The sequence below is a fragment of the Psittacula echo genome (assembly GCF_963264785.1).
Source record: "Psittacula echo genome assembly, chromosome: 8".
Lineage (NCBI taxonomy): Eukaryota > Metazoa > Chordata > Aves > Psittaciformes > Psittacidae > Psittacula > Psittacula echo.
Window position 1 is genome coordinate 7,378,402 of NC_137744.1, and position 116,431 is coordinate 7,494,832.

The following is a 116,431-nucleotide window of genomic DNA, read 5'->3' on the forward strand; positions in this document are numbered from 1 at the left end:
AGTGACCTTATTTCTGCCATGGAGAGCAGGGAACACTGCTGTGGCAGATAGCCTACATCCACTTAGATACCTGCAGGGCCAATAGCTCTCTCCACACACAGCCAGGGTCCCCTGCTGCTTTTCTGTCCAGAACCCAGCTGCAGATCCTCAGCTAGCCCCAGCCTCCCCTTTTGATTGTCCCTGGAATTCTGTGGCTTTTGTCTTTTGTTATTCCCACACATCAATGGCACTGACATTTCCAGTGCTCTGCCTCATCCTCTTCTTTCCATTTGATTTTCTGAGAAGTTGAAGCTCATTTCATTCTTCAGTAAATGTCTCCTAACAAATGCCCCCTACCATTCCTCTTAGAAACAAGCCTGTTTCCTTGTTTCCCATGACACTGGCCATCACGGCATCTTTCTCTTGTGATGCCAACTTTCTTTCAGCCGAGAGACTCTAATTACTGCAGAGATTTGTTAATTCTCTTTGGGCATCCTCCTCCTTCAGTTGTTTGAGTGATAAACTGTCAGACATAGGGAAACTCCAAACTGGCTCCAGAGTCCTGAGTTACAGTTCATTGAGATACAGAGCAAGAGCCAGAATAGGTTAGTTCAACTAAGTGCATGAAGCAATGAAACTGAAAGGCAGCTCTTTCCCATGTAGCCATCTGGCCATGAACACTTCCTAAACAAGAAAGCTTTCAACAACAGGCCCACTGTTTGCCTGGTAGAAGGCCACTGAAATAATTAGATTTACTCGTCATTTACAAACACAAGGCCCACAGTCTGAAGGGTAACACGAAATGGCCCTGTTATGTACACGTACGTGTAACAAAAAGAGGGGCAGCAAAGGTCTGGATTCAGGCCAGAGGTGGCATCTCCAGATGAGAGCGCTGGGCTGCTGGAAGTGGATATGGCCTTGCTCTCAGGGGTGTTGCTGGCTCCTCCCTAGGTTTTGGGGAACTAAAAATGATGTGTGTGTCTTTCACCACTTGTAAAATAACAAAGCATTTTTACAGCATAGTTTTCGGTGCCGGAGCTCCTGAGAAGACTTGCCAAAGACAACGGACCATAGTTTGCTTCTGTAAGGTTCACAGACTTTGCTAAGTAATGAATAAATCTTAAAAGCAAGCTCTTCCATAGCTCTTTTTATCAGCTTATCTCAAAGCACTTTACAGATGGAGGCTAGTACTGTGATCAGCTCTTTATGCGTTGGGACACCATGGCACAAGGAGAACTGATCTGTAAGAAGTCACACCAAAGACCAATAGCTCTGAAATCCCACCGCTGAATTCACTAGGTTTGATTCTCTTTTGTTAAGCAGCTCATCTATTGGCCTAAAATTGGCATCAGTGTTTCTAACCTTCTCTAAACAGAGTGTCCTGAGGGGCGGCTAGTGGTCTGTGACCGCAAAGCTCTGCATTTTCATCTGCAGGGTACTCATACCCTACCCTGCCACTGGGATTTGGTCAGAGCAGCTATGCAATGGCATCGCTGAAAAAAGCCTTTCCATCCACCCATGTACCATCTCTGAGCATCTCCCCTCTTCCTGTTAAAACATACGGCTTTTGTCAGCTTGGCCCCAACCTTCTGACAAACATGAGATGACCAGATCTGTTCCATAGGAAACAAAACAAAATGCGGAGTCTATACACGTTGCTGGCCACAGCCTTTCACCTGCAGGCACCCAGAATGAGAGACACCAGGTCTAAAGCTAGGAGTAAGAGAGGAGTGTGAAGAGTATTTGAGAAACAGAACCGATAACCAGTGCCCAGACCCCAGCCCAGTTCACTCCACAGTCAGGGAGCAGTAGCTGCACTGTGAGACACAATACTCAGCTTTCACATTTCCTGAGGTGCCGTGGAGAGGCTGCTCAGATTCATACAGCTGGGACAGAGGCATCAGCCAGAAACCTGTGATTCTGGAGACAGTAATTTTCAAGAGCTGGTTGAATAACTGTGAGATGAGCTAAATATGTCAAGAATCAAAGTCTGTCCTTTCCCCTTTCGTCAAGGGGACCTTGTTGGGCAAATGCATAGTTTAATTTCTGAAGCCCAAAGCATGTTGGAAGGCACTTAAAGTCTTAACCTTCTTGGTCTCATCACACCAAGCTGGATCTCTTCTAGGTATTCTGTATGAAGCATTAGTCCTGTGGCATGGACTCCTTATTTAGATAGATAGAAAAAGACCTTCATCTTGTGCCATCCATTTGCTTCCACAAAGAAGCTCAACAGTGCCAAATACTGCTCCAGCCTGCTTCCATCAGCAACCAGAAAAGTAACTTTGAGCCTAAGTCACCACCAGAAAAAAAGGCTGTTTTGTTCTGTCCTGGTCACAATCGGTACCTTGTGTGTGGTGAACACACCTCTATAGAGCTTTTCTCTGGTTGTGGATTGTCTTAGCTTGAGGAGACACTTCCTGGACTAATTTTATGCTTGCTTTACTTGGCCATTTTGTCTTTCTTTCTCTAAAAATGCTTCTGCCTCTACCATAGTAAAAGACAACTCCCCAGTTGCCTTGAACGGATGTGGGGTGCCACTGAAGTCAATGACAAAATACACCTGTGCATTCACTCCAATAGTCTCATACTGTAAAGTCCATACCATGACCCTGCAGAGAGGATGCAGCTTCCAGGGATGGCTGTCACACAGGGAATAGTGTCTGTGCAGGGATTCAGTATGGCCTAACAGAGCAATTTCACAAGGGGTTCTGTGAAGTAGCAGGAAAACCAGCACTGACCTCAAAGGCATGAAAAAGCAAACATAAGGCGTCCTAGACAATACCATCAGTATCCATAAAGAGAAACTAACACTTCCATGCAATTATTTCCTGTTAAACATGCCTGGGTGTTACACAGCTATGCTGTTTGCCACAATTCTTGGTCCTACCTCCCTTTTTTCCCCTTCAAAAGGACTGTCCAAGCAAATGAGAAATAACAGCTGAACTGTGTGTGCTTTTTTGAGCATGCAGACGTGTGGGTTTAGCTAAATACAAGAGAAATGTATGACTTTTTCTGTTTTCTAAAGCTGTTTTCTAAGCAGAATGATTTTTTCTGTTTTCTATGAAAATAACCAAATTAGTGTTTCTAGCTCCTGAGAAAATTGTGAACAATGCACAGATACAGGAAACACAGACAATGGTGGACAAAAGCTATTCCCACCTCCCACTGCAGAGTGGACCAACGTCAAATCCTATTACTAAACTCTCTCAAGATGACTTCAACGTGTAGAGTCTTGGCTGGCTCTTTAGCTGGTGGAACTGAAATAGCTCCAAATCTTACAACAGATGAGGCTTTAACCCAGAAACTTCAGGATTATAAATGCTTTACAAGTGACAAAAATCCTAAGGCTGAAGATTTTCCTGTATCGCCCTGATCTTCTACAGTCAAGACCATCACTGGAATGTACGAATACTAAATACATTGGTCTATGCTTGTAGGATTGCTCTAATTCCTTCCTAATGATCATGTGCCAGGTATTTTTACTGTATTATGTACATTTGTTATAATATACTGGATACTGAATAAAGGCAGATTTCAAAGAAACAAAACCCTACTACTTTAAGAGCCTTTCCAATTTGTTTTTAAATACTGCATTGTTTTAAAACAAGATACTCTTAGTGATTCAGTTAGTCTCTGAAAACACTAAAGGCAGCCTCATGAGGCAAATTAGACAGGGTTTTCATAGCAGAATTAATATTGCAAATCCTCATATCCTGTGGAGTTTTATGTGCTTGTAAGGAAACAACCATAAAAGGTAAACTCTGGAGTATATAGTGGAATTACTGTCATCTGCCCCAGGATCGCATAGGGTCTGGAATTATTACAGTATATTGAAAGTAATTACTAATTCATTCCAGTTCAGGAAAGCTTTCTGACCAAACCCAAGCTTGTATCTTGTGAAAACTCAGCAGGAGTAAAGCATGTGCTAAAATTTAAGCTTGTCTTTAAGCTCTTTCCTGAATCAGGGCTGTCCTTACATTTAAATGGCTAAGGTACAATGCATGTGCATTGTTTCTCTTTGTATTCAAATCTATGTTAGGGATCCTACAAAGCCAAAGGTAACTAGTTTTGAATGTAGGTAACATTCCACATGCATTTCTGTACAAGAACTCATGCAATATTGGCATTAATACAGACTTAACTATATGTTACAGCTGAAGTGCTCACTGACTTCTACTGCCCTGGCATTTCTACCTAGAAAATTGCTTTTTGAAACCTGGGAGTTTGACCTCATACCCTGTTTTCTTTGCGGATTCTACTGGTTTGAATGGCTGTTTTTCCCACTGAACAATTATTTTCTTCTTCTTCTAGGCCTTTTCAAGGTCCCCTAATCCCCTGAAGGAAGTGTTGGGCTCAGCCCCACCTCAGGATGATCCCCGTGCAAACAGAACTCCACTCCCAAGGGAGCTCTAGCAGGATCAGGTTTTAGATGTGTCACTAGGTGCAGCTCAGGAAGAAGGCCTCAGTGATTCCTCAGCACGCTCCACCAGGAAGAACATCCTCAAATAACCAGACACTACTGTGACAGGAAGGAAGGGAACCACTTCTCAACAGCTACCTCAACAACCATCCATCCAAAGGTTCATGCAACCCTTGGGATCCTGCGGCGTCTTATACAAACTGAACTCATGGATACTGCATGAAAACACATCTCACACTCCTTTTCTACCACCATCAGTTCTAGCAGTTCAGTCTGCTTATGGATATCAAGGATTTAGGTTTTCCTGGTGGATCTGTGGTCAGTGTCCCATACTGAATTAGCAAGAGAACCTAGATGTGATTTCATGGCTGATCTCTTGGTTTAGCAGAGAGTCAGAGGAAAGGTGGCAGGACATGCTAATGCTGACAATGACAGGAATGGCCTGTGTCATTCAAGTGACACCACCTTTGACTGGAGTCCGAGTCCATCATCTCTGACAGGCAGGGTCATGACTACTAGTCAGGGTCCCTGGAAAGGCAGGGGCTTGGGGAGGGACTCTGAGATTTCCACCAACAGAGGAGAGGGTAAAAGCGTGTCAAGTTATCCATTCTGCTAAAGCCTTTACTAAGACAAAAGCTCTGATGAATAATACTGTTAGCATAACTACGGCCTTTGACATCCTTATGCTTAAAAGGTCATATTTTCTCATAACCAGTGTCTACAGTAGCATCCACAGGATTAAATGGCCAAAAAATAGCACCCATAATCAAATCTGCACCCAGAATACTTCAGCACCTTCTGGTAGAGGATCTGAAAGCACTTCACAAATGTTGACCAACATTTGGCCTCACAACCCCCAGTGAGGTAGAACAGTGTTGTCCCTGCAGGGACAGACAGACAGATTGAGGCACAGGGTTACTAAGAGACCTGCTCCCATTCAGACACTACATTTAGCAACGCCAAGGGCTGAATGAAGGTGTCCTGACTACTGCACCTATGCTTTGTCCACATTACCACCCTCTTTCCCACAAACCTTCAACACGAGCCCTTAGCTTTTGAACCAAAACCAGGATTCTATGTACAATAGGTGAAATGATCCTTTAGCAGTCGCATAGTCAGTTATTCAATTCAGTGAAGTTACTTGTGGGAACAAATGATTTCTTGTGCAAAACTCTGGGTGTAAATGATCATGCACTAAGACTACTGGGTGCAAATTTGGTGCATGATAACTCTGACCCCTTGATTATTCCCAGTCCTGGCCTCTCTCAGATAAATCTCTTTTTTTTTTAAGTTGCTTTAAATGTATCATCACACGAACCTTTAAAGATGCAGCCTGCACAGATTGTTCCATACCAGCAATGCAAGCAAACAAAATGTGGAGTGGCTTTGGGAACAACCCAGCATTCATGTAGCATCAAACATCACAACATTATAATCCATTCTAATCACAAGGGGTTGCAAGACAATAGGGAATAGGTGTGTATGTTGCAATATAAAAAAAAAACCAGGCAAATAGAGCAACAAAGAAAGATTTGATTGCACAGATTTCATTTAGGTAAAGTTTCATCAAAAGCTGATTCCATGAGGAAAGGAGGCAATGCCAGCTAGCCTAGGACAAAGCTTCGGCATAGTAAAAACCACCAGCCCTGTGTGAATACATGAACTTTGCATTCTGTAGGAGTCATTGCTGATTAATAAAAGCAAAAGGTTTCTGTAAATACTGTAAGTTCGCTTTTTGTCAGATAGAAGAGTTTCTTAAAATACGGGTTTTGAACCCCACAAAATCCCATTTGTTATAGAAGTAGCGAATGTGGCCATAGTCAGGAATACTGAAGTGTAAAAACCCAAATACATAGCCCTAAACATTACAAAAACTATCAAAACATTCAATATTTTGAATTGACCTTCCCCTTCCCTCCCCCCCGTGTGTCTGTTCTGGCAGTGATTGCAGGATTTCTACACTGAGTTGTTGGCATTACTGTGCTGCAGTTGTTGGTTGGTTTTTTTGTACATTTTTCTGCACGTGTTTTTTAACCCAAAGGAAATCACCAGTTTCTATACAAAAGAAGGAGCTCGAATCCTTACTCCCCAAACACAGCTACAAGGTTTTCCTGTATAAAAAGTGTATTGATTTTTTTTTTTTGCTATAAAAAGTGACCTGTAGGGTGTCAAACCTGAAAACAAATGTTCACAGTGTTTTCAGTGTTGGCTGTTCACAAGGCATTACTGATACAGAGATAGAGAGATACCATAGGGTAGGTATAACAAATTGTTACCAGCTAGCAGTACCTTTGGATCCATGAAGGGTGTTCCACTTCATGCGACTCAGGTGACTTCCTTTCTTTTTCCTTAGTCATAAATAAAATCCCAATATTTCAATCACTATTGGACTGACCTTCCTTAGCATCTTGCGCAATCATTCCTAATCTCATCCAAGCTTCTGCTGGCATCTCAAGCATCAAACTGGCAAGTCATTTCCCTTCCTGCTCTCCAACAACAAAAACAAGACTAGTTAGTATGCAGGTGCTAAAATCAGGGCTGCAAATGAGGAGCAGGTTTGCTGGCAAATGTTGGCAGTTTGGAGAGGTGGAGGACATTATGTGCTCTACTTGACCTTGCAAATTCATCAGCAAGCTATCCATTTGCACACTTCCAGGGAGGCTATTTTACTACCACTAGGAAAATGACACAGTTGCAGCAGAAGAAGGAATAATAGAAGCAAATGGGAAATGCACAGGATCATTGGCGTATTGGCCCCAAATTTCTTGCAATGTCCATTTTGCACCCCTGTATCTTAGAAGAATGGTATCCCTCTATCTCTATAGACTGGCAGGTGTTGATTTGTGGCACAGAGGATAAATCACAGAAAAAAAATGACATATAACTGTGTGTCCTTTGATTTGAAAGCACCAGTCACCTATCTGCTTATTTTGGCAGAAGTACTCTACTGTATCTTAAACATAGCTTGCAATATGGACATTTAGCTTCGTGTCGCTTTACATGGAATCTCCAAGGGAATCGGAGTCATCCAAAGACAGAGGCAGATACAAGTCCTGTAGGGAGAAGGAAGAAAATGTTAACTCACACCATCAGGTTTCACCTTTGGTCATGCATAAGGAAGCAGTCAAATGGTTCACTTCCGTGCAGTTCATAGGGGCAGGGTGGAAGACTCGTGCACTGGTTACTGGATGGGCTGACCAGTTTTCCAGGTAGCTCACGGCCAAAACCAAGGCAGGTTACTTGCACAGTAGGGCAAAAGGATCTTGGTGCCAGAAGAAAGAAGACTGTTGAGTGACACGTTTGCGAGTATTTTTTTGTCACTTCTGAATCAATGTATCCATGATAGTACACGCATGAAAGAGCAGGACCCTTCATTAACAGCTCTCTCTGAACCTAAGTCCAGAATAAAGTGTCTTACCTTGATTTGACAGCTACCCTTAGGATGAGTGTCTAGAAAAATCACACATTCCACAATTTAGTCTTTATTTTATGATCATTTAGATGGGTTAATAAAATAATCCCAAACTTATGATTTGGATCAAATGCTGTATGTAAAGCTTTTCCAGGTTCCTTTCGGGGGTAACCATCTTATTCCACTTCCTCCAAATTCTGGATGGAACTAGGTAAACAACCAGCTCAAGGGCTAAAGCTCTCCTTGGACCTTTTTGAGCTCTGACCCACACACAGGTAAAATGTGAGCAAAATGAAGGAAAGCCCAAATACACAGAAAGGAAATTCCCAACAGTCTTGATATAAGAAGAGGTAAAATAGGACTCTGTGGTGAACTCAACCTAAGAATTTATCATTTGAGCTTTAGGGGAAAAAGGAAAAGTGATTTCATCATAAAGCAGGAAATTGCTTCTGGAAGAAAGACAATGATGCATGAATGCTGTGGTAACCTAAAATGCTACATTCGTGTTTGCTGCTTGGCTTTAGTTAGTGGAGAAACTCATCGATGGATTAGCTTTGCCCTCAGTAGTCACCATCTATTACAAATGTTCTAAGGGCTTCACTGGAAAGGTCATAAATCAGCCAGCTGAAAATATAACATAAAGCATTAAAGCAGGTGAGTTTTACTTGTCTTTTCCAGGAAGCAAATCCTCATCTCCTAAGTCCTAAATGTGATAGTGTTTGGAAAGTACTTTAGGTTCTTGAAATAGGCAGAAGCAAAGGATGCTTTACAGCATTACTTTTGCTGAACTACTGTTGAAATTCAGAGTGTGGGTCAGATTCTGTTCTCAATTATAAATTAATAATCAACTTGGACCCATTGTGTTAAAATTGGTGCATTTCCTCAGACTTGGACTGAGCAGCTGAGATCAGAGTGAAGTCCTGAGGAAAACACAGAGTTTGTTTGGATTCAGGTATTTTGTTAAAGTTAGTCAAATAAAGCTGAGTAACTACAGCTGGGTTAACTACTACAGCTTTTCCACATGTTGGGAATAATTTAAAGATCTGCTTTTTCAGAAGCTAAAAGTCCACCTCAGGCTCCCCCAGTACCATTCAACCCCATGTCCAAAGGTCTGCAATACAAAATCTTACATGTTAGAGGTGTAATCCTCTGGACTTTCAGGTATTCCTCCCACTGACTCCTCTGTGCTCTGAATTATCTATGAGGCAGCACAGGTTTACTGATCTCTGCTAGGCTGCCATGCTACCTGGTAGACACCCTGTTTGTTACCAGGAAAAACAGCTACCACACCAGAACACAATTGCTACCCCAGCTGTAAAAGTCACTTGTTTCCTGTAAAACAGAGCATGGCCTTAAATAATTAAAACAAAGATCCTTGAGAAGCATCATTAAAGTGATGTCTCAGAGCTGCAGTAACATTTGCATTTCTTCTGCTGTTTAATGGACCAGATTTGCCAACCCTTAAGGCATTTCAAGAGAGGAGGATTTGTATGAAGATCATATCCATTAATAACTTGTGAACTTTCTCAAATGGTGATACAAGCTCAGGGTTAAGTAATCTCTTCCAATCCATATGGATTATCTCCAACACACATTAGTAACTCCAGTGGAAGAAACAGGCCAATGATTTGTTGTTCCCCATCTTGTTAGAGCCCACAGTGACAACCCTTTTAGATAATAGGTCAAATTCTCCACTGTCCCAACATAAGGAGTTGTGCTTCCAGAGAATATGGCCATGAATTAAATGTCATACAAATCTGAGTAGACTAAAGAAGAAACAGATGTAGTAAGGTATAAGAAACGTAATACCTTGTGCTTACGGAGGCTCCCTGGGCTGGTTGGTGTGGAGATTGGGGACTGCTTTGATTTGGGTGTAGACAGCTGACTGCTTGAGGTCCCATTTGCTGTCAGAAAACAAGACAGAAGCTAGCAATCAGACAAGCAAGAGGAAGATCTTCTTTCTCCTTTGGGGAGATGGAAGGTATCCAAACATTTAACACAGAAATGCTAGTTTATTCATGTTAGGCAGGAGAAAAAAACCCCAAGCACACACCATGGCTATTCACCCATTTTAAGGCATTCAGTTGTTCAGGATAATAAACTCTAAAATACAGTGAAATACAAAATATATTGATGGAGTGATATTTTACACTACAACTATTCACCAAATTGATCCAAGACACACATCACCAGAAAAACAGAAAGACAAGTTCTGTGTTCTCAAACTGTGTAATACAATTGAAACCACATGGCATTTAAAGGCATGACTGGAAACCAGAGGCTGCAGATATCCTGGATCCTACACAAGAAATGTTAGATGTCAAATATACACATTACAAATTAGACAAACAGCTGCCTGGAATGCCCTGGATGCAGTTAGCTGTGGCTGGGATTAAATGACCAAAAGAGCCCTTCTGAAGCCCTGGTGTAAGCACAGAGTGACATGGCCCTGTTCACCTCTCTGGGGAGAGACCAGAGCTGGCTCTGGTATTCCTCCACTGCCTGCACCCCACAAGTGAATATGGTCCATCAGGGGGAGGAACAGGAGAATCACATCAAGCAAGGATCCTCTTGCAGAGATCAAAATCTGCCCTTTTGGGTTGATTTGTTTGTTCGTGTTGCTTTGAAGAAAGTACAGTTACTCTCCATTAAAAGAATATATATGATTTATTTAAACCAAATGGCTTTTGGAAGAGTTGTTTGGACTAAAAAGTAAATAGTATATTATGCAGAAAAAAGAAGGGAAACAAAATGGAACAAGTATAAATAAAGTTTTTCCTACCGCTGATGTTCTTTGGAGTGAGCTGGTATCTTTGCTAACTGCCAGATGTCACGATACAGATTTCATAAGGATGTACTTACACATAGTGAACTTGGTCATTCATAGGTTGTGTATCAACTCCAGGATACAGACCCCTTGTTATCAGGGGTTGTAAACACACAGCTCCACCAGCACAAGCAGCATTACTTAAAGGAAGGAGGTTCAAACTCATGCTGGCTCTGTCCAAGTATATTGTCTTTTTTAGCCTTTTGTTTTTGCAGTCCAAGCAGCAGCAAGCTGAAGGCCTTATGAGCATTAAACTACATATTCCAATCAAGTCTACAGAAAGTGACATTTCCCAAACCTTCTCCAGATGTTAACATACACAGCACAAACCACAAAGCTAAACCCCAAATATTTTGACTGTTGTTTCCTTAAATGGCAGTAGCGTTGCCAGCACTCCAGATAACTCCACAAATCCCTACCCCTTTTAAAGAAAGCATTTTCAATTGTGTTGATGGTTCACACGGGGAAAAAGACAAGCGTATGATGATCCAAGCTTGCCCTGCTCTCTGAGTGCCCAATGTCTCTCTATCCCCTTGCTCTAACTGTAAAGGCACAGGCACAAGAGGATGGATGATTTCAGCATATGGGACTTATGCTTTCAATTATAATAGCTGAATAAGCAAATCAGATACTTAAAATTAAGCAAGTAGTTGCATGTCTGGAGGAGACCTAAGAAGAGGACCATAGAGTAAGAAGAAGGTCTGTGAGTGTTGTATTTTTCACAGCAAAACCAGCATAACTCTTGCTTTAATGCCTAAAACAGCCTCATTCCTCTTCTCTGCTACCTTCTTCTGAGAAAGAGGGGCATAGTTGAAGTTCACAGTATCACTGGCCTAAATGTAGTGCTCATACATGTGAATTCAAAGTGTAAAGAAACATGCTCTAAGCCACAGGACAAAGGAGGAGCTGCAGGCATATTATAGAAGCTCAGACTCAACAGATTCATGGCGGTGTGGGCCCTCTGCCTTCGTATCTATCATTTCTGTGCAGAACGCGCTATTGGGAAGAGGAGGCTGTTCATCACATGTAGCTCTTTTCCCATGACAAATGCTCCTCACTGAGGAAATAGGTATTTCGTAAAAGGTGGTAGAAATAATGATTTATAGATAATTGGGGAACAGAGTGACCCTTCACCTCCCCATTCCACTCAGATCATTCTTTATTGGTGGGGAGAAAACTAGTTACAGAAACCCAGAAACTGTTACACAGTGGTCCCAGCATGGTGACATGCCACTCTTCACTTTGCTCCAGTCCTCCTAAGTGAGCTGCCCTCCAGGTTGGTGGGAGAAAGAGCAGAGCTCACTCATTACATGCCATACAATGAAGGCAATTCAGAAAAAAGAACTTGGATATTTTTCATGGGTTTTTGTTCACCAATGACTGGGGTTTCTGTTCAAGAAAATGTGAGGTACAGCAGCACTAATGGGATCTGTGTTAGCCAGAATCCACCTCTGATTGCTAAAATGCCTCTTCCTTTATGTATTTCCAATTGCCACTGATCTGAAGCAGGAAGCAAACCTTCCTAAGATGAAGCATGCCACTTAGCAACTCTACAAAGAACACAAGTTTCCCTTCCACAAGCAGGAAGACTGGAAGAACAGCTAACAGTCAGTGTGCAGCAAATAAATGTAATTGCTGCAGGGGTGGACAGAAAGTCCCTAATACAATGAGACTTTTAAGTGCTACAGCAGGGATGTTAATATTTGATGAGCACCAATGAAGCAGCAGATGTGACATTCAAACCAGAAACCCAGTAAGATGGATGTGTATCATTACAAATACTCACTAAGAGTCTTGCAGTAGGAGCAACGATTAAGAAGCCCAGTTTCATTTTCTCTCTGTCTGCTAATGAAGAAAACTGTTCATAATCAAGCTTTGCACACATTTCTTCTGAACTCAAATGCAAGAAAATAGGCAGAGGCAGAAGGCAGATCCCGGGTGGTGTGTAACTGATGACTTTGGGTAGCTCAGGATCTCACGTGAGCTTGGCTATTGGAAACCATTCTGTATAACCAGCTTTCACTTGAATTGATTTGGTTTTTTTTCACCACATTATTGTTTGTGTATTGCATCTTATTTATGTCATTGTATTTGTTTTGCAACCTCAATTTACTTTAAAGCCCCTTTGTGCTTATGACACATTCCTTAATTGCATGAACATGCACACTTCCTTTTTCCTTAGCTCCTTCGGTGCACAGGACAATCTATAGTCAGGAGATAAATCAGGTTTGCCCAGCAGATGAGAGGGAGGACAGAGAATATAGCATCATGTCATGTCTGAGATGCTGAGAGATCCAGGGAAACGGAATTCTCTGCCTGCTTCTCCCACGGATATTTTAGCCAAACTTCTCATGTGCAGTTATTCCTTGAGTGATGCTCAGGTTTGCTTGGATGACTGGGACTCTGGGCCTGAATTTCCAACGGTGACAAGCACCAAGACCTATACGTGAGATTGAACTCACACTTCTGTCAATGAACAGAACTGGTAAACGCAGGGCCAAGTATCCCAGTGAGTGCTCAAAATGTGTGGAGATACCTCTTTTTCTATCAATTTGCAACATAAGGTTAATATTCCTCGCTCCATTGGGGTTCCCAGGGTTCTGCAGGTGAGTTCCTACTTTGAGGAGTACATGCTCGTGTGTCACAAGAATGAGAGAAAGAATCATGAAATATGTGGATGGTTTTGTCTCCAGGGCAGGGTTTGAAGTGTCACTAAGAAAATAAAGACAGGCAACAACCAGAACAAGGATAGTGTAAAGCAGATGTAGAAATAGCAGCTCATTTAGTGAGCACAAGCCATCCTGGCCCACAGGACAGAGAAGCCTGAGGGAAAAATAAAGACTCCATTGTAGTGTTCATTCAGGAGTGGAAGAATTCAGATTGCACAGGCATCCTTTGCTCAGGCACCTCCTAACTTCCAAGCACTTGCTCTGCAGTGCTGGCACCCTTTTCTCATCACGTTTTGTGAGGATGATCTCTCCACTGGATGCACACTGTGGGTTGTCAGCTAGCAGAACGTAAGTAAGCACAAGTGGGATAACAAGCTGCTCTATCTCATGTGCAATCCAAAAGACATCTGCTGCCTTTTTAACACATTCATATATAATGACCCTGGGGAGCCAGATCTGCAGTCAGGACAGACTGACGTTCTGTATCTGTTTTGCTAATTGCTGCTGCCTCGTGAGTATGCTTTTGTCCCTCTACCCAAACCCATCCATTAGAGGAGGGAGAAATTAAAGTCCTGCAGCAGTGTCTGAGAGCCCTGCTCATGGGCTGAGCCAAATCAGGGCTGTTAGGAGAAGGAATAGGATGGTATACTGCAGGTGTAGTTTAGTCTGGATTTCATTGCTCTAAGCTGTGTCATTTAGCAAAGCTGACTTTCACAGAAATTAAAATAGAGGTAGAGATAACCATAGAAGCTTTGAAACTCTGCTCTAAATTGGCATCAAATATATTTGGGTCATCCCCAGTAGAGATATTGTATTTTAAAAGCCCCAGGTTTGTCAGGGATTCACAGGCTCCCTGAGAGATCTGCTATAGTGATTAAGATGCTTATAATTGAAAGATGTTCCTAATATTTGATACATACATCTTTTATTAAAGATTAAACCAATGTCCTGTCTCTATCCCTGACAGGAGCACAGGAAAATTGGTCCTTATCCTCTTCTTAATACTTCAAATGCATTTCAAGGGTGTTAAATTGTCCCTTCTCAAGCTTCCTTTTTCCCTAAGCTGAATCAGTCCATTTTCTTCAACCTTTCCTCCCAAAGCAGTTTCTGAACCTTAGGAAATTTCTTTTGTATGTTCTCTGTTGCCTATGTCTTTCTTAGCATGTTCAGTCCATACAAAAGCACAGCAACCCAAGCAAGCTCAATTAAGACCAGACAGAGACACCAATCCCTTCCAGTCTCAATTCACACCTGATATATGAGAAACTGGTTCAGCTCTACTAGCCAACATTTGGGAGACAGACAAGAGAAAGGCACTTGGATATATTCCTGTAGAGGGAGAAGTAAGACCCTGCTGTGTTTTGCTAATGACACCTTGCTGGAAGCAACATATTGGGGGAGTTACATGGAGGATATAGATGAAAGACTGCATCACAGCTCCAGCACCAGAGATATGGGAAACTAAAAGATATATTGGAAGTCCAGTGGGAACTATTGGCAAAGCCAGGGCCTTCCAGACAAAATGAACCAAGAGGTGAAAACAGCCCCATGATGGAATGATCAACACAGTGTCTGAAGGAATAGCTGAATCAAAACAGATATACACTGGTGTTGCTGAGAAAGTGTATATGTGTATATATATATATATATATATATATAGGTTGGGGTTAATGAGAGAAGGAAAAAAGGATTCCCCTTGGAAATATAAGGACTGTGCTCTGTTACCATCTGCTTATAGCAAGACACTTCTTCATTCTTCATCCATTCATTTAATGCTCATTCACTCATTTTCATTCATTTAATGGCTGTATGGCAAATAAAAAGGTAGAAGCACCGGGACAAGAAAAGTGTTTAACATGTTTCTGTGGATGAGAACGTCTACTTCATTTTTTTACTATCCTTGGAGCTGAAGGGCTCTGGCTGCCCAGAGCTTTTCACGGTGAGGCCATGACACATCTAGGCAGGAGGCAGATTACCTCTGGCAGACGGAAGCAGTTCAACCAGTGAACTCGAATCAGTGCAGCGGGAGCTGACACCCTCTGTGTGGCTGCACTTCTGTGCACAGCCTTTTGTCCTGATGTTTTCTAATACAGTATTTTGTTTCTGTGTTCTTTGTTGCTCCATGTTAATCCTTGTTATTTTGGGATGGGAGCTGACAACTCCTTAGGTGGCTCACTACCAGGACTGCTGTAACAAGACAGTCAAAGAATACATTACAGTTCACACCTAGCTGGTGATAGCAGCTTTGAAGCTGCTGCCTTTTCAGTGCTAGATCTACATTCTTGCTACATATATTTCCTTCTGTATTCTGCTGTTGTTCTGACGCAGAGGTGGCCCCAGAGACCACAGTCAGGAGCAAAGCTTTGGGTGCCATCACAGGAAACTGGACTCCAAACAGCAGTACACTCTCTATGTCTCTCCCAGAAAGCTAGTTATACCTGGATCTGTGTTTCTTAAGACATAGGTCACTAAATCCATGGCCAAAACCAGAAGGAGCAAAGGATATCAAAGATGAATGGAGATATCTGGCACAGAAGGGAGATCCCTCCATAGAAAGCTTCCAGGCTGACAAATCAGCTCAAATGGGAAGTTATACAGTCTATGATGATGGCTAACACAGCATCAGGCCATACAGTTGTACTCATTCACCTGCATAACCAACAATTTACTGCAGCAGGATTGAAAGTATTAGAGTCTGCAGGCTGCTGGAGCAGTCTGTGATCCACTGCAGTGTGGATAGTGGCCCTACTGGAGTGTGGCTTGCTTCTGTTGAAGGTCTGGAGCACAAGGTGCAGTCACTCTTCTGCTGGAGATGTCTTTTGTCTCTGGCAATCTGTGGGATAATAGCTTTGGTTTTAACAATATTAGTCTCCAAATGTTTTCAGAATACACAAAAAGCCCCAAATAAAGAGCCTCAAAGCTCTTTCTTGTGCATGATTCCATGGGTAGATTACAGAGCTCTATTTACAGATTGGTTATCACTGTCTTGGATGACCCATTGGGAAAGAAGACATGAACAGCTTAAGTAATGTACTCAAAGCCACAGAGTGAGTCAGTGGAGAAGACTGGAGTAAAACACAAGTCCCCAGCAACCCCAGCCTGTGTGGAGGATGGCTGCTGCTGGGCACAAAGCATTTTCACAGCTTTCAGTAAGATGTGTTTTATTTATGTTGACACATGAAGATCAGAAGCAGCCCTTGCAGCGAGCGGAAGGGAAAGTGGATGTGATGTTTGCATGCTGTCAATGTTACATCCTCAGAATTAGCACTAGCAAGCTCTGTGAAGCAGTTTTTTTCCTGTTCTCTCTGTGCTGTAACAGTAGCTTATTACTTTTGTCCACTATCTGCTGGCAACACTGAAGCTCTTGCCAAGGAGTGAGGCAGAGCTGTGCATGTACAATCTGCTTTAAGCCTTAGCTGCCTCTGTGGGCAATGCATGTCGACCACTGTCCACATGTAAATCCATTGCATGCTCATTTTTGCTGCTGATACATTATGTTCCATTTCCCCATATGCTTGAACAGGGAAATGGAATAATCAGGATGAGAAATGGAAGAAAATAACATCCCTTTCTGGTGTGCTTGTAATGGGGAGGGTTCAGACTTCTTCAACTCAAGCAGCATGGAGATCTACTTCAGAATCTGCATTTACATCAGTGCATTTACGTCAGTGCCCACATAGGTCACAGAGGCCTTAGAGACTATGGTGGAAAAAAAGCCACACAGAAACCCACATAGAAAAGAACAGAAACTAACAACTCAGAATTGAAAAACCACCAAGTTCTGATATGACAACCATAGCAGAGTGAAAGACAGCAAAGACAAAAGGTACAAATGGGTACAGATCAAACACATAGCAAAAATATTTAATATACTTGAAATAAAACTGCTTTTGAATCATTTCACAAATTAAATAGGTGAGAATTCTGGGAAAAAGGAAAAAGAAAAAGGGTCAGATCATGTTTTATTAATCAGGCTTCATTCAACATTCCTTACCTTTTTCATGTGATAACTTCAAAATCCAACTAAATGCAAATAGTGATTCTTAAGCAATATGTAAACCCAGTCACTTTATTACAGATTCAAGGGACAAGAACACAGGATGATATTCCTTTTCTTCTCTGCTCTGAGAAAACAAGTCTGTGATTACCTTTCCAGCGCTCAGAGTTCAGTCTGGTTTGTAGTTCTCATTAAGCAGGACAGGCTGCCATTTTTTCCTGTACTGACACCACAAGGAAGTAGAAAGACCCTTGTCTAAATGGATTAAAGGAACCTGATTTCTCCTTCATTACTGGCCTTAACTCCAGGAGCTGGCTATTGTTCAGCGTTGCTGGTTGTTTTAATCTCCTTCTGAAAGGCTCCACTAACCATGTTCATTAAACTGCATCTGATGACTCACTGTTTGGTTCCTGCAAGTCATTCAATCAGTTAAAATCAGGAACACAATAGTTGTCATTTCACATTAGACTATAGGTTCGTGCAGTAAACTCTAGTTCTGGTGGTAATTAGCACCTGATGCTTACGAAGGAGGTTCAAATGCTGTTTCATACCTCATACGTGAGCTGACTCCCACATCACTGAATGGGAATGGTTTGGGGTTTTTTAAATCAACAACATATTTTGCATCATGCCTTCAATGTACCTACACAACTTCACCACGCATTTGGGATTGTAAAAGCTTTATAGGTTATTACAAGCCCTAGTTTAAGAACAGCCAACAGTGGAATCCTGAAGGAAAACTCTATAAATGCAGAATCACAGAGAAATACCTTTTTTAAAATCACAGAGTCTTAGCATGTGCCAACCAATTTCACATCTTCTTAAGTAGCTGAAGAACATCAAGAGACCCTAAACAAATTAATTGCTTCCTGGGGAAAATCTCTCTGAATACTGTCAAGAGAATTTTATATCCAGTAATCCAGTATCTACTGATGGTCAACTGTTGTGTGGTGTTCATATGCAGCATGGAATGTGCTCCAAGAAGCTGAAATGCAATTTATGTCATCCATCCTCTCCCACATGACTCCAAAACTTTCCATGACTCCCAAAACTATCAATTACCAAAAGTGTGATATTCAGCCTGGCCTTTAACTCACAGGCTCTGCAGGTGTGCACATTGTTAATTCAGTTGCTACTGAAGAGGGAGGAAGGCATTTCAAATGATGTAAGCTGCTGCAGCAGGTTAGGATTCCCATTTTCCTTCCCCTCTGAATGAACGTCTCAGTATCACATCAATAAACCCATGACCAGCTCTCCCGTTGCAAGGTCACTGGTCTTCTTTAAATAATGATGAGGAGACGTTTCTGACTTGCACAATAATGAACATTTACATTGCACAGGAGTTTCTCCTAAATCAGTCTGCATCTATAAGGAACATATTGGAGCACTCTGGGCCTTGTTTTCCTGCCTGTGACATGGATACTTCTTTTAAAATGCAGTTAGGGCAGAAGGCTGTGACACTGGGGGTGAGATGACCTAAAGCCACAACTGCATTTAACCAACCAGAAGATGCTTCTCCAATAGATATTAAGTAGCTCTGTTCACTAGCACAAGCTTCTTGTTATTAAAAAGTGCCAAAGCTTCATATGCAAACACCCAAGGTCAGTGTATCCAACAACACACAGTGTGTGTTCTTCTCTTGAGCACAGTTAATATTCAGACACCAGAAAACAATCACTCACCATCTTGGTGGTTACCTGAATCGGCTGGAGACTTGCTCCGGCGCATGGGGGCTGGACTCTTTGCTGAGCTCTTCTGAGGGGTGGGAGATGACTTACTGCCCGTGGCATTCGCAGGGCTCCCCTTCATCACCCGGCACTCTAAGGGAACAGACAGCAACTGTGGTTATGTCCTTGCCTATGGAAACCATGAAAGATCCATGGGCAGCTTGGTGCTTTGTCTCCAAAGAGCTGTAGAAGGCATGAATGACAAGGGAAAATCTGCTCTCTCCATATTTTCTCCAGAAGAGAAAGGAGACTTTTTAGGGGAAGGGCAAGAGGAAAATCAGCTTTACTCTTCTAAGAAGAGAAGCTGAGACTGCGTATGTCAAGGTCAGGCTAGCTCCGTAGCAGGGCCCATCTCCATACCTGTGTCCCACCAAAGATTTTCTGCCCTTCCCCTTGCCTTGGTTCTCACAATGAGAGCACAATGAAAATGGTCAGCACTGACTGAGGGAAGAATCAGGCCAAAAAACCAGTTAATTTGCTCTAACCCTTCCATGAAGACCAAGCAGTAGGAGTGCTGAGTGCACTTTATGCAGGTGCAGAAAGACAGCAAACAGCTCAAGGCATGGCACAAAGGTCTGTAAGTGGCAGATGGGACGTCTGCCCCAGGAGACTTTCACCCAGCCTCAATCAATCTCTTCTCTGGTTTCAACAAGCTGCAACTTTTAAATGCAGAAAGCAAAGACGACAAAATGGTTTCATAGAACACATCCTCTGTCCTGGCCACTCATCCCTTTCAGAGAGGTTTGCATAAACAAGTCTATAGGAGATTTATGTACTTGAAGACATGAGCAGATGAGAACCCCAACTTGTGTTTTCTTAAAAAATAAATACTCCAGGAAGAGTGGAAAATGTAAACATGATCTATAGTGTCCTGCAGAAGGGAACCGAAATGCTAACAAACCTCTGTGTGTCCCAGGACTTCAGGCATGCCAAATCTTCAAACCCAGGGTTTATTTACATTGAGAGCTAACAGCAAAAGCACTTTTCACCCTTGGAGTTATTAACTTAACCCAGTTAAGAAGGAGGCAATAAAAAGGGGATTTCCTTTCTGTCAAACGCCAACTGGTCTCACCTCATCTCCTACAGCAGATTGTCCTCACCAAGATGTGAAAACCAGGTCTTTTTTATAGACATGGATTAGATGTTCCATATACAGACTGGTTTTTATGGAAAGGTTCAGCTCAGCATGCATGAGCTGGACTGAGGATCCCTTGACTGGGTTCCCTAACAGGAATCCACACATAGCGGATAAATCCTTGGTCAAACAAAACCAAGTTGTCTGACCTAAATGTATAGGTTATTTACTTATATATCACTATATCTATGCAAATGTAACTGGCTTAATTTTTTCCCCGTTCTCAGGCAGTCAAGAATCAGTCTCCTTGCAGATGGTTTGTGAGAGAGTTTGCTGTTGGATCATGCAGTACAAGAATATGAAGAGAGGATGCCCTGTGCTCCAGGCATTACTGCATGGGGATAAACAAACCTACAGTGGGTTTATTCTCTCTCCTGCTAAATGGATTTTGGAAACTGTAAATCAGGGATAGAAGAAGCCGGGGGGGGGGGGGGGGGGGGGTTTATCAGAGGTACTTGACTTCTCAGATGATGCTGCAGGAAGGCTTGGAGGGCTCCAGTGTTGATATAGCCCCGATTTTTTATACATGAAGAATAGTAATAACTTGGGTGGGGAGTGTGGAAAGTAGACTAATGAATGATACTAACGAATATAGTGTTGAAGCAACACTGTGAAATAGCCACTAGGGAGAGTGTGCAAATAACTGCTCCTGCTGTGGACCAGCCAAGCCACAATATGGGCAAAAATCAACTTCAGCCACTGCAGAAGGGATATTTTAAAGATACATACATATATATTATATGTATATAGCTGTTTAACAAAACCAGCACAACATTTTGATGGTAGAGCATAATTCATTTGCCCAGCCACAGGCACCAGATGCTCTGTGAGATACACTAGAGTACAGCCTCCCTGGAACAGAGTGGGTCTCCTCATGTGATATCTGTTAATCATGTACCATGTGGGTATCTCAGAAACGAAGGGGCCTCAAAGGGTGTCAGACATCCATGTTTAGTCACCAGAATTACTCCCTAAAAAAATAAACCTGAAAAGCAGAAATACTTTGTGCTACAACTTTTCAAGAGCTTTCAGATTTATTTTCTTCCCAGGGGATTAATGCCTGGAAAAGAAACTCTGCTTTGCATCTTCCAGCACAGAAGGGCTGACACTGAGGAATTCCTCCAGCTCAGCCGCTGGCAAGTGTCAGTACACCAAAGGCAATCACTAAGCATTTGCACATCTTGAGACAAGGTTCTAAAGGTGGAAACCTGACTGTGATGAAGTTAGTGTAAACAGGCCTCTAAACATCACAGGGGGGCATGACATTTACATCAGCTGATGCTGAAACCAGCAGGTACAAATGAGACAGAGCAATGTCATCTCAGCAATGGGGATTAGAGGGTGGAAGCTGTGGTGGGCAGCCAGGAGGAAAGAGATGACATAATCCTCTCTTATGCTATTTCTCATTTTGCTTCCTGATCTCCTGCCAGAGTGAACACAATAAGCAGCAATCCAAGTACATGTCATCCTAACAGGCAAGAAAAAGCACTCCATGACAGAGGAGATTTTAGTAAGTGACATTCATCTGCAAGACCTCAGGACTCTTGCAGCATCTGACTTGTAACAAGGAAGGATGATGGGTGTATAGCAGGGAAACGCTGCTGGCTAATAGCACCTCATCTGCTTCTTGAGAGGTGCGGGGCACCTCTACTCCCCTCAAAATGCCACCATGAGATGCAGTTACTTGGTGCCCTCCCAATGGCAAGCTTGGCTTATTTTTGCTAAAAATAAAGCTGGAAAAATCAGTAGTAACCAGGAGTGTAGGCAGAGAGCTGGGCTTCCCATCAAGTTGTTCTGCTAGGATTGCATCCAAACTGTTTTACAGTGTGGAATTCCCCATGGTGCTGACTCAACTGCTGAGTGTTAAAATGATGAAGCTCAGGTTACAGATCACTTCCCCAGCCTGACATGGGCTTTATTCTCTGCCTGCAAAGTTTCAGCTGAACCTTGGAAACTTTCTTTGAATCACCCAAAACCATCACACGGGTTCATCTGGAGTACGCAGGTCAGAAGCACCATCATCAAATAAAATCAGGAGTCATAAAAATACAGTGGTTGAAGATTAGAGGCTGCTTGACTTCCTGGTATACAGCAAAAGCCCTCTTTGGTCTTCAATGCTGAGCCAGTTTGTAGCATGTAAGAATGCATGGGGCTCGTGTTCCTTATACAGGATACCTAGAGCTTTGGGAAATGAGCCAAATGTTTGGAGATCACATTTTCTTCTAGTTTAAATGGTCAAAGTTACACTAATTTACCCTTGCTGCATTAGCAGACAGCCTGAGCTGTTGGTGTGTATGGTTACCAGGTGGAGTAGGGGCGACACCTTCAATCAAGCTCTGTATATTCTGTGAAATCAAAGATCTCATGGCTTATTTGATCATAGAGATTCATGTTATTACAGAACTGTGCCTGCAGTTGTAACAGGGATAAATAATGGTGCTGTCCTAGTCTTTCCCCCAGAAAAGGGAATTATTGTCCTGCTTTCTGGATCAGCAGAAGAAAGCAGTGGAGTGATTTTTCTTTTGACTGTGCTTGTTCCCATATTTTAATATTCACATGTGTATGTAAGGACAAGAGTCCTTCTTTAGTTCTCAAGAAAAATGTATCTATCTGACTGCAACTGGATAGACACTACCAGATTTGGCAGTAAATGTCAAATGGTGCAGGAGTCCATCTACTCTGACTTAGGCTACCTCAGTATTTGCCCTATTATAATATGTGCTGATTGTACAGTATCACAAAAGGATGTTAAATTCCATATAGTACAAGGTGTTCAAGTCCAGGTTGGACAGAGCCTCGGGTGGCATGGTTTAGTGTGAGGTGTCCCTGCCCATGGCAGGGGGGTTGGAACTGGATGATCTTAAGGTCCTTTCCAACCCTAACTATTCTATGATTCTATATACTAGGCCTTAAAAAACAGAATGGAAGCACGCAGCATTATTATGTGATACAAACAACTGAATGGAAATAAAGCCACAGATTGGAGAGCAGTGTGTGTTTGATGTTACCGCTTTCATCCAAAGAAAAGTCATCCTGTGCGTAGCGGAATTTTTCTGGACCACAGGCGATGAACACATCATCATCCCCAAAGAAATCGTGCAGACAGGTCACCTACAGAGAGAGCAAAGTCATTCATGTTAGTTTTAATTGGCAACTTTCTGATGTGGCTTAGTTTTAATTTAAACAGGAGGGAGCTGCCTCTGCTGTTCCCCTGTCCCATGCTGATTCAGTCCTACTTCCTGTAAGCCTGGTGCACACAAAGCTGCTCTGGGCAAGCCAAGCATAAAAGCTTAATTAAAAATAAGAAATTCCCAGCTACCTTGCAAATTCTATGAGGGATTGAGGGGTGGCATTTCCAATCCATTCAGGAGCTGACAGAAAACATCAGTCACCCTAATGAATGACACAGGCATTCCTGAGCTACTTGGGACACCACTGCCCATAGAATCATAGAATCCCAGACTGGTTTGTGTTGGAAGGGACCTCAAAGCTCATTCAGCTCCAACCCCTGCCACGGGCAGGGACACCTTCCACTAGAGCAGCTTGCTCCAAGCCCCTGTGTCCAACCTGGCCTTGAGCACTGCCAGGGATGGGGCAGCCACAGCTTCTGAGCAGCCTCTGCCATGTTGATCAGTATCTTAGTACCAACAAAGCCTAAAACCTCAAAGAACCACTAAAAAGGCAAAGAGCTGCAGGTCCCAGCACAGGGGCAGGACCATGACTCTTTCTGAGCAAGCCTCATGATGATAGGTTTAAAAGGCCAAAGGTTTATCTGACCATTGAGGGAGAGGCCCAAAGTATCACTGGATGCCCTTCCCACCCAAGCAGCATTTAAATACACAGATTTACTCCAGAGGTTGTGTCTCCTTCTCCCTGCTTTTGCCACCCAGACATGGGATGGTGAAGCACCACTCCTCGCTGCAGGGCTGCCTATCCCATGGAAGGCCAGGGAGGGGAGATGTGCACAAGATTGGCACTGACATTTATAATGGAGGTGTGAGGCTGACAGCTGATGCCCAGTGTTTTGGCATGATACTGTGGTCTTAACAGAGGGTAGATGCACTGCAAGGGGGTGGAGGTAACTGGGGGGAAACTTAGAGCTGAATTTCCATATCTACTGATCTCTTTGAGCTGGACTGTGAAAAATTCATTTCAAGCTCTAATGAATCAACCATAAAGCAGGCTTTTGGATACCTTAATAAAGCTCAGTATTTCACACTGGCTAATATAATGTATAATTAAAGCACTGCCTGAGAGTGCCAGCTCTGGATAGGATGCCAAACATTAGCAAAAAGCTTGCTTTTCACATCAGCATGACTTTCAAAATGGAGCAAGCTGAAATCTGCTATAGCTTTGATCAAAGGTAGAATTATCTTTGCAAACTTCAGTGAATTCCAGTTTCTGTTTGCCTAAAATTAGGTTGAAAATCATTAATGTGTTACCTATAGAGAATTCTCCCGTGGTAAATATGACATTTCAAACCAGCACTTGGTATTACAGTCCTCCCCCTGAGGATGCTGGCACCAATTCATTTGCAAATGATTGGGCTTGGCAAGATACACTGGTTCCCATCTGAATGCTAAGTATTATACTTATGCCATGGCACAAACTGAAGTGTTGCTTAGCTCACCCTTCCCTACAGAAACCACTGCACAGTTAAACATGCAAAGCTAGGTCACAACATAAGGTTTCAAACATTTCCCAGCCTTTTAGATGAAATCAAACAAAACCTACAGGTGCCTTTATTGTGTGCAGGTCATAAGTCAAAGTGTATATTTTGTCCTTAAACTCTCCACAGCCACCACGAGCAAAATAAAGTCCCAGCCACCATGAAAGCCTTCAGATCGATGGAAAACTACGAGCATGCACAAGGCTAGAAACCTGATTACATGTCAAGCAGAGATACTTGGAATTCACTTTGCTGCATTCTTGTCCCTTCAGATAGTAGGTTATTATGTGTATTTTATAATTATGAAGAGCTGTCTGGATGAGCACTGGGGCTAGTAAAGAAATGAGATTATCTCCTTGTTGAGTTCCTGATAGTCAGGAAACAATAAGTGCTGCATTTGCTTTATTTGCTCCGTTTTGTTTCCTGCTGTAACTTCCACTATTAAGACCTCACCACAACACAGCAGAAAAGAGCCAAAACACAACCCCACTGTCATTAAATAGTGGAAAACATTGCAAAATCCACACAATAACAAGGGGCACATGGATGCAGTTTTAGTTGTGCTGCTCATGTCCACCACGTGTGTGGTATTTTCTATTTACCTTTGGTTTATTAAACTTCAGTCCTGGATCATTACTGCACGTCCCTGAAACAGGCCTCGTACGTATTGCTGTCTACATGAACTTGCTGAAGTAAACTTCCCTTGTGAAAACATGGGACTTAAGTGCTGGATCTTACAGCACCAGAGCCAGCTTGCCTAAGCAGTGCACAGACAAAGAAAAGCCCCACGAGAAAGCCCTGGAAATGCTCATTCCTGAAGGATGTGAAGCTAAAGAGGATGGTAGCTGGGAAGCAGAATTATGGGCTGCTGTGCTGGGATAGGGAGTCTTGCATGGCATGGTTTAGTGTGAGGTGTCCCTGCCCATGGCAGGGAGGCTGGAACTGGATGATCTTAAGGTCCTTTCCAACCCTAACTATTCTATGATTCTATGATATCTGGTCTGAGACTTTATCAGCCTGTATGGAACATTTCAGGGATGTTCTTGACAAGCAAAGCCAAACCTCTACCCTGCACTAATTGTTTAGGGGGTTTTAGTGACTCCTGAGTAACCCTGTAAGTCTTCTTGGGTTCATTCTTCAAAAGTCTTTTTTGCTCATGTTTTCTCAATTAAAAAAATCAATTAAAACTGGCACAAGTCTCCCCTCAAGCAGTCGGGACTGTTCTGAAAGTCTGCGTTCTGCTTTCACTTCATCTACTGTTCTAATTCTATCCAATAATGAGTCTGGAACACCATGAAAACCCTGAAAGAAAGTTTACATCTACACAAATTCACCCCAGCTGATAGCCTGAGGATCAGTGCTTTTAAATGTTGCATTTTGCTTTTAGGTATACATTTACGAAAGCACAGAAGAAAAGCTGATAGTAGCCAGCTACTGCAAGGACCTACCTGAAAATGGTGATTTTCTTGATCACTGTTATCATGCCCCCTTAGCAATGACATTGGAAACCATCGAATTAGTCAGATTTTAACTTTTTCCATTGTTGAGCCTACAAGCTTTTTTATTTCTAGCAGAAATGAAACTCATGTATATAATTACAGCAGACAAGGATAAATAGCATTGATTTCCAAGATGTATGTGCATGCCATTGTTTAAAGGAGGATAATATTTAATTTGAAATTTGGGATTAAAAAGACAACATGGATTTTAGAAGGATCATACTGCACTGAATGCTTCCTCTCCCTTTCCTGTAGCTTAAGCAATTCCAATGAAGGAAATTAATTCTTCACACTCCGGTCGATGAGGCACAAAGGTATTTCTCACAAAGCAGTTCTTTCTTATAGATTTGATGGTAACATTTTCCTTTATGTCAAGGTTTGATTTTTTTCCGAACTTTATGATATATTATGAAGGAAATAGAAGTTGGTGGAGATTAACAGAGATTTTACGGAGTACAAAACTGTTTGAAATTCCTTAGGTTTTCATTAAGCATGGTTTCTTCTCTTGTTCAATGAAATCCTTCTCTGCTTATATTAGAGAAACCTTCCCAGAGAGGACAATATAGCTGGGATTTCCAGGAGGGGATTTCTGCAGTGACAGTCTATTGGCGTCTGCTGCAGCAATTTTAATTGCAGAAAGGAAAGATGGGGCCTTCTGAGAGATGCTTCCTGTTCACTTTAATACAGCAGCTGTAGAACTGAGCATTTTTCAGGGTTTTGACAAAATGGAGCTTGCCTCAAGCATCTCTCTGGATGTGAGCTCACAGTCTGCTGAAGTATCTGTTCTGCTACAGGTATTGGGAGTTCAGCTGGAAAAGGAGCAGTAAACATGCAGGATATATATCTGCCCAGCTGTGAATAACTGCCTATTTCTACCATCCTCCAGGAGGCAGCAGTAGCATTTAAAAAGTGTAGTTCATTAATAAATAAAATAACTAGAAGGAATCAGGAATCAAAAGCCTGAAGGCTTAAATCTTAGTTAGAATCACCTATCCATGCAGAGCCTCCTGCACATTAAATGGGTGTTATGATTAACCAGCTCCTTTTGTTCCCTTTCCGTCTGCAGAATGATGGAGCTCGCTGTGTCTGCATGGCTGACAGCTTGCCCTCACTGTCACTCTCTGCAAGTGTGAACGTTGTCACAGCAGTAACATAGGCTCCAGCCACATTTTGGCTGTTTCACTGCTGGATCGAGCTCTGTAGCTCCTGTGGCTGCCACTTTAGCAGGAGGCTCCAGAAGCTTGGATTGGCCATCGCTGTTTGCCAAGAAGATGACAGAGCATGTCCCTGAAGAGGAATACATCACCAGGAGAATTAACTGAACTGTCTTTTCACCTTTCAGAGAGGTGTCTTTATCAGAGGTTCCTATTTTTAGCTGATGGAGCCAGGTGAGGCTGAATGATAAATGATCAGATGCTATAGCTAGTGATTATTCAAAACAGTGATCTATGTACACAGTCCTGCTTCCAGACTTTCTATTATGTCATGGAATGAGGAAAGACCTCTGGCTAAACAGCCAGCAGACGTCTGGCAAAGGAGATTTGGCATAATAGCACCATGGGTGCAACCCAAGGGCTGAACATCTTCCATCTTGGGGATGTCATCTTTAACCAACTGCCTGACTCTGTTCAAGTCTTTGGATCGGTGAGGGCCAGTGCAGGGCTTCTCCCTCTACTCCTGTCTCCCATAGTCTTAATGACTTTGCCAAGTGTTCTCTCTGTAATATCCCTCCTCTTTAAGAATTTAGACAGCAGAACAGAAAGCGATACCAGTACGTAGGTAGCTTCCAACTGCTCCCCAAGTTTCTGCAGATCTAATGGTTATGCTTAAAGAAAAGGGATGTCCATTTGCTTTCTTTACACCATCATACTTCTTCAGCTTGTAGGCTTCCAGAGTTTAGAACAGGGGGAAAATTATCTTCAGAGACAACTTCTTTAAGCCGAAAAGACTGCAGAGACAATTTGCGTGCCAAACATACATAAAGCCCATCCAGAGCACAACTGAATTAAGACACACTCTCATTTTCTAAGTTGCTTTGATAAATGCTGTAGAATTGAAGACATTCGACCATCTGTTAGCTAAAGACAATTAATGTATTTTAGATGCTTGCTCATGCCCTTTCTCTTCCAGCACTAGATGCTAGATAGAGCTAAGGAAGTCAGACTAGCAGCTAGACAGGCACTGAGAGTTAACTGAGCTGAGAATGGAACTAAAATCTGTTTAAATTCTGCTTTAACTCAAACCAGAAATCTGATGGACTTATTTATATTCCCGCAGTTGTACCCCAAGTCAGATTGGCAGTGGTATGTTTATTTCAGCTATTCTGAGAAGCTGAAGTCCTAAATCACAAAGGCAACTGTGCTTTACAATCCATCAGTTGGGTGTTTGCAATCAATAAAGCATGGTATAGAAATCAAACACAGCCTTGTCCACAGGAAGATTCAGCAAGGTCATGCACCAGAGTGAGTATCAGGAATAAATGAACATACAGAGCAGACTTTAAATTAACTGCTTTCTGACAAGCTCTTCACCACATGTCCAGAAAGAAAAAGATTTCAGAAGACTTAAGGGGTTAAAAGGATAGGATGGAAAATAAAGATGTTGATATTGGAATGCACAGCACTTAATACATTTTTTCTTAACAGTCTGATACTGCAAGCCCAAAGCAGACCCTGAATTGATTTACATTTTATTACATTCTGGTTTCCTGCATTTAAAAAGAAGAGATGTTTGGATTCAATTATTTCTTTAAAGTATGCACACACCCACTCAATATATTCCATATTTGCATTCCCAGAAAGAGAATTATTTATCCACTTTTTGGAAAAGATACTGCTTAAAATGGATCAGCAATAGAAAGATGAGTAGAAAAAGCACAGATGTTGACATTCAGAAATGGATCAGGAGCACTCCTGCATGCCCAACCTATGCCATAGAAGTACATGCAATTACACTTTCGGGACCCCTTTTCTGAGTTGCCCAGCAGTGAGGGGAGGGGACTGAGTCATCTGCTCTTCCATCTCTGCTCCCCTCTGCCACCAAACATCCACACGGAAACCTGGGAAGACCACGGTTGTGCTGTTCCCTCATTACTGTGTTTGCAGTGAGCCGTTGTGAAGAGTAGGAAAAATCATGTCTATTATCTAGGTTTCAGGGCCCATAATTTGATCTCTCAATATAAACTTGAGATTTCCGTTCTTTAAAACATTATTCAGGGATCTCAACCTTTTCTTGTATTCAGGAGAGCCGCAGCTTACATTTATGCTACGTAGTTTGATTGAAACAATCAATTCCACTCTTCTGTACGGATTTCTCACCTTCAGAAGAGAAAATTCTGGGCAAGTCATAAGGATCAAGTGTTTTCTTTGATGCAAGAGGGAATTTTCACACCTTTTTATTGCTGAAAAATGCAGATCCTCTCAATTAGGCCATAGAACTACAGAAGGTTGATTCCAAGTGCTTTATGTCCACTTGGACTATTTTGTTATAATGTGACTAAACCAGAGTAGGGACACCAGCTTCTGACCAATATGCATTATTTCTATAATAAGCATTTCTGTTGCTTATTTAAGTGGAATAAGAAATATTCATGCATGTATGTGCACAGCAGCTCGTAAGACTTCATGCATGAAGAAACTCTGCTGTCAAAAGGGCTGCAGCACAAGGAGCCTGTTTATTTAAGTATTGGAAATGGCTACATTTGAAATAGGATAGAATAAAAAGCAAGGGAGGGGAGGAAGGTCAATAGCCAAGAAACCCAGTAGGAATGTTAAAGCTGAACTTAATATATCTGGTGAATTAGTAGTGCTTCCAAACTGCGTGAAATCCAATTAGCCTCTGGAAGAAAGGTTAGTTTGTTATCCCCATTCCCTATACATATGGAGGGGACTATGAAACAGATACTCAGGCTGTTGATTCTTTTTTTCTTAGAAGAAAGGCTGTTCTTGCATTCATGAGGGTATTAGGCTGAGCAAAAACATGCTGTGCAGTTTGGAAACATAAGAAGCACAGCCATCAGTACCAGTATATAAAACATTACCCTTTCTCCAGTCAGAAAACTGCAAAACCAGAAATTCTAGGTGACAGATTAAGAATATGAAAGTGTTCCAGCACAAATTGCCCTAAAACAGGTAGCACTGAAGAATTAGAGAACTGTCAAACCATTCTTCCTAAGCATCCCCCCTCATCACTCTTGAGAGGAAACAGTAGTTCTGAACTACAAAAGAGCATCAGAAACTTTGGAAGTAGTGTCACCACACAGCCAAGGTCAAGCGATACTGCTGGAAACAGGAGGCTTGAAAGTAGGAGCACAGGGAGGCTATCAGCCTACTCAAGGTCAGGCTGAAGAGCCAGTGGGCTGGAATTTCCAGTTAATGGGATTTCCAGCAACAAGCTCCTAAAACCTATAGCTGTTGCTGATCCTGTTGTGCATATCTTCATGAAAGAGAAAGGCTCTTGTTCAGCTTTGTGGGTTTTTCTTCAACTGCACAATGGTACTGATGGTGATGGAGAGGCACTGGTAAATAGAGCTTCACGCTGGTTAAAACATGAACAAACAAAACACCCCACACCAGGACTGGATGGTTTGGTGTGTGCTAGCAAACAAATTCCTTCATCTTCAGGGTGCCCAGAAAGATTATTACCATTGCTGACCAGCAGAAGGGTGAAAAGTTATACCAAGCATTTACTGCTTGTAAGCCAGCTCTGAGGGCTGAAGGACACCAACAGCCATATCCTGACTTCATTTCAATACCAACTTTCCCTCGAGGAGTTCTCCCCTCTGTACCCCACACCGCAGCATCTACCTGGTGAGTGAGAAGGTCAGAACCAGCACTCCCACAGCCACCCCTCTGCCTGCTGACTTTTGTTTGGGGAAGATGGTGGGGAAGGGAGAAGGTAAATGTAGCTGTGAGAACTGCTCCCATCCCCACAGGCAGTGTGATATGTCTGCTTAAAAGACTAAGACAATATCTCTGCTTTCCTTATCTGCTAGAAGAGTGTCCTGGGAGAGTCTTTCCTTTCCCTCCTCAGTGTCCTGTAAGTGTTCTTGGCTCCTGATCCTTCTTTTCTCTTATCAGTCAGCATTATGTAAAAATACTCTCTCCAGTTAATAATTTCATGGTTAGATGAATCAAGAACTTAATTCTCAGCCCAATCGTTTCAAAGGACAGTACACTGGCCACCTACCAAAGAGAAATCCCTTGGTACTTTGACCCACCTGGGTACAGTTACAGATTTCAGCCCAGTGCAGCAGTGGTCAAAGATGAACCCCCACTGGGGGACAAAACTGATTTATTGACACATTTCCATTTGCCAGGGATAAGTCCACTGTCTTCCAACCCACCCATTCTGCCTGACTACTGCCCAGCATGCAGCCATGGAAGCAGAGGGCAGCAACATGCTTTTGGGAAGAGTTGAGTTCTGGCAAAATGACAGTTGTATGAAATAGCAGGATTTGTTCCTACAGCCTCTTTGTGGTGTGGTGTACAGAGACATAAGAGAGGAAATTTTGTCTTTGACAATCACTCAGAGTGACAAAGGAAATTATATTAAATATGAACAGATCTGGTTTCCATTTAACAAGCAGGTGTGTTTTACCCACTGAGGCAGCCTCTCTTTAGAAGATGTAGTTATTCAACATTGTCCTGGGTGCTGCTGACATCAGTAACTCCCTTCCAAAATAATAAGTCTTATAGAGAAGTCAGAGTCAGACTTGCCATTATTATTACTGCATTAGGAGAGCTCAAGGGCACTTCACTTGAAGTCAGGCATCACCACTGACTCTGAAGGCAGCATGTTTTGGGCTGGCTGTGTCTCCCCTGCACAGCAGCACACTAAGACACTTCACTACAGATAGCCTTGTCATCCTTGGTGTCTGTAGAAGGCAGCATATGTTAATGAGGATTATAGCAATGTATTATTACAGTTTTTCCTGGGCAGGATGCACTCAGTTGTAATTAAAACCTTTTACTGACCAGACAAGACTATTCTATCAATGCAGCTCATGCACATATTTGTGTCTCAACCTGCGCTTGTTTTATGCTGGGTCTAGATCTCCAACTACACAGCTTTTCAAACATCTCTGCTATTTATGTCATATCTAAAGATACTTCTAATAATTAATCCTTGGATGTGTCACTATGCTCATATTTTGTACAGGTCCCCTCAGTTTTGTTCAACATCTGCAAAACCCATAGCACTTTCTCATCAAAGGGGGTGTCAAAAAGATAACATTTATACTTCATGCTATCAACTGTAATGGAAAACAGACACCAGTATGAAGTATTCAGCCTTCAAAGTCATCCTTCCTAATACACACCTCCAAACCTGATGATGAACAAACCATCCTGTCCTCCAACGTAACTTCATCTGCAGCCTGTGGATCCAAGTCAGCCTAATTCTTGAAGAAGATGAGAAGATGCAACTGGTTCTGTTCCTAATTAACACTGGCTTTGTGTGTCACCCCACTCATAGCATCAAAGCTGTTGCTCAATTGCTAAACTATTCTCTAAAGGCATTTTGACTAGTTAAATTTTGCAAGGCTCTTTATTACACTGTTAATTGTGGAGATTAATGGGAATTAAAAATGGTGTCCTTTAAAAATTAAACTGTAACAGATGCTGCATCCAATCGAAAGGAATGTTCCAATCGCCATCAAGCTGTTCTTTCAGGGAGTTAACATTTCTACCTTAATTATAAGTCTTTGTTTGGGGAGATATCCTGAATTTACAGCCAATGTAAATGTCCTCCTTATCGGAACCATTTTGTTTTCACCCTAATTTCTGTTAATCTTTGAATAAAGCTATTAACTTTTTTCTCATTACCAGGTCTTTTGAATGCAGCTGACAGCTAATGAGGTAATGGAAAATTCAGCATTATGTCCTGAGCTAAACCATACTATGGTAGAAATTACCAATGTTAAGCAGGCTGGGAGATAAAAATACTTTGTCCAGAGCATGCAGCGAGGCTGCTGAAATGAATGTTCCAACGCCTCTCACATGAAAATGCCTTTTTCCCACCCCCTTTTTTTCTTTCTTTTTCTTTTCATTTGAAATACATCCCATCCCTTCCATGTCCACAGGATCAATGGCAAGTTTGAGCTCAGTATGCAGTAATGTTAATGGAATAATTGATGCAGGAGTACTGAAATAGAGTATGTCTAAAATGGCAGGCTGCATAATTGTCTGGAGTGAGTTCAAGCATTTCTGCAGTGAAAAACGGTCCTGTTTTATAATCCCATCACGTCTCCTTGCTGCTGAGTAGCAAGCAAATTTCATTTGGAGATGATCCCAAGATGCAGTTGATTTACTGGGGGGATTCCAAAAGGCAGAAGGTTAAAGCCTTCTTGCCCCAACTAAATAGCACCTGGGAGAGGTATTAAAGGGTCCACACTAGTTTTGGAGGTATCATTCAGATGACATCATTGTAATAAATGTCTAGCACAGCAGCGTGAAGCTTTGCTACTGAGCAGTGCCAAAAGAGGACCTGATTTACAAATCAAAATCCTTCTTAATATTTCACCTTTCTTTTTGAGATAGAAAGAATTGTGTGATGGAAGAAGAGGGAATGAAAAGGAGTTTTGAAGATTATGAGGCAATAATTTCTGCTTCTGTGAAATGTGCAAGAACCATTATACTTGGATGGCTTTTCTCATAAAATGAGTTGTAGACTACTGAAGCAATTAGAAACTATTTGCGATGAGATTCCCCCGAGAGATGTATGATAAGAGAAACAGGAGACAGCCAGTGACTTACAAGCAGAACTGTATCTGTTTCTTTCCCAATGTCTACAAAATGGCAAATTCCACTTGTATGGGTGCAGAGGTGACTATCCAAGCACACAGATAAGCCAGCTGCAGAGGGTTGTACACATTTACATTCCCTTTCTGCACTGTCTCTGGGATAATTGGATATTGCTTTTCTCATTTGAATCACAGAAATAGCACTGGATTTTTCTCTCCTTTCTCCATTGCTGAATGAATTTGTCAGCTCTTCACCCATCCTTCACTCTCCATCTCTTCCCCAGCCCTCACCACTCTAGACTATGTCATTTGCATGATACATGGATTCTTTCTGCTGGTTTGAAGAGCACGAGCCTGGCATCTGCCCGTGCAGGGCTTGTCTGTGCCAGTGACAGAACAGGACTGAGCTATTCATTCCCAAAGGCACGCTGGTGTGAGGCCATAATGAGCACAGGTAGCACGTTGCAGTGGTCATCACCTTTCCAGGGGTAGATATTATAGATTCTTTCCTCCCTCAACCATTCCTGTGATCCTCACCTCTGCAGAAAATACATCATTTCTTGTTCCTTGTAGATTTTGAGTCAACTTTTGCTCTCACTTACACACACAACAACCCTGGGTCAAAGCACCAATTCTGAATCCTCACTGTGACTGGGGAGATCAATAAACTTTGCAACTACAATTAAAAGAAAAGGATGTTAAAGAACCCTTTGTTAGGTTCAGCAAAGCTGATGCCTTAATATCAGTTAAAAGATGTGGCTCTTTTGTTTTGTAAACTTTGTTGTGGATGCCAAGAAAGAACCAAGGTGGCTGTTCCTGGTGGGAATGCTGCTCAAACACAAACTCCTGGGTAGACACTGCAGAAAGACTCAACATACAGTTATGAAAAGAAAAGTAAACAGAAGGGCCAAACCTATCTTGGCATACGAGCCTCTTGGTACAAACCTACTGAAGTCAAAAGATGACACAAAGCATCAATCTGCCTTCACTCCCTGATTAGACTGACAGCACTTCTAGAACTCTGTGTTTTTATTTTTTCCCCTCCAATGTTTTATAGCTTCCCTTTGCTCCCTTCCCCTTTCATCTCAGATCAGTTTTGACAGGTAATCCAGCACTATCAGCCTCTCCTGTGGAGATCTTCTCTATACCCACAGTGATATGATTTCAATTTGCTCCAGCACTCTAATAAACATCTAGCGCAGACAGTGCGGTCTGAGGATTTTAGGAAACACTGAATGTCTGCAATTCCAGCAGGGTTCCATAAGAACTACAGAAGCACAGCATTGCTGAAGCATGAGATAGCAGGAATATGTGGGAAGAGGTAATTGTAACAAGACCGGTGCTATATTTTCATTAGTGTCTCTGAAAAAATACTGTTCAGTCCAGAATATATATTTCCATAGGGAATGTGGTGCTGGAGTTCACTACAATGTCACGGTACTAAACCAAGTGCCCTTTTTCTTTCCCTTATTTTTAACTCTGGACCAAGAGGCAGTAAAGCATTTGTGACCAAATAAGGCAACACCTGAACATCCTTTAAAAGAAATTAAGAAATCATACCCTGACAGTTAGTGTGCTGGTGCAGGGAATTCTCAGAACATCAGATTAACCATGCTGCATGCACACCAGAATGATTTAACAAGCGTTTTGCTTTTGCTGTGCTGTCTTGAACTCAAACACACCAAAGTAATGGTAAAAACTGGATACTCTTTCCTTTATAGTCCAGGCTAAATATTTTGTTTCTTTCCTCAAGAGAACACATAATCCACACCATTGTATTGCTTGGCTTCCAAGGCAGTTTTCTTAGATAAAAGGAAAAACTATGGCTGCCTAGAGGAAAATCAGTTTTAGATAATGAGTAGTGTATTTTGCTCTGTGACTGCTTTTCACTTCTTTGTATACCTAGGAAAGTATTAAATGCTGTTACACAAGCTGAGCTGTATGTAAGAAGTTTCATTGAGAAGCATGCTGTCCATTTCCCCTGGTTACCTGGTCTGGGTCTATAGATCCAGCCACTCTCCCTCTGGTGTGTTGTATTAAGTCACAGTTTTTATTCAGTTGAATTCTGACTGTGACATTGACTCATAAGATAATGTGGACTTATATCTTATTCTGGCTCCTAGTTGTGAGATTTAGGCTATTGTTTGTTGGTTTTTCCTTCTCCTCAGGATGTAAGTGGAAATCTGGGAAGTCCTGTCTTACAGCCTGAGCCTTTGCATAATCCTCTTTGGGGTGCCCAGCTCACCTATATTGAATTGAAAATTGAAGCATCAATATTGTAAGCCTTTCCACTGTGCTCTGGTGGTACACTCTGATTGCACCTTAAACAGACATGTCTGAGGAGACCCTTGGGGTGCTTATTCAGCCCTTCACATCTCCTCTAATACTGGTGAGGGATACCTCATCCACTGTAACATCAGAATTTGTTCTTTGAACTTACTCTGGTTCATACTATACCCAATGAGACACATGGGCAGGTTTCAGCCCTAGACTTGCTACCAGTGCTTGCTAGCTGCTCTAAATTCTGCACCACACACAGTTATTAAACAATGTGACTTATGTACTTCTAAATGACTAAGACAATGAGAAACAAAGAGCAGTAGTACTACATACTGTGGTGCCTGGGGAATAGTAGTAAGCCATGTGAAAGCTAATGCCATTCAATATGGCACGTGCTGGTGATAACCTGACCCTTTTTTTAGCAGGTAGCGTCATACACAAGAAACATAGCACAAGAAAAGGCATCCTATTTAAATCACACAGGTATTTGTTTTATTGTCATTTCCCACTCATGGTTATAGCCACTGATAAGATGACTGGTGCTCTCTTGTTTGTGTATACAGACCAGCCTGCCATTTGAGGGTTAATGAATGATAGCAAGTAGAAGCATGAAAATAAAATTAGCAATGCCCAAAGCAACCCACTTTATCAACTTCACCAGTTTATAGGATTAGCAATGGATTCTGTGCAAATCTTCGCTATGGGTATTAGGAGCAAGATTTATGCCAATTAGCAGTAACAGTGCAGATTATTTGGGAAAAGAGCTGACACCAGTTAAAAGTTCCTTCTACTTTTAAACCATGTTGTAGGACATCCATTTCAAGCATTCACGTCCACTTATCTGGCTATTTTTACTCGTCTCCCAACTGCTATTTAATTTCTTATGTGCATTCACGGCATTGTTTCCTGAGGCAATGAAGACGACTAAATCACTCCTTTTCTAACTTAAGTCTTGCAGTAGCTACTTTCAACCTTTTTGGATTCAGGTCAGGTTGCTCTCAGCAGAATCCAACATGTATTAGATTCTTCACTCATCTGTAGATGTGATTCTGATCACACAAAGCAATAGGGAAAATTCCCTATTGCCTTCAACATGCATTGGATCAGCCCCTAACTTCCCACAGCAATCAAGAGACCTGAAGAGAAGAATTACAGTAATCTATTGGTAGATGCCTCTGACCAGTGGAAGACTTCCACCAGTCTCCACCAGAGGAATATCGCTGATACGTACAGCTCCAAGCTTCTCCAACATGCAGTTCTCCTGTGGGCTTCAGGACAGCAATGCCCATATAGAAGTTTCATTGATAATCTGATTAAAGATGACAACTTTATGAAAGGTAGACTTTTCCCATAGACTCTCATGCCTACAAGACAGGGACAAGGCTGAAGCCAGTGCCACCGCATACTAAAACACCCCTTAGAAAATGAAGTCTGACCCATTTTGGGGGAGGGAGGACCATTTTCTTTACAACCAAATTCTTATAAATTAATGAACTTGCAAGACAGCATCCTCTCATCTCTGCACACGGGGGTGTGTGAGCCAGTACCACTGCAGCACCTGCAGCAGCAAAGGGTGGTGAGTTTGATCCAATTCCACACATGCACGTGTTACACTTATAGACACCCTCTGCTTTTCCCTAGAACAGCTGATAATCTCTTAGCCAGTTTATCCTGAAGAAAAGCTGGTTAATAAAACTAGGTATTTACAACTGTGACAATTACATTGATGCAATTTGTGTGCGGACATAATTATGTTCCTAATGAAGATTAACTTACATTAAATGCTTTTAATTACAATTTACACAGCCTTTGGCTATTGTGCAGACAGTCTTCTGACATTCATGCCTCACCAGAAATGAGGCTTATACCTCGCTGTGTCAAAGCTGACTGTAATTATTTGCTGGATATTTAATATCAGATGCTGCTGACATTGCAAAAGGTTTCAGGGCTGTAAACCAGTGTGGAAGGATTAGAAATTTCCATTTTCAGGAGCCATTTGCTCCAACTCCTCTGATAACACTCCATCTGCCTTCACGACTGCAAGTACTTCTACCTGTCTGCCCCAGCTTTCTCCAAAAGCAGGGAGAATGTTGCTTTTTATTTCATGTGGAGGTCTGCATATCTGTACAATTTGCCAACGTTCCTTCTCAGTGTTAAATCAGGAGAACACCAACTATGGGAACCCAGCTTACACATTCAATCCAAATTTGAAACATTAATTCCAAAGGATCCTTAGAGGCAGCAGCCTCATTATTCAGAAAAATGTTGGGATGTAAACTCCACCTACCAGCATTCAAAAAGAATGAGTGATCAAAACCAGATTACAAATTCATTAGTGATTAATCTGTCTGGAAAACCTTCCCTGATGCTTTGCAGGAATATGATAGCAATATGATTAATAGTTACAATAGGATAATGGTCAAAACCATAAATACTTACTAAGAAACATGACCTTGGAGAAACAAGAGCCACATTCCCAAAAAGATCTTATTTGGTGGAGATGTATTCAGAGCTGTTCCCTCTGAATCACTATGGCTGCTGTGCTGGAGACCTCTGCTAGCCTTAACATCACGCTGAAGAGTTGGTAATAAGAGACCTAGCACTGGAGTTGCATTGCACTTCCAGAACTGCAGTGTTTTGCAGGAGCCTAAGTTATTGCCTCCATTATGCCCTGTGCAATTCTAATGCCTTTAGTAAAACTGAAGATGACTTAAGTCAGAGTAGAACTGGGCCCAGGGCTTCTCCTTTTGGGGTCTGCCTTGTTCTTTCAGAAGAGTTCTTTAAATGTGTCAGAACGGGAATGAGTTACAGGAAATATTTCATATCTCCCCCTTTCTTCTGCAAGAGACTGTCATAGATACATAGAGTATCCCTGCGTGCACGCATGCAAGATGCTTCACTTCCAGGCTGGACGTGGCTGTGGCTTGAAGCTTGCATCAGCACGTTGTCCTTCCCCAAAAGGCTGTGACAGCTCCCTGCCTGCCCTCCTTTCAAGGGGAGATCAGAAGGTGCTAAATTCCCCTTTAAAGCATAGTTTCAACTTAGAGGAGTGTTTTGTGCAGTAAGACATAGCATGGAAACTCTCCAACATCTCCACTGGGCTAAAATGTAGTGAAGCCTCTCCATAAGCCAAAGTTATATCCTGCCAGGTTTGTTTCGTAGAATTGTCATAGAATTGTTTAGGTTGGAAAAGACCTTTAAGATCATCTAGTCCAACCATTAACCCAGCACTGCCAAGACCACCACTCAGTTAAGAGTCATGCTTATCCCACTTAGTATTCATTCCAATACATATTTCATCATGTTAATGCATATTTTATTGCACTTTTTGTACCAATTCCTCTAGCATTTTGCTTTTGCAATGGTACCTAATAACCCATGACTGCATATAGCCTTGCATGCATGTTTCTGACTTGTGTGATTCCCTCCAGTCCCTAGGAGGAACTGACCTTTCCAGACTCCTATTCTTGCTCTGAACTTCCAGTTTAGTTCTCTCTTCTTGGGTTTCTCAGCCCATGTGTTATAACAAAAGTGACTCCATACCACGTCTTCCCTGCTCCACTCAAGCCATTCCTACAAACTTAACACCATTCAGCTTTCCTAGCTAGAATTCCTATGGCCACTCTACCTATATAAACCAGATCTTGTACCTTTTACTTTCACCCACAGTCCTCCTGGTTGGAATAAGCTTTATTGCTAGAAAGGCAGATTATTTGGTAAAATATTAAGAAAAAAATGCATATTTGCACTAAAGGTAAACCAAAGCATCAGCCTTTTTCTGAGCTGCTGTTTCTGACATCAGAGACTGGCTCATGGACTACCCGTTGCTCGCAGTGCACCGTGCTCTGAAAAATGAAGCAATGGAAACCAGGAACATTTGTCAAGTACATTACTTCTAACATGTTATCTGACCCGCCAAAGAAGTCTCCTAGCTCTTAAGAGCTCTGCAAGAAGAATATATAGCATAGTCTGATGATTCAGCTGTCTCATTCCACAGACCAAGCTAATCCTATAAAGAGCTATCTGAAAATACGTAACAGTGTAGGTCTGCAGAGCTGTACACGTGCATGTATGCTGGTACACTTACATACCCGTGCACAAAGGTAATTTCACATCTTGAAAGAACATACAATATCGTATTTTACAGTATCAGAGGAAATTATGAAATGGTTTTACCATCAGATCTTCAAAGACAAGATGTTAAAGCAGCTCTTTAAGTCACTACACTCTCAAATTAGTTCCTATAAGGAAGTGCTTCACTGTCTGCAGAAGTCACTAGTGGCTTTAATGACTCATGTTAGGATATGAAGCATTTGAAAAAAGCTCCATGAATGTATCAGAATAATTAAAACCAGCATACTTGCAGAGTTATGGGGGTTTTAATCAAATTCCATTCATCTTTTTGCACTCAAATTTAACACACAAATTTTAGCCTGTTTCCCCAAGAGATATCTAATATACAAATTTCATATGCATTTATTTTTAGCAGTACAAAATGCATCCTCTTCCCAACACACTTCAGGGCAGATTTACACAAACTGATTAAAAACCCACACACATCTGCACACACACACATTATATCTATCTATCTATATATATCTATATATCTGTATCTATATATTTGCTTCTGTGTAAGGGGAAAAGCTACCATCTTTGCTGTCACTCAGCTGTGCCCAGGAAACCCAACAGAGAACAGCACTACTGACATTAATTCAGTGCTGAGTGATTCAGGCAGGACTGGGCCACTGGGGAAGGCAGCTTCCAAATGTGAGTGCCCCAATATCAAGTCATTGCTGAGGTATTAGATTTGGGAAGCAGTCAAGGCACCTGGCAGATCCTAGCTGGTGCCTCAGCACTCCAGGTAAAAGGAACCCTCTTAGGAACTCGTGCCCCGAAGTATTTGCAGTTTTGCAAATCCAAGTGAATACCCAAATTTACACTCCAAATGTAGCAGGGAATGGAAAAAAAAAACCAACTCAGGAGGAGGGAGAATAAAGAAAAAGAAAAGGTGTAAGGTGTACTAACAATGGCCTTGCACTTTTCTTTTTCCCTCTTTATGTTCCCTAAGCAGAACACAAGATAACAAAGACCAAATTCACAGGTTCCAAAGGGATGGATTAGTGTACTGAGACCCAGCTCACCAGAAGCAGATGGCCACAGAAGTCCCTTGGGACTGCAGATCACAGGCACTGAACCTCCTGGGCAAAGCAAGGAACAAAGTGCATGCCAAGAACAGGTTGAGATCCCTTCCACGACCCTACTGCAGGCCAGAATCCTGTCTGGATGGGCTTCAGCCAGCTTGCTCTTTGGCAGGTGAGCAGGCAGTGCCTCAGAGAACACCAGCCTGGGGCAGGTAGAGTGCAGACATCCAACCATTCCTGCTGCCAGCAGACTTGACCAGGAGGGTCAGGATATTCCCTGTGCATCCAGGTGCTCCCAATTACAGGAAAAACTATTTATCTAATCAGCAAAAAAGCTAGAAATGCATTCTCTATAATAAATAGTAAGCTTCAATGTTTGTAAAGGATGCTGAAAAAGCACTACTCACTCCATTTGAGCTAATTCCCTTCTCCTTTCTCCTGCTTTTTTAAGTTATTGTGTTCCCTGTGATGGACTAATGATGTAGGAAGAGGTTCTCCTACCTAGCTATGCGTGGGGCAAGTAATGACCCCAAGCCTTAGGTCACCAGCCTGTTTGCTGCCTCTTCTTTCATCTTGTATTATTTTCCATGCACATGGCTCCCACAAGGAATTCTTTGTTCATTTTGGGGCTGTGAAAAAAATCAAGTCATTTCAGCTGTTCACACCTACAGACCCGTTTCCACCTTGCAGTTCTCCAGGGATAAGTGAAGATTAATTACACTCTCCCCAAAGTCCTTCTTTTGATAAATGGAGTTTGTCCACATGCTTTGTCCAGGAGGGGCAATGTTGCAGAGGCATGGAGTGCACATAGCGTAGCAGTTAAGCACCATGCTGTTGGGAGTTTAGTTTAATTGACATGGAAAAATAGAAATAAACCTTTGAAGTACTGTGAGGAACAAGGCTGCATCAGTGGGGGAAATGAGGAAGGTGTGGGAAAGGATCACTCAGCCAGGGAGGGGGAAAAAGGGGAATGCTGAAGTTATCTTGTAGCTGTCATATCTGCTGGGCGACCTCAACAAGCCAAGCAGCCTGAGGCTGGAAGGCAAAGACAGATCAATGAGCAGAGGGCACTTTGGCCACTTTGAGGATCAGTGTGACCATTTCCTATCCCTAAAATGAGGACAATAACACGTGCTTTGTTTGTAACATATCTGAGCTGCGCTGGGAACATGCCTCCTAGGATGTGTCAACCTGCATCCAACACCAAGATCTCTTTGATGCTATTCTCCAAATGTATTTGATTTCCCTGGATTTTCAGTCACCCTTGAATAACTTCACCATGCATGAGGTGCCTGAAGTATTCTTATGCTTGACTGACTGCTTGTTTTGGAAGGTGCTCTTTTTCCCCCCAAATTCAAAGGTATGATTAGCCAAAGTAATCCTATTCTGTAGAGATGTAAATCCATTTCTGCAGATTACCACCCAGCTTTTGAGGGCTGGAAAACTTAAGGAGTGTCCTATATTGGATTGAATCACAAGTACTTCTTCCTTTCATCAGCATTTCCCGGTCTTCCCATTCTACATTCCTGAAGCAGAGACTCTGTCTTCCTCTGTCAGTGTCTTTACATTAATGTTTTTAATCTTTCATGCCGCCTGCTGGGACAGCCTGAAAAAGGAAACCAAAATAACCACAGGAATCACAACGATTCTAAACTTTGAACTGAAATTCATCCATTTGGCACCTGTGATTCCTGAATTTGAGCCCAATTTGACACCACCCTTATTTTGACGCAGATTTGCCATAACACTTCTTTTCCATATGCCAGTTTGATTACAAATACGCTTTCTCTGCACTGCTGCCTTCCAGATGCACTAAACTTCCCTCCTGCAGACTACAGGAAAATGACTTGGCTCCTATACCACTGCCTTCTTTTTATCCCATTACATCAGGCAAAGAAATAAGACTAACTTGCACTGAATTAGTATATCCCCCCCTTACTTTCTTCTGGGCAGATACCAAAAAAGCACTGTCCAAACCTCATGCACTGGTAACTCACATATTTAAATATCCATCTCCTTTCTTACTATAGGGGAGAAAGAGGGATAGAAAGCAAGAGGAGTTGTTATAATATCTCCTCATGAGGCAAACGTTGGCTGTCTTCTATAGCTGAATTACTGGTGTTCAAGGACTAAAACCTTTTACAGTTTACTCTAAGCACAGCTACTTACTAAACAAGATGTCTCAAATGTGTCAGAAGGAATCAAGATGCCCCCCGGCAGCCTTTCATTTTCCTGTACTGATGTATGTTTTACTTTTAACAGACTGACTTCTCTGCCCACTGGAGTATACAAAAATGTCTCCTTCTTTACCAGTCTCCCTCCACAGCCACACGTGGAAGCTGTTCATCACCTATCCGCCAACCACACTAATATGAATTGGTGAAGCATCTTGGCAATGGCCCGTACAAACCAAAGCTGTCTCCAAAGCAGTGCTGCCATGGCAAAGCAAGAGAGCCCTGTACTGACTTCACTGCTGATTTGCTGTGGCTTTGGGGAACCCACAACACCAGAGCTGCTCTTAGATCACATTTCCTGCAGCCCCAGGCTTTGTTCACTCATTTACACCAATTTAAATTGAACACAGAGTGCAAAGCAAGACTGAAAATCAGGGTCTTTCTGGCCAGCTGAGCAATAAGCAAGCACCTTCACTAACAGGATTAAATCTCTTGCTAGATTACAAGTGTGTCCAGTTTACAAATAATCAGTTTGGGGCCAAGGCCTCAATTTGCAGCACTTGATGCTACAGGTGACAGCCAGCTCTGAGGTAAGGATGCTGAGCCTTTGGGTGCATGCATATTCACATTGGGAAGTTCAAGATAGCTCCCTCATCCTCTCCAGCCAACCATTTTCCTATTTTCCTTTCAGCACACTAAGTGGATTTCAACCTCACCCTCCTCTGACCAGGTTCAGTTGCTTGTCATTTGCTCCAGCATTGATGACAAGTGGTTGCTAATGGCCTCTGCACAGCAGACAAGCCAAGTGCAACCTGAGGCAGACGTTGTCTCCCTAAGTAAAAGTCTGTAAATTACCTCCATAGGAAAGGGGGAATCCTGGACTCTGAAGTCTCTTTGTCTTCTCCAGCATAAACAGACAAATGGCCAGACTGATAAAGTCCAGTTCTGCTCACCAGATATTTGGACACCACAGTATTGCCTCAGTGGTCCACTCTGCCTGTTCACTACATCACTGTAAACACCCTGTAAATTACTGAGCCAAAGTAGAATCTTTAAACCTACTTCTCCTATGCCCTGCTGAAAAGGAAAAAGGAGCTGTATCCTGGGCTAGGGAAAACACTGAACAGTAGGAGCTTGGCTGGCTAACAGTCCGTCTCTGACATGTGCAAACAGCACCAGCAGAATACACACAAGGTAAATAGGAAAGCACCTCTGAGGAAAATTTCCCTTCTAAGGCAAAGAGGAGAAGTCATTTCTTGGAGCTCCTTTCTCTCCTGCTAAAGGCAGCTCATCTGCCACAGCCCAGGCGGCTCAGCTTTCCCACTGAGCTCAAGCAAGTCCTTAAACAAAGGATTTGCTGGGAGCTGGGTTACCTCATTGCTGCTGGGGAGGATGTGCGCTTCCCGCACCAGCACAGATGCTGCAGGTCAGTACTGGGCTGGCCCCTTCTGCTGAGGGCTCTGTGCTACAGCGATGCAGTTGCTTAGAAATTATTCTGACCTGCTCAGGTTGGATAAATAAGAAAAGGTTTTTCTTCTGCATTTTTCCCCCTCCCTCCTCTGCAGCAATGAAGAGGACAAACACCAAATCTCTGCCTGGAGCTGCCTCGGATGCTGGGTGTAATTTAGCAGGGAGCAAATAGTAAAGATTGCTTCACAAGGTGGGCATCTGGTGCTTAAGTGGCTAAAATGGCAGATTTGCCCTGAGAGGAAATTGGGTAATTGCTGAGACTGGTAGAACAACGCTCCTATTAACAGTATCATGTTCAAAATCCTCTGAACACCCTTTCCAAATACATTTTTAAGCTGTCAGCACTTCAGCAAGGAACAGAAGTAACACTGTTAGGAAGGACAGGGACAAGCAATAAGAACTACATTAGTTTTAAAAGCAGCTTTAGGGACAGATTATCACCTAGTGTAAATCAATAAATCTGCAGTGGTTTTAATACAGCTTTCCAGACTTCTATCAGTTCTTGCTCTGCAAATAGCACCCCAGACTTTCCCATTTACAGCATCTCAAAATCCTGCTTTGGGAATATTCTATTGTCAAGAAGGAACAATTTTCCTAGCAGGTTTCTTGCCAACATAGCCCAAAATGTGACAGTCAGCTCTCAAACTAGCCCTGTTAATGGATTGCTGCAAGTTCAAGACCTGCATACACTGTGCTTTGGGAACATGTTTGTTTTGAGTGCTGTCAGAAATATCATCTCTGCCACTGTGCCAGCTCAGGGAGAATTACATGGGTGCTACCCACAAGTAATTCTTTTACAGTTCTCCACTGAGAGTTCAGCATCTTCCTCCCAGCTGTTCAGCTAAAAGGAGGAAAGGGGACAAAAAGCTGGAGTATCATGCCTAGTTGTTGTAAATCCACTTAACTGGTAATTGATGGTAGCTGAAGACAGCCTCCCATGTCTCACATTAAGTCTAGCCCTGTTGGCAGCACAGAAATAGCTTTCTCAGGAAGGAGTTCAAATATTGGGACATGGTGCCCAACTGACACCAGTCAGAGCCAATATGACCTGACATCAGCATTACTGATGTGCAAAGACCAGGGGAATGGGTGACAGGGTCAGCAGGAGGCAGCTGAAGCAGATGAGGGTATGGTGAGGGCAAGGTAAAGACCTATTCCACACCATCTGACAGCACAGAAGAGATGTGCTCTGGGCCCCACAAAATGCTGCAGCAGTGGCTGTTTGAGTGTCTGCTGCCCCAGTGATCCTAGAGGCATGGCACCTACCTTGGGCTCAGCACTCCTGGGACCTGCTGTCAGGGCACACACCACTATCCATCCCCCAGTGAGAATGGTGCCTTGAGCTGCTTTGCACTGAGAGCAAGGCCAATAGGCCTATGCTGAGAATCTGGCTCACCATCCCAGCCCTTTACTGTCACTAGTGCAGCACAGCCTGATGGAAACAATAAAAACCTTGAGGCTTTTATGTTTATTGTGTTCATTTTCCACATTTCTGTCCAGGGAAGCAATGCAAGGCAATTCTGAACAGCTGCTGCAACTGATCTGTGCTAGTACACCCACAAACTCGAGCAGTCATGTATTACCTGCAATCGCCTTTATATTAATCAGCACTTACTACTGGTATAATTTCCATTTGACAGCACAGAGCCCCACGGAACAACATTGCTAAGTGCTAAGTGGGGCATCAGAGTTGGAAAGGCAGGGAGAGAGTGAGTGTTGCTCCGCTCCCTCCTTGTGCTGGCTGACAAGGTGGGCTGGACACAAAGCTCTGCTCAAGACATGATCCAGTGAGGCTGGAAGAAGCCTCTGGGTTGTGTCATTTCTGCCTGAACTGCAATGAGATACTTTTTCCTTCCTTTTACTCTTTGTAATAAATTGTTTCAAACTCTTGGCTTAGGTCTGTAGTAAAGATACAAAATGGTGAGTGTGGAGATAAACACAATCTGATTAAGCACCTTCGGTCCATGAAAATGCTGACATAGGGCGTCAGACCCAGGAAATATCAGAATTGCTTTAGTCAGGCTGCAAAAATAACCTGCAATTACCGAAACCATTAGAAAATCCCAGGAAAGGCTGCATCTGCAGGGGATGCACACATAGACTTGACTACTTCCCAGCTGCCTCTACATTTCTCAGGGGTTCCTGTCAAAACCTGAACCCAGCCAGAGCAGGGACATCTGCATGAGGGGGGAGCCCTTCTGTGGGGCTGAAAGCACACAGGTCACTAAATCCATGCTGGAGATGAGTAAAGAAATGGTTTCAGAGTAGCTCTTGGGCATGTAGTGACCTTTGCTGTTACAGATGGGTTTATTCTATGTGACAGAAGCATTTAAATAACTGGGTAAGAGTTTCCCCTCCAAAACTGCATTTCTTGCTAGATCAGACATTGCCGACTCTTAAATTATAGTTTGTCATAAAGTAGATTTTCCAGCCTTTGCTCCACAGGAGCTGGGACAGTGATATCATTCCTAAGGGAAAGCCACAAACGCTTACGTGAGCTACAGGCAAATTTGATGGAAAACAACACAAGTATTTAGAGTTACAAAGAACAAAACTTTCCACAGCCAGCTGGCCTGGGGAAAAAAAATCAAGGCTTAGTTTGTGTAGACTCTCTTGTGTAGCAGCAGATTTGACTCACTGCGCTGGCATTTTGGACGCAAATGCTCAAAGGGTTGCACCAGTAGAATAGGCTCTGCAGAGAATAGATATAAAGGCCTGACTGTTGAAGAGCCTCATTCGTGCACCAGTGAGAAGTGAGTTCACACTGCAGCATCCAGTAACAACAGGGCAAACAAAGAGCAGCCAAGAGGGACTGGAGCTGCAACAAGAGAGCAGGGCACAGAGCAACAAGCTTCTGTAGTGAGAAATAAACTAAAACAAAAGGCTGGATTGGAAAAGCTTTGGCAGTGGAAATAACAGGACACATGTACACAGATTTCTTCCAAATGGCCAGCTAACCACTGCTGCTTGTAAAGCTGTGCACACATTGTGTTTTGTGTTAGTGGTTAATCCGCAGCTGATTAAGATCCACCCTGCCTGTGTGTGTGCACGAACAGACTGAGGGAATGGTGCTTCCTAACAGCACATCCAGTTGCATGATTTGCATTCACAATTATCTGCATAACCAGCAGCACAAGAGATACAAATGTGGTCCTCCTGAGTCTGAGAAAAGGAGCCTCTGTGTGTAATGCAATTACTTCTCAGCTGTGATGTGAAACACACTGGTGCATCCTTCTTTTCAGAAGTGGCAATTCTCCTTTGTCATTGAAGGCGCCGAATACATTAGATCATCAGATTGAGGTCATGGCCTGTGGAAGTCTTCTACAGACTTCAGTGAGCTCTGGATGAGGCTCTGCAGCTGGGTAAGAAATAAGTATCCACGACTAAGAGATTAACACATACCTATATAGAAAAGGATGAGTTCAAGGCACTGCCCAGGCCTTCCCATGTGCTATATACTTCCGCCTTTTTACTCCTTTGCTGTTACATGATAATGTAAATTACAGATTTATTCAGAACACCACCACACACACTGGGTGACACTTCTTCCAGCTCAAGCAGTGGAAGCCCAGCACACAAGCAGCGATGACAAGCTGCAAGGCATAACCTGGGTTGCCGCAGGGATCAGGAGGGAATCCTGTTCCTCCCACTCCTATAGACTCAACTGTATCACCAGGGAGCATTTCCAGCTAAAGCAAAAAGAGCCAGCCAGGGGTAAAATGAAGGACTTGGTAAGCTAATGGTCTCATTTGGTGTGGCAAATCCTCTGAAATCCACTGACAATTTAGGAACATAATCCCCTCGCTTTTTTAGTGACATACTTCAGTCTTCAATCAGAGACTACAGTTTCCCTATTACCACAAACTTACACAGTGATTTATCTCAAAATAGGATGCCTTCGTCAAACTGCCTAGTAGGAATGTCTTTGCTCCTGAACATAGAGAGGATTAAGGTGTGAAATTCCCATTAGGACAAGGGGATTAGGCTATTACATTTACATAAGGATTTGACACAGAGGATCAGTTCATCGGTGGGTGTAGACAGGGGAGGGAAGCTCCTCCTTCACAAATCCACATCCATCTTTTTGCATCATGCTGCTTGGAGACACCAGTTCCTTCTTGATCCTTCCAGTGATCACTCTAAACCCTAAAGCATGAGCTACAGGATTGCCTGGTTATTGTCTCGATACACCTACATCTGAAGTAGTAAATTGGAAAGTAATTAATGAGAAAAACTGTTAGATTTGGAATCAACAAAATCTATGTAAACACCATGCACACAAAAATATCTGGGAAGCACCAGCTCAGGGATGAAAACTACGCTATGAGTACCTGGATTAGAGTGACAAAATGTTTTCAGAACAGAAGAAAGAGACTATAGCTCAATCACGTGGTTTTTAACAAAGAAACACCACTTGGGTTGCTATCTCTTCACTAAAAAGGTTCATGTAATAAGGTCCTGTGCAGGTGTGTGGGCATACAAACCAGGTCTAAAAGCCCAGAGTGTCTCCTGTAACACCTGCTCTTCCAGATTGTCAGTGTAAGTCCTCATTTTCACACCCAGATCAGAAGATCTCACCAACTTAGTTCCCTCAGCAGCTCTGCATGCCAGATTTAGCACTGTGTTAGGCAGGTTCATTTCCACTTCAGTTCACATTCCTCAGTCTTCCTTGACTTTAGCGCTAGGAACAGCAGCCCAAACTCTCAAAAGGTGGTTTTATTTCTTGGTACCTGAGGGCTTTCGATCAAGGAAGAAAATGCACAAACCACTTTCTGGCCTGGATTTTAACAGCAGATCCTTTAGCATGCTCATGCATCAGTTTATCCATGTTAGTGTGCATGTCACCAGTGAAATGTTAATATTCAGTGTTAAGGTTTAATTGTTTGGTTGCCACATAACACTTTGCATAATTAAACTACCCATCTGAGCTGGCATGCTCAGCACTTGGTAGTACCAAGACTGGCTTGAGAAGTCCTGCTACACCAGAAGCACAAGCCAAGCAGTACTAATGTCCCATCACCTTTTCCTCTGTACCTTCTTGTGCCTAGGTCCAGCCAGCCTGACCCCAAGTAGAAATCAGCTGAAACACCAGGTAACTTAGGATGACACAGCCTCCACTGGAGCAGAAATGAGCATCCAGGAGTTCCTAAAATGAACGCCTGTGCCCAGATCATTAAATCACAACATTTTCACCTTGTACAAAATCTGAGGAGTGGTGGATCCTTCTCTAGTAAAGTCATTAAGAGCTATCTCACAGACGTGACCATGCAGCATATGATTATTACAAAGAATGAACAGGCAGGCAGTCACACACTGGATTAAGGAACAATGATTCATAAATCCAAAACCCCAACCTCACATGTTGCTTTTGTATAGGCCCTGGTAAGAACCTGCCTGAACCAGAAGTGGAAATCATGCCTTTTAATTTTATTCCTGCATTTCTGAAATCACAGCCCACTGCTGGCACACGCTGTCACCCCCCTGACTCAGGGAGAAAAAGGTAGATGTTAAAGAAGCCATAAATAGTATCTGCTGGTGCTCCCCTTTCTATTATGTTGACTTTGATTCAGCTCCCTGCAATTATCAGGAACAAGAGAAAGACAAATAAAATTACCCCAGCTGTTTGTGGCAGACAGACCTGGCCTCCCAGCTGAGAGCTCTTTGTGCTGCTGAGAGCGTCACCAAGCAACCAGCCCTTGCAGCTGCCAGGCTACAAAGCAGCAGTGAAACCGTGACTTATGGAAAGGAAGCACATGGGAAGGTTGGGACTGAATCAATCTCCGCTTTGTCTCCTGCCTAAGTATGGCACCAGATACAAGAAGAGATCACCCTCAATGGATCTTACCCGCTGAGGGGGCAGAACCCGGACACGTAGTCCGTTTTAGAAGCCAGACCCTTGGAGCACTAAACCCAGGTGTCCTGTGTGTGATATCTGGTTGCAGTGAAAAGAAAAGGAATGGAGTCTGTTATGATGCAATTGAGACCTAATATTCTACATCAATCTTAGCTGGTGGTCCAAAAAGCAGCAGAAGGTGGCTCACAATACAGCTGCCAGAATGACCGTATTGTCCCAGTTGTAAGTCAAACCCACATATAAGTCAAGTGGAGGTGAAAAAAAGATTGTCTGATAATTGAAACAATATGGCAAGGAAAGGAAAGCAAACAGGCAAATCCCCATGCACACAAGCAGAGAATGAATAGAATGGGAGGGGAAAAATAGAGAGATAAATGAACATTCCAACTGTGCTGAATGTTTTACTGACTGGTATAACAATGTTAGCTGTGAGAAACCTGTTAGAAATGGGTAATAGACATTCTTCCTATAGAATTTAGGCAGTCCTTTGGGGAAAAAAACCAGAGTTGAGAAACCCTGATCAATATAAGCCCTTACCTACATCATCCCTCCAGCTCTCAGCAGTTCGAATAAATCTTACTTCATTTTACCAAAAACCAGCTAAGACAAAGATGTGTGAAAACTTTTCAAAGTTGAACATTTAAGGCAGATTAACAGCCTCATGTCAGCCTCCTCAGGAGTTTAAAAGTGTCAAGGCACATCTGTCTGAAAACACCAGATTAATTGGTTTAACCTGGGTCACACACTGCAGCTGAATCGAGGATACATGCCAGGAGCCTGAGCCCCACTCTTGCTGCTTGAATCCCTGAGCACACTCCCTCTTATCTGTGACATAAGGTAATTCCTGTAGCAACTCCCTTCTGCTTTTGAGAGGAAGAAAGTCTTTGGTGAGATGTGCTAGAAGGAAAAATCAAGTTGGTTTTCACCAATATTAAGTAGTACAAGATCTGTAAATCAGCCCTCAGTCCATCCACATTTAGCCCAACTTCTTTTCCTTGTTTACTGTCCATTTTGCGTTAAATTCGACACTTCACACATGCAATTGGAAACAACCCAAACAATGAAGGTCAGGATCAGAAAACATTTTTTCCACCATCTATTTTCTGGAAGAAAAAGAATTCTGCAGAAACAGCATAAAATGGAGCAGTTTTGCGCTGCTGGGCACTAAATCACTGCCAAGAGCAGCACAAAAACTGTATGAAGAAGCTCATGATATGGATAAAAATTCAAGGGAAAGCAGACATTTCAAAAGCTGTTCTCCATTTTGAAACTGCAAGAAATGCCAAGATTGCAAAGAACTCTGTTGCTTTACAGTGCTAAAAATAATGCACCAACAACTCAACGGAGACTCTGACACACAACTCAGCCAGCCTTATGGCTTTCATTTCGATTGTGAAATGCACACATGGTTCTGCAACCCTCGGTGACTGGGGTTGTCTAAAATGAAGGAAATCCCCAGCACTGTTTACTCTCAAAGTATTAAAATTCACTAGAAGCAGAAAGATGCCTTAATTTTCAGCTGGTATTAAGAGATGTAAGTTCTTGTTTCTAATCCATTATGAAGGGCTTTCAAGTAGGCAAGAATAACATTCTTAGCTCCTAATGTTGGCGATCTGACTCGACTCTTTGATACACTTAATTTACATGTAATCCTGCAGCCTGCCAGCAGTTGATAAGGTTCCTGATATGTGCACATTTGAGGCAAGGAAGTTTAGCCCTCTTACTTTCCGAAAAGCAGAGCTCCATGATGGAAGCTGCACAGGTTTAAGGTTTCAGATGGATTTTTGCTTCTCAGCATTTGTCCCCAAACAATTTATCTGCTCAGTTTAAAATTCCTGACAAAGTTGAAATGGCTACACTGCAGTTTTGTGTGTTTCCATTATTCAAATCCTAGGCTCCTGTAAATCCTAGGTGGTACTGGAGAAGAGTGGAGGGTGTAATTTTGATCCCTACTCCAATGAAACTATTTTGTAGATATGAAGACAGTGCAAAAGTTAGACATCAACAAAGTGGTTAACAGAGGTTATGGATCCTGAGTTAATGGCTACACAACACACCTGGCTGAAGAGTGGAGATGTCCACACACATTAAGAACATCACTTTCACAAGCACTTTATTGTGTGCCATGAATATAAAGAGTAGGATCACTCCATGCAGTTTTGACAAACCCATTTCAAATGTTCCACCGTGCAGGGGGATGACACGTGTCACCTCTCCAAGGTATATCCCATCTGTAGAGTTACATCTTTGCATAATTAGACACCTTGGACCTCCAAAGGACATTTACTTACCGGGTACCAGGTCATCTCAATACCCCAGCCACAGGCAAACTCCCAGTTTCATACATGCAGGCACATTTGTACTGAAGTTCCAGTTATAACATACTGCATCAACAAGAGTTACCAAGCACCTGCATGAGCTACCCACCCCTTCTAGCTGCTTCAAGAGAAGATGGGAAGTTGCAGAGCGCTACAATACAGTCAGTGGAGGAGCTTCTTATTTACTTCCATATTCTGAAACACATTTGTGAATGTGCAGAGGTGAAATGGAAGGGTAAATGGAACATGGCAATATTTTATAAAGCTGTTTTCTGTCTGAATTTTGAATGCATACCATATGCTTTAGCATGTTGTTTGGATTCTGTGCTAAGATAATCTTTACTTGCCTGCCTCATCAAGACCAATCCTCTCAGAATAGTTATTTTTAATTGAAAAGCTAAGTAATTTCTACCAGTGTTTGCTGCTTTGCATTTACGATCATCCATTACACTGGTAAGTTTCCATTACATCCAATACATCTTGGTGAGTCTCTTGCTTGTCTCCCAACTTTCTTTATCACAATAATTCCTTCATCATCTTCACCAAGTAATTCCACTTCCAGATCACTCAAGACAACAGTAAACACCACTTGTATCATGATACTTAATTTTTACTGATAAAAAGGTATTTCTACCCTGTTTTCTTCTTCTAAACCTGCTTCCCATCTGTGATAATATTTTCCCTTCTTATCACTACCACAGATTCCTTAATAGATTCTTGAAGAAGTCTTTTTCCTCATGATTTTTTGAAGTCCAAGTGTCCACTGGCTCTCCCCTATCCATGATTTTGTTCTATTATGCTATGCTAATAGAGCATCAAGGTGAAAGCTTGTCTTGCAGAAGTCACACTTATGTTACGCCACATTGTGGATTTCACAATTTTAACTTTCATTTCAGTTGATTTATCTAGTACAGAAGCTGTGTTTTCACCATCAGACATCCAGAGAACAGCTACACCACTACTCACCATTCCCAGCCTCTCTGAACTGGCCCATCACAACCAGGGAGCGATGTCCACAGAAAGGCAGCAGCAGAACCAGAACTGTGGGCCCTGGCAGCCGCAGGGGACTGAGTACCAGATAAGCAGCACAGAGCAGATGGTGAGGGCAGGGAAGCAGGAGGAAGGAGCCTGGAGTCATGCTCTCCCCTGCTGCCCTGCAGGCTCACTGGCTGCATAATTACTCCTATGGAGCTGATAAAGCTGGTTGTGTTCATTGTCCTCCAGATAACAGCGCTCAGACCTGGAGCACTGGAAGGCCTGACCTCTCCCGCCAATTCTGACTGCAGCAAAATCCCCTGGAAAAAATCCTTTGATGAATGGTGCATATTATCTCATCTTCCCCATGTCTGGCTTTTGTCCATTTTGTTCATAACTAAGTCCCCCATTTGGGGAAAAAAAGAATTAGTAAAAAGCAGCCTATATTTTACACCCACTCGAGTTGAAAAATCCTGGATATGAAGTATTTCTCAAGATAAAAATGAGAGAAAAGGATCATGTGCCAATATCTACAGATTTCCCATTTATTTTATATTATGTGGATAACTGGAGAACTGTTAATGACACTGAGATTTCCATTTAGCTCAAAAAATAATTGAAAAGAAAGCAAACATTTTCAAAGTACTGTTAAAGACTCCAGCAAAACACATTTGGTTTATTAGAATAAGTGAAGAAAAAACCATAATATGACTCGAGGATATCACTGTTAAAGCACAATAGTCCCTGGGATCCTTTAACTAAATGGAGAGTTTAGATTGCTTAGACAGCAAGTTGAGCTGCAGAGTTGTGTTCTGCAACACTTACTAAAATGTAGACAGACACATGTGTGTACTCATACACACCCTGCTTCCTGCTCACCAGGAAACCAGAATTACGGCTGTTAGTTCAGAAAGGACTGGCTGTATGCTCACAGGGGAGAGGGTGTGACTTATGGCTTGGAGCAGGGAATGCTCTGGGTATTGGCCTTACTTATTTTTTCCCTGTTCAGTCTGAAACCAGAGCTAAGCAGATCTGCAGGAGCAGGTTGCTTTTCCAGCTCTGTGTGCTAATCAGTTTGCTGCAGCACTGAACACAAGCTGGACTAGCCCTCACCTCTTGTTGCTTGTCTTTGTGCTTCCCCACACGTGCGGGCCTACCTCAGCCAACTCAAAATCTGGATGGATTGGATCCAATTTTTTTTCTCCTCAACTCCTTTAGACATACTTTTATTACACACATTTCTGTGCCAATGTCTTTGTCATCCCTGGCAGACCTGAGGGTGGATGGAAGCTGTTATCCTGTGCTCTTGAGCAAAGCCGTCACTTGCTGCCTTACTGTCCCATAGAGACCTCTGAATGACACTGGCATCATGTTCAGAAGACAAGATGAGAAGGCTTTTGACAATCTCTCACGCTGAGCCTGGGCCCTTTGCAATGTGTATTCATTTCTTTAACACTTAAGCTTCCTCAAAATGCACATACTATATATAAAAAAGAATAATCACTGTTTCAGTTCTGTGTGCTGTTCCAGGGACAAGAGAGGACGAGATGCTGCTGTGCTGGATGATAGCTCCATTCTCTGTTGTTAGGCTGTGTGCTTTTACTCATATCTAGTGCAGGCTCTTCCTAAAGAAATTAAGTATATGCTGTGCCATAACTTACCTGCTACAAAGTGAAAACAGCCTTTGCATCACAGGCCAGTAAGAGCTGAGAAGAAGTGGTTTCAAGCACGCAAGAAGACGACATGGAACTTGCAACAAGATATGAAATACGGCAAACTACTACCATCAGATTCTCAGGAACCTTAGCACACCAGAATAAGCAAGACATTTCCCTGTTACAAACAGGGAAAATACACTTATTTCTATTCTACCTGATCAAAAGAAATAAGACATTAACTTGAGTTCATGCATTGAGGTAGATGCTTGCTCAGAATACATTCAATGTAACCTGCTCCCTCTCAGGGACTCCCATTCAAACTGGTGAGATTTCTAGCTGAGCACCAAAAAAGAACCAGAAACTTAGTTTCATGTGAGAATACAAACTGGCAGTGGAAAAAACTCCAAGGCTTTCTTGGTCTGTCTCAGCTCCCAGTATTCAACCCAATTTCCTTGCTCATTTTCAGCCCATTTATTCCCACTTAAACCCTCTGGCACTACAGTGAATAATCCTCTTCTCTCCTGGGATTCCGAGTAAAAGGGGAACACGTCACTCTGTATGACAGAAAGAACTGCCAAAATAAAGATGCTGGTGAGGATTGAATTTTTAGCATACATCTCTTTCAGGGTGTGAATAGCAGCAGGATTCAGTAATAGGGGCCACGTACTTCTAGGTCACCAGGTCAGATGTGACTGCATCTTTCAGTAATTTTGACAGCCTGCCATCTGTGACACCAGGAGCAGGTGTTCATGTGCATCGTGGTCAGTACATGTCAAATAGCAAGGCTTCTGCTTCTAGAAACCCCACAACGTTCAGCAAGCAGCAGTGCAAGTCCAGAGCCTGCTTTTGGGCTTGGAGCCTAACTGCCTTAGGAAGACAATGGATTCACCACAGCCCTAGCCAGTATCTGCACAACAAGAACATGCCAGTGAAGGCTCCAAACCCTGCTGCGTGGCAGGCCTGAGCAGAACACCTCCTCCAGAATCTGAGGCTGAGAAAAGCAGCAGCAAAACATCCAAAGTTTGCAAGATGCTGTCTCCCCTTGCTCCATACAAGCCTTGGGGAGCTGATTTAAGACCACACTGATGGCAAACAAGTCAGCCTCAATGCTCACAAGAGAACAGATTTGGTCAAGACTTTAGCTGCTGAGATCAGACTGTGTCTGCTTTGATAAGTACAGGAATTAGGATTCACAGTGTTCCAGTGGCCCCTTTTCACTCAGATTCTGTGGCCCACAGACCTAAGTAAACAGAAATTAATATGCATAAGGTTTCTGAAGAACATCTCAGAAAGCCTTCTGAATATTTTATCATAGGTACTTAGATACACATTCATGGAAGCTTGGCTTATTCATTCTAGCAAGTGATAAAATCCCTAAGGGATACCTGCAGACTAATAGGGTTTGTCTGTGTTAGTGTCTACTCACAGCATGAATCAGGCAATGCTGAGTTCCCAGCTTAGGCTAAGAGCTCCCTAAAGAGAGAGAACTAGGCTGTGGTGTAAATGACTTGGGTTCAGAAGTTCTTCAGCCCATGCATTATTACTAACCTTCCTCGCATGACACATGGTTGCTAGAGAGGAATAATCTCATGCAAACGCTCTAAGTGAGAGAAGTCTGCAAAAGCAATGAGAAGGAGTGAAGCTAGGAGGAATCCTCACCCTGAGGGACCCATCGGGGAGGCAGCTATGGGCAAAGACCCTGCCTGCACAATTCTTCCATCTAGACCTGGCTTCTTGGTACCAGAGAGGGAGATTCCTGCAAGGCCTGCCAAATCTTAGCAAGAAGCACTGAGAAAAAGATGCAAACCAGATACGGTTTCACTGTTACAGCTTCATGCAGCAGGGAGGGAAAATGGGACTCACCTCTCTTCTGTGAGTACTGGCTGATGCAGGGCCTTTCGCAGGAGGCAGGGTACAAAATACACTTGCACACATCTCCTGCTCTTCCCTCCCTTTTGTTCTTGGGCTAGATCTCAGCTTTACACAAGTGCATGAAACTGCTTTGTTTTGGGGTTACCTGAATGCAGTTTTTCTGTATCTCAGAATTATCTAGGCTCAGAAGGATGAAGAGTTTCTGACATTTTACCCCTCGACATGTGTAAGAACACAAAGCAATTTGCTTGCTTTGTAACCTTGAACCTCATGCCTCAGGGTGTAAGTTAAGCATCTCCAGGGCTCTAGAGGGAATATTTTCCCTCTCATCTTTCAGGAATGCAGATGTTGCTAGGTACATCACAGAGGTATTCAGCTTCTTTCTGAGCATCAACTACAGGCTACAGCCATTGGAGGCAATTGTATATTTTGATACAAGCCTTGTTCTATGTCACATTGATAAAATTTCATTAATCTAATCAATAGACCTTTAACCTGTTTTGAGCTTTGTCATCTGCTTCTCCCTCTGCGGCTGCTGCTCTTCCTAGATGCAAGTCATGTAAAGTGAACTGGCAACTTCTTTTCTGGCCAGGAGGGGAGGCCTGGCCTTCCAGGCCTTTGCATCAGCCTTGCAAACAGAAAGATGAACTTCACTCATCACCTGCCACATGAAATCCTCCTCAAAGCAAGGACTGCTAGAGGGGACCATTTTATTAAGACTAGAAATTCTTTTGGGAGCACAGTCACAAAGACCCTGACATATGGAAATGTACGTCATGTCGTGTGATGAGACAGCTAACACTCAGATACAGAAGCACTTTGTCTGGGCTAGGTAAAAGCCAATGAATGTCTGTCTTCTGGGCTTTGAAGTCTTCAAGCACAGGGAGAGGAGATCATGGCATGTTATTATGGCTAAAACCACATTCAGTTCCCTGCTTGTTGACCAGAATATCTATTTATATGTGGAACTGAAGCATACAAGCTCTCCCTCTCTGAACACACCTTATTCTGCTTATTTGGTGATGTTAATTGCTGTGTCACAGAAGTGGAGGTTTAGTTAAGAGATGGCAATACATCAGCTAAAGAAAAAGCAGAAGGAATTCCATACCACAAAAAGTATCTTAATGCTAAAGCACAACTGAAGATGCCTGATGAGATCCTGGTCACCTCAGAGTATCACCCGCTTGGCCAGTCACAAAAAAAGGAACTGATTTTTGTCACTACCTCTCTTCATATACCTACTGAACAGCTCACAGACCTTGGAATACAAGCCAGCGCAGGAAAAGAGAAGATCAGTATGTACAGAAGGCATTAGCTTTTACTGGTCACTTCTTAAAAGCAGGAATGAATGCAGACAGAGACCACTTGCAAAGCAAGGTGCAGGAAGCAGAAGATGGGCACTGGGCTGTCAGTGATTAAATAGCTTCCGCTTTTCTAGCAAAACACCTATTTATTGTACACCATAGTGAGAAAGAAGCTCAAGCACAAAGAGGACAGTAAATCTATACAAAGTCTAGCTCAGACTATTGCATTCAAAATATCTGAATGCAACTTCATCCTCAGTCTCACATTCTGTTTTCTAATTTGGTGTATTAAACACAAGAAGCAGAAAGAGTCATCGTGTTTATAGAGCAGCCAGTGCTCCCAGGAATCCAGACTTATTTGGGACACTAGAGATAACCAAGTGTTTAAAGAAAGAGAAGGAATCTCTCAAGACAACTGGTTTCCAACCTGATCCACAGATCAGACCAAATTCAATCCTGCATATGTGTATATTAATATATATTATGCATTTCAACATGACAGCAGTTGTAGTCATGAAATCAAGTGCTGAATTTGATCCATTGTAATATTTAATGCACTGGATTCTTTGACCTGTCCCATTTCCTATATGGCCATAAAAGTTCAAAGTTAAATCTTCATTGTGTTTCTGTGCCATGACTCATATTTGGTCAACAGTTTGAAACCCCTTTTGAGTTCAGAGATGTCCATCAAGGACAAGGAGGGAAGGAGCTTGAGTACAGACAGATAAGGTACAAGGCATTAGAAAGATGTGCAAGACCAAGTTAAATAAACTACTTAAACATAAGATACTAATTTAGCAGTTTCAAAAGGGCCATATTCCTGTAGACAACCTAAGACATAGGAAGAAACAGGATTTCCTTTCAAAAGCCCAAGCTCACTGTTGTTTTGGTTGTTACATTTATTCAAACACACCCCACCCAGCTCTCAGTTAACTGCTTTCTCACTCCCAGTGCAGCAGGTCTGCAGTGCACAGGAATGTAATTATTTACACACCACTCCATCATTGCCACTATTGTCTGTACTTCTAAAGCATCTTGATTACTGATGAGCACCACGGAACTGCCTCCAAATAAAATAATCATCTCCCCTCATTAAGTCCCAGCTCATGGACTAAGAAAGGATGATTTTCCTTTGTACGTTCCTTTTGTAAATGTTACCACTTCACAACAGAGGGGGGAACATGCCTCTGATGACACTCAAAGAGACACATTGTCAGGGCTCTTGTCAGGATTTCAGCTTTGAGCAGCTTGTGCTTTTGCATGAATATTTTCTCCTGAAAATAAAGCACTGTTTGTCAGAATTAGGCATTCAAGAATCTCTTTCTAATGTCAGAATCAGGCATGTAAAAACCTCCAATGTCATGTCAGAAGGTCAAACTTTATGGAGCAGAATGTCATGGAAACCCTAACAGCAAACATTGCACCCACAGGAGAAGCTTCTAGCTCTAGCTTCAACACCAAGAACACACTTGGATTAAAAAACCAAGGAAGGTTTCCTGCAATCTAATAAAAGCAAAGCCTAGATGAGCCAGGTAAGCTGCAAGCATATATCAGTTCCCCAATGGATATTATCAAATTGTCAGATCACAAAATCTCACTGTTTTCAATAGCTGCAATGCTGTGTGGACATTTACACACAATGGAACTCCCCATGGTGGCCCAACACACAATGAAATATCACATTTCATAAAACAGTGAACTATACAAGCAGCATAACAAGTTGAATGGCATATCTTTGCTCGGTCTTTACAGACATCACATTTCTGCAACAAAAACTGATGGTGAAGTTGTCAGGTTGCCTCAGCCAAAACAGTGCTGAATTAAGCACCAGTCACTGTATAGTGATCAGAGGCTGACACCTGACATGAGGCAAACAACATTGCCTTTTATGCCTTGATTCAAGAGGAGTCATGTATGGTGTGGTATCTGCAATGGACAGCAGCTTGCAGTAGGAACTGCTAAATTACATAGATCTTTGTGCCCCTTTCTGAAGAGAACAGTTTGATGGCAGTACATGAGACATCCCTATTTCTGCACATCACCCAAAGCAACATCTCACCTTCAAAATGCTGGCTGCTCTCAAAGAACTGAGGCAATTTGCAAGTTCAGATTAAGGTCCTCATTCACAACTGTGAGAGGAACAGGACTCTGTCAGCATGAGTAGGCTCATGCTGCGTTCAGGCCAGATTCATCTAATAAACGCTATGTAAAGCTGCTGTGACCCAAAACACATGGACTTGTGCCCATGTATAATTTCCTCAGTGAGGACAGATAGTGACTCTTTCCTTTCTCTTCCTCCAGCCACTTTCAAGGTTTCCAGTACATCACTCTCTGTATCACTGCTTATTTGCAGCATGCTAGTGTATCTACAGACAGTCTAGCTGGAAAGTCACCCACTTATGTATAAATTATGCATCATATAAAAAAAATAATGCTGGGTTGAGACAAGTGGAAAGAAAAGCTTTGACAGGCAGATGTGATTTTTGTGTATCTGAAGTTAGAAGCAGCCTTTAACTAACATGCAGGATCCAAAGATTGAGAAAACCCAAGACTATCAGACAGGTTAGAGTGCCATGCCACTCTCAGCTCCCAGACACTGCACATGGACTGCACAGGACACTTTACAAGCCTATATTTGGGGTTGGAAGGATGAACATTTTCATATGTAAAGTCTGCATGTTAGTTGGATGCATTGCCTGGGTTGGCATGGTATTTCAAGAGAGAATTTGAATAATTTTCTCCAGAGATAGGAAAAATACTTAATTTAAAGCAATAGCATCGATCCCTAGAACAGCCAGTGTCCACCCCTACCTACAAGAGCCGTGCTGCCTCACTCTAGAATCTGGACCAAGAGAAACAGTGACAAAAATAGGATCATCCCTCAGTTACAGAAGACACAGAACTTTTAAATCAAGCTTAGAACTGTCCTTGAAGAATCTGTTTCTTCCCAGTCCCCAGAGTTATCCTCCACATTCCTTTAAGGGTTTTCATAGATACAGCAATATAAAATGGCTTATTGCTATGTAGCTGCTAACAAAAGACAGATGTTTCCTTCAGTTCCAAGAAAATGTAGACATGAAGCACATTGTGATGACCCACTAAACATTTCTGACCCAAATCCCTTTCTGCATGTTATTTCTTTACGTAGTTAGTCAAGAAAATGCAACAGAGTTCCATGGGTTTCCTGCTAATTACTGAGCCCGCCAGAAGTGCATGCTTGGGTCAATCTTAGCAAGCCTTCATCTGAGGGCAAGGAAAATCAAGCAACACATTTTCACTGAGTGAATCCAAAGCTTGAGAGTTCTTGCAATGACTCCAGAGCCAAATCAGCTGGTGGCTGTGAGCTGAACTCCCCGTGTTAGTATTTAGCTAGTACAGACAACACGCACTGCGCGCTGGCGTGCAGGATGAAGCATCTGTTTCCCTCACGCTGTTGGCTACATTCTTTACTTGATATTAATATCAGTGAAAATTTAGTAACTTAACCACTGGCATGAGAAGTCTGACTTCTAAGAGAACAGATGGCAGTGATCATCTCAGGTTAATTTTAGGCTCCAAAAATCATTCTGAGTCAGCAAAGCCTCAAGATAAAAGAAAGAAAAAGACATATAACATCTGTAAAAACTCGTACCTGTTTCCCATCCAAGGTATACAGCTTTTTGACCACTCCTGTCTCCAGTTTTATAGCTTCAGTGATATCAGTGAGAACTTGCTCAAAGGAATGGGCAGTCTTCTTGTTCAAGAGCACACGCACTGCCTTCCGGGGCTTCACCCCGCTGCGGATGATGGTTACCAGCTTGGGACGCACAAAATCTTTGTTCTCCTTGGCCTGGGCGCTGTTGCTGCTGGCCAGAGACTGAGGCGCTTTCTGGTTGGCAGATGTCTTCACGTTGACAGACCAGTTAGGATTGACGTTCTTGGTGTATTCCACCTTCTTGAAGAAGTTGTCAGATGAGCAAACGTAACTCTCCCCTTTGGAAAGAAATGAACACCAGTCTAATTCTACACTTCTTACCATAGGACAGCTGAAAACCTGACCTTATCCATTTCCTCCATTAATTGTGCAAATCATTAATAATTTTTCCATTAGCACTTCCATGACAGCTTGTTATGAAAACATTTTGGTTTGTTTTAATTTTATATTTGTGCTTATTTAAAATATGACTAGGATTTCCCCACAGTAAGCAAGTCAGCCATAGCTTACATCAAATACAAACCACTCAGCCACATGAACCAGGGGTTAAAAAAGGTTGAGAGTTCTAAAGGTATTCAGACACCTGAACATGCAACTAAGCTGCTGAAAGCCCTGAAACACCAAATTCACTTAATCACCTAAGTTATTTTGTAAGTTTACCAGCTTCATCTCCATCTTTACAGACCCAACTATATCCTCAGCCTGTCATCCCCTGCCAAGAGGATGTCAACATTCATCCACAAAGTACCTTTTGTCTCATGCCTGAATAATAATGAAACCCTGGTATTGAATAGTGTCTACCGAAAGCAGCTCTGATAAATCTTGTAGGCATAACAAATATACTTTGTTATCGTGTCAGTGGTCTATTAGAGGACAGACTAGTGGCAACTGATATAAAACACTACACCAAATACCACCCATTGCTTTTACATGGCTGGTACCAACCAAAAATACATCAAATCCCAATTTAGACATGGTAAAGAAGGGTTACACAGTTAGCAATTCATCAAAAAAAAAAAAACCTTCCCTACCCCATCCAAAATTAGTTCCAAGCTTTGTCTGTGATTTACAGAGTCCTATCTAAGGTTTTAAGAGCACCTTAAAGGATTTATAGGATCTTCTTTTGGGTCTGCAAATCTGATGGACGCTAGAAGAGTTATGACTAGAATGAGACTGTAAAACAGTATCCCTAAGGGAATGTAGCTGTCTAGTCTGAAATGACTCAGGCTGTTGAGCACTTGAGAATGCAACTGGAGAAAACCTCAGTCATTGCTAGAGGAAAAAGCTTTTGTCTCATCATTAGATAAAATTTTAATAGGAACTGAAGGTGTAACATAGGTACCTGTAGGATTTTATGGCGTTTCTTTGGGTGTTGTATTGAGCTGATTTTGCAGAATTAAGTTCTTTAAGTATTACGATAGGTTTGAAATCAAAATACAGATTGCACTGTTTTGAATAAGTAAAAATCTTTCTTCATATAAGTAGACTGGCTGCATTTCCTTATCTGTTCCCTACTGCAAACTGGCCATCTCTGAAGGGCCTACCCAGCACCTGAGTCTGGCTTTCCATTACAGGATCTCCAGGGCAGGATTTCACATGTAATTGGCAAAAGTGTAAATACGGATTTTCAAACAGCCCACTGATTTCCACAGCATTTTATGGCCCAGGCATGTAATGCAACCAGTTCAGTGTTTATGTACGCATCCTGCTGCTGATTAAGTTGCATTTTTGATGGAGGCACTGAGACAATCCCTTGACAGACCACTAACAGGTATATATAAACAGAAGACTTTAATAGGTTTAAAAAAGCAGTCTGTGTAGTATTTGTGTCCTTATTACTGCTAAGTGAGCAGCCACAGAAAGATGCAGGATGCTAACATTTGAACCCCAACTTTGTACCCAGTTCGCCAGAAAGGGATGTGTACTCATGGTGCTTACATCAACTGCAGCTTTTCTCCATCTCCAATGACCAAAATAATTTATCAACAGGAAGCAGATATTCTGTTTTCCCTTCTGAAGATGGAACAGAAATACAGAAGGGAGAAGACAGCTAGCAAGGTTCCTGATGAACACTGCCAGTTGAGCATTTTATCAACTAGCATCCCCCAAATGCAATAATCCCACCAGGAGGCTCTGTTACCTTGAACAGGCAATAAAGATCTATATTTGAGGCATGTATGCTGTCAGCAAAACCCCTCCATGAACTGATCCTGTAGTGCCCATCACTGAAGGTCCTTAATTTCTTACATTTCTTGACTCTGACTCAATAGAAGCATAAAGATACCCTATGGAGTAACATACATTATAATGAATTCCCATTGGAGATACTGGTTTCCAGAAGCACTGAATACTTTAAGTCTTTCTGATTAATAAGTGATAAGTTGTGGTTTATTCATCTGTTTCAGCCAAGCAACACCCAGTGCAGAGGGGGCCTACGCTGCTCTCCAGTTTCACAACTGTGTGAAGTGCAGCAAGGGGAGTTTGAAATGCACACAGGGAATTAGCCCTCCTAAGAACCTGAGCCCTCCCAAGCCCATAACCCCTGGGTGGCAGAGCCTTTAGAAGTGTGCTCAACAGAACTGTAGCATTAGACTTTGAGCAAAGGATTTCTATGTTTAAATGCAGGACTAGGAATAAGTGATTGGACGACTACTCACCCCTGCCCAGGCCTCCCTGTGGAAGCTACCAACCAATCCTGCACCTCTGCTTCCTTACCTGGAAGCAGAAGTAGCAATATCTGCCACTGAAGTGTTGCAAGGCTTCATTTTCATCTGTTTATGTAAGGCTTTGAGTTTGAAGACACCACAATGAAAGCAAGTATATATTTGTGCTGTGTTCTATAAACGTGGGAGGTATTAGAGCATATTTTCCATTAATAAGTTCCATGCTTTAAAGTAAACAGTAGAGATTATTGGCCTGTTCGATAGAGCACTATTAGTCTTAGTTCCAGCTGAATCACTTGAAATTCTTCCCTGCACACCATATCTGTCTAGTGTATTTACAAGAGCATACACTGAAGGCAATAGTGGCATTTAGGCAATACTCTTCTCCCAGGCTTTGTTTCCACAAATGTGGCATTAGGTAGTTGTGCATATATATATATATACACACATATATATACACACACTGACCTTTCAAATTACACCGACAGTCACAGGTGAAAATGTAATCTGCCCTTTCTCACTTGGTTTCAGTTAAACCAAACCCCTGCAAATATCTCACTGAATTCTAAATCCAGACAGCAATTTGCTGGGAGTGCCACTTCAGAAGAGCAGCTCAGAAGGGCAACTCTTCCAGCATCATTTCTGCAGTTACAGCAGTAGAGCTGCAGGGAAGAGGAGCTTTTCCTTCCTTCTTCCCTGACCTAAAGGTGTAACCCAAAGTTTTAACTGAATTTAAAAATCACTTCAGCTGATGTCTTCCCAAATCAGTTTATGGCCCTCAAATAGCAGAAAAATTATTATTCAAGTTCCTCAGTGAGACACATCCCTTTTGCCATTTGTTAGCCAGGAATATCTGCTATTTCACTTCCCACAGCCGAGTGCTACCCAAACCTTACCATGAGGTGGTATCAGGATTGGGCAAATATGGGCTGAGGACTTGTGAACTTGCCAGCTTCAAACACTGTTGTACTGTGGTACCACTGTGGTATTGTGGCCAGATCACAAGAGAGAGAAAACTAATGGGGAGTAGTGCTACTACAAAAAGAGGAGTAGTTTCTTGGTTTCTCTGCTACTTCCATCTATGCTAAGCCTACAATAGGAAGTCAAGGTGTACAACTGTGCCAGTAAAAGAAATGTAAGTGATAGACAGCATGGTTGCAGAAGATGTGCATAGCATAACAGAAGGAAGGGGAGGATATGAGATTTTGTCAAAAGCAAAAGAAATCACTCCAAGCAGTACATTGCTCCCCAGCCTTAAGCATAAAATCTGTGCACAAATATTTCCAGGAACACATCTTTAGAGCGCAAGCAGCTGTGTACATGTGCAGAAATCCAAATACAAGCCCTGAGAAGGTTATGAGGAACAGCCCTGTCATTGCTGCCAAACAAAACCACAAATGGCAGCCCACAGACACACATTCATTCACTGGGGGTGGGAAGATGCTGCAGGAGTGGAAGCATCCTCCTGAGAAGATCCAAGCTGCTGCTGAACACACTGTGGGCATGACACCAATGTGCTAAGAACAGCACAGTGCCAGGTCAGTGCAAGATGCCCTTCCTGCACAGTGAAACCAAAGCCCTGCAGCATGATGTGCACTTGTCATCATGCCAGCGTGCTCCAGAGGTGTCACAACTGCTATCGTGCCACCAAACCAGCCGAGGCGCTTATTTATTCTTTCTATCCTGCCCTTAGCAATAGATGAACTGACTGTAGACCTTAAGTCCTGATCAGCATATTTGCCATTTGAAGCCATGGCTTCTAACACACTGAGTTACTCTGGCTACAAGTGCATTACATAGTAATGTGCTACCCACTTGACAGAAGCACAAGGTGATTACTCAGCTCCTAAAGAAAGAAGGGATGATCTCAGCAGAGATAAGGTTTGCCTTAGAGAAGGTTTCTTAGAGGAACTCTAAGCTCAAGATGAGCACTAATCTCTCAGCCCTCTTACAGCAGCTCCTTGTGACAATACTAAAAATGACAGGCTGTGCTTTCAGGAACAGTTATCCTTCTGCAGCATGCCCCAGCAAGGTTCCAAGTATAACCAACTGCAGGCAGAAGTCTTGCGAGAAAAATCGGGAAAGCTGGATTGGGGCCATTTTGAAAGTGTCACTGCTAACAGTTATTCCAAAACCAGCCTCTGTGGGCTGCAGGCAATTATTTTGGTTGTAAGCTCTGCTCCTGCAAAGTTGAGATTGTGCTACTGTGCCCCGCTTTTGTGTTTCATGGGATTTACCATGACTTCAATAGGAATTAAATGGACTTAACACCTTGCAGAGTTCATTGCATATGGTGTTAAAGTAGGCTTTTAGTTTCAAATGCACGAACTTCCTGCTTCTTCATGCATTAAAAAGGATCTTTCTCTGCCTCAAGACCTACTCCACCATGGCAAAATGAACTCTGGAAGAGCTTCCTTCTTTTGGCTCTTTGAAAGGGAGCTCTTCCAAGAAAGAGACACCTCTTGTTCTGTTAAGTGAAAGAAACACATGGTTAGAAATCGCCTTGAAAACCATGTGATGCCCAGAAAGAATTTCTGGGACCACACCAGTGCTGGTGCAACAGCCAGGAGGAGCAAGCAAATGAAACAGAACCACAAGGATAGGGTTTTTTTATATAGGATGTAATTAGCCAAGCTGCCAGGACAACAGTCATAGGAAACAATGGCACAGGTTCCCAAGACTTCAATATTGGACTATGCGAAATTCAGTTTTCCAGGCAAACTGGAACACGCACACACTGGGTGGGGATTTCAATGCACTTCCCATGAACCCCTCAGTCCTAGCACACACCAGGCTCTGTGCAGCTCCAGGGTGGAGTCCCTCCTATGATCACTTGAAACACTCCTGGACAAGCTTTTGGAAAATATTCCCTGGGGCATGACAGGATACAAAAAGCTTGGAAACACTTTCCGGAACATCTCACGCGGCCCAAGAACATTTGTAATGAAACCCCATTGAGCAAAACAAAATCCTATTCAGCTTTTTCTAGTGTTTAATCTGAGGCAAGAGCAAATTTCAGACAAGTAGCCCAGCACAGGACAAGGGCATAAATCCAGCCTTGGATGGGCCCTCTGACCATAGCACAAGGGGGGCTGTGTCCTGCCTAACAGCCTGAGTAAACCAGGAGCTCAGAAGGGAGGAGCTCTACAGCTTCAACTAAATGTTGAGCCTCTCAAGTTCTAGTTTTAGTCTATGTCTGCATTTCTGCCTTTGCTGCCCATGTCTAATCAATACTGTATTTGTATTTGGTGGGTTTATTTCCACATGAAATCAGCCACTGGCTAGAAGCAGGCGCTAAGTCTACTTATAATAAAAAACCTGAAAGATGCGTCTTAGTTCTCAACGCCTTCTTCCACTTTGACATGTTCAGACCATAATCTCCCTGGGCAAGAGTTCTCTCTTCCTACATTTAAATGGTGCCTAGCACAGTAGGATGCCCCATTTGGTCAGCACTTCTAAATACATTGTGACAAATATCTGATCTTTAAAAATTGGGAAAATTTGGCTTCTGTGAAAGTGTCAGTCCCTCCCTCCAGAGGAACCAATTTGGTCTCCACCAGCACTGAGGTTAACCCAGAGCAGCCAGGACTCTGCCTTGTGCCTTTCCCTCACTCTCAGCTTGCACCTCACTGCCCCTTTCTTTATGTCAAGCAATTGCTAGTGGGGCCACATGGGAAAGCAGCAAAATGATGGAGTGGACTAAAAAGAGCTCATCTGTGGGACAACAGAGACAGCAGATTGCAACCTGACTTTGGAATGATGTGGCCAAGAAGAGCATTTCTTAAGCCATCTTTGCTGTGGAAATTAATGCATAACATCCACTTCCACCTTTATCCAGCCCTCCCTTCAAAGGAAAAGAGTAATCAGAGCTGAGACAGGGAGAATTTGCCATCCCATCACAATGGGTCTACAAGTATAAGAGAGGCTCAAATGAACCAAGGAACAAGCCACCCTGTCCAGATGTCAAAGGCAACTAGGTTTTAGTATAAACTTGAGTGACAATGTGAGCTGCTCTACTGTCAGCTTGAGCAAGGCTGGAAAAGATGGCACATGAGGTTTTTTAGTATCATATTCAAGTTTTCTCACAGTACAAGGCACAGAATTAACTGTTACAACAGTGGCTCACAAATAATCTATAAAGGCAGCTTCATATATCGACTTCCTAAAGCCTTGGTCACTAGAACCAATTATAATATGAAAAGAATAAAGATCACCTGGTGCTCTTTTCCAAAAGATTTACTTACTGACTAAACCAGCCATGATAGACAGTAGCACTTAGGCCCAACATCCACTCCTGACTCAGCCAAGGGAGTACACAAGTGGGAGATACTGTCAGCAATTTACCTGTAGTCAAGACCAGCTGTAATAGTGCAGTAATATGCTGTACTGCATTAAACCAACATATAGATTCAGGAAAAATACAGTCCTAATCAATGGCAGCATGTGCATTATTTACAAATACATTAAAACTGAATGCTGGAAATAGGGAGCCAAGATTAAGACATTGACTACAGTGATGGAAGATGGCCATTAGGAGTGAAAGGAGGGAGAAAAAAATGATAAGACAAGTTGATTTTGAGAGAAGGTCATTGGGAGACATGGACATGGGCAGCTCTCTGGTACAGGAGGCAGTGTGGGGAAAGCAGACAGCACGAGGCGAGGAAGAACTCAGCAGGCAGCTAAAAGAACCTGTGTGACAGAATCCTGGTGGGCTTCCAAAATGTGAGGCATTAGGGTTCAGTACAGGAAAGGACCAAGAGGCACACTGCAACTGGCAGTTAGGAGAGATCCGTATGAAATATTACCACTTCTGCAATCATACTGAGATGAGCCTCTCTGGTGAGTTCTTTTCCCAGGTTCTACTTGTTTATTGGAAATTACAACATTAGTCACATTATAGGAACTAGAATTGGTTTAGTTATGCTCAGTCTCCAAGCAGAAAGCTAATTTATATGGCAAACATACACTGTGCATGCACTGTTCTTGTATGTCACAGCACAATTACACTGAAGTCCTGTTCTTCCATGTGTGTACCTAGAGCACAGTTACACACACCCAAGCTAACAGCAGTTTACCACAAGGTTGGTTACAACCCTGGTATTAGAAATCGAAAGTAATGTATTTCCCAGATTGCTTTTCTGCAACAGGTCATCCCTAGAAATATGGGAATATTGTTATCACTAAGCTGTCAATAACAAACATATTGACGTTTGCATTTTCAAACACTGCATTCCTTTGTTTTCACTCTGCTCAGATCGTATTTTCCTCACGGATGCTCTGCTGAGGACACAGCCACACACACAATCCCGTTTTCCTTTTAGTACCACATCTTCAGTGCTGTTTCCAGATACCACTTTGGCAGAACAAAGCCAGAACCCAAATCCCATCACCTCCTGCCTGTGCCTTAACCAGTAAAAAACATTTTAAGAGCTAGATACCTTCTGACCTGCAGCAAAACCCAGTGTAAAGCAGGTGTAACAACTAAAGGTTTAACTTCACTGGCAAAAAAAGCAGAAAGAGCATAAATGCAGGAAAAGTATAAAAAGAGAATAAAGAACTGCATTTTCTGCTGTGGAATGACTGCTGAGGATTCATGTAAAACTTGCACCAAGCACGCCTGAGAGCTGCCACCAGAGAAAGGCTGTGGCCGTATGGAAAGCTCAGAATGAAACCTGGCAGAATCTCTGACATTAAGGGAGGCCACACCTCCATTTGACAGCTGGAACTGGGCTGAGAATAACTCCAGCAGGGCTGCATCAGTGCTCTGAAAGGCAGCAATTTCCTTCCAGTAGAACTGCTCTATGGAAACCAATATTTATTCTGTGTGCTTGTCTTCACAAACTATTTTGGGGAAATGAGTATCCCATTTGACAGATAAGGAATTGTAGGGAGAGATGCTTTAGTCAAGGTCACACAATGACTCAGTGGTGAGGATGCCCCTGCAGTTCAGTGGCTAACACACATCCATTGTCTTTTACTACAGGCAAAAGCCTCGAAGAATTTCTGTCTTTACCAAATCAGCCAGGTCATCTGCTTGGAGGAAAACGTCAAGGAACAGGGAAGAACAACTCCCTTCTTGCAACAGATAATCAGGATATTCCAGCTCGAAACAAAGAATGGATTGCTCGGGGAAGAGAAAAGCAGGGAGGCTGCGAGTGTCATCTGTGCACCCCAGTTTGGCTGCCCCACCAGCATGGTGTTGCCCACAGCCATGCCTTGGCCATGTAGGACTGATTTTGACTCATCCTTCACCCCACAGTCCAAGTGTCCCTCAGGGGAACAGGCACACTGACACCCCCTCTAGATACAGGGATACACTCAGCCCTCTCCTGAGCATTCCCTGCACACCCAGATGTGCCACGCAGGGATGCCTTCTCACACTCCCCCCCAGACCTACCACAGCAACGCACCCCCACACACACAGCCCCTGCAGAAACACTCCCAAATACACCCCCTTACATACCCCTCATCTGCACATCTCAGTACACCTCCCTTCCATACAGACTGCATGAATCATGTTCAGACACAGTACATGAACTCCCAATGCCCTCTCCACACACACAGCCAGCACCTCTCCTTACACACACACAGCCCAGCACACCCCCTTACAAACACACAGCCAGCACATCTCCTTACACACACACAGCCCAGCACACCCCCTTACACACACACAGCCAGCACACCCCTCTACACACACACACAGCCAGCACACCCCCTTACACACACAGCCAGCACACCCCTCTACACACACACACAGCCAGCACACCCCCTTACACACACAGCCAGCACACCCCCTTATACACACAGACAGCACACCCCTTTACACACACAGCCAGCACACCCCCTTATACACACAGACAGCACACCCCCTTACACACACAGCCAGCACACCCCCTTATACACACAGACAGCACACCCCCTTACACACACAGCCAGCACACCCCCTTATACACACAGACAGCACACCCCTTTACACACACAGCCAGCACGCCCACTTACACACACAGACAGCACACCCCCTTACAAACACACAGCCAGCACATCTTATACACACAGCCCAGCATACCCCCTTACACACACAGCCAGTACACCCCCTTACACACACAGCCAGCACACCCCCTTACACACACAGCCAGCACACCCCCTTACACATGGCCAGCACACCCCTTTACACACACACAGCCAGCACACCCCTTTACACACACAGCCAGCACACCCCCTTACGCACACACAGCCAGCACACCCCTCTACACACACACAGCCAGCACACCCCCTTACACACACAGCCAGCACACCCCCTTACACATGGCCAGCACACCCCTTTACACACACACAGCCAGCACACCCCTTTACACACACAGCCAGCACACCCCCTTACGCACACACAGCCAGCACACCCCTCTACACACACACAGCCAGCACACCCCTCTACACACACAGACAGCACACCCCCTTACGCACACACAGCCAGCACACCCCTCTACACACACACAGCCAGCACACCCCTCTACACACACAGACAGCACACCCCCTTACGCACACACAGCCAGCACACCCCTCTACACACACACAGCCAGCACACCCCCTTACACACACACAGCCAGCACTCCCCTCTACACACACACAGCCAACACACCCCCTTACACACACACAGCCAGCACACCCCCTTACACACACACAGCCAGCACACCTCCACACACTCCCTCTGCACAAACCCAATACCAACACCCTAATGAACCCCCTCAAGGAATAAGGAATCCCAACACCTCCTCTGCAATTAACCCTTCTTACACCTTCCTTCACATATGTATAAACCCCCAAATTTTACCAAGTGCAGCCCACCCAAAGCACCCTTCTGCATACACACACCTTTCATTAACTCCCCCTAAACACATTGCAGCACACCCCACACACACTCCCCAAACACTGTAAAATAATTCACACCCCACCTTCCACACATCCACCATACACACACTGCATGCACCCCAACACCCCACTACACACACTCAAGTCCCTGCACAGCCCTGACCACACCCCAACACGCACACACGGAGTGCATAAGCCCCTCAAAACACCCCCATGCACAAAGTGCATAAATCCTTCCCACTCGCATTACACACACACTACACGAATCCCCCCGCACCCTTTGCTTTTCCATTCACACCCATTCACCCCAGTGAGAAACCCATATCGCTCCCCAGCCACTCCCTGGATCCATCTGGGACACACATTCCTCCCCAGCCTGCAAAGACATGGGGACAGCCTCAGAAAGCCCCCGATCTATGGACACAGCCGTATCTAACCAGGAGTCAGACACACCCCTGTGTCTGCACCTGAGCTGGGGACACACCAAAGATGTCAGCCCCTGTACTGTTACCCTCTCCTGCAGCTCTCCAGAGGGAAGGGGAACGGGTAGACTCAGCTCAGAGGGGCAGAAATCCCCGAGCACCTGAGGAAACGTGACCTTAGCAGCAGCCCCAAGTGGTGCAGCCCCCTTCCCACCCCGCCTCCTCACTGCACCAGCCCGCGATGCAATTACCTTCCTCCAGCTCATCCATGCTCCCGATCTTCCGCGAGCCATCGATGGTGTAAATGTAACGGACTCCCTGAGGCAGGTTAATGTTGTCGGACAGGGACCGAGTGAGGTCAGCCAGGAGAGCATCGAAACTTCGGAAGCGGTCGGAGGACACGGCATATACAATCCCCTTGAAGTAGCGGTCCCCGTTGCGATAGAAACGCACCTTCTTGGCTTTCTTCTCGTTACTCAGTGCCTGTAAGGTCCTGGTTCTGTAGAAGCTACAGTGAGCACTGTGAGTGGGGCTGGGCAGCCCGTTCATACGTGAGCCTCGCATGTTTCTGGATGCCTTGTCTCGTTCGTCAAAGTGTCCAAAATCAAGTTCCATAGTTTGGTGAACCCTAAAGATCTGAAGCTGAGCAGGAAGATGGGGAGAGGAGTGTGAAGGGACAGGTTAGAGCCAAGCAGAGCCACGATCCAGAGAGAAAAACAACACTAAGGCAAAGAACTGTGTCTGGAGCAGGACAGATGCATTCGGGAAGCTCCCCCTCCCCTGACTGAGGTATTGATTCTGGAGACTGAGCGTAGGAGGGGTCTTCACATTCTGAAAGGCATTCAGCTCCTGGGGGCAGGGAGCACGTTCCTAGAGAGCTGTGTGCTCCTGCACCTGGGAGTTTTCAAAGTGCAGTAAATGAGGACTTGGGGCCAGAGGGATACATGGCAATCACAGCTCAGCCCCAAAACCCCTCATCCAAACACCAGTTGGCAATGAATTAAACCTCTGAGCCCTGTGAGGTTTCCTTTGGCAACAGAAAACAAGGAGATCCCAGTAAGTCAGCCCTTCAATCTGTCGAATCACGGAAGGAACCAGAGCATCTGAATGTTTAACATTAGAATAAACTGGCATTTATGAAAGAATGGTCACAGGGGAATAAGCAGTTTCTTTGTGACAGCCTGTTCAATAAGGGTAAGCAATGAGATCCAGCCCACCCTTCCCCCTATCCGCAGCCCCCTCCTAGCCCATCAATCAATTCCCAGGACCAGCCTACATCTCTAAGAAATGACTGGAAAGAAAAATCTGTCATTGAAATGAAGCTTTGGTAAGCTCCTTTCAGCCTGAGACTCCTCTGAATTGCATTTCTGCTCCCGTTTAATGAGGAGGAGAAAATAAAGGGGCTGTTTCCACCCCCCTTCCAGCCTTAAGTGATTTAATTGCTGGAAGTGCCACTGCCCAAGGGACACACCGCCCCTGCTCCTCACCTTTCATTGTTCTGAGCACGGGGGGCTCCCAGCCCCAGCACAGAAAAGCTGAGACTTGAGCTGACACCCACCAAGCAGGAATGTCTGTGCAGTCTCCAGTTTATGCTCATGAACAATCCTCCTCCTGCACCAAACCCCAACACAAAAGGAGGAGGAACCCCCAACCCTGCAGCAGAAAGCCCCTTCCACTCCCCCAGCACAGCCAGGAACATGCAGCTCACGTATGTTGCTTGCATGTTAATACAGGGCAGAAAGGGGATTTAAAACAGCACTTGGCAGCCAGGTATAAATCTAGGAAAAGCTGTTGCTATCTGTTCTCCACCCCTTACATTTGCCAGAACGAACCTTCTTGCCTGTATTTTTACAATGTCAATGTGACCTGTGCAAGAAAAATCCTTGTCCCCAGTCTGCAGTAAAGCACAAGATGACAATGAGGGAGATCTGCACAGAAATCACAAGTTTGGAACATTCCTCCCATGTCTGCAGTCGGGGCAGATTCAGCCCGGTGTCATGCACTGAACAATGAAACATCCAAGCAACTTCGGGAATGAATCAGAGGATGCAGGGGTTCCGTTTTAAAACGAACTGCAGATGCTGCAAGGTACTAAGAGGCAGATTCCCCCGTTCTAGCTGACATCTGTTACTTTCCTGCATGCAAGTCCCTTAAAAAAGCTCTACTCACCGGTTTTCAGCGCGCAGGGTGGAGATGCTGAGAGAAAGAACACCAGGCTCACTCTGCCTTTGTTGTCTGAGCTCCAAGCAAGAAATTCCTGCCAGGGTGGATGAGACGCCTCCTAGGTCCTAGTGCCTTGTTCCATCCCTCCGCGGTAACTTTGCCTCAGCGGTTTTTACTCTCATCACCAGTTTTCTCGTTGTTGTATTCTCTGTATTTGAGGAAAAAAAAGGGTGTGTTCATGCCAGCTCTGGGCGCATTAACAGATGTGAACATAACACGGTAAACAGTTTAAAGGGGCAGGATTTGGGGTGCAGTTCTGAAGGATGCAAATTTCCCCCGGCTCTAGTTTCACTAAGAATGGATCTGGCCCCACTAAGATAAAGGGGTAATTGGACCAATGCACCAGCATTATAGGATTACCAGTACTGGGAGGTCATGGCTACAACCCTGCAGTGTGCTGCAATGCTGGCACTAGGGTCCTGTGCACTAGGAAAGCAACTATGAACAAAGTTGACCAGTGAAACTGGGCATACTCCTGCTCCTGTCCTGGTTTTACACAGCAACCATGTTTACACTGGCTAGCAGAAAGGGAGAATTCACTTCATGGTTCTGCATGAAGTGCCCCTGAATAACTTTTCTCCGTTAACACTGGACACAAGCCAAAGCCAGAGCTCTGAATCCCAGTTCATTCAAATCCCAAGGGGCTCAGGACAGAGTCATTCAACACAATCTTAACCCAACACATTCAGCCTGGCTCCTGTGCCAAACTAAGTTTATTTTCCAATTCCAGCGCAGGACAACTCAGCTGTTACAAAATTGTACCAGGCTCTTCCACTTTGAAAACAAAATCTTTCACCTACTTCCTGGATGGAGATTTCTATCCTGCAGCTTGGAGAGCAACATCACTAACCCCACTCGGCGCTTTTAGAGAAGACCAGGATTTCGAAATGGGAGGGTCTTCCCATGTGTAGAAAGAAATCTTGCCTAACAACACTGTGCCCATTTTGAATGGAAACATCAGATGTTGTCATTTTGGCACATCCCAGCAGTATCACATTTAGTTAGTATTTATTCCAGCTTTGTCTGCCCTGTACATGATAGTCCAGGCAACACTGACAAAAACCCCACTAACAGCTCATCTTTATTTGCTAGCAACACATGACATTTGTTAAGTTTCTTATTCTCTGAAACCATACTTTTATTCAAAGGCTCCTATGCACCCCTCAGTAAAGCTGTTGACTAGTCCCTTATGTGCTTACTGGGATCACTACAGGGGACCCTCCAAATCTGCTCTCCTTCCTCAGGAATTAGCACTTGAGAGGAGCCCAGGGAAGAGCAGGGTCTGTGCTCTTCAGGCCATATGTCAGTAGGTCTCTAGAACTTTGAGCCTTCTCCTTCCCATCAGATACCATTTCAAATCAGGTAATTCCCAGCTGTTCATCACTACATGCTTAATCTGTCCAGGATTAACAATTCTTCTCTATACCACAATACTGCTGTAAATACAAATTTATTTAGACTTTTAAAATGTGCCAAAATACAAATTGTGTGCTAAGTACAGTAACAGCAAGAATAGAGAAAAGAAAACCAAAATCAGTCTTCAGTGGTGCACGGAGCTTTGACAGAGAAGAGGGAGACTGTTTGGGATTATGTCTAAGGATCTGGATACTACCCCAGGGTAACCTGGCAGGAGGATGTAAATCCATGCAGTCAGTGGAATTGTACAACATGTTCACCTCCCAAGTTTGACATGTATGGAGAGTTCTGAGGACAGCAAAAGGTCTCCAATAGCATAATGGATGGCTCTTGACTTCTTTGCATATCCTGGTGAGAAAATAAAGCATTTCTATATGGACATGTCTGCTCAGGACACTGCCAGAAGCTTTTTTGGAGCATGTGCACTTCTTTTAAAAAGCAGAATTACTCCAGCAAGACACCTGGTATTCATCCCTGACTGAAAGATAAGGTTTCTATAGCCAATGATGGTAACCTTGATCTTGAGAAAAACCTCAAGTTATTCTTAAAAGGTGTTCAAATCACCTTCGGTACAGTTCTCCTTTAATCCTGCCATGAAACAAGCAGCTAGAGCATCATCAGAGGTGAAGAACCCTGGAGCCAGGTTGATTTCACATGTTCTCAGTTGAATCACACCCCATTCTTCAAATGAGAACAGGATCACCTCACTCTACAGACATTGGCTACGCAATAACACATCAAAATACACAGCTTTTTCTTGATGAATGTAGGGCCTGCTCCTGACTTCAGTTCTGTTGGTCAGACACAAGAGCTTCTTCACTGGCCTTAAGGCATTAATGCTAGTCAGAACTTACATCAGAAGAGACTCACCCTCTGAGACACCACAACCTAAAACCATTTCAGGCAGCATGAGTGACTGAGAACTGGAAGGACAATTCTTCTGATCAGTGATTTCATCCAGCTAAAAAGGAAAGACAAATTTAGCTCTTCAGATTAAATTATCTGCTTTAAATCAGTTGAATCATCTTTCCTCCAGGAAACATGCAGACTATTGTCTGTGTAACTAAATCTGTATAAAGACATGTTTATTGTCATTGCTGAGCAACTGTGATACTTTGGAAAGGGACAGACTGCAGGTAAAAGGGATTTTGCGACTGCTTTGTTCTAACTTCTTCACATACGCCTAGAAACTCCAGTTTCTAGCATCATTAGGAGTTGCAGTCTGAAGTACTCTATGTCAATGCCCAGTTGCCTTGTTACACATCATCCTGACTTGTATAAAAGATTGCATATCTGATAGCACATGTTCTCTGATCCGGATGTAAGTTAGGGTGGGAAGTAGCTGAGGTCTGGCTGCATCACAGATGAGGATCCTGGCAAAATCCACATCAAGTGATTAGAGCTTTAGAAGGAAGTCTTGGATCAACATTTTCAAGTCAGTCTATTTAGATGCAGATGTTTAATTACATTTCTTATTTTAACCTCTGTTCTTCTGGACTGCTTTGGAAATGTCAGCCCTGGTCACTGCTTCCAAGGCTTTGCCTGCTGTGAGCTTACATACCAAAACTTTCTGAAAAGACAAATTACTATTTCAGGGCTCTGACAAACGTGTGGAGGCTGTCAAAATGAGAGCCCATAGTGCCAATCGCTCAGTCTTGACCAGGCTTTGAATCTGAATCTTCAAAATAGATATCATATCAGACTACAGAGTTAAGTCTCTCCCACATAATACTATGAGCTAATAAGCAACGGGGACTTGGCCGACTTTCACCACATAACATTTGTTTCCTTTGGAGATTTATTTTTACAGGGACCACACACACATGAAAGCCTTTTAAATACCAATGCTAGTGAGCCAAAGTCAGCTCAGCCATGGGGAGAGAAGGGTGGACAAATACTTCCATAGCACAGTTTCACCACGCTAAGCCTTGTAACCACCTGCAGAGGCAGTTCAGACCTTCAAGTCAGAGGATTAGATCCTTCTACAACCTGAATCACTGGAAACCCCAGGGAGCAGTGGGGACAAAGATGTCAGTCTAGGGAAGGAGGAGAGGGTGGAGGCAGAAGCTGGGCTCCAAGGCCACCTCCAGCAGCTGGCCCACATAGGGCCCTCACCTGTGTTCCAACAGCACTGGTACCTCTGGGGTCAGACCTGACCCTCCTCCAGACCCCAGAGGCTGTGACGAGTCAGTGCATTTGAGCTGCAGTCGCACACCCTGGGCACACACCCCCCATCTCAGCAGATAACTTTAGCTTCAGATAAGCTTCTGCTGAGATCTGGGAGAAGGAGACCTTTCTATCCTCTGAGGGACCAGCAGAAAGCAAGCTGCAAGTGAAAAGGCAACTTCCTGTGCTAATAAACTTGAGGAACACACTCAAGACATTCCCAACACACCCAGACACAAAAAAAGTATTAAAATGCATAAGTCACCCAAAAGAAAATACCTCTTGCACTGGATTTCTTCTGGCTCCCTCCGACAAGTAAATCACCAGAATGAATAAATCTTTCCCAGCTAAACGCAAACTCCCTGATAGCAGAAAATGAGACATTCCCAGCCCATGATTTCTTGGGTAAATCCTGCCAGACCCAGTGAGCTCCACAAGCTAAATTCTGGTGGCAGTTCAGTGGCAGCAATTTGCAAGGCTTGCAGAAAGCCATGGAAACATCTGCCACATGCATCGCCTGTGCCCTGGGGGACATGTGGAACCTCACAGAGGTTGTCAGTACATTTTTGCTGACCAAATGATATGATGTACAGTCTGCAAGCCCCAGCAAAGGTCATGGCAAATGGAACCACACGAAATCCAGATGTCTCCTTTCTCTGAGGCTGTCCATGGGCTGCACCATAGTAGTTAGGAGCCTTATGATCAAGAATTTAACCACCTTGATATTTTCATTTTATACAGCAGTTCTAACTGACTTACCATGATTGCCAGCCTCTCAAAGTGCCTGCTGAATCTATCATTGGTTTGAAGGGCTTTTCTGATGGAATATTAAGTGATGGAGAGGAAAATCCCATCAAAGCCATCAAAGGGGATCATGTCACATTCAAGTTGGAAATGCAAGATACTTCCTTTCAAATATAGATCCTCTCTGTCACTCTGAAGGCAGTGACAGTGAAGTCAGGTGACACTGGGGGAGCATGTATAAAAGATACCCAAACAGCCCATCTTATAAACTTAGAAATGACAACAACAGACCATTCCAGAACTTGTTTTCCATACAAAATTTCCACTCAGCATACTCAGTCCATGCCATCCCAGACCAAGCCCCAAAGCCTGCAAGATTAGCCATATAAGCGTCCTAAGCAAATACCTTCTCATTATCAAATAGTGAATGTATATGAGCTATAGAACTAGCATTTTAAACAGAAGACAAACGTTGCCTCCAGTGGCCTTAGGAGACATTAAGAGATTTCAAGCTCTGATATTCAGCATAACGTAGGACAAAAACTAGAGACCACAAGGGGGCAAATGAAACCAACCTGGAGTTCTTATAGCCCATCTCAGCCTCATTTTAAACTTCAATGTTGCAAGCATTTGTCAGGTCCCTGCACCCAACACATTGCTCATGGCTAGTCTAGGTTCAGGCTCACACCACCTTTGGAGCACAGATCCCTCACTGGTGGAAGGCTCATGCTCCAGCCCAGCCTGTGTCTGTGCCAACACATCTGGCCTGCGGCAGAGAGCACGGGCGCTGGAAGGCTCCCAGGGTGGCTGTAAGGCTCTAAGGAAACCTGTCTCTTGGCAGGAGATGAGTAATCAGTATTTACAGTGCAGATTCCGGCTGAGCTCAGCTGTTGTGTAGAAGCTTTGAGCTGTCAGCTATGTAATTGTCATTCAGCTTGCTCACCTTTTACCAGCAGAAACAGCCCAGAGACAGAGGCAGCACAAAGGTTTTTACACTATCCAGGAATTACGAGAGTGGAGTGGGGACAGTGCTTTTGTGCTGGTGGGTTTTTGTTTTCAGAGGAAGTTCCCTGTCTGGTTTATCCTAAAAATTCACAGAGAACAAGTACAAATGGTGAATTTTAATGGCTGCAGATACTGCTTAGCTATTTGCTTCTGTTCTCCGTGCCATTTACCTATAATAAACTATTGATAATCATTTTAATCTGCATTGAAATTTGAAGGTAGATACAGCAATAAAAAACTCATTTAGCTACATTAAAAAACAAACTTATCTACTCAAAGTCTCGTACAAACTAGAATACAGGAAAGACCATTGTTTAAAAATCAATGAACTGAGATTCCTCGTTTATAGAGCTGCAGACACTCACTCCAGAAAGACGCAGATACATTGCAGTCAGGCAGAATGGAAGAACAATAAAACCCATTATAACATACCAGGTCAGCACTCACCTTCAGGCCCCTTTCTTCAGCAACCAGAGCCCACACTGCAAGCTAAGCCAAACCAAATCTAATTCTTCTTCTCCCAGAAGTACTACCAGGCTTTGAAAAGTTGGGTCTCGCATGCAGCAGTCAGCAATAGCCTGTTTGTTTCTGGTACAGGGCAACCGATGCTCACTGTGCTCAAGGAAGTAAGCAGGTTCCAAACACACGCTGACATGTAAAGCCCTGTCGCTAGCAGCTACTGATGTATCTCCAGGGATTCTGGATACCTCCTGAGAACCTACAGAGCTACACGTTTTATCTCTAAGGTTACAGTATGGAAACACTGCAAGACACTTGACTTCTAAATAGCTCTATTTTAAGTACTGAATTCTGATCTAAACTTCTGCAGCTCTTCCCCTGTTCTCTCTATGCAGAGTTGCTCTGACAAGTGAGAGATGGCTTCAGGCAGGAGTTCTTCTCCTTGTCTACAGTGTGACCATCAAGAGGCATCCTCCTGTTCCATTAATGTCCCTAACAGACTCAGTGGAGGGCAGCATCTCATCCAGTGACTATCAGTGCTTTGGTACTCACCTCTTTAGGAAAACAAGTTATACCCTTTTTTTCTGTTGAACATCTGCAGCTTGCTGAAACCTAGGTCATTGTTCAACATCCCAGAGGAGTACTACATGATATGGAAGATATTGGGCTAGAAGCTGACACCAGAAACTCCACAGTGATGCTTTTGATGCTATTGAATCTTCAGATTATGCAGGTTCTGTTCATTAGTAAACCCTCCCAAGATAAAAAGTTACTATACATTGCTCACAGATTATTTTTCCTTCCTCATTAGATGAAATTCCCAGCCTGGAAAAGTTTGTGAAACACAGTATAATTGAACAGGAGAATCAGAATCATACTAGAACATCAGGGCTAGTATCCAAAAGTTGGATCAAGCACCAGAATTAACTCCTGGTGTCATCTGAAGGTGCTGTCAACTACACTTCTGATTCAATGAGCTCGCATAAGGGCTACCCAATAGCAGCTACATAACCATGAAAAATTAGCAAAAATAGTAGATCAGGCATCAGATAAAGCATGTTTCCACTGAGGATGGTCCGTACATTGGATGCATGGCGACAAGTGGCTCAAGTCAGAAAAACAACTGATGAAATGCTGTTCTAGTGCAAAACCAAAATCAGGTTCAACTCCAGTAAGCTGCAAGAAAAGGGTATCAGTAGCAGCCTGGCTTTACCAAGGGCCCTGTGGCCTATAACCACAGTCCTCTCCTCCACCAGCATCAGATAACTACAAAGGGGAGGGTCCTCCTGCAGCAATGGCTTCAGCCCCAGTGCTGAGTGCACATTTTCCCAGCAGAATGTCACTATCCCACCTTTATACCACAAGATAGTAATGTATTATCATAATTGACACTACTTTTGTCCTTCTCCTGCTTTACTCTAACCTCCAGAGAAAGGCAGCCCAGCTGACTGCAGCCCCACTACAGAAACAGGGTACAGCCATAAATACTAACAGGCCATTGTTTGCTCTTTGTACCCATGAAGTGCTTTGCTGCTCCAAGTTAGTTTTATTCTGTTTCCAATTAGGAATCCAAACTGCTTGTTGGATTAGGTGATTCCACTCACTAGGCAACCCAAGAAATATTTGCAGTTTCATCTTTACATTTATTAACCCAGAAAGCACACAGAGCATTTGCTCAAATACCTCTTATTCAAGATTAACTCAATGCCCACACCACAGTAGGAATCACCTTTGCGTGTCTCATGGGGATGGTCATGACTTGTTTCATTATGGTCACCCTGCAATGAGCCAACCCTCAGCACTGCTGGCCCAAACCTCCAGTTTGTGGGCTGAGTCTGCAGATATAACCCTGAAAGTGACCTATGAAAGGCACAGATTGTCTCACTTTCAGCCCACAGAAGCCCAGTCATCTCCAGGCTGGTCATAGCAGAGATCTTATTCTTTTCTTTATGGCACTCTTCCCTCACACCACATGGCAATATCCATTGCAGGCCTCCTTCCTTGCTTCTTCCATTGATGCATGAAAGGCAGCCCTGCAGAGAGAGGTCTAGCTGTACTTCCTGCAGTGCTAATCACAATCCACATCACACACACCACTCTCATAGATGCAGTAACACCAGCACGCTGGCTCCCTGTGAGGTTGGCAGATGTGACAGGAGGTATTTGGGAGGCATAGATGATGCACCACTTCCGTGCACAAAGGGCACCTCCGCTGTGCCTTGCAAAGCGGCACAGACCTGGAGAGTGCCCATACGAGCCCATGTGCTGGCCGGCAATCCCACTGCAAGGACCTCATTCGAGGTGTGCGCCACTTCGTCGGGCCGTGCGTGTCTGTCGGACAACAACGATGCCACCCTGTGGTAAAACCGGGCAGCAGAGTGGAAATAGCGATCCCTGATCAGGGGCTGCTCGGTTTAGTGACTGCTGCTCACGACAGTGCCCTTGGGTTTCTATAAGTGGGAGGAAAGACACATGGAGATGACGAGCAGTCACTATGCTTTAGTAGCAGCGCTGCTGCAGCTGTGGGTCAAGAAATCTCCAGGAAGGACTTTCAGTAACAGTAGTCCATCTTTTCTACAAATTTCTATGGCAAGAAATTAGTCACCTCCCCTTCTAACCTCTTGGCAGGAAGACCATGGTGAGGCAGACTGTGCCCCTGCAGCCCAGGGAGGTCCATGGTGAGGCAGATATCCCCCTGCCACCCAGGGTGGACTCCATGCCAGAGCATGGGGATGCCCAAAGGAGGCTGTGACCCCATAGGAAGCCCATGCTGGAGCAGGCTCCTGGCAGGACCTGTGGACCCATGGAAGGGGCTCACATCAAAGCAGTTCATGAAGAACTGCAGCCTGTGGGAAGGATACACATCAGAGAAGATCCTGGAGGACTGTCTCCCATAGGAGAGAGCCCACACTGGAGCAGGGGAAGAGTGTAAAAAACAAAGGAGCAGCAGCAACAAGATGCGATGAACTGAGCGTAAACCCCGTTCCCCATCCCCCTCCACCACTCAGGGAGGAGGTGCAGAGAGAAATCAGGAGTGAAGTTGAGTCCAGGGAAAAGAAAGGGGTGGGAGGAAGGTGTTTTCAGATTTTGGTTTATTTTCCATTATCCTATTCTGATTTGATTGACAATAAATTAATTTCCCTAAATAGAGTCTGTTTTGCCCACGATGGTAATTTGTGAGTGATCTCCCTGTCCCACCACAACAGATTAAGCACACTTTTCCAAGAGCCTATCAACAAAGCAAACTCCATCTCCACAAGCTCACCTGACCCAATGAGCTTTGAGCTTCCCTCAATTTTGAATACTCAGTCAGGTCTGGATCACTGCTTCTTGGCAATGGTACAAAGAGATCTATACACACCTTTCAGTTTGCACATTGGGATTTGCCATCCCTAAAGTGGAAAAGGAAGATAAACATACCTTTTTTTAAGGGTTTTACCTTAAAAGATCAAAAGCAGAATTGCCCTTGCTTAAGTTTTACTAGCTTATCATTTGAACTACTTCCAGGGAAAACAAGCTTCAGAGATGGTATTTTAGCTCAGTCAATATTGCACTGAAACTTTAGCTGTAATGTGACTTATTTGATTCAAGTCAGACTAAATGAAGGCTTTGCAGAAGCTAATTATTGCTTTGTTTCATGTAGGCCATTGGGTGATGATAGTAAGAAGCCATTCCAAATTAGAACAGACTAGGAACAGGCTCTCTATGTGACAACGCAGCTTTCTCCCCTTTAATGTAAGGTCTGCTAAGCCAGCATAGACAATTGGTTGAAGGACTTGTAAAACACTTGAAGTTATCGCGCACTTTACCTTGAGGCTTTCTTGATCCCCTTTGGTAGGTGTCCTCTTCGCCTCTCCCAGTAGGAAGCGCTTAGAGGCAATGCCAGCAGATGGCAACCCAGTGGAGTTTGTTTGCAGCAGCTCTTTGAGCCATGCAAGCAGCAGCGTGGGCAGCCAAGCAGCTGCTCCCCAGCCTCAGCAAAGCAGCAAGAGGAGCACAGGAGTTCTGTGTTGTTACAATTAAACCTTTGATGGAGCTGAGAGACCAAACAGCATATCTATCTGGGTGGTTTAAGCCCTATCCAACCACTCTGCAGCGGAGACATCTCCATGGTACTCCCATTTTGATAGCCTTTAACTCATTCCATAAATTCTTACTAGTTTCTCAGTGCTAACACATAGCAAGTTCACACCACATGCATGCAGTCACTGACTGCTGTGACTTAGTGTCAGAATCTCCCTTTTTACTTCCACATCCTTGATGAAGACTAGAGGCCAGTAGTTTGAGCAACATCATCCAAGGCACAACTTTGAATTCATACACATTGGCATTTCAGGCAGCATAAGACCACAGGCACACATCTCATCTTCTCCAAGTCCCCATGCCCAGGATTTCCTTTTGACTCACTCTAGAAGAACTACTTTATGCTGTGAATTGCTGTTCAGGTGTATTTCCCTCTTCTTTCTACAACTCACGGTATTAGGTGGTTAGGGTTTACAGACAGAAAACGTTTTCAGTATTGCTTTAAGCATTCGGAGTCCTGGATTTTCAAAGGCTGTTAGGTAGGTTTCATGTTCCCTGCAGAGTTAACGTACTGCCTCTTTTGAAGGAGCAGTACATGCCCACAGCCACAGGACCAGGGTGCCCAGGGACATGTCGGAACCCCAAGAACCGAAGCTAGAGCACAGATTCAGACAAGCCACAACCCACATGCTTTTCACCCATGTTTCTGTCAAAAGCACAGTTCAAGATGCCAGTTTGCTGACCCTGCCTTACCAGCCTGTCCTATACAGAGCACAGAAGAAGTATCTGTTCAAAGTAGAGTCCAGTCTATTCTTGAACCTGTGCTTCTGCATTTACCGAGGGGAGAATTTAAACCTGGAACAGTGAAGATGTCTCAGTCTTGCCAGCAACTGAACAAACCCTAAACCCAGGCACATAATCAATACAAGTTATCTTGAGAAGGGATGAAAGACTGAAAACTATCCCTACACAGACAGATAACTACAAGAACAAACACATATGGAAAGACTACATGAAGTATCCATTTTGGACTCATTAAAGGGGATACGAGTGAGCTGTCTAGTGAGGGAAGAGACTACCGCAACATCTACCTAATTAGTGGCAGGACTGGAGACAGGAGGTCCCATTCACTGAACCAGCTCATGGAGCTCACTGATGAAGCTGGTGCTTTTAACAAAGACCTCAGTGACTGTGCTGGAGGGCTGCTTTCCACCCCCTCAGCCAGGACACATTAGCAGTAGCTTTATGTTAATTTCTGTTGGCTGAAAAGCTAGTCATTTTAGGAGACATTTAGATTTCTGAGAGGAAGTGCTTATTAATATTCATCTCAGCTTCTATAAATATATTTCTAATCCACTGCAGGATTTAGTAGGCTGTGGATGTCAGATGTGTCACTGTGCACATTGGATCTGTTACAGAGCAGGGGGCTGTGTCAGGTCATGTGGGTCTCAAAGCAGGAGTGAGCCCATGCTGTGACAAGGATGGATGCTAGCTCACTAGCTATGTGATGTGGAAGGTAGCATATCCGTGTTTCTGTTATGGAGCTGGACAAGTCCCAGGACAAGCACATATGATATCTCACAAGCTGCAGTCCTTTTCTCCATCTCCTGAGCAAAGCAGTTATCCATCACACTTTAAACTTTGCTACTCCCTGCCAAAACCCTGCTCAATGGTGTAACCACAATCCAGCTGAACAGAGACATCCCCAAAGTGGCACCGTTTTCTAGACTCACCCCACACACAGTTCCATACACTGATCTTCCCACATACTTCCACTCACTTCTCCATCAATAAGAACTGGTTCCAGGATAAGAAAGCTTTTTCCCAAACCAGTTTCAGCCACAGCAGATGCAAAACATTCATTGTTTTGGCTGCCCTGTTGTAAAGCCTCCGATGTTTTCAAAGTATCCAGAAGGTATGTGATGGAATCCATGAGCAAACCCATTACATGCCCTAGACCCCAGGAAATAAGATTTCCAGAGCAACCAATATAAGTATAGTAATACCATTACTTTACTCACAAGTTGGAAGGGGCTGCATCACAGGCTGGCTAAAGAGCTTCTGATTCCTTTATGTTCCGCACACCAGCTATAAGAAGCAGCCATAGGGAAGATAAAACTAAGGGCAAGTCCTATAAAGCAACAGTCATCACCAGACTAACACCACCAAGGAAGAAAGGTGCTATTACACCTTATTAGAAATCAGTCTGCTCCATGCCTCAGCCAGGAAGTCCTAGGGTAGATTCAGGGTGATGCTAAAGAAAGACATCTTCTCTAGCAAGGAATACATCCTTCAGAGATGAGGCAGGCAATAACTCATTCTAGTATAACTATTCCCTGTAGTAAATAGCATTGGATTTGTTTTTGGAATAACTAGCTCATTACCTCAGCTGTGGCAGAAGCAGCAAGTGCCAGCCATCTGGAGTGCTAGATGGCCTGTTGCCAGCATAGCTCTGATGCTGTGGAAGAAGGAGGTGGGGAGCAGGGGTGAATTACAGCAATAAGCATGTGTACAGCATAGAGAAGGGAGAGCAAGGGAAGGAACATGTAAAAAAAAAAAAACTAAAGAGAGAACTACTCTTTAAAAGTTCATAATTGATGCCTAAGAACAAGCAGATGATGTAAACAAGATTATTTCCAGTCTGTTTGTTAGCATGAAGATGGGGGAAAGATGAGCTAACCAGAGAGCAAGTGTGAGGGGAGGAAAAAAAAAAAAGTAGAAAGCCATTGAGGAAAGTGCTTAACCCACTAGAAATCCCTGGACAGTGAGAACACCTTGACCTGAACACCAAAGCTGCAGCAGAGGCATCACAATACAGTTCTCTGCCATATTTGCAGACACAAGGCTTGCCTCCTTGCTAAGGGTCTGTAACACTTGGCACTCAGACTTCCTGTAGACCCCACTTGGTGTGTTCGGCACAAGCTATCATCAAGCTTTCCTTGCCTTATCTTGATATGAGAGCACAAGAGCACTCAGGTGAATTCAAGTCTTTCACATGGCCCAAAGTGCTTTAACCTTTTCAGGTTATAAACTCAATACTGTAACTAATTTATGAACATAAAAACAGTCACTATCCAACCACACACAGACACTTCCTAGAAACACAAGTACAAAACAAACCTCAAAACCCACAAACAAATTACAAGATCCCTCCACCTTTCAACACCCCCCAAAGAAAACCTAAAAAGAAGTACTATTTGCCATATACAGGAGACCACAAAGCACCAAAACCCCATGACTTTATCAGAACAGCCAATAACCCTCAAAATCAACCAAACAACCTATCCCCTGCTAAGGGCTTACAGACCTTTTAAAAAGAGGCTTGCTGGCAAGGATTGGTTCAAAGCAAAGGCCAGGTGTGGCCAGAGTACTTAAAGGAAATGGGGCAAGATGATTTCCTTGGTTTTTCCCTGGTACTTAGTTATTGGTAAGGTAATAGAAAAGAAATTGTAGCACTTTAATAGTATTTCAGTATTATACTAGCTTGCCATGCAAGAAGACTGCTTCTATCTTTTGTCTTTATGGGCTCTTAAAGTCAGGTTCTTTGTGCTGCAAGGGATTACAGGAAAAATGTGAATATAAAGTCTGGGTGACTGTGTTTGCCTTCTGTTGATGTGTGGCCATCAATCAGGCTGTAGTACCTTCCTCTTTTCAAAATGAAGGCTTCTAGTCAGTGCTTCCCCATCTTTAATCCCTCATTCCCTCAGGCTCCTTAAAGAAAACTGTTCTACTGTTTAAGAAGCTGCATGTGAGAGTCATGCCTGCAGAGGGCTAATGGGATGTTGCTGTTCTGCAGAGCTGGTTTCTCCTTCTCTGAAAGCAGGGACAATAAAGCTTTCTCTGTAAAGGAAAGGCAAATGGGGTTTAGGCAAAACATACTAAAGAGTTTTGCGTCTTCTCCCCAAATTAAAATGTGCTGGTTTGGGGTGATTCTAGGGAGGAAATGTTGTTTCACAGGCACCCAGGAGGCCAGCAACTAACTAGGAAGCTGAATTAGCTCAGGGTTCATCTGGCCTTGTTTGTCACAGATGAGATAAGACAACTGCTTTTGAAGATGCTGTAAAACCTGAGTAGTAACACTTGGGTAATAACCAACCCCCAGGTTGGTGGTTGCTGTGAAGTTGTGGCAGTTGCTGATGCTGCAAGCACCAGCTTTCAGGGGCTTGGGTTTTAGTTGCACTTTCTGAAGTGTCTCAGTGAATCTGCACTGTGTCAGCTTCAAGCAGTTGCTATCCCAGCCTAGTTCACTGCTTGGCTCTTGTTCACCACCACTCTTTCACTGTCATTCTCAGCTAGTTCTGCCATTACTTGCACCTTGTAGGTTTTAACTTGTTCATTGCACAACAAACATATATATTTCAGAGATGATTGCTTTTATCTGCTGGAGTCCCAGAGAGATTTGGAGATTCATGGTTGGATAATGCAGTTTGAATAGGAGATGCTGTCTACAGTAAGTGACTAAGGAGTTCTTGTATCTTTCTGTCTTCTTCCAGAAATTAATATATCTCTCTTCTTTATGGCAGAGTCTCCAGGACCTCTGTAATGAAAAGCACCACTTTTGTTTCCCTAAGGACAGCTGGGAAGAAGGCTGTGCTTTGCTGCTTTCAGCCATCTAATGAGGAAAGGGGTTGGGTGAGTAAGCACGTAGCCTGGGAGCTTCTCTTTTGTGAACAGAGCAAATTTCATTTGTGCAAAGAGAAACGTGGGGCTTATGCTGAGTTATCAAATGCATTATAACAACAGATCACTTGCTTTTGCAGTGATTTAATTATCAAAGATTTTCCACATGAAGGGAGGGGGGAGCCAGAAAAGGGACAGAGCATTTCCTGAGGGAAATGTCAGCTTGCCAGTTACATCCCTTACCTGGATATCTCAGGTCAAGGTCATTAAGGGAAGGTGCCATGGTGCAATCATTTGTGTTGCCAAGCACCAGCTTTTCCATGATGTGGCATATATATTGCCATGTAGAAATAGATGTGTAAGTCAAAATATTCAAGTGAATACTTTGAGCACTGAAGGCCACTTCTGTCCCCAGAACAAAGCCACCGTCATGCGTAATAAAAGCCACATCAGACCTTGTCTTACCACTAGATTGTGCTTTTCTGAGACAAAGAGCTGGAAAGAAATCTCTGTTCTCTTCATTTCTGTTAAAAATGTTTTCTTGTCTACAGGAAATATTTGGTAGGACAAGACAGCTCCTAGAGCATTGCAAACTGTGTGTACATTTCACACAATATAAGGCAGCTGGTGGAATTATAGACACTGAAAAGGAAATATCTCAAAATACAAAAGGGGCAGATAAATGTTATGCCTAGAAAAAGTAGTGGTCCAAATCTTCCTGCTGCTTCAAAGGAGAAGCTGCTTCAGGAAGATTTAGAGATTTAAATTCCCTTCAGAGAACTTATCTTTACATTAGCAGAGTTGATTACAGTGCAGGGTGTTCAGATGGTCTTCAGAGGCTGGACTTCACTCTTCCCCAAGAGAATTTAAGTTGCATTACTGAAATAGACAGACTGAACAGAGGAACCTTCCAAGGCAAAATCAGTGCCAGCAGAGAAAATACACTTTACCTTTGCTATTTCCTTTTAAATGGTGGCAAGTGCATTATTTAAAAGTAGATTGAGTGAAGTACTTGTAAATGTACTGCAGGGAAGAGCCTTCACTGTGGCAGGGAGAAAAGAGATTTCCTTCTCTAACAACTCTGCTCTTGGTGAGAGGGGAATACGTTCATCCAAGTCACTGATGAGTGGACATGCAACCAGGTGCAGAGAGAAGGTGCTGGTTTAGTTGTGGGACCTTCTGGGTTTTTCCACCTGCTTTTCCTTACTGTTAGCAGAGTAGCCTCTGCTCACCAGAATATACAGTGAGTGAAAGAGCTAAGAATGAACTCACTGCTGTGCGGAAGCTTCAGGGAGCCGCAGCCCACCACAAATGGTGACCTCATGGGATGTCCTTGGCGTCTGGAATACAAACATGAATACCTGGGTGTCACCCTGGGCCAGCAAGAGTGAATGACCCAGGAAATTTCTGTACTGTCCTCAATGCTGTACTACAATTTAAAACCTAGCAGAGGCAAGGTAATATTTCACAACCACCACCAGAGAAAAGGCAATTCATCTTCCTAAGAGTGACCAGCTCTTTCCAGTCTACTACAGCCCAGAGCTTTCCTGCAGCCCCTGTGAAACAGGACTGCCCATGCTGTGCCTTGGCAATAGAAGTCACCAGAATCAAGCACTTGCAGAGAACAATTATGTTCTGCAAAGGAGCTGAGAGCTGCTGAGGTGGTGCTGTGGCAGTGAGTGATGCAGATTAGCTCATCCTGCTGACGAGGGATGGAGGCACTTGGTCCATCTCAGAACTCAGGAGCAGTTGGCTGATACCCAACCAACCAAAAAAGCAGATGCTAAAACCTTGTTTAATATTCTGCTGACAGCACTGTGGAGGTTAGATGGGAATAAATGGGAACCAGCTGCCCAAGGCTGCTTTCCCACTGCAGCCCTGTGTTGTATGACCCTCTCACTGAAACATGAATATTGCAATGAATTGGCTTTGCTCCCACAAGTGTTGTGTGAGCCTGAGATGGGCTGGGGGTGAGGGAAGATGGCTGGGGAAGGACAAGGATGAACAGTGTACAGAAGGAATAGGAGAGGAATTGGAGTGGTTGTGTGTGGGACTGTGTGTGAAGAAATGAATACTGCTACAGCAGCGAGGGGAAGCTCAGACTTGAGGAGATAACAAATTCTAGACCTTGTAAAAGGTCTCTCCATCCTCGTAAGAGCATTTACCTTGACTGCCAGCACGTTTTGAAAAAGACTTCTCCAGTGTCACAAGCGTGAGCTGCTATATTTTAAGCTACAAAGCCAAGTCCTGTGAAACATAACAGGCCAATCTCTGCTCTGTGCTGAGCAACAAGAATTTGTCAGTGGGTTACACCAGTCCTGGCTGCAGTCTCAGAGCTTTGGCAGTTGTAGCATCCAACAGTGATATGGTGAATTCCAGAGGGTCTGCCACCTATAACATTAAGTGGGCTAATTCAGAGCCCAAGGGAACACAGCATCTTTAGGTGCTGCAAGCCATCTGTTAGCTTCCAGCATCTGAGCAATTCAGCTTTTGCAGACAACCAAGGGACCAGGAGTATATCAAATTCCACTCTGCCCAGCACTTGTAAGGCCATGGTTGGAATACTGTGTTCAGTTTTGGTCCTTGCTGTATAAAAAAAGATGTGGACAGGTTGGAGAGGGCTCAGAAGAGTGCTACAACAATGGCCTTTTTCAGAGGACTCGGAAGTGTGCTGTATGAGAGGAGGCTGAGAGAACTGGCTTTGTTTAGGGTTCAGGAAAGGTTTAGAGGAGACCTTATCAGCATATTCTAGTATTTTAAAGGGTGGCTACAAAGAAGATGGAGACTCCCTTTTTACAAGGAGTAATATGGAAAAGACAAGGGGTGATGGGCACAAGTTACTCCTGGGGAGAATCCGACTGGACACAAGAGGATGATTTTTCACACTGAGAACAATCAGCCACTGGAATAACCTTCCCGGGGAAATGGTGGATTCCCCAATGTTGGACACTTAAGATTTGGCTGGACAGTGTCACTGGAAGTAGAGCTGAAGCAGGAAGAAACATTGATAACAAATTGTATGCAGAAGCAGATAATGTGCCTTCTCCTCCCTATTGCACACGACTAAAATCCTAGGAAATGGAAACAGAGATTTTGTTGGCACTAGTGGCTAAGATAGCAAATTACTATCTCTTCCAGAAGTGGAGATAGAGCATTTAATAGCTTTACAGAGAGCAGCACTAGCATTGAGTTGACACAGGTTTAACATTTCCTAAAGCCATTGCCACAGAAGGGCTGAATGCCTTTGCATCTCCAGTGGGAGTCAAGCGAGTACATGCAGAGTAAACCTGATCCAGAATGTTTAAATGTCCTTTAATCTGGGTACATGGAACTGCTTTTTAAACGACAACAGGGACCTGCCAGAGCAAATGCTAGTCTTCAGCCATAGCATGGCATCTATGAAGTGTTTCTTGTCAGTATCCTCCCCTGTAGCAATGCACATCTCATGTGGCCACTACATGTGCCCAGTGAGGAGGCTTCCTACTGCTCCACAGGACAAGCAGCCTGTCGCTCTTCCAAAGAGCATCACCTGATTTCAGTACAAGATCTGTGTGGCAAAATGGTCAAATCAGCTCCAGAGCTGACACCCAGGCACTAGAAAAGCCTGAGGCTTGAGAAGCTGGGATGGATAAAACCTCCCTGATTTCATGAGACTGAAGTGAGGCTGTGTAGAGTAAGGAAGGGTCTTGTGTGAATTTGATGTCTAAGAAAAAGAACCAGGTGACCAAGCAGAGGACTTCATGTGTGTCATGCAGGAGAACCATGTGGTGAGTTCTTCTGGATAGAGATCTTTGTCTATATTGAAAACGTGTCTTCATCCATAGAAGCAATAAAGGAACTTCTGTTGGCAGCATCCAAAAAATAAAAAGAGATCACTCTTCTGATAAGAAGGAAGGGATGTTCAACAAGCTTTTTGTGCAGGCACTTCACAGAACAGTGGCTTCCCAGACAACTTAATCCCAGAGACAGAAGAGAAATGTATTTTGTGACACACAGGCTGGGAGGGGCCCAAAACTGACTATTAATAATCAGGCACATTACTTAAGCACAGTCACACTGTGACATTTATTCTTTGCTTCACCAAAAATGAACAATAATGAAGTGAGGCTGCCCAGTGAGCTTGTTTGGTGACTGACCCAGAGGCTGGGGAAGAGGGACCTTGTGACTGCTATTAGACAAAAACAAGCATCAAATGGAAAGACCCCTGGCTTTACCATAAATGTATAGCAGCTGTGTCATGACTCAGACTGAGAGTCTGTCTGGGCTGACATCCTGTCTGCACTCTTGGTAGAAAGCAGTAGACACTAAAAATTGTTGTATAAAGAAGCCTCCAGTGAAACAAAGTGGGAACTCAAACAGACACTGTGCAGTTTTCCTTCCTTTGTCTTCATGCTGTCTGTTCTTCAAAACTGTGGTGAAAACTGGTGGCAGAGCAGAGATGGCAGTGTCTGCGTCTACGGCAGTGTCTGCATCTATGGCTGTATTTCAACCATGTTTCCTCCAAACAGATTTAGAAAGAGTTCATCCAGCCCTGGATGGAAATGCTGAGATCTGAAATGTCAATGTGGGTGGGCAGAGTTCTCTCAGCTGCATATTTTGTAAATGAGAACTGAGAAAAGAGATTTTCTTCTTTAAGACTGGAATTAAAACAAACCAACCAAAGAAGTAAAAAGTGATGGAATGGGGTCATCACAAATTGTTTTCCATTCAGTATACTGTCATGATTCTTATTTAATGCTAGCAACTGAAGAACTGCCCCCCTTCCCCCTTCCGCCAGTATAGGCATGAGCCCATCTGTTAACTGTGAATCATGTAAATAAGGAGGCATCAGAGACTTCAGAGAAGGGTTGCACTGTTTTGCAGCCAGCATTCCCCACACTCTACCCACTCTGCATTCAGCTCTATGGTCTGGCTTAGGAGGGTTTGGTTAGAATTCAGGGAATAACTGTTCACATGTTAAAGGCTCTGGAACTTATGCCTCAGGGGTGCCTGCCAATAGTGGGTTAGTGAATACTTGAGCATATGAGCTCTGGGCTGAGACCAGAATACCATCCTGCATAACAGCGAAATCCAGCTTTAGGATGGTTCTGCTCAGGAGTTGATCTCTGAAGAAAAAGCCTTTTACTGATCAGCATTGTAGGCACAGTGCTGCCTGGCAAGTTCAGGTGGTACCTCTGATTGTAGCAAGAGAGGTACACGTCTCAACATGTGTGATTATAGCTGAGACCTTCCTCACATCATCTGTGCTGTGAAAAGCACCTTTCAGGGAATCGCATCTAAACCTTAACCCTACAAACTATTCCTGCAGGCAGGAATCTGTATGAAGCCCTATCGTGGTTTAAGCCCAACTGTAAATCAGAACCACGCAGTCTCTCTCTCACTCCCCCCCTTTCCCCACCCCCGCTCCCGGAGGGATGGGGAGGAGAATCGAAAGAATGTAACTCCCATGGGTTGAGATAAGAGCAGTCCAGTAACTAAAGTATAACACAAACCACTGCTGCTGCCACCAATAATAATAATGATAAGGGAAATAACAAGGGAAGAGAATACAACCGCTCACCACCCACCAACCGATACCCAGCCTGATCTGAGCAGTGATCTAGCCCTTCCGGGTAACTGCCCCCAGTTCTACATCCTGGACATGATGTGCTGTGGTATGGAATACCTCTTTGGTTAGTTTGGGTCAGGTGTCTTGTCTCTGCTTCCCCCCGGCTTCCCCTCCTCCCTGGCAGAGCATGAGACTCACAAAGTCCTTGGTCAGACTAAACATTACTGAGCAGCAACTAAAAACATCGGTGTTATCAGTGCTGTTCCCAGGCTGAAAGTCAAAACCACAGCACTGCATCAGCTACTAAGAAGGATTAAAAATGACTGCTACTGCTGAACCCAGGACAAGCCCACAGGAGTCAAAGGGCTCTTTGCTCACAGACAAGCCCAGCTCTGGGGGGGCTGAGATGGGCTTTGTGGCACGTCCAGTAGCTCCTAAGCAGCTCAACCACTTGCCCATGGACTAGTAGTAAGTAACACTGAAGGCAATGTTGTCCACAGGCAGAGCATGGAGCCATGCAGTGGGGAAATGAGATGGAAATAACAAAATGAACAAGTAGATTTTCAGGCTACCTCAAGAATAGCCACAGTTTCAGACAACATTTGAAGTGACTAAACCAGAGTGGCCCACTGTCATGCAAGTGAGCACCTCTTGGCTTGTATCTTAGCAACTGGCTAGTCAAAGCAGACCATCAGTACATCTGAAAGCCTCTCCAGACCCACTTGAAGCTTTTGAGTCTAAAAGCTGTGCTGAACTCCCTAGAAATAGGCACGGCTGCAAGAACTGACCTACTTCAGAAATAATATTCCTGAGCATGGGCTGGAGAAGACAGGATCCGTTTTAAGTTCTGTCCCTGAGTCATTGTTCAACTAATCTTTTGCCAAGGCCCACAGGAACCTGTGTGGGACCTTGATGGAGAGTGGCTGACACGTATTTCCAGCTCGGGTCCAGGTGGAACCTGCTTTTTAGCTCTTTGCTCCCAGGGTTGTCTATACGACCCTGCTCACTGCCAGTTGGCCCTTCCTGAGCTGCTTCTCACTGACATATCTAGAGCACTGGAATTCTCTGTGAGTGGTGTTAACACCATTCTGGGGACCTGCAATGCCTTCTTCGCAAGCTCACTCAAGAAAATTAAGTTTAGGACTGTTCCAGACAGAATTCTGTGCAGGACAATGTAGCCCTTCACTGGCAACAGTAAATCAAATTAGAAATGTTCCTAAAACTTAGGATTAACATCAGACCAGACTGGATTTCCTCAGTTATCTATGGGAGAAAGTAAGTTTCTATAAATAAACTGAAGCATTGCAATATTTCTGATGAAGTTCAAAACAAATCCAAACTGTCAAAACAGCCCGAAGCCTTTCAAAGCAACAAGACCCTTTTAGTCCAAACACATAAGCATTTTCAGATACACTGGGCTGGACAAAACAAGCCAGTGTGGGAATGCAGAGAGGGAAAGGCCCTGGGCTCTGCTGGAGCAGCAGGCACATGACCACATGCATTCACGTAGCAGTCGGTGCTGTCAGATTGCTTTTGGGGGTGAGGTACAAAAATGTTCCCTTTTCAGAACAGAAAGAAATGAGACAGAGAGAAGTCAGTACTTTTTCTCGGGGCCCTTAGTGGCCTAAGCAAGAAATGAACTACAGGCAACTTTCTTCGTTTTCAATGTTGCAATCCCATGAACTATGGGATTTCTCCTTTAAAGCTGATGGCTGCTAGACCTGTTTCATACAAATCTGAATCAGCAATACACGCTTGAATGTCCAAACATTCATTAGAGACCCTTGATTCAAAACCTACTGTACATGATGTTTTATGTGTTCCACAAGCCTGCCTGTGGTATAGACCATCTGCTATTCAGTACCGTGGCTATAAAGACAAAACACATTAAACCAAAAACATATTTATGACAGATTCCACTCTGCCCCCACAAACACCTTTAAGTGCTGTCACTTGCTTCAGCACCTCTTCCATAGTGACCTACCCTCTTTTTTATAGCACTTGTACTGGTCAGGAACCATCCTGATCTTTGGAAGAACAACTCCCCAAGCAACCATCTCAGGCAGTTCCAGTTGTCTAACTCTCCTCATGGCAGCAAGGGGCCTCCCAGCACCTCTGCAATGACCAGGACAGGGGTAGGGAAGGCAGGAAAGGTAAAGGACAGGTCTTTTTGCATGTGACATGTCTAATATCAGCTGAGCACCTCAGGAGCTCGATCTTGTAGCCTCTAAGGCTAGAGAGGGGCTGGGCAGCAAAGCTACAAATCCTTAACAGCCACAAAAGCTAAAAATGTGGATGCTTGGCAGTTCCCTTAAATGCTGTTTGACTGTATCTCACTGAGGGACTGTGTAACTGTGAAGTGTCTTGAAAATACAGAAGTGCTAAGTATGATTATGATTGCCATAAGTAATGAATACTACAAGTTGATAGTGCTGAGCTGATTTCTAAGCCATCTGGTGCAGGTTTCTAGCAGTGCTCTCGGGGGAAGTGGGTGAACTCTCCCCAAGACCTTTGAAAGCCAGTGAAACTCCAGGCAAGCCAAGCTGCCTCAGTTCAGTGCAACAGCTCTGTCAGCCAAACTCTGCTCCAGGCAGGGATTAACCACATAGGCAAAGGAGAGGAATTGTTTTAACAGAAGGAAAGAGGAGAGTAATGGAGAAATAATGAGTTGTCATTAACTGTAACCTCTAAACAACATGTGGAAAATATGTCCAAACACAGAATATGCTTCAGACATAATTTAACACACTTTCTGCCCTTAACACTGAAAAGTCAACCACTGCTTCTCTTTTCTCTGTCATCTTTGACATGTGCATAGCACCTACCAAATTGTGTTTCTTTCCCAAGTTCAACATACAGCATCTACATTAGCAAAAGAGGCCCCTGCTTGGCCCTGCACCCTCTTCCACTATGAACATCCTCAAATAATGGAAGATCTTTACAGCTGAGGGCTTGAATAAACCATTCTGGGATGTGTCTGCTATGAAAGGGACAGCAATTTCTCCAGTCACTGAAATGCAATTTTTTAAAGACCCAAAGCATGTGTTCATAGGATTTGTGAATTTGGATAACAGACGAATCCCTATAGCTTATATTCTATACTAACTCACTAACTCATTCACAGATCTTTTTTGCTCTTTGTTAAAGCCACATTTGACTTTAAGACCGATGGGTGACTATTATGAGATATTATATATATTAGGAGACAGAGAGCTTGAGGTGCAGATGAAATAATGCAAAGGGAAGAACCTAACAAACTCCTTGTTCTTTTTTTCCCCCAAATTCTTAATGGCTGCTTGAAAAATTACTCTCACTGGGTTCATATCTGTGTATTTCCAAGGGAATTTGGATGCCTTTTTGTGTACACCCAAATTTGTAAAACCCCATTTGTCATGGATTGGCCAAAAAATTTACATAGAGATAAAGCCTTCCATACTTGTCAACCATTCAGGAATCCAGCAGTCATTTAGCCAAGCATTCATCACCCTCAGCTGGTAGAAATTGTGGCATTATCTAAAACTCATCTGTCGTTATTATACTCTGCTACAAAGGGAACAAGAAATCTAACGTACCCATCCAGAAAAAAGCAGCTTGATCCTACAAAAGGGAGAGATCATTTACTGCAAAATCAACAAAGGGGAGAAGAGCTGAGCAGAGAAGCTGGATGGCATGGCCAGGGAGGGAGCCTTTCATTTCAGCACTGCTCATTAGCATTGTATAGAAAGCAGGGCTGCAGGATTTCAGCGCATTCTGTCTCTTCTGTCTCTCGTAACTCAACCAGCAATATAATTCCTGGTTAAATAGAGCTCTCACTTGTTTTTTCTTAAATAAGAGGCCCCATACCCAGAGTTTAGAGGAGCTCTCAAGTAGTTTGATGGTAAAGTAGTAGTTGTACAGATTCCAGGGGAAAATACATAGTCTTCCCTCTGCTTTATCAATAAACTTTCATTCCTATAGCAGGGAGTTGTGGCATAGACTGCACTACCAGGCACTGCACATGATAATACAACAAAGGAAATGTGAAAGAAAATCAGCAAAGCTGCCTGATAAGTCTCAGTGTTCAGAAAGGCCACCCCCCCAGAGAGTATGAGAGGAACGGTATTTTTTCCAGCAGCTATGTTTTATTTACCTAAAAGAAGAGATTCAGAGCAGCCCTGAGGAGAAGGACTTGGGGGTGTTGATCGATGAAAAAATGAATATGAGCCGGCTTCAGTGTGCACTCACAGCCCAGAAAGCCAACCGTGTCCTGGGCTGCATCAAGAGGAGCGTGACCAGCAGGTCGAAGGAGGTGATCCTGCCCCTCTACTCTGCTCTCCTGAGACCTCACTTGGAGCATTGTGTGCAGTTCTGGTGTCCTCAACATAAAAAGGACATGGAACTGTTGGAACAAGTCCAGAGGAGGCCACGAGGATGATCAGGGGACTGGAGCACCTCCTGTATGGAGATAGGCTGAGAAAGTTGGGGCTGTTCAGCCTGGAGAAGAGAAGGCTGCGTGGAGACCTCAGAGCAGCCTTCCAGTATCTGAAGGGGGCCTACAAGGATGCTGGGGATGGACTCTTCTTTAGGGACTGTAGTGACAGGACAAGGGGTAACGGGTTCAAACTGAAACAGGGGAAGTTTAGATTGGATATAAGGAAGAAATTCTTTACTGAAATGGGTTGCCCAGGGAAGCTGTGAATGCTCCATCCTTGGTGGTGTTCAAGGCCAGGTTGGACAGAGCCTTGGGTGACATGGTTTAGTGTGAGGTGTCCCTGCCCATGGCAGGGGGGTTGGAACTGGATGATCTTCAGGTCCTTTCCAATCCTAACTATTCTATGATTCTATGATAGTGCTGCATTGCAATAATACACTGTGCTTGTGAGCTCCAGAGATTGAAGAGACCTGTGAGAGATGGATTTATAATACTCTCCACTCCAGGAGGATGAAAGAGTTGTGTAGCTCTGGATTTCATTACCCTTTGGCCCCTAATCTCAAGCTGTGGCCATGGGGGACAAGAGAGGGAGAGCAATTCTGAGGAGAGGGTTTTGAGATGAAATGTCTCTATTTTGTCACACAGAAAGCAGCAGAGAGAGAATGAACTTGTCTTTCCCAAACTCCTGTGTGGGACCTACTTTTCACTGGGGAACCTTGCTCCCAGTGCCCCAAACACAGGCCACAGAAGACAACTTCCAGGCACAGGAAGCCAAGCAGCCAGCATGGCCTGTGGGTCAGCTTCACCCCATGAGATGCCTCCAGCCAATCTACCTGCTGAGGCACAGGGACATGGACATGTGAAATAGAGCTGCAAACTACTTATACTCTGTGTATTGGTCCAGCTGTGCTCCTTTGCTGGTGAAACCCTAGGGGTCACTGCCACCCTGTAGAAAGCAAAGGAAATCTTGTCCCCCATCCCCCTTCTGAAACATGCACACTAAAACTAAAATTATAGTGATTCCTTGGTATGGTTTACCCTAATTTGTGTCATAACTGGAACAGGATCACAAAACATACTTACGTTGTCTTACTTACTTAGCTGGGGGGAGCTAAGAAATGCAGGTCAATAGGAGTGGTAATCAGAGGGATCAGGATGGTTTGTGTTCTCACCCCAACCTTGGCTCGCTCTGCTTCATTGTAGGTAGATCTGTGCTTCACACATTCATAAATTGGTGAAAATCATTTTTGCCCACAACATTGCAAAGTTGGGGTTAAGCTTATTCATGCAGAGTTTCAAAGTATTCAGGGGAGAGAGGACCCATAATCTTAAGCAGCCACACAGCCCTTCCCAAACCACCAAGCAGCAAGCACGGGGACACAAATACATCAAAAGCTCCAGTGCTGAAGTGCCTGGGGACTCTGCTGAGGGTCTCAGCTGAAAGGTGACACTTGTCCACGGCTCCAGACAGGAACCCACCTGGGAGTGCTCACCAGGTAACCCTTCCCAAGAGGCACAAAACAAAAAACCTCTCCACCGTCCAGAAAATTAGAGAAAGAACCTGATAACTTCCTGGCTCGTGTCTTACCCCACAGTTAGGAGCTCAGTCTCATTTACCACTCCTAATCACGAAGGGGTTAAGTCCAACCTTGCCCAAAACTTTGCAGCGAGCTGAACTCACCGCCTCCCTCCCTTCCCTCCGCGCCGGGAGCCAACGCAGCCCGAGCGGCATCGTCCTCCCTGCTGAACTGCTGCCTACCGCTGGGCAGGGAGGGGGCTGCTTCCAGCCGAGCAGTGAGGCTCCCGAAGAGAAGGTTCCTTGTTCTCCCATCGCCCGCGGAGGGAAAGCACCAGCAGTGATGCTGTTCAGTCAGACTGTCAGTTGACATCTCCAGAGCGGGAGGAAGAGCCGTGACTGCCAGCGAACCGCGCGACTTCAACAGCAAAGGAGAAGAAAGTGCACTCGCCGTGCCTGTTGCTGAACAGACAATATCCTGACTCCAGCAATCAGACAGCAAATCTCTTCTGCAGGAATCCCACTCCCTGGGAAGAGATGTTCCCAGATAAATCACCAGCAAACTCATGGGTTGCACCAGCTGCTCTAGTGCCTAGTCCCAACACCCCTGCCTGCTCTGAAAGGTAACTACGCTTTATTCTGTTCTCTTCCTACGCACTACCACAGCTGAGACACTGACACTATCGTGCATTTCAGCATGACAGCAAAAGTACCGGCTGCCACTGAAAGCAGAGACCCCCCTTTCCTCTCCCTCAAGTTCTCCCTGGAGAAAATGCAAACCAGGGATGGAACTGATACTTTAACACTTTGTTTACATTTCAATGCTGATATTTCTCTCTAAAGGTCACTTAGGCAGAATACACCTGGTACTGTGTGTGTGTGTGTGTGTGTGTGTGTGTGTGTGTGTGTGTGTGTGTGTTCAAACCTTTCTGTGTTTGCCAGCCAGTTCAGTGCAGTCTAACAGCCTTGGAGAAGTTGAAAGTAATTGTTCTGGTTTGTCCCACTTAGAGCATTGGGTGGAAAAGCAAAAGAGAACTCAGAATATTGTCTGCACTCTCAGGGATGCTTTGCTGCAAGTGGCACTTCAAGGGAGTATGGGAGTCAAAGGAAGCGAGCAGGCAAGATAAGACATGTTCTACAGTTGCAGGATACGTTTGTACTGTCTGGCTGCACTGTTTTGGGGAAAATCTGACTTTCTCTGCTCCTCTGTGCCCTACAGAAGTGCAGAGCAGGGCCATGCAGCCTCCACAGACACTCCCTAAACCTGAAGCTCCCTGAGTCCAATTGCTGCAGTGGGAGCATGGTGATTGAAGTGCCATGAAGTTTTGGCTCATGAATTTCCTGTCTCAGTGACACACTCTGAGAAGAAACCTTTCTGTTGTTTTGTATGAGGCTTCTATTCTCATTACTGGTTGTTATTACGTGAAATACATTGGTTTGGGGTTTTGTAATCCTTGCTTAGAAACAACCACAAACTGATAAATAAAGAAGTGTCTGCTTGGAATCAATCTGTACCCACTGAGCATGAGTGAACACTACTGATGCTTGGCACATCTCAGAAACTATTACCCAGCCAGAGAAGAATTACTAAGCCTTGATCAACAGCTCAGATCGCAGGGAATGTGGGCTCTAGTTATGCTGCTGTGCTCTGTAACAAACTTCTATTTACTATCTGTCCATGGACTCAAGGGCTTCCCAAGGAAACCAGTGAGGTTTTGCCTCCTGTGATCTAAGTCATGCAATGTTATAGTGCTGACCTCCTTTATACACTGCTTTTTATAGAATCCTTGTGTACAACTTATTTCCACATGATTTTGGTCTCTACAAAGCTTCAAGCTTCTGTTCCTTAAAGGGGAGTGTGCAAAGGTAAATCTACTAATACCCAAACCCATGTGCTCAGTGAGGTAATTTGGTAGATTGAAAAGCAAAAATCTTTGGGGTTGCCTGGAGCTACTGAAGTATTTGCAGCTTGTTTCTGGGAAAGATGTCATTAATTCCACAGCTTTCAATGGTCTGAATGGTTGATTGCTCCTGACAATTCTATAGCTGAGACTACAAAACCAAAAAGCTGTGCCAACTCCCCATTGCTAATACTTGTTACTATTAATCTGCTACTTTTATCAATAAATGCCCAGCTGAGCTTTGTTAATTCAATGTCTTGGTTTGCAGTTCATTATTGAACCACAGACTAATGTCTTCAGTGTTCTCAGTCTGATGTTATAAAGTATATAAAGCCATTAGGCTCTCTGCTCCTTAAAGAGAGAAACAAGCTCTGGCTTTTGCTCTCAGGAAGATAGCAGATGAGATGGGCAAGGACATTGCTCTGTACTTGAACCCACAAAAGTGTCAAATTCCAGACTGATTGCATTTCATTATCAACAGAGAAATCATATTGCAGAAACAGAGGCTTAATATGGCAAATAACTTTCTCACCCTCTATTTCCCACCTGATGTGTAACGTGAGAATATTCTTCATAGAGGAAGAATTCCCATTTATAGGTTCAAAGTGTGAAAATCACAGTTACTGCCCTAGAATTGAGAGCAAAAGTGCCTGGCTGCAACACAACCTTCACTTTCATGTCTCACACTTCTGCATCAGCACTAAACTTGCTGCCAGAATAACTAACTGGCGCCAGTGGGGTTGGGTCAGCCCCTGGAAAAGTACTGAGCAGCTGTTTTCATGCCATGCTTGCCCACATCTTCCTGCACAAAGCACAGCACAGACTCCACTACCCACACAGGGACTGCAGAAGACAAGTCCCTAAGCTAGTTTTTCCATCAGCAATTTGGCCCAGTTTAGACAGCCTTTTACTAAGCAGGGTCTGGCCCAATAGTCCCAAAATTGCATTGCTTTTATCTCAGATACTTTGCTACTGAAGAAGGTGTTGCAGGAGTTGGGAGGTAACGTGTACATGATACCCAGCGTCCCTTCAACAACTCAGCACATCAGATGCTTCCCATCAAGTGAGCCAAAATAGGGCTGTCTTGCTTGTAATGAAAACCTGGATATCAGCCCCTTGATGACTCAGGCCTCCAGATTTCAAGCAGCTCTCCCTGAAGAACAGCAAGGTGTTGTTCCCATTGGTGCATGGGGAGAACACAACCAAACATTGTCAATTAACAGCTACATTTTACAAGCTGAAGCCTCATGAAAGTCATGAAGTTTTGCAGCAGAATGTCTTTTACATGAAATCTTTATCTAAAAGCATCAGAACTTTTATCATTTTGACTTAATGCTTCATTTTAATCTGACTACCATAGTATATTACCATATTAATATTACCACATTCACATCTCATGTAGGTGTATATGTAGTGAGCACTACAAATGACTGCATCACTTTGTTTCAGTGTTACCATTTTTCTTTCAGCTAAAACCAAGAAAGCAGAACATGATGCTTTTGGATGCGCCATTTGCAGTGAAATTTTGGCATTTACACTTTCTGTTTCCAGCTAGAAAAACTGAAAATGCTAAAAGATTAAGATTTCTCCCATTTCTAGGAAGTTCTGCTCCCAAACAGTAAGTAGAGCATCACATCCCGTGACAGAGTTGCCCCAGCGAAACAGGTAGAGCTCTGGATGCCTGCCTGGGGCACCCTGCCTCAGAAACAGAGGGTAAATAATGAATGAGACACACACGGTGGAAGACACTGGCTGGATTTGTATCTTCCCTTCCTCTGTGACATCTAATTCCATAGACTGTGGGGCCTTCTCCTACCCATAAGTAGTGAGTGTTAGTAAAGAAGAGACCTTAACAATTAGACTTGCATGGTCTTTCTCTAAAGTTAAATACTCAGTGCTCCTCCTGATCATGAGGTGTCTCACAGGAGCAGGTGAGGGTTTTCTTATTTGTTCAGAAGATACCACATACAGGCTTCGCTGTTTCAATACCTGGTTTCATTTCTCTCTCTCTCATTTTTTCCCTTTCAGAAAGTCAACTTTTTGTGTGTTCCTAATGAGAAACTCAAAACTCCGTACTCTTTAAGCATGTATCAATAGCCCTGGATTAGGAGAGATTCCTCCCAGCAGTCTGGCAAAGCAAAGAACAACCTTCCCCAGCTCACACAAAGACAAACTACATGCTGTGGGAGAAGCTGGCAGAAAGCTGACTGGAAAACAGCACCTGCAAAGACCAAAGCTGTGCAAACCTCTGCAGTTCAGTTTGAGAGAAGGACCAAAGCTTTTCACTTGCCAAAGGAGGAAGCCTACCAAAAGAAGAACCAAAGCATTTTCAGGACAAAATAAAAGCCAGATATAAAACACAAGTCTAATGCTTGTTGTCATTGTAAATGGCAAAATGAATTGCAAAGGCCTATCTCATGCAATCTGCTTAACTGTGTGAGCCAGCAGTCTTGAGAGGAAGAGGATGGAGCATTTCTTGCTGAAGCCATTGTGTATCCTAAGTTTCCTCTCTTGACCTCCTTGGTGAGTCTGGTGAGAGAAGACAGCAAATCTGAAAGTAAATGGTGAAAATGGACCAAAGGTGACAGAGAGCAATGACTGAGCTTTATTTCAAATTCCGTGGGAACCTGACTGGCCGCGTCCACTTTCCAACTCTGGCTACAGAAGCAGACACAAGAGCAGATAAATATTCCAGCCTCTACGTGTATGTGGGATTGTTCCTAACACTTCTGGCTATCCTTCTCATATTGCTTTTCTCCATGCTCTTGCGCCTGAAGCATGTTATTGCCCCAATCACCACATCTCCAGAGAGCACTGAGAATACAGTCCAGCAGTTCACAGATGTGGAAATGCACAGCAGGATTCCTACCACTTAGAGACCCCAAAGCAAAAAGGCATCTGTGCTTGTGAAACATGTTTTGTTCTGCAAAATGGTGGTGGAAAGAATCTCTGCCTGTCTGTTGAGCCCTAGAACTTATTGCACAACCATCAACAGCAGCATAGAGCATCTGGAGAGTGTCAGGCAGCTCAGACTGACTGGCTGAGGCCCACTGGCTGTTGACGCTACACACAATGTGTGTGCAACAGCCTCAGTAAAACTGACATTACAGAAACCTGCTGTCAGGAAAGCCTCCTATCCCTCCAAAAAGCCTTGCAGAAAATGGTAAAAGCCACAACGACAGCCAAAAACCCAGAGAGACATGTACCAGAATGTGTTCTGGAGCCTGGATCTGCTGACCTATCTCTCTGCCCTTAAATTCCTTGTGAAGAGTTGAATTAAGAAAGTGAAGTGGCGTAAGCAGGAAAAGCCCACGGGACATGTACAGAAATTATCAGTGGTTTGGAAATTCTCAGGCATTTATCCCATTCAAGAAGGAAAACCATAAACTGCTTTTTTCCCACTTGATTGGCAGATTTACACAACAGAGTTTCAGAAGTATACATATGTGTCATCACCTGCTGGAAGTATTGGTTCCTGACATTAAAAACCATACAGTGAAGAGTTGCATTCCAGATATCAGAAAGAGGTGGAACTTTTAAAAGAGGAAAGAAAATAAAAATAAAATTGAACAAAGGTTGAAAATCAAAAGAAAGCGTCAGCAGGAAATGAGCAGCAGGAGAGAAAAAACTGTTAAAAGACATTCTACCTCTCTTTGCCTTTGTTCTCCATTAGATAACTGAGGTGAATACAATCATGTTCATGTCGTTTAGCCTCCGAAGTATCACTCAGTAATTAAAATGCAGTGTGAAGTGTGAGTCAAATGGACATCATTCTCCTAAACAGACTCAAATTCATAATCCCATTTCCTCTCATACTCATGTTGGGTTTTCTTCCTCAAAAGACAGACCAGTTCTGCCAAAGCTTTTTCACTTTTCATTTGTTTTCCTCCAAAGAAAGTTGAAGAAACGCCAGGGCCTGGCACTGCAATAATGAATAGTGGGAACAGCTTTGGACATAGACTAATAGGGAACATGTAGATGGAAAGTAAACTCACTGAGCACTAAAAGATTGCACTGGATTCAAATATCCTGGCAGATCATTTGAACAGTGAGGAAAAAACTGTTTCCTTACATTTATGAAATGATAATCTGACCCAATCTTCTCACCTGTGACTGGTGCACAGAGACAGACTTTGCTTCTGTGGATGGGAAAGATGGAATCAAATACAGCACGTTACTGCTGGGAGAGTTACTGCCTCTTACAGACAAACCTTGAGCAAGATTATCTGAGCTACGTCTTTACAAGGCATGAATGTTATGCATCTTCTTTATTTCAGTCTCATTCTGGCTTAGCTATAAAAGCCCTATGTGCTTTCCACATTTATATACACTTATTTGCCAACTCTTCTTTCTCCAAGGGCTTGGAAAGCATAAAATCTCCACACAAAACCAATGCTAAAATTAGAGGAGACACTCACTCCAGGGACTTGTATTAGTAACAAGAAACTGCTTCTCAAATGCTTTGTGTACAACAGGTTCTTTATTTACCTTTAAAAGTCTGTATATGGGTGAGCTGTTTGGTTTGGCTTTTATAGCTGATTATGTTTGTGTAGAGAACAGAATGATAAGTAACATCCATACTGGATACAGTTGGTCCACAGGCAGGACTAGTATTTTCTCAGTGATATATTTAGTATGAAACTTTAAAAATTGCTTCCTTATTCAGAATAGCACCTTTTATACTCCATTAACCACACATAAGCACATTTAATCTGTGAAATAGCACAATGAGTGCAATGCTCCAGGCTTGGGGAAGAGCAGCTGGAAAGCTGCTCATGGAAAAGGACCTGGGGGTGCTGGCTGATGGAGCTGACCATAAGCAGCTTGTGCCCAGGCATCCAAGAAGGCCAACAGCATTCTAGCCTGCATCAGCACCAGTGTGGCAGCAGGGCCAAGGCAGTGATTGTCCTCCTGTACTGGGCACTGGTGAGGCCACACCTCAAATCCGGTGTCAGTTCTGGGCCTCCCACTACTAGAGAGACATTGAGGTCCTGGAGTGGGGCCAGAGAAGGGCAATGGAGCTGGTGAAGGGCCTGGAGCGCAAGTGTGATGGTGAATAGCTGAGGGACTGGGGGGGGGGGGGGGGGGAGGCAGGGTTAGTATGGAGAAAAAGCAGCTCAGGGGGGACGTTATCGCTCTCTACAGCTACCTGAAAGGAGGATGGAGCAAGGTGGGGGTCAGTCTCTGCTCCCAAGTGATAGGACAAGAGGAAACAGCCTCAAGCTGAGCCAAGGGAGGTTTAGACTGATATTAGGAACAAGCTCTTCACCAAGAGGGCAATCAGGCATTAGAACATGGAGCAGTGGTGGAGTCACCACCCCTGGAAGTGTTCACAAGCCGTGAAGATGAGGCCCTCAGTGACATGGTTTAGTGGTGGCCTTCCCAGTGCTGGGGAACAGTTGGACTTGATGATCTTAAAGGTCTTTTCCAACCTAGCTGATTCTGTGATTCTAAGGGAATACAGCAAACAACACACTCTCAGCAATACCTGCATGCCATGCTTGCCTGTGTTTACTTGGAAAAGAAGGCAGGAGGCAGGTTGCCCCTGAGCTTTCTGCCACAGGGATAATACGCAGGTATCACTAGGAAGGATGGCGGCTTCACACCCCATCTAAAGACTGGCTCCTCAGGAAGTGCTACTCTCAGTACTGCACAAGAGCACAAATTCTGTGTGATAATTTGGATATCAATCCAACTAAGACAGACAGCTGCTGAGTTAGTTAATGACATTTAAATGTAACAAAAATCTATGCAGATCAAGTTGGCTTAGTATCTGTCACTCATTCAGCCATCAGGAAGCAGACTAGCCCAGGCTCAACATCTCTCTTGTCCTGTACAACTGCTTAATTTTTCTGATGTGCCATTCAAAAGCTACAATTTAGAACATAAATGTTCTAACATATTAAATCAGCAACTAAACCACATGAGCCAGCACAGCTAGCAGTGGGAAAGCCTTATTTCCAAGAAGCTGCAGGACAGATTCAAATATTGACATAAACATCAGCTCTACTAATGGGAAATGATAGTATCAGAATTTAAGTTGGGACCCAAATTCTACTTGCTCTGACCTCAGCTGAAAAGCCACCAGAGGCAGATGTCAAGACTGTGTTTCTTTCCTTCATATGAAAGAATGTTAATTCAGAAGAGTCTCACAGCCCTTTAAAACTTATTCAATAAATATCCTCTAAATAAAAAAGCAACCACTTTGTATATGATTACATTTTACCACATGGTATCTTTGAGCAGACTGTGTATTTCTATGTAATACTGCTAAGGAAGGCAGCCCTATCAACACAAGTTTTCCTTTCTAAAGCTTCATTTCACACAAAGTATCTGTCCCACTTGATATATCGACAGTCCCAGAGGCACTCAGAGTGCCTCATCTGATCGTACAATGCCAGTGAATTTTAAAGCCTTTCCCACTGAGAAATAAAAGAATGTCTTTTCCCCCTTTTCAGTATCATTTGTAATGTCCAAGACCTGACATCACTGAGAAAAGAGACTGCTGGATGCATTGATCTGTGTTTGCTGAGTGGGACTTAGTGGACTTTGGCATTCTTTAGCTATACGGAGTGGCTACTGGAACTTCTGCATGGATTTGCTGGATCTTGGAGAACTGCAGGTTCCCCTCCAGCAGTCTGTTGCCTTCTCACTTGTCCATCTGCTACAGAAAATTGGGGGTGCTTACAAAAATAGACATGCTACTATCAGTGGTCACTGTCCTGTGCCATTCCCATGTGTGGATCTGAGGGACCAGCTCATACGCAGAAATAGGCTCAAGCAGTGCCACTCATTTCAAATTAATTGTTGGCTTTAGGGGGCATCTGTGTAAAGTATTACTTGAAATGAGACAGTTTGTTCCCAGCTTTACTACTGTCTTAGACATTGGAAGCAAATATGACTGTTTAGTAAATTCATCACCTTCTCCATTCAGCCACAGGGTTGCACCGCCAGCAAAAGACTTTGGAATGCTGACAGACTATGGGACTATGCAACAAGCAGTTTCTTTCATTGAGTTCAGATACAGCAAATGCGGTTGAGCTATACCCAGTTTATCTCTGTGCATGTCCCATGTGCTTCTCCTTCCATTTACCTCTGCATATCACTGTGTGAGCCACTTGCACAGGAACACAGGAAACTGATAGGAAGAAATTATCTAAATAAAATCTTTACATTCTTAAAGTCACATTCCCTTTGATGTAATTTAAAGGTAAAAATGAGGAGAAACCAACCATCTTTCCTGGCCTGTTATCACATGGTTTGACTTCAGTATTGTTGATGCAGGAAGCCTGTGAGGTTTTGTCTCGTTTCTGGAGATTTTGTCTTTGTGGGTGTATAAATTCTCTCAGTTGTTTCCCACAAGGAAAGACAAACACTGCAAACAAACTTCTCCGTGGCCAAGAAGCAGTGAGAGCTGCTGTCTGTCCCTCAGGTGATTAGATGCAGCTATTTCCATCTCCCAAGGCATCATCTTGCAGCAGTAATCATCGTTTGTTTTCATTTTTCTTAGTAGACCCATCTGTAAATAAATGTGACCTGCACTTCTCCTCTTGGGAAAGCTGTTTCTGCCTTCTTGTGAGTCTGAAAGATCTTTCATTCAGTGTTATGAAGGATGTGAGACCATTCCATTGAATGAAAATAGGAGTTTGAACTCAATTTCACCAGACAGCTGGGGAAGGCACGTTTTAGGCCATTTCAATGTGTACGTGTGGTTATCTCATCCTGGAGTGACCATAGCCTATTCTTTGTCATGCTCATCTGCAACCATCCTCTGCTGTGCTGAAGAAGCCCTGCAGCTCTTCTCTCTGCTTTTTTGCCATTCTGCAGTCTTTTTAAGAACCCTCAACAGAGCTCTGCAGCTTAATGAACTACTTCAGATTTGCAGAAATCCAATCAAATCGATGTTGGAACTTAGTCTGAAGAATACGACTGGCAAGTGAGGAAATCAGAGGGTTTTCCCTTTTCCACCACAGGCAACCCAGTTTATGATATAACATGCTTGGTGACAGGAACTACAATACACAAAGCTAACTGCATGCCTGAGAAGTCTGGGTAGCCACATTAGTCTGGAGTGTCTCAGAACTTAGGAGTATCATAGAACTTGTTTTCAGCCCTTTTCTCCCAAAGTCTCTCTAATCCAACATTATTACTTGAGTATATGTCAAGAAATCTATCAACTCTCCATTGACAGAAACGCTTTAAGGCACAGATCCGTCATGCTATTTAGTACAAGCCTAGGTGAAGGATGAGGGAAGTTTATCCAACCTACTTCTCATTCCCTCTTTGTCTCCCAGGGTAGTCGTTCATCTCTTCCTGTGGTTTTTTGCTGTGGTAACTGGCTGGCACAGGCTCTCTCTCTGATTCTATCTATTAAGAAACGTATTCTAATTAGAGTTCTTTAAGATTTTTAGCATTTCTAGAGGGAATTAGATCTTTACAGAAGCAGGGTTTTCTCCAGTGTGGGATTCATACCATAATTAGACAAAATCATGGGCTAAATCCCAGTGGAAAAACTGCACTGTAATTGGTGTTCATTTTTGTTCCATAAACCCATGGAGACCATGCTGATTCCTCTTATTGCAGCCACTTCTGAAGCAGTGTTCAATTTAAAGCTGATGTATCGTTATTATGTAGTACCCATAAATATCCTCAAGACTTTATCCATCTAAGAAATCCAATGTGAACCTTCTTCCTCTGAGAAAAATAAAATGTCCCAAAGAACATTTAAGATCAGTGGCATTTGCATTGCCTGGTCTCAGAAGCAACAGGTAACACCCAGCCATGCTTTGCCTCATGGTCTTTGTTCAGGCATCATTGAACTCAAGTAAGAAAAGAAACACTTGGCATGGCACAAATCACATCTGTATGTCAAAGTTAGGTGCACAAAAGAATTTCTTCCAGCCTACAGAATACATAGGGCAAGAAAACAGCTGATTACAATCATAAACCAGAGGTACCAACCACCAAAGACAGATCTTGTTGAATACAAGCAATAAGTGGCCAGATTTTGTGGAAGATAGATACAAATATTTAAATGGTTTTACTGCATCTAACAAATCTTTAATGAGGATGGGTATTGTTATGAATTAACCAGATATTTGTAATTAATTCTTAGATTAAAAAGAGCAATCTCACAAGGTCTTGCTATTGCCTTACTGATTTCAGAAGCCCAGGATGCTCACGATCAGGCCAATCAGTTAAAGTCACCTCCACAACAACCGTATTTTTATGGAGGAACAAAACAGTTCTCTGTGTATATGCAATTCTTCTGGCTAATGAGCACCTTGGGGTAGGTTGTTCATAAACAGAAAACAGAAAGGGACCTGCACTATATCCCAGCAGTACCTTGTGCAATACCAGGCTCAGAATCAATGAAGATTTCACCTGAATCCTCCCCAGGTCACTGCCTCACAAAATAAAAAATAGAATTCCAGGTTCAGAGAAACCAAAGGGAATGATTTTGCCTATCATGACAGAAATCAAAGGTCCTGGAGGGAAATGGGACACTGTCTGCTTCAGAAGATGTTTCCTTCTGATCTTAGACATGAATAATTTCTTCAATATCGAAGCTCATTACATTTAGAAATATTAACTTATTTTACTAGTTATGCCAGAAGTGTCACCTTATCAACTGTGGGTGCTGCCAGGCAATTATATCCCTTTGATAAGGGACAGAAAAAGAGCATTATTTGCTTCATGGCAAAGGCATTGGGTCAAGTTCAACACTGTCTGATAGCAACCTGGTACCCAGGAGCCTGCAAGTATCCTCCATCCAGTTTCTGATGGCCAACTAACTGCCCATATCTCCAATGAAAGCTCAGAGCCATTACCGAAAGGACCATACTGTGAAGCATGGAGAATATTCTCTGCCACAATTCCACCTCCCACACAAGACAAAGGAAAGCTGACCTGTCTGTACATCTGCCAAATATGTTTCACCTCACTTTTGTATCAATTAAAGATCTCTATCTACCCTCAGCTGTCAACCCAATCTGACAAAATCAGACAAATCAAAGCCAAGGCCCTTCATTTGGACTGATTTAACCATGAATCACCATTTTAATATGGCACAGTGACAAGAACAGTGCTTTGTAGTATGCTGCTAACAGGAAACATTGGTACACAAAGCCTTATTTAAATGAACAGTCACATTTAGTATCCAAATGTCTCTTAGTTTCATCAGGGAAACAGAAAGGCAGTGTTACTGTAAGTGGAAGCGCAACTACGGTGTTACTGCAAATGAAAGTACAGGTGGCCATGCTTAAGTATGCTACAGGGTGCAGCAAACAGGACTACTGTGAGTTCAGCAAAGTTTTCTCTGGGGACAATACAAAGTTAAACAGTCTTGTTTTGACATCAGTGCATGCAGCAATAATGACTCTCCCAAATGTAACCCTGAGTTCTGTTTTAGATCTAAATCAGTTAAATTACACCTGGGATTAATCTAGTCCAATATTTCCCAGTGAGTTCTAGCAAGATTCTTTGTTTTAAATAGCTGAATGTTATCCTGGAAGTATGATGCAAGAGATCCTGAGAGAAGATGCACCATTACAGGTTGATACCTAAATAAGAGTATGTACTTGTAAAGTGCACAGGCACACACACTCAAAACATGACTATATATCTCTCTTAGGCAGCTCTCTGCATACATCCTTAGGACATTAAAAAATAAAAGCCACAATTTTTTATCTTCACATCCTTGTGAAATGTACCACATAAATATTAATCCTTTGGTTTGCCTCTGCATAAAATATTTCCAGCATTTCTGGTGGTAAAAAGAAGGCCATAAACAGGAAATGCAGGCGAGCAGAGATGTTCTGGTATTGATTCTTCTCACTATGATTCACTGCTATATAAACATGCAAACAAAAATAATGGTGGCCCAGACAGAGCTGTTAGTGACTCATCGAGCTGGATCTCAGTGGTCTGTATCTAGTGGCTACATCAAGCTCTAAAGTCTAATGGAAAGTAGACTGTAAATAATAAGCTTGCATCTTATTAATACAAACAAAAAGGAGAGAGAAATTAATCACAACTTTGTCACTGCTATTAGCATCCCTACTGCTGCTGCAAAGGCATGATGCAGACAGTGCGGTTCCTCTGAACAGGGCTTGCTAGAAACAAGCAGCTCAGCACATGAAACATCATTCCATGTTTCAGGCCTTCTGCACGTCTGTGTTCATCGGCTGGGAAATGAATCTCATATGCTTTCACTATTTCACTTTGGTTTTCAGAGGCAGTTGGAGAAGAAAAAACGGGCACTGCAAATGTAAAGATGCGAATACTATGCTGAAAAGACAAGCAGAAAGGAGCCTGCACTCCTGATACCCTTCAGTCTCCTGGATGCAGTGTATGCAGGCAGCCCTCTACTGGTATGAACACCACTGATCATGTTTGCCCAGCACCCGTGCTCTTCCATTTTCTTCTCAGGCAGAGTCAGAGCAGCTTTTCATTAGTTGTAGGGTATATTCAGCTAGTCTACATACTTGATCAGTGCTCTGACTTAGGTGTCTCTGGGCTTCTCTGGGCAACCTGAACGGGTTCATACAACCTTCACAGTAAAGAACTTCTTCCTAGTTATCTTCTCTAAATCTTTCCTGTAAGGTTAAAGCCATTCCCCCTTCACCTATAACTAACTGCCCTTGTCAAAAGCCCCTCTCCACATTTCTTGTAGGCCCCCTTTAGGTATTGGAAGAATGTTATAAGGTCTTCCCTTAAGGGGCCTTCTGTTCTCCAGGCTGAACCAGCTCAGCTCCCTCAGTGTGTCTCCAGAGGAGAGCTGTTCCAGCCCTCACAGCATCTCCATGGCCTCCTCTGGATGATCTTCAACAGTTCCAAGTCCTTATGATGGGGGCCCCAGAGCTGGATGCAGGACTGCATTTACTCACCAGGGCGGAGCAGGAGAATACCTTCCCTTGACCTGCTGGTGATGCTTCTAAAGCTGTTGGTTTACTTGAGTATAATATCGTATTTCCTTCAAAAATGCACATCAAAAAGAATAACTGAAACATCAAGTTTATGCCAGTTCTTGTAAAAATGCATGCAAGGCACCTCAGGATTTGCTGCCTTCAGAGAACACAGCTTGATTTCAGGGAGTCTGACTTGTCTGGATGAAAATTAATTTTTAATATATTTGGTTGTCAGAGGGATTATGCAGGAATATGGAATGGCAGGACATTCATACAGTGCTTTGCTGTGCAGGTGTTTGCTAGTGGCCAGTGGGCAAGGAACAGTGGCATGTGTTTTACACAGACATGTGTTTTACAAGGAGTGGTGCCAGACTGTCACAGGCAGAGGTTCCCTGGGGAGCTGAAAGGAGTTGCCAGGAGACATCACCAGACCGAGTGTTCAGAGCGACAGACTCAGACTCCCTCCTATGTCTGCATACCAGCCTGTTTTGCAATCATTCTTCACATGACTTCCTTTACAATCTCCCAAATATCCCCGCCACTTACTAGAAATTACCAGCTTTGAGAAATTTCATGATATGAAGCCCATTTTCTGGTTCTTTAATGTGAGCATTTTACCCTTACAGGCATCACGCATCAGTAAAGATCCAGCTCAAGAGCCAGTTGAGCCACACTCCTTGTAACAAGGATTGAAACACAGTGTATGCTATGTCCCAGTTTAGAG

At 43.5% G+C, this 116,431-nt stretch overlaps 2 protein-coding genes across 3 annotated transcripts; one reads left to right on the plus strand and one right to left on the minus strand.

Annotated features, from left to right (window-relative positions):
- Positions 1-7,395: 7,395 nt before the first annotated feature.
- Positions 7,396-74,396, minus strand: DCX (doublecortin; the record flags this gene model as incomplete). Of its 2 annotated transcripts, none has more annotated exons than XM_080625090.1 (6): positions 74,018-74,396; positions 62,753-63,093; positions 23,175-23,277; positions 18,987-19,124; positions 9,621-9,715; positions 7,396-7,452 (listed from the first exon to the last, which is right to left on the minus strand). In XM_080625090.1, exons 1-6 carry the CDS (start codon positions 74,379-74,381, stop codon positions 7,396-7,398), a joined length of 1,098 nt encoding a protein of 365 aa, XP_080481216.1. In that variant the 5' UTR covers positions 74,382-74,396. The 2 variants fall into 2 exon arrangements, with proteins under 2 accessions (XP_080481216.1, XP_080481217.1); XM_080625091.1 differs by having other exon boundaries at positions 19,002-19,124; positions 74,018-74,384.
- Positions 74,397-106,392: 31,996 nt separating this feature from the next.
- On the plus strand, positions 106,393-106,674 carry SERTM2 (serine rich and transmembrane domain containing 2; the record flags this gene model as incomplete). Its single annotated transcript, XM_080624692.1, has 1 exon — positions 106,393-106,674. One exon carries the CDS (start codon positions 106,393-106,395, stop codon positions 106,672-106,674), a length of 282 nt encoding a protein of 93 aa, XP_080480818.1.
- Between the last annotated feature and the right edge of the window lie 9,757 nt (positions 106,675-116,431).